At 46.4% G+C, this 142,438-nt stretch overlaps 3 protein-coding genes across 7 annotated transcripts; 1 reads left to right on the plus strand and 2 right to left on the minus strand.

The window, feature by feature from the left end:
* Positions 1-6,467: 6,467 nt before the first annotated feature.
* MAPRE1 (microtubule associated protein RP/EB family member 1) lies at positions 6,468-37,606 on the minus strand. 2 transcript variants are annotated; one of them, XM_032858887.1, is made up of 7 exons: positions 37,502-37,606; positions 31,492-31,615; positions 21,044-21,189; positions 18,039-18,246; positions 15,259-15,380; positions 9,840-9,992; positions 6,468-8,211 (listed from the first exon to the last, which is right to left on the minus strand). In XM_032858887.1, exons 2-7 carry the CDS (start codon positions 31,610-31,612, stop codon positions 8,155-8,157), a joined length of 807 nt encoding a protein of 268 aa, XP_032714778.1. In that variant the 5' UTR covers positions 31,613-31,615; positions 37,502-37,606; the 3' UTR covers positions 6,468-8,154. The 2 variants fall into 2 exon arrangements, with proteins under 2 accessions (XP_032714778.1, XP_032714779.1); XM_032858888.1 differs by lacking the exon at positions 37,502-37,606 and adding an exon at positions 36,953-37,099.
* Positions 37,607-44,514: 6,908 nt separating this feature from the next.
* DNMT3B (DNA methyltransferase 3 beta) lies at positions 44,515-85,016 on the minus strand. Of its 3 annotated transcripts, XM_032858889.1 has the most exons (23): positions 84,889-84,991; positions 68,644-68,806; positions 67,627-67,688; positions 65,337-65,444; positions 64,098-64,223; positions 63,221-63,430; positions 62,138-62,296; positions 59,725-59,832; positions 58,658-58,802; positions 57,877-57,936; positions 56,717-56,842; positions 56,524-56,568; positions 55,062-55,141; positions 54,637-54,749; positions 54,029-54,212; positions 53,349-53,433; positions 52,216-52,361; positions 51,672-51,762; positions 51,227-51,375; positions 50,402-50,487; positions 47,539-47,608; positions 46,688-46,806; positions 44,515-45,100 (listed from the first exon to the last, which is right to left on the minus strand). In XM_032858889.1, exons 2-23 carry the CDS (start codon positions 68,798-68,800, stop codon positions 44,959-44,961), a joined length of 2,571 nt encoding a protein of 856 aa, XP_032714780.1. In that variant the 5' UTR covers positions 68,801-68,806; positions 84,889-84,991; the 3' UTR covers positions 44,515-44,958. The 3 variants fall into 3 exon arrangements, with proteins under 3 accessions (XP_032714780.1, XP_032714782.1, XP_032714781.1); XM_032858891.1 differs by lacking the exon at positions 57,877-57,936 and having other exon boundaries at positions 84,889-85,016; XM_032858890.1 differs by lacking the exons at positions 57,877-57,936; positions 84,889-84,991 and adding an exon at positions 68,990-69,064.
* Positions 85,017-106,543: 21,527 nt separating this feature from the next.
* Positions 106,544-125,849, plus strand: COMMD7 (COMM domain containing 7). Of its 2 annotated transcripts, none has more exons than XM_032858892.1 (9): positions 106,544-106,707; positions 115,002-115,055; positions 115,148-115,250; positions 123,439-123,495; positions 123,577-123,614; positions 124,072-124,162; positions 124,497-124,546; positions 124,932-124,980; positions 125,508-125,849. In XM_032858892.1, exons 1-9 carry the CDS (start codon positions 106,624-106,626, stop codon positions 125,582-125,584), a joined length of 603 nt encoding a protein of 200 aa, XP_032714783.1. In that variant the 5' UTR covers positions 106,544-106,623; the 3' UTR covers positions 125,585-125,849. The 2 variants fall into 2 exon arrangements, with proteins under 2 accessions (XP_032714783.1, XP_032714784.1); XM_032858893.1 differs by having other exon boundaries at positions 115,005-115,055.
* Positions 125,850-142,438: the final 16,589 nt, after the last annotated feature.

Below are 142,438 nucleotides of genomic sequence, written 5' to 3' on the forward strand. Positions count from 1 at the left end.
CTTCGATCTAATCTCAGAGAGGCCTGGACCAGATGGAGCTTTGTTCAACCCTGGCCCATGGCACAACACAAGAGGGTGACTTGGTCAAAGGTAAATCTGTTGGGAGGATTTCAACCAGGGATGTGGAGTCCAGATTTAAAGATACCCAGGTTAAATCATATTTTGTGACCTAGCTGTTAACCAAAATGTTGATTTACCACCAAACAAGACATTCTCCCCAGATCTATACCACAAAGACAACACCAACATACCAAAAAAAAAAAAAAGTCTGCTCCCATTTCATCAATAATGGAGACATAATTTTGTCACACTGTAGATTAAAAGTAGAGTAGTCCAATGAAATGTCATAAAAGGTACAAGTACTTAAATTAGTTTTATTAAACTAGGTATTAACACTAGAAGGATATGCTGAAAAAAGAAAAGGTTGATGGCTCCACATTTGACTGTTTCCCACTCTTTCTTTCGTTTTCCAAGCCAATGTTACTATTTCTACATACAACAGTTCCTGCGCTTGTCAATTTTTTGACATGAGCCTAAAATATACTAAATTGTCATAATAAATACATTTATCCTTCCCTGAGAAGAAACATGAGAAAAAAGGGGAAATATTAAGTTGCATTCCACTCTTTAGGTAAAGAAAGTTCAGAAAACTCCCACCTAAAAAGAATGAAAATATGACCCTCAATAACTCAGGTTAAAAAACCAAAACACAAAGCAAAACAAAACAAAACCCAAAAAACTAAAAATAGAAGTGAGAAGGAAGATGTTCAGAAGTAAAATCTCCTAAGGGCGCCTGGGTGGCTCAGTCAGTTAAGCATCCACCTTGGTCTCAGGTCATGATCTCTGGGTCCTGGGATCCAGCCCAGAGTCAGGCTCCCTGCTGAGCCTTTTTCCCTCTCCCTCAGCCCCTCCCCCTCCACTCATGCTCTCTCCCTCTCTTTCTCAAATAAATAAAACCTTAAAAAAGAAAAAAAATTAAATAAGTAACATCTCCTAGATCAACCTCTGCACCTCTGCACAAAAGTAATTCTGGAAAAAAGCTCAAAGTCCTACCTGAGACTAGTTCGGGCATCCCCTACCAAGCCCAAGGAGATTCTGGTCCCTAACAGCAGAGATGCCAGGGCTGCTACCAGGAGCCAGGGCTGCAGTAACAGATCAAGAAACGGCTCTAGGATGGCATCTCCACTCCTCTCAGCAGCGAGGTCAACAGTGTCCTCTCCAGCTCTACCACTGTGGGTTTTAAAACATCAAAACTTGTATCCTAATTGTATGTGTCAATTATTCCTCAATAAAATTTAAGAAAAATCAAAACTTGCATCCTTCTCAGCTTAAGGTAATTTTGTCAACAATTTTCAGATGCAACTTGACTGCCAAGAAAAGAGGCATTTCCTTTTCAAACATGAATAAAGAAGAGGTAAGTCAGTGACTGTTGGAACTGGAGAACACCCTGAAGATTAGTATCAAGATCAAGATCACACCTTTAGTTGAGGTCAACTACTCCACCCAACCACATGACACTTAAAACAATGTTCTTCCTGGGCACATGGGTGGCTCAATCAGTTAAGCATCCGACTGTTGGTTTCAGCTCAGGTCACGATCTCATGGGTCGCGGGATGGAGCCCCCACGCTGAGCCCCACACTCAGTAGGGAGTCTGCTTGGGATTCTCTCCCTCTGCTCCCCCCACCCCACACTCTCTAAAATAAATCTTTAACGCAGGTTCAAATGCCAAAGATTTCAAAATACCATGATTCAAGAAAAAAGACAGCTTCTCAGTGTGGTTCAGTGAGTACTTACCCACCTCCTCCCCCCAAAAGAAAAACTCTTCTTAAAGACTGGGGGGAAAATATTAAATCACAGAATTAAAAATTCTTAGGAAATTTTAATTATTTTAATTATTTTTATTCATTCAACATTGAATTATTTCTTCTCTCAGCCTTTAAATAATTAATAGGGAGGGTGGTGCACACAGAGGCAAGCTGGGATAGCCTACAGCTACCTGTAAAAAACATAAATAATTTATTCCATTCAATCATGCAGGATTTAAATTTTAAACTAAAAACAGCAATCATATGTAATTATACGTTTAACTCTCGCATCATTTTATAGAAAAACATATACCAAGAGAAAAAAAAAAGGTGGTACTGGGTTAGAAATCTCTAGAATGCTAAAATCTGGATGACCATGAGGTATGACAGTCCTTAAAATCACTGGAACTACTTCAAAATATATCAACAGGGCCCCATTATGAGAACTATTAATACAAACGTAATAAAACTACTGGTGAGCAAGCAAGGGAGGAAAGGAACCTGCAGGGCACTCAAGCCTGACTAGGATAACCCATGACAGATCCCAGCACAGCTCGTGTAGTCTTGTACTGCACAGCGATTCGGGGATGGGCGTAGGGCAGGCCCTTTTCCCCATGGATTCACTCTCTGCAGTCTCTGACACCCGTAGCCCACTGAGCAGGAAGCAGATGCTCCTTCTCCTGACCTAAGCGTACAAGATCAACAGTAGCCTAACTACGTCAGAGTGCCTGTGTCATTCATCTGACTTCGCATCTACATGCAGGGGTTGCATCATCTCAAATCATCACAAGAAGTGGGGAGGATGGGAGGCTGACCTCCTCTGAGGCCACATTCACTGAACACTACACTGTTCCACTTGCTCTATTGTTGCTCATCTCTTACTGTGCTTAATTTATAAATAATTTTATCATAAATATGTCTGTATAGGAAAAAAATGTAGTGTATGAAGGGATCAGTACTAGCTGCAGTTGCAGGCACCCACTGGGGGTCCTGGAAATGTGTCTCCTGCAGATAAGGGGGGACTGCTGTATTAGCAAAGCTCTCCCTACAGCCTGCAGCCAAACACATGTTGAACCATCTGTGACTTCTGTCAAAGTTGCGTCTTTTAGAGTCAAACTTTTTTCTGTTTTGTTTTTTAATGGAGGCTCCATGCCCAGCATGGAGCTCGATGCAGAGTTTGAACTCAGAACTCTGAGATCAAGACCTGAACTGAGGGGCACCTGGGTGGCCCAGTCAGTTAGGTGACCAATTTTTGGTCTCGGTTAGGCTTGGGAGATGCAGCCTCCACGTTGGGCTCCACATCAGGCTCTACACTGGGTATGGAGCCTGCTTGGGATTCTTTCTCTCCCTCTCCCTCCGGCCATTCCTACCCTTCTCTTCCTCTCATTAAAAAAAAAAAAAAAAAAAAAAAAAAAAAAAAAGACCTGAGCTGAAATCAGGAGTCAGATGCTTAACCAACTGAACTACCCAGGCAACCCTAGAGTCAAAACATTAATTAAAACACAAGAAGTTAGGCGCCTGGGTGGCTCAGTCATTAAGTGCCTGCCTTCTACTCAGGTCATGATCTCAGGGTCCTGGGATCAAGCCCCATATTGGGACTTCCTGCTCTGCGGGGAGCCTGCTTCTCCCTCTCCAATGCCCCCTGCTTGTGTTCCCTCTCTGTCAAATATATAAATAAAATCTTAAAAAAAACCACACACACATAGAAGTTGTACTTTACAATTTCATTGTGAGAATTGTGAGAATTGAAAATCAAATTTTCAAAGTATATGTAGCTGATGCTGAGAAACACTGTGCAAAAACAACAACAACAACATTGTGCTTTTCTCTGAACCAAAGCTGTCCCTCTCCTGATGAAAACTGGGCCCTGGGGCATCATTTGCCAGAACTAGGCACTCCTCCATTCTTTTCTGCTCCAGTATCCTATCAGCTTTTCACAAACCTAAGTAATTCTCTCTGGTCCAGAAACGATCTTGGGGGAAACCACCCTTGAGCCACTGAGCCCCACTGAGCCAATGAAAAGCTGTGCTCTGGAGACCCAGGATACAGGCCTGGAGGAGGACCACGGTCTCAATCGCTGGTCCCTGGCCTCCCAACCACAGCACTGACTCCCTCATTCATTTTGGTAAAGGTCAGAGGACTCTAGCCACACACTCCTTTTATACATTCAGTCTGCCCACTTGTATAGTTTAACCCTGGACTTATTTAATAGTCTACACTGCAATTTTTTGAGTCACACATTAAGGCTGAATCTTAGAAACTCATCTCTGCTCCCCCTGGAAAACTAGGAAGATCCCATAAAGCCAGCTCTGTTAAGACTTACCCAGATGGGCTGAATCACACCTACCAACTTCCCAAATCTCATTCTACAACCAGAACTGAAAGTTGAAGACCTCAGTAAAAAGAATGAATTCCTCTTCCTCCTCTTCCTCATGCCTGCACCCAGGTTCTCCCTACCAACAATGCCTGCAGACTGGGGAAAACACTCCAAATAAACCAGGAAAAGGAAGACTTTTTTTTTTTTTAACTTTTAAGGTAAGATGTGATGGAACTGCCAACTGCTGACAGATCACTCTGCAATTCTAAATCAATCTCTCGATACCATCTACAAAGTTCTAGGCTTTGGTGGCTGACCTGCACTGTGTGAACTCAAAAGTAGGACATCGTCCTAAATTTTACATCGGCACTGACCACAGGCTCGGGTTCCATGTGGTTCAGGACGATTATTTCTACTGCCACACTCTCTGTTGACACCAGCCAGATGTGGGTCACCCGCACTAACCTCATTACATTCATCAGACTTAAAGCCTAGGTTGTGTTTGTGGACTGTGGTAAACTGTGGTAAACATCACAAAAGGAGTTCCTTATGCCAAACCTTGTAAAATATTCCTTAAAGAAAAACTTCTCTGGAGTCACTTCGGTTGTAGCAAAACTGCTTCCTGTCTAACACCACATTATAATCTACAGAGTACACCTTGAAATAAATACAAGTTTTTAAATCAATGAATCTGAATTACTGAATCACAACTGAACCTTCATTTCAAGGAAAATGGTGAAATGTGTGGTTAGACTTCAATTTCCCTCAGGAAAAATAGGATGAAAATCAGAGTCTGAAAGCCTAAAGGAGCTGGACTCCTCTATACCACCACCTAGCTGAAAAGGAAATAAAGGAACGTGTTACTTATTTCACAAAGTACCTGAAGCCTATCTGAAGCAGTGCCCTCCTGAATTTTCAGGATACAAAAACTCTGTCCTGAACTTTTCAAAGATCTAGAACTTCTAAAGAACGTCAGCTGATCTGAAGCACCCATACGGGGCCATCTAACGTTGTGGCTGCTTTTTCTAGCAGCTCATTCTGATTCCAACTAGCAACACCCAGTGAGCAAGGCACTTCAGCCAACATCATCATCCCCATTTAGCGGTCAGACGAGAGAGATCAATTAGCTCAGAAATCACAAAGTTAGGAGAGACCTGCAAGGACTCAAATCTGATGTTCCCCTGTCAAATTCACACTTGAACTTGCAGGCCAAAGTACAAATCTGAGGGCTACATCAAGCCCAGGTTGCCTGAGGGACACAGTAAAATGCAGATTTTTAATCTTCTGACTCAGAATTTCTGGAGATGAGACTTTAGAAATTTGTCAGAGTCAAGTTCCCCAGGTGATTCTGAAGCCCATTAGTTTGAGGACTACCAGCCTGAGTGAATCTTAAATCCCAGTCCAGCCAGAGGACCCATGTGTTTACCTCTCCTCAAGCAACACAGAACTCACCAAGCAAACCAAACAGCTTATCCAAGTTAACTGCACCAATGACCTAACCTGAACTATTCCTACCAAGATTTTATAGGTATTAGCCTAAAGAACGAGGTCGTCAGACTTAGGTCAGAGGTACACACAGATCAGCTTCACTCCTTCCAAAGTAACTTCTCAGTTGGCATCACCCCCATAGTATCTTCACCAACTTCACGCACACCTGGAGGCATCTTCTTGTAGATTGCCAACACATGGGGTGTCAAATTCCTTTTGAAAGTACACGACATTTCAAGGAAGGTATTGTGCCATTAATTTCTAGAGGAAGTAATATGGATTTAACCCTAGGCAAAATCATCAAGTTGGGTTTACAGAGCATCCATAACTGTGGCAAGAACCCTAAAAATCATAGAGAAACTACTTCCTACCCATTATCTTTATTTCATACTGAAAATGGCAGCAAGTCTCCTTTTGAACTCATTTCTTATGGCACAGAGTTTTAAAAGGGAGGGAAAATGACAATTTCAGGTTATTTCATAGATTCAGACTGTGTTCACTGCCTTTGAAACATACTTTCTGGGGGGAAGAAAGTATCTCCCCATGGCATCCAGCCAATACTGTCCTGCTGTAGTTCTCAGGAGGAATCCACCTGAAAAGGCTTCAAGGCTTTGGGGCCAAGCCCTGGACTTCTCAAAGACCTTTCACAGTAGCATGAAAATGTCTAACTGCAGGAGGCTGAGAAATGTAATGTGAAGAACGGAGAAAAAAGGAACAGGCTTAGAAATAAGTACATTTGAAAAAACAGTGAAAGATTGAAAAGATCACTCTGAATTTAAGAAAGAAGAATTGGTATCTTACCATTTGAACCTGAAAGAATATACTCAGGGCAAGACAAATTTCAGAAGACATGACACTCTTGAAATACAGAATTTTATTTAGAAACTGTTTAAAGTAGAAAAAAACCCTGTCAAGAAAGACCAGGTGGAAAATGGGTTCCCAATAAAATGGAATTTTAGGGCAACAAAAGTCTAAAAGGCCACAAAAGAGAAATAGCACCACTGTTATTTGAACAATGGCTAGTTACTTGCATTTTTTTGGCATTGTTAATCACTGAATCTGGGTTTTCCTCTGAATTCCACACAGAGCATGCACTACACAACAGTTTTATCATAAAATATCTGCTTTCTACACACATTTTAGGACAAGCTACCACCAGGAACAAATCAATACAAATACATCAGGGGCTGAACAATCTCAGTAGTGGGTGACACACATTTTGCAGAATTCTGCCAAACAAAGGAACTGAACAGGCCAGGGGCAAAGCAAATGAGGAAGAGTTAAGGAATGAAATATTTTAAATATTAATAATTAATTCAGACACGGTACTGTATCTTCTGCAAAAGAAAATTAACATTTAGTAACACACTAACGAATTTTATCTCCAAAGAGATTAGTGCACTGGCAAAGTATTCCGATAACAGGGGAGGGCGGTGGACAGCAGGTACCGAGAACACCCAGCCTTGCAGATCCCAAGGTAGCGATGGCCTTCACTGGTCACTCCCTTTGCCAGAGGTCCAGAAAGAACTTGCAGCGTGACCACCTGCCTGCTGAACTTATACTCGAAGCAGCAAACTTTAAGGAGCCAAAGAGGAGTCCCCAGTGGGCGAGGGGAGCAGAGAAGAGAAACATGTTCAATGTAAACTTAAAAGACAGTAAAATGGGACACGACCCGCATTCAAATCCCAGAGATGTGGGCAGTCCCCAAAAGTAGTTGTTAGATTTAAAAACTGGACACACCTCATTTCCCAAAAAACATAATACATAGAAATTTCAGGGATAACTGGAAAAATCGTCAGAGAAATGTTCAATGAAATTCAAGCTCTTCAACTCAAAACATCTCAGGGCTGAAACACACCCTCTATTCATCCGGGCAACAATGCCTCTTGCTTCTTAGAGCAGGGATACTGTTGGTCAAGGACACCGAATGGCTTTACAGAGCAACTTTTTAAACTCTCCTTTTGGGCCAAGGTCTAGGCCTTTGAGGATTCAAGCAACCCTGCAAGGCCTATGAACAGCAGATTCCAAAGGTCCAGAGGTCTGGCCCTTCCTTCCCAGACACAATGTCAAACACGAAAATCTCCTGTCATGTTACATTTTCTATTTTGAAATATGGAAGCATATTTTAAATACTCTTAAGGCATTTATTTATTAAAACATTCTCTGCCAAGATTTCACATTAGCTTAAAATTCAAATCAGTCTTTACATTTCTCTGAGGTCTCCACCTCAGTGTATCACATAAAAACACCTTCTCCAGCAATCAGTGTTACCAGCGTCCACTCGGTGAGCCCCATGGTCAGCCTCTTTGTTCCCCAGGTGACCCAACTAGATGTTAATACTGCTCTGCTACAGGGTAAAAGCTCCTAACTCAAACTCATTGGAAAAGGGGTGAAACTTCTGCAAAGTGCACTTTAAGAAGAGGTACTGTTTGCTCATGAAAAGAAACCAGTGAGTCCTCTAAGAATAATAAAAGGGGGTATTTTACAGTTAAGCACATGATTTGGAGTGAAGAATTCGAATGTTGCTCTGCTGGTCCAGGCTGTTAGTACTCTTCTTGTTCCTCCTGTGGGCCCCCTTCATCAGGTATCACAAAGCCTTCCTAAAATGGGAAAATGAGAGGGAAAAGCTATTACTCAGTACCAAATGAAGGATCAGTTTCTACCGTAGGGCCACTTTTCTCATATTTACAGCCTCTCAAAGTCAACAGCTCTTCCTATCTCTACCACACATTTGACACTTACTAGCACAAGGCCACGTGACCACCACTTAATTAAACAGTGGAAACACATCTCACAAAAGGCAAAAACTAAGCATAAACTTATCCTCAAAAGTGGATTTCTTAATTATGTCAATTATGGTGATGATTTCACACATCAAGTTGTACTTAAATGGGTACAGTTCATTATGTCAATCCTACCTCAGTAAGGTTGTTTTAAAAAAGAAAATATACCCTCAAAAACCCCTGAAGTCATTACGAAAGTTCAGTACCACGCAATCTCCTTGCAATAAGCTGTCTACAGAGCCAGCTTTTCTTTACACCTTCCTCTGATGGCACTTAAGGACGATGCATGCCACTGTGGGTCTTGTGGGTTTACCCCCAAACACTCATAATCCCACAGGAACTGCCAAGACTGATCCAACATCAATGGTACAGGCTACAGCCGATTTGCGGCTTCCACCTCACACTCACTCTAGGGCATTCCGGCATGTGATAACGGCTACAGCACCATAAAAATCAGACTTCCCCTTTGACCACCATCTTTTTTTTTATTTTCAACTAAATCTCTACAGCTGAATTTACTTAAGATAGAATGCCACTAAAATAAAACTCAGACTAGACCAAGGACCCCTATATCTTCATCATCTTTGTCTCACTGAAGCTGGCAAAGAGCAAGCCCAGAATAAGGATTTACTGAACAAAGTCATCTTTTCAGTTATCTGTCTTCATCCCCCGAAATTCACTTGGCATGTTTAGAGAACAGTGTTAACGACAATACCAATATTTCCTTATATTTGTATACTGTCATGCATACTATAAAACACTTATACACTGTAGCTTGATCCTACAGACCTTACCAGGTGTGCAGATTTATAAATAAGCAAAGCCATTAAACAAGATACATAGCAAGATACCAAATCCTAACTAAATGTAGGGAAAAATCAATCTTCCCTAATCAGCTAGCACGTCATGATTAATATCAGCAGATTCAGCTGTGTAATAATACACATGGATCCCAAGACCATAAAGTACTGAGAGGAAATGGGAACCAGGCACACTCCAGGGCAGGAGGAACAAAGACACAATCCGACAACTACGGGCAGGGGACATCAAAAAGGGGCCGTCTTAAGCGTGGTTCCCAGGTCATGCCAGGCGGCCTGATAAAATGGAGCTGAGAGGTCTAAGTTGCAGGGGGTGGAGTGGGGATGGTGGGGTTAAGAGCATTTTGTGGCACTCATCACCGATCAGCGGCCATAAACCACAGAATCTGGGCAAGTCAGCCATCTCCTTGTCCTATTCCTGCATCAAAGGCTCACAGACCTCAAGGCAGAGGCTGAGGCTGAGCAGAGATGACCTCTGAATGACTCTGAGAGGTCAAAGTCTTTTGATGAATTGCCATCCTGGAACAGGGCAAGCACCAGCACTGAGTTTGCTGAAAACGACCAGATAAAATTAACTTTGTCTCAGATGGAAAAATGGCAAAAAAATATACTGGTGTCAACACGTACATCTGTGGCATAGAGAATGTCCACAATCCTCTGCAATACAGGGTTGTTCTCCCCCTCGTTCTCCTGGCAAATCAATTCAATGTTCCTTAGCTTTCCAAAGTAGAAATCTCTTTCTTTCTCCAAGTCTTCGACAGTTAGTTTCAATACGTTGACCTGCATAAGACATTGGAAAGGGTGAGATACTCAGCATTTACATACCAATAACATATCAGACAAACCGCTAAGCCAAACGAAGACGTGGTCTTCCATCACACTAACATGGATCAAAACCCACTTCTGTTTAGTATCAATTTTCTTCAGCTTCAGATAAATAATGTAGGCTTGTTCATGGCCACCCTGACTATAACGCCTCCCAGGAAGAGGCAGGCTACACCAGTAATCATGAGGAACTTCTCAGGGATTGAGAAAAGTTCAAGGAGAAAAACTCTGGATTTCTGAGACAAATACAGAGGCAGAACCCACAACCCAGCCCAGCAAAGTGGCTGACAAGCATAAACTGAGTCCTTATCAAGGCACTGGTCAGTGAAATCGAGGTCTTTCTGCATGTAGAGGTCAATGGAAAGAGAGGGTCTGGTCCAGAGAAGCAGGATAGAAATGGCAAGGCAGGAGAGGAAGACTGACTACAAATGACTACCGTTAGCCAAAGACAGCTAGAAGAGAGAGCGACCTGGGCATGGAGAACTCAGTGGTTCTCACGGGGCCGCCTTAGGTTGGGGATGGGGGGAGCACTCCATGACTCAAAAGAAGAGAAGAAGGTCCTGGCCCTCTCTCCCAAGAGAATTTCAAAAGGGAGAGAAGACACAGAGGCAGGGAGCAGACCCAGCATATTCCACCAAGCATCTCGCCAGCTCACCACACGTGCTAAAGGACTCTCCTGCTGAGGGGTTTAATTCCCACAAAAGGCCAGTGAACAATTAAATCTCAGTGCCTAGGCCAGGACTCTATTTAGCCAACAGTGACAAATGTCATAAGAACTCTCATGGCCCTTTATATTTTAAGCACAGCGCACATCTTCATTACAGTATATTCAACTCTATGACATGTGAATTCGATTTAACTCTCACTGAAATACAAATTACACGGCATACCACGCAGCATAAAATCCTGGGGTTTTATGTACTGTCTTCAAGCATAAAGTATCTCACTGACAATTATATGTATTAGTTATATGTTAAAATGGTAATACTTTGGATACCTTGGGTAATGGGTTATTAGAAGAAATTTCATGGTTTTCTTTTCCCTTTTTTTAAACGTGGCTACTAGAAAATTTTAAATTATGTATGTGCCTCACATTTCTGGTTTGCATTCTATTTCTCTTAAACAGTACTGCTCAAGTACAGGTTGGGGCCACAGGGAAGGCTGAGCTAGGAAATCAAAGGTGCAGATACTGAGCGCAATTCAGGCAGCAGGGAATTTTGAGAGCCAGAAGGGCACCACAGACATCATCATCTAGTCCAACCTTCTGAACCAGCTGCAAAAACTAAAGCAAACAGCTGCTTTAGCTCCTCCATGGCCTCACAAGAAAGCCAGAGATAGCCAAAGGGATCAAGTCCTGTCCGAGGGCGGAAGAAAACTCTTCGTAAGCTGCAGTCAAGAAGCATCCAGAGATGAGAACAGGTGTCCAGAACCACCAGGACCATTCTGTCAATTACTTAATTTCAATGTTCATCATCAAAGGCCTGAACAGACCAAACCAGAATCAAGGTTCTAAACAGACTTTCAGGGGCGCCTGGGTGGCTCAGTCATTAAGCGTCTGCCTTCAGCTCGGGTCATGATCCCAGGGTCCCGGGATCAAGCCCTCCATCGGGCTCCCTGCTCGGCAGGAAGTCTACTTCTCCCCTCCCACTCCCCCTGCTTGGGTTCCCGCTCTCGCTCTCTGTCAAATGAATGGATAAAATCTTTAAAAAAGAAAAAATACCTGAGAATTTCAATGAAATAAATATAATATAAATAAATAAACAACCATGTATAGAAATAAACTATCAGCCACAAAGTGGAGTATGAGACAGGATACAAGATAGAAGGGCAAGACTGGAGCACCCGGGTGGCTCAGTCAGTTTAAGAGTCAGACTCTTGATTTCAGCTCAGGTCATGGTCTCAGGGTGAGATCGAAACCTGCATCAGGCTCTGCGCAGAAACCACTTCAGATCCTCTTTCTCCCTCTGCCCCTCCCCCAGCTCACCCTAAAATAAATAAATCTTTTTAAAAAGGGGGAGGAGGGGGAGAGCTGACCAACCCCAGCAGTAGGAAGCTGCCTTAAATCTTGAGTTCTAAGAACCAAGAGCCAGGGAAGAGGCCTACTTAATCACATTAGTGACTTAGGAATAAAGGGAAGTCAAAAGGTATGCTACACTTTGGAGTCCATCACTCATGGTTCACTAGTGCCTCGCTCCCAAACCCACTCCAACTTCCTTGGCCTACACATTATCAAGGGCACCAGAACTCAGCCTTCCGGGCCCCACTGAGGGGCCAAAGCAGGCTTCCTCCATATCATTCAATAAGATATATCCACAAGAGGGGCGCCTGGGTGGCTCAGTGGGTTAAAGCCTCTGCCTTCAGCTCAGGTCATGATCTCAGGGTCCTGGGATCGAGCCCCGCATCGGGCTCTCTGCTCAGCAGGGAGCCTGCTTCCCCTCCTCTCTCTGCCTGCCTCTCTGCCTACTTGTGATCTGTCAAATAAATAAATAAAAGTCTAAAAAAAAAAAGATATATCCACAAGAAACAGTGAGTATACACTGAAAGTCACTGGCTTTCGCTCCCCATTCCTCTAAATGCTTACCTAGGAGATTGTTAAAACTCTGTGGCTCATAATCAATGCCACTCTTAAACCTTCTCTTGTAGTAAAGTAATAGCTATAACCTAGGAAACCTAGGGAGAATGCTTTGGACCTGCACTGGCCAGCAGAGTAGCTAGGAGCCTCAAGTGGCTATCTGGGTACTTGAAATGTGGCCAATGCAATTGAGACAGGCAGCAAATATTAAATACACAAAAATACCCACTGGATTTCAAAAACCTAGTACGGTCTTCAAGCATAAAGTATCTCACTGGCGATTACTTGTATTAGTTACATGTTAAAATGGTAATACTTTGGATACACTGGGTAATGGGGTCATTAGAAGAAATTTCGTTTTTCTTTTCCCTTTTTTTAACGTGGCTACTAGAAAATTTCAAATTATGTATGTGCCTCACATTTCTGGTTTGCATTCTATTTCTCTTGAACAGTACTGCTCTGGACTCAAATCAAATCAAAGTAAACTCCAGGATGCCTTAAGAATGCAGAATTGCTACATGAGGTAATCCATGTAGAATACACTGCTGTCCTCTTGCCCTAAGAAGCTGGTCTGGCTCTATTTCCCGTATCATTTACATCTACCAGACCTCCACACCTTTGTCAAAGGCCACAAATTCAAATACTTCCAAGAGGCCAGACAGACCAGGTAAAAGAGCCAAGGGAGTCAGTAACAGGGTGTTACAGATAAGGACTCTGGCAACCTGGAGAAAACCTAAAAAAAAAAAAAAAAAAAAAAAATCCTTCATATTAACAAAAAACAAAAAAACAAAAAAGGAAAGCCTGTGCAAGCCTCAGTACTCTGGAGACAGGGCTTGGGCAGCTGACTTCACCCTCCGAGCAGGTCATTTAACCTCCCCAGGCACACTGTCCCTACCTGTGAGACCTCACAGGGCTTATGCAGAAGTGAAGTACTCACTAGAGCAAGGACAAACCACTCTAAAAATGTCCGTTATTTTTGTTTTTATTATTAACATTTGTGAAGACAATCTGATTCCTGTGAACTTTTTAAAAAAGACACTCCAAAATCTATTTTGCTCTATTCAAGCCCATGGACAAGAACCATAATAATCACAACTGTTTTTTATCCACAGCCATTTTCCTCTTTTATCCCAGATGCCATTCCAGGGACCTGACATAACATCAGCTCAACTACTATGAGCAAAGTATTAGCCCCACTTCACACAACACAGTAAGTTCAGAGAGGCTAACTGACTTGCCCCAAGTAGAAGCAACAGAGCCAGAAAAATCCCCAAATCTATACAACCCAAAACCTGTGCCCCATCACATAGGACATTAGCTGTGCCAAGAGCAGCAGTCCCACAGAATCCGCTGCATCTTTTCCTAGAGAGTACAAGAAGCCCAGGCTGGCCACCCAGCCTTGGCATTAGCAACACTGTTCTTCCCTGTGCTTCCTGTGCACATCCTTGCCTAGAAACCGACAGTTACAGGGCAGTCTCCTTACTCTCCAGGATTTCTGTACTTCACAGTGACAGTCCCCAGAGGGTACTCAAGGCAGCCACACTAATGGGGATGGTGGCCCAGATAAGGTACCTTGACATCGGCACCTAGCACAGGGCACACACAAATCAAAAGACTGAAAAAAAACAAAAAAAAAACAAAAAAAACCCAGGGGCGCCTGGGTGGCTCAGTGGGTTAAGCCTCTGCCTTCAGCTCAGGTCATGGTCTCAGAGTCCTGGGATGGAGCCCCACCCCGCATCGGGCTCCCTGCTCAGCAGGGAGCCAGCTCCCCACCCCCCGCCCCCCCGCTTATGGTCTCTGTCTGTCAAATAAATAAATCTTTAAAACAAACAAAGAAACAAACAAATATCATCTCTGGGCAGGCTCTTAGGTCCTGATCTCCTAGGAGCAGGGCTAGGGTCACGAGAGGTTCCAGGTTCAAGTGAGGCCACTGCCCCCAGGTTTTAGGACTTGGCTTTCAGGAAAGTGAAAGGATTCAATTCCAAACACACAGGAATCATAGAGCATCCTTGATTTTAAAACTGGAATTAATGAAGAAAATTATCCAAAAGCAAACAAACAAAACTATAAGGGTTGGTGAAAAAATGTCTAAGTCTAAATTTTGTTCGGATCCAGAGACCTCTGCTAAGTACCTTCAGGATTAACTAATCCTGAAGCATTCATTCCAAATCACAGAACAAATAAGAACAGAAGAGCTTTCCACACCAGTTCCACTCTAACTTAGATCTCTAGTGACCCAGGATTTCAGCACAGACACCGCAGAATCTTTTTTATTTACTATTTAGAAAGAAACTCTCCTTTATCTTCTGTCGGAGCCAAAATTCAAGAGACACTCTGTGAATCCCACAGAACGCGGAGCAGTGTTCCGGAGGTCGTCAACACGGTTCTACTGTACAGGCGGGTTTCCAAGACACCAGCCTCTGTCACACTAACACATCTTAGACACGCCCGATCCCACTCTTCCACCCACACCCCCACTCCCAGCCCCCACACAGCACCCAAAGTGCTCACAACTCACGCCGAGGACTGCTTCAGCAGGCGGACAAGGCAGGCCTTCCTCCGAGAACACAGACAGGCCTCCCCTGGTCAGGGCTGCCCAGCACCCTTTCTCCTGAAGCGACTCCTGCCTCGGACAGAGGCGGTGCCTACCTGCTGCATCAGTTCGGCTGCTTCATCATCCCCGTTGCCCACACCAGGGTTCTTTCGCACCACGCCCGGGCCAGCCTTAGGGGTTGCAGTAGTTCTGTGTGTTGCAATGGGCCTCTGTGGAGCTGAGAGAGCAGCAGAGCTTCTTTTAAGAGGAGAAACTTCAAGATAAAAAACCCACCAGACAAGAGGAGGCTGTGACCAACGGCCCTCCACAGCTGTGCGGTGCAGGGACCCGACGGAGAGAGCCCAGCATGCAAGACCGCACTCCCGAGTTTGCCCAGAGCGGTTTCTATGGCAGCAGAGTTAAGTACCAATTTTAGCCACCATCTTTTGTGCTGGGAAGGAGTCCCTCTGTGAGGTCTTTTTTCTGCTGGGGTAAAGAGCACTATCATCTGAAAGCGACACAGTCCTTCTGGCGCAACCAACAATCTACCTTAACCTAGCTCCAACCAAATCCACACAGAGGGTAACTTCGTGGAGCAAAGACAAGCTTCATGCCAGGAGGGGCTCACAGTCCCAGCTGCCACCGGGTGCCCGACGTCTCCCATCCGGAAAGTTAGATGCCCCCATCTGAGAACCTCAAACTCCTTGGCTTGGGAAGAGAAGGGTGGCAGACTGCTCTTACCACTTGTTACCTCAAAACCCGCATCTTGCTCACCTTGTAAAAGGAGGTTAGGAGGGTTAGGAGAGGAAAGCAGCGCCCTGACTAGGACTTACAGACTTCTCTGTGAATAGAGCCAAAAGCTGACAAAGTAAGGAAAGAGTAGAGTGGTTAAAACAATCAAGAATAATCAAGAACAGGCTACCTTGAGGCAAATTTATGGTTCATGATTTTAATCACCTCTTTAGCAATTATTCTGTAAAGCTGTACATGATGCCAGGCTAAGAAATATCTGATCTTCCTGACACCCCAAAATGTTCAATAACTGTAAGGCTTTCACCCGCCGATACAGGCACTTCCTCTGGGTGATCTCTAGTATATCTTTATCCCCAAGATTAAATACTTACTGCAAATCTCCACTTGCCTGTTCCCAGCATCTATGCAGATCCCCATTCTAGCAAGCTAAGCACTAAGTATTTGGAGAAATCAGAACCCTCACACTCTACTGATGGGAATATAAAATAGTGCAGCCACTTTGGAAATGACTCAGGTAGTTCTGTAAAAGGTTAAACAGAGGAACCATATGACCCAAGAATTGTGCTCCACTAGTAGATATCTTCAGATTTATACCCAAGAGAAATGAAAACATAGGCCCACACAGAAACTTGTATAGGATTGTTCAAAGCAGCACTATTCCTAACAGTTCAAGGCAGGGAACAACCCAAATGATCATCAGCTAATGAGTAAATAAAATGTGGGGGCCCCTGGGCGGCTCAGCCAGTTAAGCATCTGACTCTTGATTTCAGCTCAGGTCATGACCTCAGTGTTTTCTTGTTCTCTTGTGAGAACAAGCCCCGCATCAGGTTCCACACTGGGCATGGAGTCTGCTGAAGATTCTTTCTCTCTCCCTCTGCTTCCCAAAAAAAATTAAAATAAAAAAGTAAAATGTGGTATAGTCATACAATGCAGTATCGTTCAGTCACTAAAAATAATGAAGTACTGACAGGTGCTACGACATGGATGAACCTTGAAAACATAATGCTAAATTAAAGAAGCCAGACACGAAGACCAATATTGTATGACCCCATTTATGTGAAACATTCAGAACAGGTAAATCCACAAAGTGGATTAGTGGTTGCCTAGGGTTGAGGGGGCAGGGGAAGAGCTAGGGGAAAATGGGAAGTGACTGCTATGGGACACAAACAAAGTTTCTTTTAGGGAGTAACAAAAACGTACTAAAATTGGTTGTGGCGATAGTTGAACATATCTGCGAATACACTAAAAAGAATTCAACTGTACATTTTAAATGAGTGAACTGTATGGCAAGTGAATTATATCTCAATAAAGCTATGAAAATTAGAAAGTACGCAATGCCCCTCTCTACCTAGCAGAGAGTTCAGCCTCTCTCTCATTAACTAATATTCTTTCCTCTTCTGGAAAAAGAGAAGTTAGAATCTGAAGAACATCTGCCCTGTCCCTAGGTATACAAATGTTCCACGAATACACGACTGCAAAGAGGTTTTGGGAAACCTACCAAGCCAAAACCTTTTAGAGAAAGTCTCTAAAAACTGCCTCCCAGATTCTGCTGGCATCATAGCAAGCCAAAGCCACTTAGCAGCTCAAATTCTAGAGAGGCCAGGGAAGCCACAATAAGCACAGGAAGCTGGTCTGCAGACAGAATGATGATGCAGAGAGCCAAGCACAGTTCCTAAGAGACCTAGAAATCTCCGTCAGTTCCTGGGTCTTGCGGTCTGGTTGTAACTTCCCATCTCAGGGCCCTGGAAAAGGCCTTGTGTTCAAACTAAAGCTCCCTTTTGTGAGCTAACCTGAGGAATTTCTAGCCCATACAACTAAAGAGTGCTGGCAACATTACATAAAGTAATTCATTAAAACCTCAAAAACAACCCTCTGGGGCAAATATCAAAATTCCCATTTTACAGAGGAAGAAACTGTGGGGAAGAGATAAAGTGGCTTACACAGGGCTAGAGAGACCTAGGAACAAACAGAGGTCTGCTTGATGCCACAATCATAATCCTGCCACATGGCTGGGATTATGCTCCTTAATCTCCCTAAGTTTATGGGGCTCAAAACCCTCTGGCTAAAGGCTGAATGAACGGGTGACTAACGAGTACTTGGAATACTCTTGTGTGGAAATGATGTTTTTATTCTATAGTTTTACCTGCACTGCTAGAGCTGAGAGGTTTCTTCGGTTTGTTCAGAGCTGGAGCAACAAGGGAGGGAGCCACTGCAGTTTCTTGACCTTGTCTGGCAGCTACAGGGTCATAGTCTTTTCCATCATAGTTAGCATCAAAAAACTTCTTGAACCACTGAACAAATTCAAAATTGTCCTGAAACTTTCCTTTTACTAATTTGTCCACAGGAATTATCTGCAGAAAAATACCAAGACTATTTAGCCCAAAGCAAGAGGTTTTTGGCAAGCATCAAACGTGCCCATGCATCAAATCAGTATAAAGCTCTACCAAAAGGAGAAAAAAAAAAAATGTTTAGAGGCAAGAACTTGGTGCTAAGTAAGCCCCTGAAAGTTTATACAGCAAGTTTCAAACAGTTTGCCTTCCACAAAGTACTTAGACCTGCCAACGCCCCCCATCAAAAGGAATCAGAAATGCAAAAGAACACATATTATACATTAATCACATACACACATTCCAAGCACATCATAAGACATTCATTCCAGGGGCGCCTGGGTGGCTCAGTGGGTTAAAGCCTCTGCCTTCAGCTCAGGTCATGATCCCAGAGTCCTGGGATCAAGCCCCGCATCGGGCTCCCTGCTCGGCGGGGAGCCTGCTTCCTCCTCTCTCTCTGCCTGCCTCTCTGCCTACTTGTGATCTCTGTCAAATAAATAAATAAATAAATAAAAAGACATTCATTCCATTGAAAAGTAAATCTCCCAGGCAACTTGCATGGCCACAGTGCCCATCACCAAGTAGGAAACCCAGAGCACAAACCAACCACAGGTACCTATAGTGAACTGTGTTAAAGAAAATTCTGTCTTGTCAATCATATCTCAAAAAAGCTGGAAAAAAATTTCATCAAGAAAAAAAGGGGGGGGGGACTTCTGTCTTAAAAACAGGTGAAGGTGGGGCACCAAGGTGGCTCAGGTCATTAAGGGTTTGCCTTTGGCTTGGGTCACGATCCCAGTATCCTGGGATCGAGTCCCGCATCAGGTTCCCTGCTCCACAGGATGCTTGCTTCTCCCTCTCCCACTCCCCCTGCTTGTATTCCCTCTCTCGCTGTCTCTGTCAAATAAATAAATAAAATCTTAAAAAAAAAAAATAAGTGAAGGTAATAATCTGTCCCAGATCAGATTTCTATAAAATGGCATGTTTTTCTTTTTTTTTTTTTTTACGATTTTATTTGACAGAGAGAAAGGCAGCAAGTGCGCATAAGCACAAGCAGCGGGAACAGCAGAGGGAGTGAGAGAGGCAGGCTCCCCGCTGAGCAGGAAATCCAATGTGTCTATCAAATAAATAAAATCTTAAAAAAAAAATGAATGTATGTATTATTTTGAACTATATCCACCTCTCTGAGCAAATAAATAGAATTTTAAGAAATTACTCTGTATGATACTGAAACATTTATAAACGAAATGTTATCTGGAACTCGTTCTCAATAATCTGTGAGTACAGCAGGTGGAGTAAAGGGATATCTGAAACAAACTGGCCATCATTTGATAACTGCTGACATACATCAGAGATCATCACCCTATTCACTCTACTTTTGTATGCTTTAGAAATTTTCCTTGTTCATGGGGTGCCTGGATGGCTCAGTCGTTAAGCGGTTGCCTTTGGCTCAGGTCATGATCCCAGGGTCCTGGGATCAAGGCCCACATTGGGCTCCCTGCACAGCGGGAAACCTGCTTCACCCTCTCCCACTCTCTCTGCTTGTGTTCCCTCTCTTGCTGTCTCTCTCCCTCTCTCTCTCTCAGATAAATACATAAAATCCTTGAGAGAAAAAAAAAATTTTTCCTTGTTCAAAAAAATAAAGTAGCAATTCTATAAAAAGAAAAATTACTGCACATAAGCTACACCAAACTATGCCTGGTACCTAAATGATATTCATTCAATACAAATACATATTTCATATATTATAGAAAGACTGATTTTGAAGTAAATACAGACCAGATACACCAGCAAGATAATTAAGGTGTGACTACACACTTTATTAAAACACATTTCCTCGGCACCTGGGTGGCTCAGTGGGTTAAAGCCTCTGCCTTCGGCTCAGGTCATGATCCCGGGGTCCTGGGATCAAGCCCTGCATCGGGCTCTCTGCTCGGCAGGGAGCCTGCTTCCCTTCCTCTCTCTCTGCCTGCCTCTCTGCCTACTTGTGATCTCTGTCAAATAAATAAATAAAATCTTTTAATTAAAAAAAAAATTTCCTCAAAAAATGGCTTAAAAGAATAAACTATTCTGGGGCACCTGGGTGGCTCAGTCAGTTAAGTATCAAACTCTTGATTTCAGCTCAGGCCATGATCTCGGGGTCATGAGACTGAGTCCCATCAGGCTCTATGGTTGGTATGGAGTCTGAGATTCTGTCTCTCCCCACTCTGCTCCTTCCCCCTTTCACACTCTAATAAATAAAATCTTAAAAAAAAAAAAAAGAAAGAAAGAAAAATGGGGGGGGGGAGGCTGCTTAATTTTGTGTAATACATTATCTACTAAAACAGAGATAATATTTGTCCTAACGAAGCCTGGTGGACTATGTTTCTGATACTTTCAAATATCCTTAAGGGCAAAAGGGAAGTTGTCAGCACACACAAAGGATCTTCCTTGTAGCAATAATTCTAGATTCTTCTCTTAGAACTACTTATTCTATCACATGGTATGCTTTATAGAAGTAAATCCAGAGATAAAAAGGATTAAATCTCAGACTAATAAAGATTAAACAGTATTATTTTTTTTAAAAAGCGTGAATACAGATTTATAGGAGGATTCCTCCAGTCACCAGTAACTTCAAAATAAAGGAAGAGGACAACAAGGGAACCGGGGGAAGAAGGGTATAAAGAAATGCTGCTCCCAATAAATCCTATTTTAGCTGGAGAAAAGATAATTATATAAACTGAGGGGGGCGGGTAGAAAATGTCCAAAGTTACAGGCCAACATCTACATACTTAGTAACAGTTTCTAATTAAGAAACAACCAAATGAAAGTAAAATTTACTTACTTTGTCAACACCCATTCTCTTAAAACCTGCTTGTAATATTTTGAAGTTCTGGATGTATTCATGTTCTAACTTAGCCTGGAATTTTACTTTCTTCAAGGCAATCGAGCCAGGGAACAGCATGTCCATAAACTGACAATAGGCAGCACCTGAATGAACAACAGAAGATTAATATACACACTTAGGTCATTAAATATTACTATTAAAGAAGCAGGATCGGGTGCCTGGGGGCTCAGTCGGTTAAGAGTCTGCCTTTGGCTGGGGTCATGATCTCAGGGTACTGGGATTGAGCCCCACATCAGGCTCCCTGCTCAGTGGGGAGCCTGCTTCTCCCTCTCCCTCTGTCCCTCCCCCTGCTTGTGCTTTCTCACTCTCTAACAAATAAAATCTTAAAAAAAAAAAAAAAAAAAAAAAGCAGCAGGATGAACTGGGGTGCCTGGGTGGCTCAGTTGGTTGAGCATCTGACTCTTGATTTCAGCTCAGGTCAGGATCTCAAGGTCGTGAGATTGAGCACTCCCCTCCCAACCCCAGGTTGGGCTCCAGACTCAGTGGGGAGTTGGCTTACAATTCTCTCTCTCCCTCTGAGGCTTCCCCGCTTCCCCCAACCCCACCGCATGTGCTCCCTAGAATAAATAAATAAATATTTAAAATAAATAAATAAAGAAGCAGGATGAACTTTTACCCAAACCTACTTAACCCAAATACAACTTAAAAAGTTGTAAAACAGACCTATAATAGGGTGCCTGGCTGGCTCAATCGGTAGAGCACGTGACTCTTGATCTTGGTGTTGAGAGTTCAAGCCATGTTGTGGGCAGTTTACTTACAACAACTTAAAAAAAAAAAAAAGTGAACCACAAAACCCAAAAACTTCAATACCACTTGACGTCAGAGTCAATTTCTCGAAATCTATAACAAGACTGGTTTCACCTAAGTTCTAACATACTTGCAATCTGGAAGCCTGTGATAAGGAGAGAAGAAATGTTCCTATGAAATGTTAAAACTTTGTAAGAAACAAATACAACAATAAAATGACCACTACAAGGAAAAATGAACCCCTAGAAGAGAACGAAGGGAAACAGAGGTGATTCTGTCTGATGTTTTGCAAGGATACACCCTCCTCCCCACCAGCAAGAGGAGGGATTTCCCAAGTATTTCAAAGAGTCATCCCCTGACCTAGGTTAAATAAATGTTTTTCTAAGATGTCTGTCTCCCTGAGGTTTTACATCTCTAAATAAACTTAGCCTATCAGTTTATAAACAAAGTTAATTTTTTTTATTTTAAAAGCAACTATAGAAAACGATTACATATATTTCATCCCACTTCTTTCCAATTCCATTCCTTCCCCCACTTGCTCATTTTTTCCCATCAGCCTCCCCAGAAGTATTTTCTTGGGGCTTAGAATTCCCATGAATGTAATTTCTCTAATGCCTACCGAACTGCACTCTCCTAAGATAGGGCAGGCTTCACTGTGCACTTAGTGCCCTTGCTGGGCTGATGTGCCAAAGGAAACAGCCAGGGAAGGAGGCAAGAAATCTGGTGACTAAGCAAAACGTGTTCTGCAGAATGAGACTACCATCACATGCATATTCAACTTACTTTAAATCAGATCAATCTGGCTCCCTGCCAGCTCTAGCATAAACAGTGCCACCATCATTATTTTTGAAAATAATAAAGAAGCACCTCCGTGACCAAAGTGACATTCTGAGTAGAAAAAAAGCATCAAAAAGTGAAAGCCTGGTTTTCGAGGTGCCCAATTTACTTCCAGATCTAACAAAAATATACTGAAGGAATTCTATATACCAGGCACTGAATTAGCAATATTTTATTTTTAAAATAGGGACACAAATAGCTTCCTAAATGCTAGAGGACAATGACCCAGTTTAACAAACTCATAGCATAAAGAAGGGTAATACGTTACATTTTATTTTTATTTTTTTGTTTTTAAGTAGGCCCCACACCTGGCATAGGGCCCAACACAGGGCTTGAACTCATGACCCTGAGATCAAAAACTTGAGCTGAGATCAAGAGTTGGCTACTTAACCACCTGAACCACAACAGGTGCCCCTGTTATATTTTAAAAGAGATTTTAAAGTCATAATTTACCAACTGCAATATATAGATCTTGTTTGGATCCTGATGCATACAAATCAACTCAAAACACACACATGCGCGCACACACAATAATCTACTAGGCATCTATATCCACAGCACTGTGTTATACGTGAAAGGTATTTTTCTGAAACAGCAAAATAATGTGCATTTACTAAATACACACTATTTTCAGGCCAGCCACTGACTTCCCACTAAAGTCAACCAAACCACTTGAAAGCAACGGTCATCTGCTTCTCACAAAAAACTTCCTTGGGGCGCCTGGGTGGCTCAGCTGGTTGGATGTCTGCCTTTGGCTCAGGTCACGATCCTGTAGTCCTGGGATCAAGTCCCTTGACGGGCTCCCTGCTCAGTCAGGAGTCTGCTTCTCCCTCTTCCCCCTGCTCTTCCTCCCTCTCTATCAAATAAATAAAATCTTTTAAAAAGAAAAAAAATTTGCTTGAAGAACTATCATAGTTCTTTATTTTAGAGTTGGAAGAATCCTTAGAGCCATTATAAATTTAAAAATGGAGGACAAAAAACTGTTGCCCAAGACCACAGGAGCCAGAGACTAAAGCTTAGGACCAGATCCCAGGTATCCTGCCCTCCCTGTCCACTGCTCTTTTCCACAGTGTCACAACATCCTCTTACGATACCCTCCAATTGAATAAAGAAGCATCTCCTGGATGGGGAAAATAAATGCCACGCTGCAACTTGCTGAAACAGATGATACATAAAGAAAAACTAAGACCTCATTAAAAATGGACAAAGCAAGTGGGACAATTCACAAAAGAAATATAAATGGCCAATAAACACATGGGCATGGGGATTCAGTCTAAGAAAGTAATTAAAAAAGAATAGGGCAAGGATTCACTTATGAAACTGGCTATGCTAACTTTATTCACAGAAGTAAGAAACAGGAACAACCTTTACATCCAACAGTAGAAGCAATCAATCAACACACCAGCTGCCTGAGAGAGTATTATTGCAAGCACTCAAAATACATTTTCTTAATTTGGGCAGAAACCCAAGATTTAATATTAAAAGAAAAAGATACAAAACATACCTATAAAATATCTACTGTTATATAACAGTAACCATTCTAATATATATGTATGCATGAAAAAAACAATGGTATCAGGTTAAACCGTAAGAAATTACTGTTTTCTAGGTCAAAAATGACTGAACAGTGGCCATCTCTTGGGGGGGGTAGTACTGAATGCACTGTGTTTTTTAAATATTCAATTATGTACTACGGGAAATATTACTATTACTTTTTTTAACTTTTTAAGTAAACTCTACACCCAACATGGGGCTTGAACTCACCACCCCAAGATTAAGAGTCATGCTCCACTGACTGAGCCAGCCAGGTGCCCCAGTAAATATTACTTTCTAATCAGAACACAAAAAAAGGTAAATGTTTAAAAGAAAAAAATCTAGCCTCTCCTTTTCACAAAAAGGCTAAAAACTCCTAGCCTACAAATGTCCCAACTGGGTACAGAACAAACAGGTTAAAAAGAGGCCTGTCTTCCAGTCTGCCTTAACAAAGGTTGGCAACACAAGCAGGGTCCCTCTCAGATAGCTGCTGACCCAATGACCTGTGGCAGGAGAACAGGCCCACATAATCTGTGGCCTGAGGATGCAGACAGACTTAGGGCAGAACTAGCTGTATGTCACTGTGTCAACTACCAAATCTCACCAGCTGCTGTGGCCTCACCCTAGCAAAGTCTGTGCTCCACGCAGAGAACACAAAACACGGTGACACCTGCTCCGAAAGCCTGCACTATCTCAAGTGCACAGGCTCTCAACCCTTTCAGGTCCAGAGACCCCTGGAGAATTAGATGAAAACTGTAGCCAACATTCTGAAGAGATGCTTCCCTGTAAGATGACTCCACGTGGGGGTGCCTGGGTGGCTCAGTGGGTTAAAGCCTCTGCCTTCGGCTCAGGTCATGATCCCAGGGTCCTGGGATCAAGCCCTCCATCGGGCTCTCTGCTCAGCAGGGAGCCTGCTTCTCCTCTCTCTCTCTCTGCCTACTTGTGATCTCTGTTGTCAAATAAATAAATAATAATTTTTAAAAGTCTATTAAAAAAAAAAAAAGAAGACTCCACATGAAAACCTACCAAAGTCCTAACACAACACACAGGAAACACACGGACTTCTAACCGTAATGTTCAGACTTTAGGGAATATGTGAGGCTGGAGTCATCTTTTTTTTTTCTTTTTAAGATTTTTTATTTATTTATTTGACAGACAGAGATCTCAAGTAGGCAGAGAGGCAGGCAGAGAGAGAGGAAGGGAAGCAGGCTCCCTGCTGAGCAGAGAGCGCCCCATGGCTGGAGTCATCTTAAAGGATGAATAAAACTGGAAACAGAGGGCTATGAGGAGTCATTAATGCAGACATTAAAAATCAGCCTCAAGGGGTGCCTGGGTGGCTCAGTGGGTTAAGTGTCTGTCTTCGGCTCAGGTCATGATCTCAGGGTCCTGGGAGAGAGCCCCGCATCGGGCTCTCTGCTCAGCAGGGAGTCTGCCTACTTGTGATCTCTGTCAAATAAAGAAATAAAATCCTTAAAAAAAAAAAAAATCAGCCTCAAGATATTTTAACATGGGAAAAATAATACTATTTTAATTTTATTCACCTATTTATTTTTAAAGATTTTATTTACTTATTTGAAAAAGAGACAGAGCTCAAGGAGGCAGAGCGGCAGGCAGAGGGAGAGAGAGAAGCAGGCTCTCCACTGAGTGGGGAGCCCAATGCAGGGCTCAATCCCAGGACCCTAAGATCATGACCCGAGCCGAAGGCGGCCACTTAACTGACTGAGCCACCCAGGCACCCCAATACTATTTTAATTTTAAAAACAGGAAACAGGAACGCCTGGGTGGCTCAGTTGGTTAAGCATCTGCCTTCAACTCAGGCCATGATCCCAGAATTCTGGGATCGAGTCCCACATCCAGCTCCTTGCTCAGCAGGGAGCCTCCTCCCTCTGCCTGCTGCTCCCCCTGTTGTGTTCTCTCTCTCTCTGTGAACAAATATATAAAAATCTTTTTAAATAAATAAATAAAAGCAAAGCAGGAAACAAAACTGTCCAGCACATATGTGCTTGTAGTCTGTAAGAGCAACAGACCAGAAAGAAGCCAAATGTCCGAAAGGGGACTGCTTCAAGAAAATTAGAATCTAGACAGCCAAAAAAGAAAGGAAAGTGGCATCTAATAAACTGCCAAAATGAAACACCCTCCGGAACATATAGTGTGATTAAACATGCTACCATCAGTGTAGAAAAGGGGGGAAGAGAGCACAAAATATGGACAGATGTTTTTGCTTGTACCTATACATTCTCTCTGGAGCAGGAAACTGGGTGGCTAGTTGACAGGGTTAAGGAAGACACTTCTCACTGTTTATCTTTTTGTTCATTTTGAATTTTAAACCACTTTGGGACCTTCAGTTAGTTCAAAATATTCAAAAAAAAAAGAACTGTATAAAATGTGTGTCAATTATGTTTAATAATTATAACTAAATACTGAAAGTACAGCTACAATAAAGGACCTTGAGCAAGTTGTTTAACCTCACTATGCCTCAATTTCTCCATGTATAAAATAGGGATGATAGTCCTTACCTTCCAGGTTATATATGTAGAGCACTTTGGAAAGCGCCTGGTCTATGGTAAGTGCTGAATAAATAAAGCCAAACTAGAGGGAAAAATATATCTAAAAGATTACGACTACCACAAACTTATATTACAGCAGATTACGGTTTCTTCTAATATGTTTCGTAAGACCTAACAGCTTATAATTAGAAGTTTCTTGTCTTCTGTTTTAATTAAGGCGAAGAAAAACCAAGGAGGTACTTGAAGAGTCAGGCAAAAAAGCTGGAAGAAATCCTTTCTTGAGCAGAGGAGTGACCCAATAAAAATGTTCTCTAAGAAAGGCTGCAGACCACAGTGGCGCTAAAGAGTGGGAGCAGGGGAACCGACTGGGGGAACCCGAGGGAACCCGTGCCTGGTGAGGAGCCCACTACAGCAGCAGTGAGCAAACGGAGAAAGGACAAGATTGACAACACCCATCAGAAGACCATATGGAACTTGGTGACTTAGTCTCTTTCGAGACCTGCAACACTGGAAAAATGGTGGCATCATGGCCCAAAGTGGTGTCTGGAAAAGAGAGCTAACTCGAGGAGAAAACGAAGTAGAGGAAGCCTGATGAGGGACATGGTGACGCTCAGAGCAGCGTAAGCAAGATTGACAGGCCATTTTAGAGAAACTCAAGGGCTCCTACAACAAGCTGAGGAATAAGGAAATCTAGCATTTGCCACAGAGCATCTGCACACCACACACGTCTCCTCATCTGTACAGCATAGGAACTATGGAGCCAGGCTAGAGCGGAGAAGACAAGAAGAGAAGGGGGAGCCGAAAACACTCAGTGAGGGCCACTCTACAGGTTCAAAGAACCGTGCTGGGCCCTTGGAAACATGCAAAGGTCCTGAACGTGGAATGGAAGTGAGGGAACAGAGGACTGGTTGACAAAAAACAACCAGCATCCCCTTTCTGATACAAGTAATGCCTCATCCAAATCATTCTTTCCTTGATGGCTATCTTTCCAAAATACTTGATGACTAGCTCGCAAACACAAGGAGACTATGGAGAGGAAATGAATCTCTAAACAACCTACCAATTATGACAGAAAGTTATCCTCGCCTTACCTAACAAGAGCCAAGCAAAGACTTGTTTCACTACTGGGGCAGGTGGGGTGGGGCAGGGTGGGGTCACAATGCTGATAAACCTCAGCCATTTCATAGGCAACCAGCACATTAATGGTGTAGGACCTCAGAGCTTCATGCTCCCCAGAGAAAAACCTATTCCTACCCTTCAAGGCTTGGGTTTCGTAGAAAATTCTAGTCAGCTCTCATCAGAGGTAAGACTGGGAGGGACCAGCAGCATTAAAGGCTACTGGGATTCTGCTTAGGCCTCAGAAAACGCAAGGGTCTCAGGAACCTCATTTACTCTAGGACTCTGATGCCCCAGCGGCAGTCCTTCCACAGGGACATCGTGTCTGCACCTCATCCTGTTTGGCCATCCTGTTTGATTAGTTTTCTAAATATCAAAGTGAAACACCATGCAACCATCTACATACTTGGAGAGAAGTCGTGTATAGCTCCAGAGGAAAACTAGCTATGAATGAATAAAGTTTGCTTACAAATCACAGTTAAGTATCCTGCACTTAGCACTCTCTGCTATGGAAAAGCACTTTACCCAGGGTAAGAAAAATGGCAGGTAGGTTGCAAAGTTGAAATTCTTCACAGGGATTTTCAATGAGACAATATCATTGCAATTAATTATATGTAACTGCCATTTGTTTAACTCTTCCAAATGCTTCTTTTAAAAAGATACAACATAAAAAAAAAAAAAGATATAACATGGATGCAGCAGAAAGAGTGTATATTCTGTGGTCAGAAAGATCTGGGTTCAAAACCAGGCTCTGCAATGCACAAGCTGTGCCCCACAGGCAGTCTCCTCGTTTGTAAGATGAGCATATGCACATTCCCTTGAGAGATCTACACTCACATCTAGGGTCTGGCACAGACTCCGTATCTGAGAGCTATTTTTACAGGTGGGCCTGGTTCAACTACCCCAGTTTAAAATGAGGAACTAGAACATTAAAGGAGTTGTCCAAAATCACACAGCTCAGAGCACACTGAAGCCTCTTCACACCCAGTTCTAAGTACCCACTACAGCTCCCTCTCTGAATGAGGTTAAATCTGGAGCCAGATCATACGTGTACCACTTATCTACACATGAAAAGACATCTAGCGGCACCCAGGTGGCTCGGTCGGTTAGCATCCAACTCCTGATTTCCACTTAGGTCATGATCTCAGCACTGTGAGATCGAGCCCCACAACGAATCTGCTCAAGATTCTCTCTGCCCCCTTCTGACCCTCCCCCACCCACACCTGCATGCTCTCTCCCTTTCTCTAAAAATAAATAAATCTTTAAAAGAAGAAATCTAAATTAAGGAAAATAAATTCCAGAGTATATTTAAGGAAACAGGTAAATTTTAGGGAGAAATTCCTGGTGAAAGAGTTGGCCCTGATGAAAACTGGGATGACCTCATCCCCACATTAGTCAGAAAACACGGGACAAGCAAGTGTTTTAAGAGCCTCAAACAAATGGGGAAGTGGTGATGGGACTGAGGAAACAAACAGAAACTGGGGGGGGGGGGGAAGACAGCACAGGTCTAAGGCTAACAACCTGGGCCTACGCTAACCTGTGCCTGCCACAACTAAAGTAATGAGTGAGAGACTAGCATGACTCATGTACAACATCTTTTCACTACACAACTTCCTAAAGAGCCTCCCCTCAACCATCTGCAAAATGGAGATTAACCTTCACAGAGGATGGAACAAGACGAGAAAATGAAACTAAGAGCAAGACTAGGATCCAGCTATAAAATAAGGAAGAACAGAAGTGAATTCATTTTATTTAATATAAATAAAAGCAGTTAACTGTATTTATTAATTTGAGAGCGAGCAAGCACACACGAGCAAGGGAAGGGCAGGAGAGAGAGAGAGACACTCTCAAGCAGACTCCCCCCTCGGCACCTCCCATGACCCTGAGATCATGACCTGAGATGAAATTATGAGTCAGACACGCAACAACTGAGCCAATCGGACACCCCAAAAGCAATAAGGGCACCCGGCTGGCTCAGCTGGTGGAGCATGCCCTCGTGATCATGGGGTTGAAAATTCAAGCCCCATGATGGATACAGAGATTAATTAAAAATAAAATCATAAATAAAATCATTCATAAATACATACATAAATCCAAATGGCACCGGTAAAGGAAAAGTCTGAGCCCCTGCCAAGCAGGGCATGGGGACTGAAGAACCTCGGCTCCTGATTTGAACAAAGGTTCGAGTCTCAATTCTGTTCTTGGTTCTATAACCCAGGACTTGTTACTCAGTTTTTCTAAGCCCAGTGCCTTATCTGTAAACTGGGGTTAATAAACATCTCCACCTCATGGGAAATATAGTGAGAACTGCATGAAGAGATATTGGGAAAGCATCTACATGACCCTGGCACATAAGTGTTCAATCAAATAACTACTGTTGTTACACCCAATAATAATTCTAATTCTCTCCCACAAATATGATAAGAATTGAAGTAGCAGCAACATATACATCTCATCCTTCTGGCATATTCTTAACCCCACCTCTATCTGGTAGACCCAGTTTTGGTAATCCCAACACAATCCTTATCATGTGAGGACAGTCAAGGGCAGTCAGCAGAACCCCCAAAGATGAGACAGGAAGTCTTTAGAGGAAGTAGAAACCAATAACATCTTCACGAAAAATAATTACAAGAGCCTAGAGTTCATACCCTCTGATCTAGTAATTCTATTTCTAGAAATCACTATGGTAAAATTAGAAGCCACTTAAATGTTCCCAAATCAGAAACATATTAACTCCAGAATACCATAGAAATAGCACAAGGCCATTAAAAACAAGTTATTTTTATGATAGTGAATAACACTAGAGAATATCCACAATATAGCCAAGTGAAAAAACCTGGAACATACACAAATATATATACGTGCATAGAGAAGTGAAAGAAAACAGCCCAACAGCAGTTTTCTCTGAATAATGGAACTAACGGCATTTTTTATTTTCTTTCTAGTTTTTTAAATGTCAATTAACATACACAGGGAGGGGTGCCTGAGTAGCTCAGTCGTTAAGTTAAGCCTCTACCTTCAGCTCAGGTCATGATCCCAAGGTCCTGGGATAGAGCCTGTGTAGGGCTCCCTGCTCAGCCGGAAGCCTGCTTCTCCCTCTCCCACTCCCCCTGCTTGTGTTCCCTCTCTCGCTGTGTCTCTGTCAAATAAATAAATAAATTCTTTTAAAAAAAGTATACACGGGGGAGGAAAAAAAAGTTTCTATTCTTGTCTTAAATCATTACCTCTCTGTAATATCCTTGTTAAGCAACAGTTCAATAAAACCGTGGCTGAAATGGCATTTGCCTGACTTTGGTGTTGTACTACTTGGGAATGAGACATGCTACTGATAAAACTAATATAAACTAGAACAGTTACAAATGTCATCTTCAAAGGAAAACATTTCAAATCTGGATGCCCAAGAGTACAGATGGAGAAGCTGGGCTAAGCGGCAGGCCTCGGAATGTCAAGATGGTGGCAAAGAAGCACACTCTCCCTCAGCACAGTTCCTTCTAGAAGTGGAACTGGGGCAGGGTTGAAAGGAAGAAACAGGGCAGCCCGGACACAGAACCTGAACCTGTGGCCTCTGAGGTCGGATACAGGCCTGTACATTCCTCAAGGACCTGCAGGCTTTCCTGGAGAAATAGTCTAGTGGATTTCTCTTACCTGAGCACAACTGTTCGATCTTCGTCAGATTCAGCTGCAGAGACTCATTGATCCAGGCCAGCATGTCATGTCGACTTAGGTTATCACTGGTGACTGATGTTGAATATACGTTCACTGCCATCTTCTATAGCACGAGAGGAAAAGAGGAGGGCTTACGTTATTAGGTGTGCAAGGGAGAGCAAGCATTTCGTGAAGAGTCAGTCACCCAGAGCAGACCTGTAGTAGACTCAAATTTTTAAGCCTCGCATTCTTCCCCAAGAGGCCAAATCAGACACTAGGATTCCAGCCATGAACTTGGACTGCCACACATAGGCATAACCCTAAATGAACTGACCAACCCCTACCAGCCTAAAAGTTACGCCCCATTCTAATGTCATTAGTATTAAATTTTAAGGAACCAGAAACACTAAGTAAAGAGATGACTGACAGAATGCTCAATGAAGGGGGTGCTGGGTGGCTCAGTTGGTTAGGCAGCTGTCTTCGGCTCAGGTCATCCTGGGATGAATGGAGCCCCATATATATAGGGCTCCTTGCTTAGCAGAGATCCTGCTTCTCCCTCTGACCCTTCCCCCCTGCCCATGCTCTCTCTCACTCTCTCATGCACACTCTCTCTTGCACTCATAAATAAAACCTCAAAAAAAAATGCTCTATGAAGGAAGCTGATGCACAAACAATATTCTCTGTTCAGAAAACTTATCCATTAATATCAAAATATTCACAGCGTTTCCTTCAGATGGTGGGCCTTTATTAATTCCTCTTCATACTTTTCGTTATGTTCCAACTTTTCTTTAAAGACTTTAAATGCCCACTTTTCATAAGCAAAATAGTAAATAAACTTTTCAAAAACCTGTGTACTACAAACGTGGTGGGAAGTGACCTTACAGTGAAGGCTCCTTGGTTCCAATACCCTCCTGAACCACCGGGGGACAGGAAGATGCCTGAGGAGCTTCACAGATACTTGTCATTTACTCTGCCAACTCCCTACAAGGCTCACCTCGTTCTCCTCACTTTACATATGAGGAAAGAGAGGCTCAACCTAGAAGCCCTGGGAACTGGCAGCCAAACCTGACCAGCCCTGCAAGACACATTCTTTCCCTGCCACTAGCAAATGCTGCCCCTCACTGTTCTGCTAGGCTTGTTTTCTTTTTTAAGATTTTATTTATTTAACACAGACAACAGCGAGAGAGGGAACACAAGCGGGGGAGTGGAAGAGGGAGAACAGACCTCCCACCAGGGAGCATGCTGGATCCCAGGACCCTGGGATCATGACCTGAGCTGAAAGCAGACACCTAACACTGAGCCACCCAGGCGCCCCACAGGCTTTCAAATTCAAAACAACAAACACACAGAAATATAATAACTTAAAATGCTATTAAATGTTTATGCCACCATCATCCTCATTCAGTCAACAAATGTTTACAAAGCACTGTTCTAGAGCCAAGGAAACGCATAAGCAAGAGGGACAAGTTATCTGTCCACAGGTAGTTCATGTTCTAGTACTGAAGTCTGACACGGACCAAATACAGCAACAAATGTCATTTCATAGCGACCATTTAGAAAATGGGGGTGGTGGGTAAAGTGGTCAGGGAAAAGTCTCTCTGAGTTGACGTTTAAGCTTATCAATCAGAAGGAAGCAGCCACATGGAGATGTGAAAGGTGATTGTAACCCAATAAGCAAGAGAGAGGCACAGAAGGAGGAACAGAAGTGGGAAAAGAAGAAGCCAGATCATGTTAGGACTTGGCCAGCCATTGTAAGGAGTTTCAATTTTATTCTGTAATTGTTAAGAAACCCATTGTGGGGATTTAAAGAGGGTAGAATTCACACTCTCCTTGAAGTCTGTGAAGGATTTCAGGACACCCACCCCCCACACCCGAACGTGCTACTTTGGCAAGTGGATTATTTTGAGCTGAAGGCACTGGAGACCCTGTTGAGCCAAAAAAACTTTTGTCCCTCTGGTAACGACATAGAAGAATCGACTGGGGGTCTTTCCCAGAATAAGGGGTATTAGCAAAGATAAATTTTATCTAAGTGATCCATCTGTATAGGAGGGCAAACATCTAACTGCCAAACACCTACTCTTATCGCTGTGAAATGCATTCCTTTCCTCTGAAATCCCAGACCCCTACCTGCTTCTTCTGAGAGTAACATGCAGACCTCATTTTGCCTGTCTTTGGCATTCCCTGTACATACACCTATTAAGTTTTATTTTCTCCTGTTAATCTCTCTCATGTCAATTCCATTCTCAGTGCAGCTAGAAGAACCTTGGAGCAGATGGGAATTCTTGCTCCCCAACATATTTGAAAAAGCACCCCAACCGCTGGTAGAGGACAGTGGGAAAGGAAAACTCAAGCAATGACGGAAGGGCAGGTTGATTCAGACTTAATGAAATCCCTGGTCAGTTACCATGAGGACACACAACTAACTATAACAGCACCAGATTTCATAGTGACCTTGACACTTAACAATTTCCCTCATTTCCTGAGACACCAATATTACCAGTGGAGGCGGGAGGTAAAAACTCAACAGCAAACTTGGAGCCATCATGAGAGCCCATTCTCTCCTGTGGCACTTCTTTTCATCCACCTAGTGCCTAGTGTATGAACTGATCTTCCCACACCAGTCTCCTGCATGTCTCATTGAGTCATACAGTTAAAGAATGTGAGGGCTGGAAGAGACAGAGATCTACCCAACCAATCCCCTTTTTATAAGTGGGGTGACTGACAGCTGGCAAGATAAATAACTTACCAGGTCTGTGCCCTCACATTCCACATTTGCCCATCACTTGGCACAGTTCCTCACACAGTGAGCACTCAGTAAATGCTATTTGTTTTCAGGTTGGCAGGACACTATCAAAGACAGAAAACTGTATCTATATAAGCTTCTTTCAGAAAGTAAACCATCAACACTCTTACATTTTTAAACTCCAATGATAAAACCATTTTTCTTTAAAGATTTTATTTATTTATTTGACAGAGAAGTCACAAGTAGGCAGAGAGGCAGACAGAGGGGGAGGGGGAAGCAGGCTCCCCGCTGAGCAGAGAGCCCGATGTGGAGCTCGATCCCAGGACCCTGAGATCATGACCTGAGCCGAAGGCAGAAGCTTAACCCACTGAGCCACCCAGGTGCCCCGATAAAACCATTTTATACAAGAAACCCAACACAATTTAGTTTCTGACTCCACTGGGAAATTAATTCCAGTTCCCACAGCACTTCATACAAACCTCTACAATAGGCATTATCACACTGGATTGTCATTATCTCTCATTTCTGAATCATTCCCAGACTAGATTTGAGCCAGGAGGCAATCTGCTCTATGGAAAGACCTGAGGATTTCAAGCCAAGAAGACCTTGGTTTGAGTGTGAAGCTGTCACTCTTTTGCTGTATGACTCTGGGCAAGTTACTTAACTTCAGTACACCTTAGTTATCTTATGAGTTAATGCCACCTATCTAAAAAACTACGAGGTGAGGTTTAAATGAGGTAAGGTACATAAAATACTCGGCATGGTATCTGTACCATATCTGGCAGGTATGAAACAAACAAGATCCAGGGTAGGAAGGGACCTAGTCCCACTCATCCTCCTGCCTCCAGTGCCAAAAACAGTGCCCAAGACCGGCCACCATCTCTCATTAGATCCACTCCCCTCAGATCCACTGCAGCAGCCTTCATGTTAGTCTTACCACTTTAATCTGTCCCTACACAGCAACCACAGCAAACTTCCTGAATCACAAATAGATCAAATATATCCTTATTGAAAATCCAAAATGAATGAATAAATGAAATGCATACTGTATGCAAAATACTATTATCAGGAACCAAGGAGAGACACATCCAAACAAAAAACAGTCCGAGGCTAAGTACCTGTAAACTATTTTGGTGACATTCATACATACACTGACTATTGTATGGGTCATGCTACCATAAAATTAAGCAGCTGGTTCAGCCACGTGTGTCTCCTGACCACACCCCAGCTCAGAAAATGTTAATGGCCTTTCATCATCATATAATTTAAAACTCTTTCATAAGCAGTACCTTAATACCTGGTCCCATGTGCTCCACAAACTCTGCAGCCACTAAATACATGAGGTTAGGCACCCTGTGGATATGCAATAAACATCTACTCACTCAACCAATTAATTGGCTCTTCCAGGCAGTCAAAACAGTCTAGTCCTCAGAGCTATGGCTACAGCTAGCTACAGCTTACTCTTCCTCCTTAAGGATTTCATTGCTTGGCCTTAATGGAAACCCCACAACCACTGTTCAAGCCTCACCTTTAAAAGGCTCCATGATCCATGGTTCATCTGCCTTGAAAAAGCTCTCTTACCTCCCCAGGTATTTCTCCTCCTTCAGCAGTTCTCCTAGCATGTTCTCAAACCCATTCTGACTGGATGCTGGCTGAGGGACACCCTATTACTTTCAAGGCATCCTACTGAGCCCTATGGAAAGAGAGGGAGGGAGGGAAGGAGGTAGGAACCGCCAGAAGACAACCACGTAACCCTGAGTAAACGCCTCACCTTTCTGGATCACAAATGGCTTACCTATAAAAGATGAACAACATATTCTGCACAAAGGGGTGGTGAGGATTAAATGAAAATTTAAGCGAAAACACTTCAGTGAAAAGCACATCATGTCTTAAGCTTCTCTTTGTGCCGGAAACCATGCTGGGCACTCTGACACAGCACCACCAAGGGCACACTAGTAGGAAACACACTAGCTCTCAGGGAGACAGCATAATATAAAGGATGAAAGCCTCGACTCATGATCACAGATGTGGCTTCAGCCAACTGCTGGACAGCATAAAGTAGATCACTTGACTTTTAGGAGTCTCAATCCCTCAACTGTAAAATGAAGATAGAATCTGAGATAGTGTGGTATTAAATGATACAATGCCAGGGCACCTGGGTGGCTCAGTGGGTTAAAGCCTCTGCCTTCGACTCAGGTCATGGCCCTCCTCTCTCTGCCTGCCTCTCTGCCTACTTGTGATCTCTGTCTGTCAAATAAAAAAAAAAAAAAAAAAAAAAAAATCTTAAAAAAAAAATGTTTAAATGATACAATGCCACATCAAGCACTTAACACAATGCCTGGCACATAGCAAGTGCCCAATTAGCCAAGAGCTGCTATTATTATCTTACAACACCCCAACAGGTAAGTGAATGCTAGGCCTGGTGTATCTTCCCTTCGACAGGCCTCAGGATGCTCATCCTCAAAATGGGGGAGAGGCCAAACTGTGTTTAAGCACCTCAGGGCAGCTGTGAAGCAGGGACTGGAAAAGCACTGTTTGTATCACCCTGTTACATTGTCTTCATAGTAATTATATGAAATTATCTTGTTCATGTATTCATTTCCTTAGTTCCTATCTGCCTCCCCACCACAATGCAGGCGCCTGGAGAGCAGGCCTTTGCTCAGCACAGCGCCCAACAGATGCCCAGGGAAGAAAGGAAGGAGATCATTGAGCTCTTACTTGTTGCCACGTGCTGTGACAAGAGCTTTCCGCAGTCTTATTGTTGTCCCCGTCTTACAGATGAGGAAACTGAGGCTGAGAGGTTCAGGCACCTGCCCAAGGTCGCACAGCAGGGAATGGAACCACGGTCTGAATTCAAAACCGAACTCTTGACCATCAGGTGACACCGCCCCCCTACAGTGGGGGTCGCTAGAGCTCCCAGCAGGACTCACTAGAACCACACACACCCCCTACCCCGGCCCAACTAACCCGGAACCTCTCGCCACCGCTGTCCGAGACCCACACCTAGGCCGCGGCCCAGAACCCCCACGCCGCCGAGGGGCAGCCCCCACTTCCGGCCCGAGGCCCCGCCCCTGGCAGAGCTGAGAGCGCGCCCCCAGCCCAGCCCGCGCATCGGGTCACGGCCCCGCCCTTCCCCCCACCCGGCCCGATATGCACTGCTGTAGAGAGCGGCCCAAGCACCGCCCGCAGGGCCCGCCGGCGCCTGCCGGGCCCGAGGCCCACCCGGTCGTCCCCCGGCCGCCGCCCCGTCCCCGGTAGCTGGCTCACCGGTCTCGGCAGGACCGCGTCCACTACCCGTGCCCGGCTTCGGTTCCGTCTTCGTCTCGTTCAAACCGCCCGACCCCGCCCGCCCGCCCGCGCGATGACCTCACACGCACCCCCCCCGTTACGCGCCGACGTACAGGCTCGTCATTGCGCGCCGGCTCCTTTTATAGAGAGGGACTCAGGCGCGCGCCGGGGGCGGGGCCCGGTCAGTGATTGACGGCTGAGGCGCCCAAGGGGCGGGGCGCCGGCCGCCGAAGCACCCAACCTCGTGGTCTGACAAAGCCAATGAGATCCCGCCCCAGACCGGGTGTGACTCCGCCTAGATGGCGGGATCCAGTTTGGATCCTCCACCTCAGGAGCTAAAAAAATTGGTTTTCCCCATAAGTGACTCTCAATCTCACAAAACAAACTGAGGGTTGATAGGGGGAGGGGGGTTGGGGGGGGTGGGGTTATGGACATTGGGGAGGGTATGTGCTGTGGTGAGTGCTGTGAAGTGTGTAAACCTGGCGATTCACAGACCTGTACCCCTGGGGATAAAAATATACTATATGTTTATAAAAAATAAAATTTTAAAAAATATATTTTAAAAAAAGGGAAAGGAAGAAAAAAGAAAAAAAATTGGTTTTCCAATGAATTTCTACAAAAGTGGGTTATCTGGGGCGCCTGGGTGGCTCAGAAGGTTAAGCCTCTAACTACGACTCAGGTCCTGGTCTCGGGGTCCTGGGATCGAGCCCCACATCGGCTCTCTGCTCCGCGGGGAGCCTACTTCCCCCTCTCTCTGCCTGCCTTTTTGCCTACTTATGATAAATAAAATTTTTTTTAAAAAGTGGGTTATCTGATAATAAAGATAATTGATAGGCGCTCTGAGGAACGGCTTAAAAGTCACCACAGAGATACATTCTGTGACCACTCTGTACTGACCCTGTAATCTCGTCATCCGTTTATTTTCCTCTTAGTACTTGTGAAATCTTATTTGTTCATTTATGCCTTTACTGTCTGACTTTCCTTAAGTTCCACAGAAGCGAGGATCTTCTAAGTCCAGTGTCCCAGTGCCTGACTTTCTGAAAGAATGAATGAAACCTACTTTACAGAAAAGGAAGCTGTGGCTTAGAGAGGTCAATTGACAGCATCACAGAAGATGACCGATTGTTTTGAGCTGGGTTTTTGTCTAGATATCATTTATTCATGAAAAAAAAAGAAAGAAAGAAAAAATTCTTTAAGATAATAATAATAATTATTAAAAATAAATGTTTCCTATTTGGCAGGGGAGGCAGAGGACGAGACCAATGGCTCAAATCACTGTTTAATCACAAACCAGACTTGGTGCTAGTCAGGAGCTATGTGTGGCAAATGTGACAGCACCTAACACTGAATGAAGTAGGATCCTGGAAGCCTCCTTCTGGGTCAAGTCTTACCAATTAGTCGCCAAAGTCTGCAGGGAGCTGGGGCAAGAGCTGTTTATCGAGTGGTCTGGAGGCATTTCAATTTTTTAACCACCAGAACTACCAGTGTCTCCCCCAAATGCAGCACTCCAAGAGTACATCACAAGGACCCTGACCTTACCCAAGCAGTTTGGGAAGGCCCCAAGAGGTGATACTTGCTCTAAAAGATGAAATGTTAACCTAGCAAAAGATTTGAACTAGGAGGGACACCTGGGTGACTCAGTTAACCGTCTGCCTTTGGCTCAGGTCATGCTCATAGGTTACTGGGATCGAGTTTGCATGGGACTCCTTGCTCAGCGGGGAGCATGCTTCTCCCTCTGCACTGTCCCCCGGTTCTGCTGACAAATAAAATCTTAAAAAAAAAAAAAAAGATTTGCTGTCAAAGATTTGGAGTAGGAAAGGGCAAACCAGAGGATACAGCAAAGAGCCCAGTGGCCTAATGATTACAGCAATAATGGTAATGTTGGCATCATAGGGTACTGACAGGAAGCATGGGTAATTGAGTAAAAACATTCACAAATGCTGTGGAGCAACGTGAATTACCTCCATTTTATGCACAAGGACATGAAGTTTCCAGCAGGCTAAATGAATTTCTTAAGTAAGAAAGCCAGCAGGTCTGGGTTCAAATCCTGACCCCGCTAAGAGAATCACATGAGATGTGTGTAATGGTCTTAGATTACTTCTAGCACACTGTAGATGCTCAGTAAATGTCAGTGGTTCCTGAGTCTCTTCTGATTAATGTTAGTATTTCATTGACTTCAATTAGTTGTCAGCATTACCTAAAGGCGACTTTGGTTGGCGGAGAGCATTAATGTGGAGGATGAGACAAGTCAATAAGGGCCTCAAGTGGCAGGCTAGAGTTTGGACCCGATTCTGGGAACACAGGGCATTACCAAAGTATTCTGAGCAACCACCTCCAAAATAAAACTCATTTCCCTCCCAGGATCTGCTCCCAAAGAGATGGGAAAGGGGCATGTGACCTGCTTAGAATCTACTTTCCTCCCTCAGGAGGCGGGGGTAGTCAAGGTTATCTGGGTCAGATTCAGCCTTGACTGCAAAAGGCCAGAGAGTGGTAAGAAAAAGAGTTTCTACACAGAAAGACAAAGAGCTGTGGGGACTTCAATAGTGTCTTTTAACCAACTGTGTTAACATGGACATGATTATCATTATCACAAGTAGAAATTGTGAATCCCCTCTCCAAAAACAAAAAACTAGGACTTCCAGGCCTAGGTTTTCCAGATGCATGACAAGTTTACTGAACGAAAAAATGGTATTGGGAGGTCTCAGGTGCCTTAGGGACCTCACAAGCTCAAGGGGAAGAGAACTACAAAAATAAATTCTAATACAGAGTGTTTTGTACTTAGATTCTCTATATATGCACACAGATGGGGGACTCAGATTAGGGAATGGCTCCTAATCCTGCCTAGAGGCAAAGACGACTTCCTGGAAGAGGCAAGAACTGGAGGACTAGTCTGGCGAGGAGGTTGTTCCCGGCAGAGCATAGCATGGGCAAAGACTCAGAGTAAGCAACCACCAGCTCCAGTAACGCCAGCCTCCGTTTCCTTTCTGCAAAGCTGAGACCGCAGGATGAACCCAAGCTCACAGAGCACAGTTATAAGGTTTGAAATACCAAGATCTATGCACAGCTCTGTTTGTACGTTTCACAGCTAAGTTTTAAAAATAAAGAATAGAAAATGCAGTGTGTGGTTCTGGAATGGATACCAGACCAGAGTTTTGCAGCAACTGGCAAAATCTAAATAAGGCCTATAGATTGGTAAGGAAGGAAGTAACTGTTCATTTCCGGATACTGAAAAATGTACTGTGATTATGTAAGAAAATGTTCTTTTTTTAGGAAATACACACTGAAGGATTTAAGGGTAAAGAGGTATCATCTCTGCAACTTACTCTTGAATGATTCAGACAAAAACAATGTAGAGCGAAGATGACAAAACACACGTGGCAAAATAGCATTTGAGGAATCTGGGTGATAAGTATTTAGGAATTCTTTGTACTGTTGTTGCAACTTTTCTGTATATCTGACATTTTACACAGTACAGTTAAACAGAAAGAAGGAAGAGAGGAGCAAAAGCAGAAAGGAGGGAAGAAAGGGTTAGAGGAGGTAGGCTGGAAGAAGGTAATCAGAGAAAGAAGCAAGGAAGGTGGGCAAATTGTACTCCGGGCTGCCAAGGACAGCAGGTCATTTCAAGCTCCAGCAAAACAAACACAACACACACACACGCCAAAAATAAACAGGTGCAGGTGGGACCAAGAAGAAATAGCAGGCTACTGGGGCTTCACAGAACAAACTCCTTCACCTCTGGTTGTGCGACCTTGGGTCAGTTATGGGACCTCTCTGAGTCTTAGCTCCCTTCCGCGTAATCAGAGCAATCAGGGCCTCACTGGGTTGCTAGGAAGCTTCTCCAACAGTAACAAAGCAGCTGCCCTTTACCCAATGCTTTCTACCCACAAGCACTCTCCCACATGCCTCACATGCCTTGATCATTCGATCCACAATCAACCCTGCAAGGTGATCATCACCCGTTTCACACTTTGTCAAACTGAGGCACTCGGAGTACATGGAGCAACCCCCAGGTCACAAAAGTCAAGAGTGCGCGAAGACAAGGTAGACACCTGGTCACACTGCAGTCATCAAGGACCAGGTGCAGGGATTGAAGTTATCATTCAAGAAGCAGTTGGCTGAAAACCCCAGGGAATGAGGTTAGGTAAGAGACCCTGTCTAGTGGGCACTTCCCCCACCACCAAACAGCTGTGAACCAGTCCCTGCAAGATCCCTTCAGCAGGTCTTTGGGGTGGCAGATGCCAAAATCACCTCCATCTGCTCTCCCTAACAAGGACCAGAGGACATGATGTTGGGGGCAGGCAGTGAGGAACACACCAAATACTACTATCACTACAGTTGGCGTCATCAGCCCAGCTACTGGGAAACACCTGGGAGGTTACTGCCCTGCCCTTCCTTTTTAAGATTTTATTAAACACAAATAATTATTGGATGTCACCACCACTACCAACACACGGGCATTAACACTGTATTGACTAATACTGGCTTTTGTTATCACAATGCCATCCAGGACCTGTAAGGGCTTACTGCATGTGCACATCATGCCCTTGAACCTTCACAGCAGCCCTAGGGAGAAAGTAGGATTTATGGTCCTTACCTGTTAGAGATGCAATCTTCCTGGCTAGAGCCCCAGGCAACTGAAGACTGCTTCAGAAAGGGCCTACACATGACTGACACAAGGTCTAACTCCAATCCCAAAATCAGAACGTTCTTCATGTCCTCCACCTGCCATTGTGCCTGGGATCATGCAGATGCAAACAGAACCCCCATCTTGCAGACAGCTGCCCCTCCAAAGCCCACCCCCAGCCTGCCACAGGCAGTCTGTCTAGACAGACTGGGCCAACCCAAGAGCCCCTCACCTGCAGGGGCAGTCCACCTGCGCCCTTGGGTTTTCGAGGCCGGGGCTGTTTATTCTGTCTCATCCTGTGCTGGTATTCTATGCAGCACTGTATACAAGGTGGCTTAATAGGGCAGCAGAGGCCCCTGGGGCCCCAACACCTCAGAGAACTGCCAGGACACTTGCTAATTGCAGAAGGTCTCACCATGGTGACTCACACGCAACTCTTCTCCACCTCCCCAACATTTACCTTAGTAAGCCACATAACTAGAGCCTTGGCAGTGGCCAGGACAAGAGCCTTTCTTCCATTTGAAGGGACTGAGAGGCTCATACAGTTGCCACATCCAATTGATCCATTGTGTGGGCTTTCTTTCCCCCACAATTTTCCCTCTGCACGCACCAGCTGACCAAAATGAGTGGAGAGGCATACTGGCTCCTGGTCCCTGACCCAAAGGTAGGTCTAGTGATGGACTACGGCAGGATGGGTTGGGGTGATTGGGACAAAAGGTTAACTGGACCAGGTAAACTGCAGAGCAATGGGTACACACTCCAAAGAGCTGTGGCCACAAGCAGCTAGGCTGGAATTATGGGGCCCACCCCAGCCAGTCCACTTACTGGACAGAGACAGGACAACTTGGGAGCAAGGCAACCAGATGCAAGGGCATCCACAGGCATGAAGAACTGGGGAAAACAGCCCTGGGATTCTTGAGTCATCAACCATCTGGATCGGCTCCTCAAGAGCGTTGTTAGGCGGCTGTCCCAAACCTTAAGCCTTTACATGAACTCAAAAGCTCCAGTCCCTTGTTTTGAGAACCAAGGTTTAGAAACTGATTCACTAGCCCAGCAGCACAGAATTCTTGGGTTTTACACGAAACAATGAATCAATCAGAAACTCAAGTTGGGGTCCAGAAACCTCCACGTTAATGAGCCTCACAGAGGAAGCTGGTACACTGGAGTTTGGGGACCAGTGTTCTAGACCACTCCACGGGATCACACCGGTATTTCCTGCACTGTGCTTGCTGCATGAACCAATGACCAACTTGAACTCCCACCTTTCCATTTCACCAGGCCCTCCCCAACATCCCACCCATCTGACCTGGAAAAGAAGGGACACCAGACTGTTAGAGAAATACTGATTTTAATTCAACATAAGGTAAACTCTAGGCATCTGTCATCTTTCAGCCTAAAAATTAGCAAAACTGTTGAAACAAGGCACAATTTTCCCCCATACTTGTTATGTGGCTCCAGTTACAAAAAAAAAAAATTTATGAAAATGTTAAAAACATAAAAATATAAGTCTGTGATTTTAAAAAAAAAGTGTATAAAAAATTCCCACAAAACCTGTCAATGTTGTTCCTGATTCTACAAAATAGCACCAGTACGAAGAGTAAAAGTTGTTAAAAACCATTACGACAGCATTTCTGAAATGCAGCTTGCCCGACCTCCCATCCCCCACTAAAAACTTCTCATGGGATACAAAAGGACTTTAAAATCTCTGGAGGGAAGATCGAGCTTTTTTATTGCAGTTTTCCCCCTGCAATCTCTAAGATGAGGGGAAAGGGCGGGGAATGTGCTTATGCCCCAGCTGTCACTGCTGCTCAGTTTAGGAAAAGGCTGAGGTTTCGGGGCATCCTACTTCTCATTTGGGGACCTGTGCCTGCAGAGTAGTCCAGAGGGTGCATTCTGGGGGTGGAGGGGATGCCTTCCCCAAGCCTTCTCCTTTGCTCCCTTCACACGGGGCAGACAGAGGGAGAGGAGCAAAACCATACCTGTCTGCATGGTACACAGCAGCAGATAACCCAGCCCACCCCTTCCTGAGCAACCTACAGGGCTCTATTGCAGTCACCTGGAGGGGATTTAGTGAAGGGTGGCTGTCCCCTTGGGTTTGTTGTGGGGGGGTGGGAGAGGAAATAGCCCTGAATGTGATGATGAGATCATCCCTGCTGACATCATCATCATTATGGAAAATACTCTACATGGACCCGGACAGCAGGTCCCAGCCCTTTACACTGAGGCCAAGGGAATGTGCTAGGTAAAATTCAAGACAGACAGGCATCCTTTCCTCTTCTGCTGGCCCTAGAGAAAAAACACACCCAGGGCCCTTAAAATGTCCTTCAGCTACATGTCTACCACTGCATGCTCCTGGAAATAAGGAGCCACAGGAGGTTTATTTAAAAAAAAAAAAATATCAAAGCCTTACCAGTAACTGTCTCGGGTGATTTTTCAGCATTAACCTGAGTATTGGAGAGCTGTCGGCACTGTGGTTTTGGTACTTTAGCCATTGTTTCTCTGAGCAGTAAACCCAGGAGGGAAAAAAAGCCATCTTACTACCTACTTCAAGTTTTAAAAGTTTCCAGAGAAGACAAAATGAGCACCGTGTTTGGCCGCTCCTAGCGGCTAGATCTGAATTGTGCAGAAGGAGGTGGCAGCACCTTGGGTTCCCTCTGCCAGGAGGGGGTCACATGGCTCTGCTCCTGCCAAGGTTGTGTGGCGAGACCCCACAATACTGAGCAGGGGAAGGGTAGAGCGTGGGCTGTACCTACTGGGTGCTGGCTCTACCCCACAAGCCCCAGTGCTCCTGGGCTCAGGGTGCCTGGGAGGGCTATTCACAGGCAAAGTAGTCCTTCAGGGGGGCGAAGAGGTGTCGGATGACAGGCACACTCCAGGACCTCCCAAGCAGCTTCTGGCGGGCACCACGGCCCATGTTGGACACATCCGTGTAGTGTACAGGAAAGCCGAAGATCCTGGTGGGTGGGGGGGATGGGCACCAGAATAAAAAGACAGGGAGTCAGAAGCGCCCCTTCCAGCATGCTTACTGCCTCAGGGAGAGTCTCACACGAACAGAATGGCACTGCTTTCTGCCCTGTGTCCCATACTTTCCATCAGGCCAACCATGCCTTCCCATGACCTCTCGTTGACCTTCAAGGTCAGATCAACCGGTTCTTCAGAACATGAATAACGGTGCCCTCACAGAGGGCACGGTTCCTCTAGGAGGATGTCTGCTGCGTGCATCCCCAAGCACTAGCACTGTGCTCCTGACACATAGCTGGTGCTCAGTGGACCTTTCCCATGTGACTGAGTGAGTGAATGAATAAATGCCAAGGAAGCCAGACAGTAAACAGACATGTACCTGCCTTCAAACCCCAAGAGGAAGAAAGGGAATTTCCTTGAGAAATAAGGACACTGGCAGAAATGGATCATCAGATGCTCACATAATTAACCTAAGAACACCGAAATGTCCTGCATTTTCTTTCCCTCTTAAAAGCCAGTTGTTAGATCAAGGGCCAAGCTGGACTTAACGGCAGATGGCAACCAAATATACCAAGAGCTTCCTCTATGGGATTCTATCAGGCCTGTTAAGAGGCTTCAGATACACCAGTCTTAGGGAAAACCTCAGTCTCAGGGTTACAATCTAATACTAAAAAGTACACCAATGGGCCAATGGCTGAATGGGTGTTAAGAAACATGCCAAAGATATAACACCTTGGGCCTATACAGTGCCTATAAGTGGGCACCCACTCCACTAGGCACCCACCTAGTATCACAGGGCCAGCCTAGCATGTAAGGCTTAGGTCTCAAAATACAGAATAACCCACAAGATGAATGTGCAAGGTTATCCAACAGCTTCTTTCAATGAGTCAGAAGTTAATTTTCAGACTAAGATAACTATTGTTAAAGATATAAAACCAGTTGCAGGACTGAAGTGTCTGGAATGAAAGTACTCTATCAAATCCTTTTGAGATGCAGCCAAAAATGTAAAGCGAAGTATTCATAGCCCTTTCTTCATTTCTAACAATAAGAACAAAATAAACAGGAAAAAGAGAAGGAAAAAAGAACTGAAATCCAACAGCTGGTTCTGAGGCTAAACAATTAAACTACCAACTTAGCCAAATAAATGGAAGACGACGACAGACTTTTTGGCTAAGTAGGAACCAGCTTTAGACCAGCAACCTGGCAGAGGGAATCTCCTGAGAAAAGGCCAATGGGCAAGTCAGTGGGGTTTTCTTTACCTGGTTCCTCATATGCCCTGGAGGCCCAGCAGGCTAGGGCACATAAAATGCCAGGGCAGCACAGCAGAAACAGAGATGGTGTGGTCTAATGACCTGATGTTTCAGACTGCTCACTACCACCACCACCCTTCTGCCATTTCTACCAGGAAACTCAGCACTAAGTCTGAGAAAGTATTACTCCCAGCCCCACTAACATAGGTCAGTGAGACCATGCAGAATTAAGGCAAACACCTGCCCATTTATGCTGTGTGCCTTAACTTCAAGTTCTTCCCCTTTCTCTCTGCCTGTGAGATTTCCCTCTTCACGTGCAGCCCTGCTCACCTTTCTAGCTCAGTGCACCACAAAACATCTTCTTTGCCATTCATGACAACAGGGAAAAGTTGGTTTTTCCCCTGTCTGATCGAGTTCGACTTGGTGGTTATTGTCTGTACTTTCTTTAACTGGAGAACAAAACGACATCATGGAGTGAGCACGCGTTTGGAGGGTCTAGGTCAAGTCAAAGCTCATAAGCACCTAGGGAAGATGGAGGAGGGAGGGCAGGCGGGGGAAGAGAGGGAGGCAGGCTCACAGAGGGGATGAGAAAAGGAGAGCTGGAAGCTAGAACATTTTGTGCTTCCCACGAACACCAAGAAGTTAATGAACAGGAAGGACCAGCCTCACAGAAAACAACAGATAAAAGTGACCATAAATGAGATCACATGGGGGCCAAGAAAACGCCAGTTAGTCATCAGGCAGGATTAAGCCAAAGTTAAAAACCCACCCAGATTTTGAGGATGGCCCCTGGATTTTGAATGAATGGAACCTAGCCTGATATAAACGTAAGTTTATGGAGGTCTTCATATAATTGTAATAGTATACAACTTTTGTGGCAAAAGCAAAATTACTCATTTGTTACTGGGAAGATGAGTTGCAGTTATCTGTGTCTCTATGAAGTCCTGCATCTGCAACTGGAAAGCTAGTCAGCTTTTCTCATAGTGCTTATTTGTGTATCAAGAACCTCTCCTACTCTGTGCCTTTGCTTTAAGATGGGACAGAACAATTAAGTGGGGAAAGAGGCCCAACACCAGGGAGTTGTGGGGAGGCAGGGTAGGAACAAAATGGACACCGAGGTCAAGTTCTCGCTTGGAGGTCACCAAGTGCATTTCCAGAGACCTTTTGTTAGCACATCTTACCTTTGCTGTCCTATTGAACTCCAAGCAGTCCTGTAGCTCGAGTTTATCATTCTTTGATGCTATCACGGGCCTGGGGACATCCAAAACCCATTACTTTCTTCTACCAACTATAAAGAGGCCTCGGCTAAGCACTTCCCAAGGTGGGAACGAGTGAGGGACGAAGACCGCAAAATGTGCTCTGGCAGTGAGCTTGTTATAATTACCTGGTAAGAAATGAGCCTGGCAAGAACACAAGACTATGTACCAAAGCCAGGAACAGACTAGCCCCTTGAGGGGGTAGCCCAATGTCCAAGAGGAAAAGCTCCCCCTTCTCAAATTTTAGTATTACTCAGAGCCTTCTTGCAAAGAGAATAGGGTGAAGGAAGGCACACTAGGAGTCCGGAGTCTCCACCAGTCGGGCCCCACTGCTCACTGAGTGACCCAAGCCAAGCCAGGCTGCCTCTCTGGGCCTCAGGAGCTTGGATTAGGTCTTTGCGATCTACCTGCTGCTACCAGCACATGAAATCCATGATCTGGTGGCATATGGCTAGTGAGGCAGCCTCTGGGCAGTGGTTCAGGGCTGACCAGAGGTACAGGTAAGGACAGGAGATGGTTGATGGTAACAATAATCCTTATCACTTTCATTATTGACACCTGCAAATGCAGAGAGGCAGACAGATGCCTGAGAAGGCAAAGGGCTAGAACCTGACTGGTTAAGCGTTCCAGAGAAGAGTCAGCAATAAGTCTGGATGTATTGAGATGAGGAACACCACAGCAACCCCTGAGTAAGGAACTTCAAGGCCAAAGGGAAATCAGATTAAGAACTAAGGATGCCCAAAAGAGAGGCCACTGAATCACCCAAACCATTTCCCTAGATTCTGTCAGATTTTCCTGACCTTAGCTTCCAGACTAAATGCCTACCTAGCCCCAATCTTGACTCTTCCATGAACCCAAAGGAGCTGGGGGAAGGGGCACAGCCCTAAGTGTGCTGACTGTAGGACTGAGATCTACACAACCTAGGCGCTGGGTCAGACAGCCGTATTTAGGTCCGTGACCCGGTGATGGTTGGGTCACCCATCCTCGAGCCTGCAGGGCCCAGCTATAGCCACTAGTAACTCAGGCAGAATGCTCTTGAGGCTCTGCAGGCGATTTTCATCGGATACTCTACATTCAAGACATCAGCAAATCCTGTTACTCCTATTCTGACATTACCTACAATCTGATCCCTCCTGCTAAGTTCCACAGAATTCATGAGCTGCCAAGCCCCCAGAGACTCACACTTGCCTTGTGCAGACCATGAATGCATGTTATGGTGCCTTCTAGGGTCCTCCTCTGAAAACCCACCCTCACGGGTCTCCCCACTGCTGCCCTCATCTTGCTGTTGTATATCCTCCTATGAGCAATTACCACGAACCTGAGATGTACCTCTCAACTACTTTTTTTTTTTAAAGATTGGTCTTTTTTTTTTTTTTAAAGATCTTTATTTATTTGAGAGAGAGGCAGTGAGAGAGAGCATGAGCGAGGAGAAGGTCAGAGGGAGAAGCAGACTCCCCGTGGAGCTGGGAGCCCGATGCGGGACTCGATCCCGGGACTCCGGGATCGTGACCTGAGCCGAAAGCACTCGTCCAACCAACTGAGCCACCCAGGCGTCCCTGTCTCTCACCTACTTAATGACTCCTAACTCTCAAGTGCCACACAATTCGGCCCATACTCAAGGCCTCTGCCTTACTGTCCCCAGCCACTCTGGGCCACTCTGCAACACCATTCTGAGCTGCTCTTCATCGACCCTTCCCCTATTCCTGCTGCTGGAATGTTCATTCTTCCCTCCATCAACTGCATGGCTCCATTCCTTCCCTTAAAGGCCCTGCCAGAATAAGCAGCCTCCCCATCAATTCCTCTGATGCCCCCACCTCCAGCCAGGACCATGAAATGTACGGTCTTTGCTACCCATCCCCCATTAGCATGTCAACTCCATGAGAGCCAAGACTGCCATCTAACGTGTTCAGCACTAAGCTGGCAGCACATACAGCAATGCCCGGCACAGTGGGAGAGCGCGACTGCTGAGCGAAGAGCCGTCTTCATCCGACATGAACGTTTTCCATTTCACTGGCTAATTAACCAAATAAAAATGCAACATACCCAACAGAAATCCTACTATCTATTCTAGCAACTTCTCCCCTCTGTTCACACTTTGCTAAATGCCTCAAAGTTATTATGCTTCCAGCACTTTCTTCTAAAGGAAAAAAAAAAATTTTAAGCTTAACTCGCAATTTGCAAGTCTTGGATGTCATATTACCATCACATTTTCTATCTTAATTAGCAAGTTGTTCCCCTGGAAACCACATGGAGGAGATAATGAATCTTCAGCAAAGCCACTTACTCTGTGGCTTTCAACATGAAAAGACTAATAAAGTTGGGAAAAGCTCTTGGTTAAGGAAATCCAAGGGGACAGGTTATCTCAGCTTTGCCACTGGTTTGGTCGCCATGGGGCTCGCCACCAGGGCTCACATCGTCTAACCATGGACTTGCATTTCCCAACAGGAGAGTAACCGAAGAGGTAGGATACAGAAACATCAGCACTCTGTCCGCGCTGTTTCAGCACCAGGCCCTTTTTAAGAACCTGTCCCACGGGCAGAGTGGGAATAAGTCAGAGGAGACTAATCCCAGCCTCAGATTTCTAGGTCGGTGCCACGCTTCCAAAAAAGGCTTCAAACATGGCACCAGGGACTGGTCTGAATCCTAGGTGGAGGCATTTCTCGGCAGAGCCAGTGCTTTCTAGAAGGCTTGAATGGGTCTCTCAGTCACAAGAGTTCACAGTTCGGTCTCACGTCATTAGTTATACTTAACTTGGCTGTTACCTGTCCCACCTTGAGCCCCTTGTTACCTGTTCATTCCCGGCAGGTTGCCCCAAAAGTAGCGGGCCCTGTGAGCAGCAGACACTTTGATGGCATCAATCATCACTGGGTTACACTGCAGAGAAAGGAGGGACAGCCGCTGGGAGCCCGTATCAGAACTCAAGTGGAAGCCAGCTGGAGTGGGGTCTGACCTGGGTAGGTGACAGGCCCCCTACCAGCAACACCCCAGCTATAGAAGCAGCATGGTTCCCGCCAGCCAGCAGACAGACCAATTCCCCATCAAGTACTCTGGCAGGAAAGGCAGCTCAAAATTGGCATCTGCCAAGCTGGGGGTTCCTGGCTACAGGAATGCAGAGCTAACAAAACACAGCTTCTGTCACCATTCTGCCAGGTTCACAAAGCGTGAGGAAACTGGCCAATTCTATAACCTCTCCTACAGAACGTAGGCGAAAGAGTTTTAAATAAAATGAAGTGTATAAAAAGCATTTACTATAATGCTTGATGATAATGTTTCATATAATGAAGCGACTGTAGCCCTAAAGTAGCAGTTCTCAGAACAGGGATGAGAAAAAACTCCCTGGAGTAAACAAAGTTTAGTCAAATCTCCTGAGGCCCCCAAAAGTAGAGGATTTCATCATCTGACTTCAGGGGGTCTGGGTGAGGTTAGAGATCAAATATTTTCCATGCACTAAAAAAGAATCACCCACATGACTCCATTAGTTTTGGATTTCGCCGTGTCCTCTACTAGGAACCCAGGATTACTCCCAAGAGCAGAAACACCCAACCAATCCCCAAATGCCAACAGAGTGTTCCCTCCATGTTGTCTCAACAACCCGGACCAAAGGTGCCCTCACCTCCAGGAAACGAGAGATATCTCTCTTGTCGCCAACCTTCATGGCTACCACATTCTCAAACATCCAGAAGAAGGGCCGGTCGTCCCCCTCCTTGGGGCGTGTGTAGTTCAGCAGGTGGTAGAACTCAAAGAACAGGCGGCCTGTGCCCTCTAAGCCACAAAAGAAGATGGCAGAGGCAGGTTCAAATTCCTCAGCCCACCCGTCCATACAGACACCAGTGGGTTCCCAGTGATTGCCTGACTACAGCCGACACCATATAGTCCCCTTTTACCTGCACTCCTCTGGAAGGACTAAGGACACAGGCATTAGCAGGGCAGTAATTCATTACTATACTATCTCTGAGGAGAGGACATACAACGTACACAAAGTTGGCCAGACAATAGTTCCTCCTGAGACCAGTCCTTCTCAGCACTCAGGTGACAGAGGGTCTCTTAGGAATGCTCACCATACAGGCCTTTCCTGGCAGGGTTCACATTGGAGAGATCATTGCATGGGCTTCCACCAATCACCAAGTCAAAGGGGCCCCATTCTTCAATCTGTGAGAGAAAAATAGTCGCTCTCAGTGGGGGATGAGGACGAGAAAACCCTAGGGTTTTCTAGGGTGTGTGGCTGGCTCAGTTGGTGGAGCACACAACTCTCAATCTCAGGGTTATGGGTTCAATATCCATGTCTGGTGTAAACCCTACTGCGAAGAAAAAAGACAACTCACTCCTAGCATCTCACTTCGTCAGTTAAGTCCCCCAAATCCTCTTCTCAACCAAGACAACCCAATGCCCCAGATTTCCAAAAATCTGTATCATTTTGAATGATTTGCCAACTTGTGGGTCTTGACACCACAACTCGATGCAATCCCTGGTTCTCTCTTCTACCAGGGCCCTGGGCCCTGGGAAGGGGACCATGTGGGCATGAGGATGTGTGAGGCTGACAGCATGGAGGAGGAAGAAGGGGTGAGTAGGGCAGAGCCCAACAGGGGTGCAGGCTGCCCTCACATTTCTCTTCGTGATGTTCCTGACGTCATTCACGTATTTGATGTTCCCCTCATGCTTCACGGTTCCAACAGCAATGGATTCTTCGCACACCTCAGAGGCGACGTACTTCTCCACTTTGATGCCCAGTTCTTTGAGGACCAAGTACCCTATAGGGTGTCGGGGGACAGGAAGTTCATCAGAGTTGTCCTCCCCTGGAACCCTCCGTCCAGTGATTCTAAACCATCTCCACCAAGGACACGATGGTCCTCGAGGGAACCCACGCGGATGCCACAGAGCCCGCACGCTGGCTACACCATGCTCCCTGGATGGTGACTTTCATGAAGAAAATACGTAGGTAAGTGGCACAGCCCACCGCAGGACCTACTGAAATGAACAGGCACATAGCCGGGGCCCCAGAACCTACCACCTAGCACAGTCAAACACAGACACACAGACAGGAATCTGCACCAAAACCATGTTTAGAAAACAACCTCAAGGCCTGGTGGCAGAGCCAAGGCCCAGTTCCACTAGGCATGATCTGCGCCAATACAGATAGTCTTGAAGACGCAAAAAGAGTTGGGGACCACAGAGTAATGACCTAGGGGAGTCATTAAAAGCTGTCAATGACTTAGGATTCTGGACACCAAAGTACACATATTAAGTACAAATGATGCAAACAGCTCATTTCTACCGCTCCCTGCTCTGGGCATAGAGATGTTCCTGAGAATACATCATAGGGCAGCTTTTCAGATTCAATGAGTTTGATCAGACAAGTCCCCCAGAGGCAGCGTGCGTGCTGGCCATGCCATGCTTCCTAGGGCCCTGGGCAAGCTGAGGGAAATGGGAGGGCACCAAGAGAGGAGGTATCAGGACCTGCCCAATTCAGCTCCAACAGATGTAACCTTATGGAACAAGAAAATCATTTTCTAAGATACCTGCACATAATAAATAATGCCAACACAGCTAAGATATACCTGCCCTTATAAAGGCCCAAAGGAGGCCCAATAGGTGAAATGGTAGAGAGGTTTGAGGAGACAAACAAGGAGCCCGTGGTTTTCTCAAAATGACCAACAGGTCATCCCAGGGGTCTGTCTTGGCACTGATGACAGGACACCTGGAACAGGTGAGCATCCCTAGATAAACTCCAAACTCACCTGTTGCAATTCCATCAAACAGGGACAAGACTCGAATGGGCCGCCTTCGGGCTGCGGGAATCGCAGGGTATAACTTGGGGGCTTCCTGCCAGGTTAAAGAAGGAGGTCATGGAAGTCACGGTGGAGGGGGTGAGACTCAGCCTCTGGGAGGGCAGGGCTGACCTTCCTCTGAGTCACAAACCCTGTGGCTCTGCAACTTCCTAGCTGGGATCCCCTGGAGAGCTCTGGGCCTGAACAGCCATCCTTCCCTCAGACATGGACATAGACTGCGACTTTGATACAGATGCACACACACAAACACGATTCCCTACACAAGAATGACCTGGAGCCTCCCTCCAAGAACTGCAGGCAGGAGCCCAGGAAAATCCACACCCACCACGATTTCAGTGTTATGTCTCAGGCTCCCCTTCCCTCGTCAGCGCCGCTAAGACTAAGGCTTGGTTAGTTCTGTAATCACTTCTTCAGCAGGCCCGGGAACATCCATATAGTGAGAGGGCGTGAAGGAGGGGAGGAGGAACACCGGAGAAGTCTGACAGCTAGACAGGGGACCAGGTCTGCGGCTCTCGGATGCTCATCTGTACAAGGAATCTTTCCCATTAACTCTTGCCAACAGACTTGCGGAGTGCTCCAGACCCCTGAAGCTCTGGGGGTGGGTGGTGCAGGGGTTCCATGTGGCTTACGTATTCAAGCCCCGGATCGCTGGTGAAGAAGGCCTGCAGACGCACGTTCCAGTCCTTGCGGCGCCGCAGGACACCGTGACAGCGCTGCGGGAGGCACATGAAGCAGCTCCACGGCTCCTGCAGCTTGGCGTCCTCCGCGGTGCCTGTGCCCACCAGCACCTCCAGGCACTCCACGCAGAAGCACCTGCACCCACCAGCAAGGGATGAGGACACCCCCATCAGCAGGCAGATCCCCTGCCGTGCCCCCCAGTCCCCCTAAAGATGGCAACAGGCAGCCTGGAACCTTCTCGAGCCCCTTGTGCTCTTCTCCATGGGCTGGAAGGCACAGTGTCAGGAATCAGGCTCCATTGACCTGTCCCTTGAGGACCAATGCGTGCACCCAGAACCCACAGGCTGGTGCACAGAAAAGCTCCCTGGTGCATCCCAGAAGTCAGCCCACCTCCAGCAAGGCTTCCCCCACCCTCAGGGACCACCACTCTTCAGCCCAGCTGTGCACCCCAGTTCTACGTCAAGGACACTAAGACCATGGTCTTGCAGGCCCCTCGTCAGGGCCCAGCCATCTTGTCAGGGATCCCTCGGGGCTGCAGGCCCGGCCCCGCCCTGCTCACCGACAGCAGCTCGTGTTGCTACACAGCAGCAGCTCGCGGCCCTCACAGCACACCGTGCAATAGGACTGGTAGCCGTCGTCGTCGTACATGTAGAAGAGCTCGAGGAAGCGGTCCTGGCAGCCAGAGAGAAAGAAGCGCCTGTGAGACTGGGGGCCAAGGACCTCCAGGACCCACTTGTTCGTTGGCTGAGGCCCTAGCATGCAGCTGCAGAACAGATCACAGGGTGGCTCTGGCGCCCCTTTCCAGGGCCACCAGCTGGGGTCTGCAAGCCCTGCAGGACGGCTTCGCTGCTGCAGCAGCCAGCCCTTGGGAAGGGACAGCTTCACTAGGGCATTCCCTATGGCAACACAAAAGTGCTTTTTCCTGGGAAAGTACAGCAGAGCTGAGGGAAGGGGCCGGAAAGCCCAGAGCCAGGCTACACTTACCCGGCACGTCTGGCAGAGCCCGCCCTCAAAGAGAGGATGGAAGGACACGGGGTTTTTCCGACCACAGGACAGACAGCTATCTGCAGGAAAGACAGGGATGCAGCTGGCAGCACTTACAGCCCCAACACCAGGGCTGAAGCCTTGAGTCTAACTCTGAACAGTTACTCCAAGCGAAAAAAATCACAAGGGTTCCTCAGGCTGTGTTCCTTTCAGCAATGCTTCAAAGCTGCCAGCCTCATTCCAGAGATGGGGAGAGGCCGGAACAGGAGCCCCAAGCAGGACGTCCCAAACATAGGCAGAGGTCTGGGCATGTTGGAAGACCTGGGGCAGGACTCAGAGCCAAGGCGATGATAGCACAGGGACTTGCTTGGGAGGGCCTGGTATGAAACTCTTTGAGATTCTTTAAAGACAAACCTGGGAAATTTACGGTGAGGCCAATTTGCTTTTGTCTTCGTAAGAATTGCCTACAACCACCCCCACACACAGCCATGGGTGTACTCAGAACAAGGGTTCCCCTTCCTATTAGGGCATCCAGCTGCCCTCACACCTGCAGATCAGGACTCACTCACACCACTGGTCATGTGGGCAGGGCCATTATGATGCCTGAGACCTGGGTGCCTGGGTGGTACAGTCGGGTTAAGCATTTGACTCTTGGTTTTGGCTCAGGCAATCATCTCTGAGTTAGGGGACTGAGCCATGCCCTGGGCTCTGCTCTCAGCAGAGTCTGCTAGAGATTCCTACCTATACTCTGGCTCTCTAAAATAAATAAATCTTAAAAAAAAAAAAAAATGCCTGAGACCAAGCACCCCCAGCCAGGAAGCACAAATAGGTCATGAGTCTTGAGGGATGGAAGGATTATGTGTCAAGGTTTCCAGAATCAACAGGAGGAACTGCTCCAAATGTGAGCTTTCCCCAGGGTGTTCTGGATCAGGAGCTGTGTTGTTTTCCTACCCAGAGTTGAGATAAACACTCAATAAATATTTGTTAACGAAAGGACATCAGTCTAAGGAAGCAAGGGAGAGTCCATTTGTTCTCACACATTCTGAATTCAGTTTGATACATTCTGGGCCACGTTTCAATTCCAGTGGCTAATTCCCAGCCAGGACAAACAGACCAGAGTTGGCTTGACAGACTGACCATGGTGAAGTGTGTGTCTGCCTTGCACCTCAAAGCCAGCTCCAGTTCTTGTCTGGGAAGACCCAAGATGCCACAGATACTGGTTTCAGGTTTGGGGTTCTCTGGGCCAAACTACCCCAACCCCACGGCCTTGCTCACTCACAGGGGCAGAATCAGGCAATGCATTCTATTAAATGCAGCAACAAAGATGAGCCCTCCCCAACCCGAGGCCAAGGCACAGCTCTGGCTTGGACTCCAGCAGGGCAGACAAGCAAGCTAAGGCTAAGATCAACCCTGAGCGCTACACAGGGCGGGAAGGGGAGACCCCAAGGGAAGAGCCCCTTACCTTCCAGGTTACTCTTGTTGTTGCTAACATCCAAAGCCATTTGTTCTGTTGAGAAAGAGCAGATGTGGCTCGGAGTCAGGGAGCTGCTTCCTCCATCAGCCAGGCACACACCCCTGCTGAATGGCCCTTCCTGAAGTCCACCCCGACCGCAAGTGAGATCGACCCCGCCGCCTCCTCACTGGCCCATGGTCACCTCGACTCTGGTCCTCCTCTCCTCGGTCTTTGCCATTGTTGTAGCAGTTGGTCTTTAGGCGTTTGGGTGGGGGGCAGTAGTCGGAGGCAGCAGAGTCATCAGCTGTGCGTCTTCTGGTCTTGTTCTCTGTGAAAGGTAGGAGATGGCAGCCGGGGCAGTGGTACAGGGGGGATCAGGGGACTGGGATAGAACCACGCCGTGCCTGGGTGCCTACCGGCATCTGGGCCGTGACATGGGTCCACACTGCGTGTCCTACAGCCCCTCTGTGGGCAACTCGGATAGTAACAGAATTCAGAATTCCTCGCTATGTTTTTATAGGGGTTTGAACAGCAATGGGTGCCATATCCAGCACAAGGAAAATGAGACCCAGCTTCGGCTCTGATGCCAGCACAGACTAACAGCCACATGTACTGACTCAGCACTAGATAGGACTTGTGTACCTGAGTGACTCCATTTCGAAAACCTTTAATCTCGAAATACGCTACAAACCAGAAGTGGAGCCAATCAACTGGTTCATCAGGAACTTGGGTCATCCATAAAAATATATCATCTAGTATTTCTAATGAAAACAGCATAAAAACGGAATGATCCCTAAGGCCTCAAAATAATAGATTTTGAAAACTGCTCTAAAATTGTAACTTTCAACTCTAATTTTTGTACAGATTCTTAGAAATAATAAAATGCTGGAAATACTGGATTTATATTAATTTCACCCTTTTTTGGTACTTTTTCCAATGTTGCTACTAGACAAGTCTATTATGTGGCCACTGTTTATGTATTTCTTTAAGTTCCCATTACATTTTCATTCAGTCTATAAATACCACCTATGAGGAACATGGTTAAAGGAAATCATGTAGCCATTAGAAATCATAAGGACACTTCAGTGACAAAATTACATTTGAGAGTGCATACACTATTAGAATTGCAAAACAAAGGGAAAGCAGGAATCCAACTAGTGTACAGAAAAAGCTGGAAGGATGTGCACACCCAACGTTAACCTGGAGGGCAGCTGTGAGGAGGGTTGGGAGTGAAGGGGTGGGTGAGGGCTCAGGTTGACTTTTTAACAGATTGGATTCTTTCCCAGTGACCACTGTATATGCAAGAAATGGAAAGATAGTACAGAGAAAACAGTGCATAGTCAAAATATGGGAAGGGAATACCGTATTTCCTTGATTCTAAGTTCCCACTGCCTGCACGACGCACCTTCGACTTATTAACCACTTATTGGGGGGGGGGAACAAAACAAAACAGAAAATACTATGTTAAATGTATGGATTTTTAAGACAAATTCTGGATTTCAGGCATCTGGGATTTCTGGAGTGACATCTTTCATTAGAGGAGATACGGTACTGGTCAAACCCTTAGGATGGAAGATACCCCTTTCTGAATGGAGGTGGCTTACAGGGTTGGGATGGGAGGGGGGGGACAGAGGTTCTCCAGTGAGGACAGCTTATTAATTTTTCCTTTAAAAAAAAAAAGGACCAGGATGCCTGGGTGGCTCAGTAGGTTGGGCCTGTGCCTTTGGCTCAGGTCATGGTCTCAGGGTCCTGGATCAGGCCCCACATTGGGCTCTATGCTTGGCAGGGAGCCTGATTCGCTCTCTCTCTCTGCCTGCCTACTTGTGATCTGTTGGATAAATAAATAAAATCTTAAAATTTAAAAAAAAAAAGGCACCAATGAAGATTCCATCTTGGCCTTCTGTTTACTCAAGTTTTTAGAGCAGATTCAACCCAATTACATGTACTTGACCTTCAGCAGGAAAACGTGACTAGGGAAGCTGAAAAAGGCTGGGCTCTTTGCTTTCCCAGCTTCCCTGGGGGTTCACAGGGTGAGAGGGGCCCAGGCTGACAGGAGGGTAGGTGGCAGCAGGGGGGACTGCATCTCCCAAGAGGGTCCCCACTAGCAGTGGACAGTGGGTGCTGCCCAGGGACCCAGTCCCACCTGGTTGCTTGTTGTTTGGTTTGAGGCCCTCGATCCCAGTGGGTTTAAAGCCCCCGTGGGCCCACTCTAACATGGGCTTCAGCTGATCCTCCAAGGAGTCTCCAGGACTGCTGGGGAAAGTTTTGCCAGCCCGCACCCTGGCTTTCTGCGGAGATAAAGAGGCTCTGATGAACAGGGGGGTGGGTCCTAGCCAGGCCACACCCAGGGACTCCCCCAGCTGGGGCCTGCATTCCTCTTCACACTGGTCCCTTTCATAGCAGGGCAGCTGTCCTGAGCTGTGGTATGTGACAGGGAGGAGGGGCCTGTGTAGGAAGACAGGCAGGCAGGAGGCCATGGTGGGGGAATTCAGTCTCTCCATGTAGATACCAAACATGATCTCTTCCCCATGGGTCATGAGTGCTCAGTTCCCTCTCAAAGGGCAGAGGATCGGCAATAGGAGAAGTACCAGCCAGCATGTCTCACCGTCTGAGAAGTTTCAGATTTCTGGTTTTATTTCCCCAACCAATGAAGCTGGGGAGGCCTCAAGTATATACTTAAGTCCTATTTCAGAGACACCAACCAAAGTTTTCCATGTCTAATTAAGCATAGAGACAAGCTCATGAATGCTGGACCAAGGCCACGGATCATTACATTTCCAAGGACCATTACATTTCCGAATCAAGGCAGAGGGAGTGAATGACAGGCCTGAGGACAAGGAGAGGAAGCAGCTGGCCTCAGCTGCTCTCCATTCTTGACCTCCAACCACACCACTCAAAGGAAGGAGGCTTTGAGGCCCTGGAAAAGCTTATTCAGAGATAGGAATATCGTCTCCTGCCCCTGAGGGTTCCTCTTCCCTCAGTCAGAGAGCATCAAAGCTGGGGGTAGTGCTGGGAACTCATGGAAGGTCTCAAATCTCTTCCTTTCCTTCCTAGTCAATGGGCTCCTATCATGCTTACATACACTTTCTCCTTGGTGGCTCTGCCCCCCTGGTACCACTGGGCACACGGGGGCCTGAGGTGGCTTTCTAGAAGTCTCTCACTTTACCTCCGTGCTCAGGGTCAGGCCCTCACCAGCCACTACCATGTTACCTCCAATGCATGGTACATGGCCTTCCTGTAAGAGACCAGCTTGTTGAAGGTCGCCAGGTTGAAGTGCTGGCTGAAGAGCCCCAGGGCCACTAGCTTATCTGCAGACACCTAGAAAAGAAAGCCATCATCAACATCCATATACAGTCTGGGTCTGGAGTGTCCTGGGTCTCTCCCAGCTTTATTCCTGCAGATCAAGCTATAGACTAGAAAGAAAAGCAGAAAACAGGAGCACAGCCTCTAACATACCCTATAGCCAGAAGCATGGTGAACATGACACTCCAAGTGGGATAAAGTAGGATTCTCCGAAGGGATACGGTCAAATGCGCCCTTTATTTGTATATATTCTAAGATCCATGGACCCAAAGGGTTGTTGGTATAGGCCGCCCTCAGTCTTGACATTCACCATGGATGCCCCGACACTGGTGCCTTTGCACGTGTTCTTTCCTCCTTCCAGAGCATGACAAACAGCTGTGATGTAGGCTTTTATTAACAGAATTGATTTAATGCACGTATTTTGAGAACACTGCTTGGCAGAGTGAGCAGTTTTTAGTTACTGTGATCTGTTGCTATGTGCCTTCCACTGGGGCTAAATATCCCTAGTCCACAAGGTTCACACCCGAGTGCCTTGGCTGTGCACGAACACGTTAGGTTGCAGATGGGACAAGATGAAACTGGTGTTCAGGGACACTGATCAGCTCTGAAAGCCATGTGACCTTCCCTTCCCCTGAGGGCTTGCTTACTCTCATGCCAACCTCTTTTTTTTACATCTCTCACCTTGACCTCCCATGAGGGGCTGTAGCCACCATTTATAAGAACCTAGGGATCAGGGGTGCCTGGGTGGCTCAGTGGGTTAAGCTGCTGCCTTCGGCTCAGGTCATGATCTCAGGGTCCTGGGATTGAGCCCTGCATTGGGCTCTCTGCTTAGGGGGGAGTCTGCTTCTCCCTCTCTACATGCCTGCCTCTCTGCCTGCTTGTGATCTCTGTCAAATAAATAAAACCTTTAAAAAAAAAAAAAAAAAGAACCTAGGGATCAGCGAGGTTGTACATACAAATGCAGGAGCTGTTCTGAGCACTAAACTGCTCTAGGACAGTGTAGCCCAAGCACCAGGACCTGTGTGGCAATCTCGTACTATTAGGCTAGCAGCCACACAAGTCATCCTATTAGCATCAGACCCTGTCTTGCAAGCTCATTGTAGGTCTCATTGGGCCAAAGCAATTACAAACAATCCATGTCTCTCCATTTCACAGAACTCATGGCCCACATCCCTACAGTTAAGACGCTTCAGGGAGAGGAAGGGCCCAAGACGTTTTGTCATCCTGCTCCCTCTGCTGGCCAGGCAAAGTATCTACATGCATTCTACCTGCCAGGGAAGACTCCATGCTCTCTGGGAGTGTCAGTGTGTTTACAGCAAATCCAAATCATGGTGGAAAAAAGAACCTCAATTTGAGGTTCCTGAATCCCACAGATGTCCTGGGATGGTTCTCTATTCCCACATCTGCCTCCATCTCAACTCAGCTTGCTACTGTTCCTCATCAAACCTCCGGATATGAAGGTGGCACTGACATTTCGAAAAGAGACCATCACAGGCCAAGTATTGCCTACACTGTTCTCATCACAACCAGAGATCTCAGAATGTGCAGTTGACAAGGTTTAAGGAAACTGCCAGATTCATGGTCCAACAAACAAAGCTCTTACCCCACAGACTTCCATCAAGAAGGAACTTAAAATGGTTAACAAAACAAACAAACAAAAAAAAAACTACAAAGTTTAGGACACCTGGGTGGTGTGGTCGGTTACACAGCTGACTCTTGGTTTCAGCTCAGATCATGATCTCAAGAGTCATGAGATCAAGCCATGGTCATGTTTTGTGCTCTGTCTCCCCAACCCCCACCTTCCCTCCCAAATAAATAAATCTTTAAAGAAAAAAGCTTAATACCAATAACCAACAAACCCTAAAATCAGTTGTCTGCAATGCCCCTAGGACCACCTCTCCTCCCATGCCCCTCCCCACACCTCTCAGAACAAAGAGATCACCTTCCTGTCTCTTCCAGGCTTCTCAAAGAGAATCTTTGAGTTGTCTGCCCAGGAATCCATCCTGGTGACTCTGCCCTGAGAAATAAGTAAAAACCAACAGAGCACAAGTGGCCACAAGTGGCTTCAGAATACTTTCCAGCTCTTCATCTCCTGTTAAGTGTAGACAGACTAAGCTCTGGGTCTGAGAGACCCTGTATGTCTTTTACGTCAGTTAACAGGAAATTTTTGTCCTTCCTAGACACAAGGAGTTAAAGAGCCTCACCCATCTGAAGAAAGCAGTCACAAGCCACGCATCTTAAAAAGTCAAGTATACAAGGAAATAAAGGAAACTAAGGAAATGGGTCTGTGGCCCATGAGAGCCTGCCTGGCCCGACTCACCTCAGAGAACTTGCCATCACCAAACCACTGGACCCACCGCATGCCGGACATGGCCTGGCGCTTGGAAGTGGCCTTCCATGACACCACCATGGCAGGCCACCAGGAGAAGCCCTTGATCTTTCCCCACACGAGATCTCCTATCCCGAACTCCTTCCCATCCTGGAAAAAAAAAAAACAAAAACACATGAAGGAATCCCAATGAGACAGATCACCTGGGCCAAGGAAAAAATCTTGTCCACCCCACTAACCCCAAAGGCCACTGACCCAGGGTCCAACTTGGACCATTACTTTGAAAAAGTAAGAAATAGGAGTGAGAACCCCTTGAATATATACGTAAGGGGTCAGTTTGGTTTTTTGACAGGAACGTGGGATTTATTAAAATTTGTGAAATTTCACCTTTAACATTTAACTTCATGTTTGGGAATCAAAGATGTCAACTGAAAACACAGGAAAGTAAGACTAGAGTTAAGCCATTGACAATCACCTGTGTTTTTCCACGGTGGATCTAACAGGCTATTGCAAAGCCATTAAAAAGCAAATTGTGGACATTTGCACTCAAAAAGCTTAACCATGAAATGTGAAATGCCCATGAAAAAAAAAGTTCCTCAAACAGACAATCTGATAAACATAGGAAACAAGACGTCTCTGCAACAGATGTCCACACACGGTATGAACCGAGCAGTGGAGTGAACCGCCCCTACCAGCTAATCACGGACAATACACAAGATGGGATTACAGAATACAGGGGACCACAGACCTGAGAGAGGCGACTCCAGTTCCTACCAAAGTAACTAGGCTACAACTGTACATAAAACATGAACAGAATCACACCACATGTTACATATACAAACAAGGCACGTGTATTTGATGACACAAGTATGTGACATTCAGAAATTCATTCATCAGGTGCTTGAATTACTACTGGCAGAACAGCAGGATAAAGGAAGGAGACATTGCATATGGAAAATCTGTAGGCTAAAGAAATTCAATTACAGACGCGACCCCTCCCCCCCCAAAAAAGGTAGGAATAACCCCGATGGGTAAGCGTGTTCTTCCCTATTATTTAGCCCATCCTTGTGGTACCTGATACTCAGCGCTGTCGGCATCTCTAGCCTCCGGGTCCACCTGTGGGGACTCGGGGCCATCCTGCTGGCTGTCCTGGGCCAGGCGGGCGTAGGGGGTACTGCTGCTCTGGGGCACCACGTCATCATCCGTGAGGTCAATGGTGAGGTAGGGGCTGGCTGGGGACGGCCACGGGGTGCCTGCCAAGGATACTGTCCGCCGCCTCAGGGACTGTGGACAGAAAGACATGGAACTTGGGCCACAGCAAACGAGGTAGATGACCAGAGACCAGTGGAACCCCAGTTGCTTCCCAAATGAGCAGAAACAATGAAGACGTAAGTTGAAGGGAACAGAGACCACCAAGGACGGTTTTCCAGGAACCATTACTCCTCAAGTGGTGGGAAAAAAAAACTCCTTCAGAAGAGAGACAGAATCAAGGACAAAGGCGGAATAATGATGAGGGATGCCGAGAGCCTCTGGGAGCCAAGCTGAGAGAGGGCCGCCGGTTTCCTCAAACGCTTACTGTGTGCCCAGACTTGCACCAGGAGTGGAGAATTGCAATAACCACTGGGGTTGCCTCAAGACAGTCAAAGATGATACCAGGGAGACAAAACAGTTCTGGAGTAAGGAGTTTCAAGCTCATTCCCGAGGAGGAACTAAGAACCCTGTCAGGAGGGGAATTTGCACATTCCCACCCGAGTTCCATCCAGATCAGGCCAGGAGAGAAGTCATCGGGCTTAAGAGAACTTTACCCAGCAACCAGAAAAGAAGAAGGCAAGACCGTGAAAAGGTGCTAAGAGTGAAGAACAGATGTAGGTTACACACCAGCCACTCTGGGTGGCCCAGTGAGAGGAAGATCTTCCCCTTAGAGAGACCGGGGTTATCTGGGGGAACCAACCCTGGTAGCTGAAAACTCCACGGGGGACTCATCCACGTGATTGCGGCCCTGCCGGCCTCGGGTGGAACGTGGGGAGGGCCGGGGCCGCTCCCGGCTGGAGGCACTGGTGTTATTTCGAGTTCGGACCTGGAAGCAAGAGAGGATAAGCACGAGGCCGCTGGTGACTATAGGCATGGAGTTCCGGACAGGGGGCCAAGAGGACCCGAATGGAAAGGTCACCTCCCATCAACAGAAGTGAACAAGGTGATTAAGCCAGGGAAGAGTTCTGGACTGGCCACTTTACCCCCTTCCCTGAAACTCCCATTAGTGGGAGAGGGGGGTAGTGTGTCCCCAGGCCTGCCAGCAGCCCGCAGCAGATCCCAGGACAGCAGGGAACTGCAGACTGAATAAAGACTAAAATCCAAACCAAACGCTTTCCCCCAAACGCGTTGGAATAATTTGTTGCCTTCTTCAGGAAGTTACTGGAACATCAAGAGGAAAGCCCTTGGCATGAACCTGCAACATCTCTATTCAAATCCTACACATGAAACGGACTGTTCATGGGGCACCTGGGCTCAGGCGGTTAACGGCTGACTCCATTTTTCCGCTCAGGTCATGATCTCAGGGTCCTGGGATTAAGCCCCACACTGGGCTCCACATTCAACAGGGAGTCAGTCTGCTTCAGGATTCTTTCGCCCTCTGCCCCCCACCCTGTTTGCTCACTCATTCTCTAAAATCAAATCAACCAATCCTAAAATAAAATTTCAAAGATTCTTAAAAAGAATTACTGTTTAACTTTGGTAAGTTACTGGAATCTTCTCTTGTCTGTAAGAAGAGCATGACATACATCACATGCTGGGTGAGATTATAAACTAGACCTACAATGGTCACCAAGTGAACCCCTCCACCCCCACTCTCCAACAGGATGGGTGTCATTAGCAAAGACTGCCTTTCTAGGCCTCACACTGTCAGTCACAGAATCTACTTGCAGAAAGAACCCCCAAAGGCAATCACTGGTTGAGACATCCAGCTACAAACTATCTCAGGCACTTAAAGCCAGAAGTGCCCAAAGAGCTGAAAACCTGCCCTGTGAAAGCAAGCCTTTACAAAGATAGTTCGCAAACCTTGCGGTCATTTTCCAATTTCTAACCATTTGTTCACCTCACTCTCTAAACCTCCAAGGAGAAAGGAGGATCCAAGACAGGTTTCTTCCACGCAGGCCTACATGTGGTCGGAAGGGCTGAGGGGCAGGCGACTTACAGCTGGGCTCTCAGACCGAGTCCTGGTTTCTCGGAAGAGTTTGGGCATCACAGGGGTGTCAGAGCCATCTCCATCTTCCCCCTCGCCATCTCCGTCACCTGTCAGATCCTTTAGAAATGAAGCATTTGGAATTGTAAAGGTCATTAAAAGGTCACATAACTAAAACTGTAAGAATGAAGAGTCCATCATTTTGGCCCAAGTGACCTCAAAGTATTTTCAACTATCACATTTTGTTCAAAAAATCCTTTACAAGGGCTTGCCATGGGGATCACAAACTCTAGACGAGACAGAAAAATAAAATCCCAGTAAAATCCCAAAACAGGGTATGAAAGCAATATGCGTCTTCAGGACTCCTATCCGTACCCCACCCCTCCCCCCGGGGGAGATGGATTCTGCTGTGCCCCGCAGGGAGAGCTGGTCAGCCTGCACAACTGAGTGTCTGCCAAGAATCGGAGGTTCAGGGTGCCTGGGTGGCGCAGTGGGTTAAAGCCTCTGCCTTCTGCTCAGGTCATGATCCCAGGGTCCTGGGATTGAGCCCCACAACAGGCTCTCTGCTCAGCAGGGAGCCTGCTTCCTCCTCTCTCTGACTGCCTCTCTGCCTACTTGTAATCTCTGTCTGTCAAATAAATAAATAAAATCTTAAAAAGAAAAGAAAAAGAGAAAGAAAAGAAATCGGAGGTTCAAGAAAGATGTTTCCTGATACCACGACCAGGAAGAAAGGGCACCAATTCTGTGTCAAGTCGAAGAACCCCTAATGTGAGTCCCATCCCCAGAGCAAAACCCAAAACCTGGGCACAAAAACTGGACAGCTTGTGAGCAGCCCTGGGCCCAGATCCTGAATTAAGAACTAGATTTTTCACTTGCCAATCTTGTGGCCTTGACGGCGTCAGTAATTCCCTTGTAGCACAACAGTGATAATGAGAAGGGAAGGATGCAAGCCTCGCCCAAGGCCAGGCTCAGAGGAAATGCTCAGACAGGAGGTTCCATTCCCACTACTGGTAACAGTACACCCGAACTCAGATGGCTGTCTGGACCACATGGTCCCAAATATCCACAGCTCTTCCTCTACCCATCTGTGTCCCCACTGGTTGCTCTCCAACAAAACAGAAGCTGCGCAAATGTGAATTTTTATTTGTCAGTAACTTTGTCCCCCACGCGTGACACTGGTTCTTCAAAAAAAAGAACCAGTAACCCAAGTGAAAAAACTCTACTATGATTAATAAGAACACAGGAGGCAGAAATGATGTCGGGAATAAAAAAACATTATGATGGGGTGCCTGGGTGGCTCAGTCATTAAGCCTCTGCCTTCGGCTCAGGTCACAGTCCCAGGGTCCTAGGATCAAGTCCGACAGGCTCCCTGCTTGGCAGGAAGCCTGCCTCTCTCTCCCACTGCCCCTGCTTGTATTCCCTCTCTCACTGTCTCTGTCAAATAAATAAAATCTTTTTCTGTGTGAGGGTGAAAAAAAAAAAAAAACATTATAAAAAACTGCAACTTGAAAAAAAACTCACTAGAAGCTTTGCGGCAAGTATTCAAAGATCTTGCAATGATTGTTTAAAATCCCCTACAAGAAGCCCGTCAACTTCTTCCCATCTTGGGAAAAAAAACTTCCCATAAGGCCACATAACCCTGATTATCAAAACCAGACACCAATATATTCTGATAAAATCATAAACCCATTTTATTCATGAGGATGCTAAAGTAAATCAAATTGAAAACACACCATAATCGGGAGCCTGGGTGGCTCAGTGGGTTAAGTGACTACCTTCAGCTCAGGTCATGATCCCAGAGTCCTGGGATGGAGTCCCGTATCAGGCTCCCTGCTCTATGGGGAGTTTCTCTCTGACCTTCTCCCCTCTCATGCTTTCACTGTCTCTCTCTCTCAAATCAGTAAGTAAAATCTTAAAAAAAAATAAACAAAACACCACAACCAAGTTGGGCTCATTCCAGGAAAAAAAAGAATGATTTACTACATTAGAAATTTATCAATATAACTAATCATCCACTGAGAAAAAGATAATTTCAAAAAATATGCTCAATAAGCAGTTACTGAAAAAAATTTGTAATTTGGTAAAATAAATGTTTAGGATTTTAAAAAAGACTTGGCACTTAACAAAAATTGCCATCATTCATGAGGTTGTTAGAAGGCCTCTGTGTGCTCAGGAGGGTTGGAATTTCATCATTTAACAAATATACTGGGTTCAAGTTTGGAGGAGCCTCCAAGTTCCCATTTAATGCAAGCTCAAGGGGAATTCCCCTGGAACCCTGGAGAAAGAAAAGTAGAACATATACCTGAGTATAACTTAGCAGACTGGAGACCTCCCTTTTTGACAGCCGAGAGCTTGATCTGCGACCTGGAATAAAGAACCAGAGTCTGTTTGGAGAAGGGGCAGGCTCCCGGGTTGGGGAACAGCCGCATCTTCCCTTGCTGACCTGCAGTGCTGTCCCTGCTATCTCCTCTCTTAAACCCACTGGCATCCTCAGGGGTTAACTCCTAGCCCCTCAGGATCTGTGGACCGCCAAATGTATTCATAAAGCAACAGGGCACAGAGCCAGGCACATAATATGATTGAAAACAATACTGGAGGTACTCTTGAGGGAAGGCATCAAATTCCTTCCAGAACTGTGGCCACCAAACTACAATTAATGAACAATTGAGCGCCTGGCGGATCAGTCACATTTCAAGTGCTCACATGTGGTTAGTGGCTATTATAGCGAACAATGCAGAAAACAGAACACTTTCACCCTCACACAGAATCTTCTATTGGACAGCACAGCTCCAGGGGATTTCAACAGCAGAATGGGACAATATAGGGTTTTCCAAAACAGCTGGGTCAGAAAATAGAAAATCTCAGTGGGGAGGACCCCAGGTGATGTGATCCAGAACTATGCAGGGGAGAGGTGGGGAAGGGAAGGAGGGGAAAGGAAGCAAGTCTCAGACCCTCCCCACTAGAGTGTCATCTTCCCACATAATCACAATCCCAGCTACAGGGGAGAAGGGTCCCACTGCAAAAGGGCCAAGGATCCCAGCATATGCTGCAAGCACCCCAGCCATGGCTGGGAAAAGACGGGGGTCATCATCACCTTGGGGTTACCTCCCCAGTGACCCAGCTGAAGTAGGGGTGGGGGGGGCAGGGAAGGGCCCAAGGGCAGGGATGAGAAGTGGGCTTCCTTCCCCAGGAGGTGGTGGAGCCTGTCAGAGACCAGACCCTCTCCCCACAACCTGCCCTGAGCCCACTCAGAGACTCACGTGCCAGCGGTTATCTGCAGTGCCTGTCCCACACCCCTCCTCCCCACTGGCCCGGCCACCTCTGATCTCCGGGGTGCTGATAGCCTCCAGGATGGGGGGTGAGGGTGCATCCTTGGAGTCAGAAGACTGGTCGCTGCAGCCCCCATTAGTGATGATGGAGTCTTCCCTCCCGCTGGCGTCCTCCTCTCTGTTGAGTTGTCTGGTGTCTCCCTTCATTGTTTCCTGCAGGAGGGCCAGAATGGGCAGGGTAGCAGGGAAGCAAGGGCACAAGGGGGCAGTACACCCCAAACCTCCCGCCAGTGGCTCTATGTCATAAGCCAACAGAGGCCCCTTGACATATTCTCCGGGTGATACTTCTACCCAAGGACCCCACCCAGACTGCCCCCCAGAACCTGACCCCCTCACCAAACTCGGAGGCTCAGGACTTGGTTCCATGTGGCCAGGCGGCCCGAAGGCTCAGATACCAGCACCCAGGACAGAGGAGGGGGCTGGGCTGTGGTCTGAGGCTTAGGCTGTTCTGTACAATTAGCCGGCCACTTCAAACAATGCCATTTAGGACCCGCCTGCCCCGGCCTGCCTGCCGCCAGCCTTGGTCCCCTTTACCCTGGCCCCCTCTCCCTGCCCAGCCTCCGCAGGGCCTCAGGAAGCCAGTGCATTATTTTCCCTCCTGACCCCTTTGTTTGCTCTCTCCTTTCCCCTCAATCTCCAGGTCCTCTTCCCACCCGCCCCCTCCTCCCCCACAGAACAGCTTCTCTCCTCTCCATGGCAGCACAAGCCCCGCCCCACCCCAACCTCAGGGGCCCATTGGTCTGCTGGCCTGTCGCTCACTCCCCTCCTCCCTCACCAGCTGGGGCTCAGAGTCCCAAGTTCCCAAGAAGGGAAAGGATGGAGGAACACAGGCAAAAGACTGGGGCAGTTAACAAGGGGAATGCTCCCTACCTGCTCCAGCTTCGCCCCACCTCTGGGCTGTCATCTCCCCACTGCTGCCCCTCCTGGTAACTGCATCATCTCCAGGCTATTCGGCTAAGACCACCAGGTCAGGCCAGGTCTTCACTGATGGGTTCAAGGGACCTGTGACCTTTGACCTGGCCTGCAGCATATGTCGGCTGCAAGAACCTGCACCTTTCATTTATTCCTCCTCAAAATGTGATCGTAGGCCCGTTTTATAGAAAAAGAAAACTGACACACATACCAGGTTAGTCTCCCAGGTCAAGAATTCACATCTAAGAGGTGAGGCCAAGGTAAAAAAGGAGCCTAGGTACAGGGTAAGGCCCCCAGATTCTCATCCCTTAGTTTTCCCCAAACTGCTCCAGAGCTACTTGGCACCACACCCTACTGTTCCGCACAAAAAGCTTTCCCAGTGAAGAGCTGCTTATCAGCACTGAGCACTCCCAGCCCTATGCCCCATCTTGGGGACTCACCACACAGTACCAGATGACCCGCACGCCTCCCAGGGTACCTTCTAGAATAATCGTCAAGGGTACAGGGTTGCAGACTGCCAGGTGATGTAGCACCATGTCCACCAGGGGGCGATGAGGGGCTCTGTCTGAATTGCACTGCTGCGCCCCCAAGTGGATATTCGATGTCACCTGGGGTCCCAATTCCATCCTCTGCACCTGTCCCTCACCCAGGCCTGGTAGTGGAGCCGACAGACCTCTGCCTTATTTCCCAGAAGACCCAGGGACCAGCCTGGGAGATAGTAAGAGCTACAAAATCTCAGGCATGGCCCTAGACTTATGTCAACACCAACATTTCCAAAAGATCCCTATGTGATTATATACAAGTTAAAAGAGCACTGTGCTGGTTCTAAATGCATTCTTATCCATAGCCCAGTGTGGTCTTTACCCCCGCCTGGCCCAGGGTGTGCAAGCTCACACTTCCCTGGTCTATTTTCTCTCAATACATGTAAAGGAATCTCACCAGCCCCAGGGAAAAGAGGAATACCTGACCTAGCCCAATCGGCTGCCTCTCAGCCCCTTTCAATGGCAAGCCCTGACCCGGAAGAACAGACTGGCTGACCTATGGCCAGATCCTGTGAGGCCAAGGAGCCAAAATCCCAGGAAAACTGCTCGAGTGTGGTTCAAAGTAATAATTAATTCCCAGTGTCCTGCCCCAGGGCAAACCAGTGAACTAAGTAACCCGGGTGGCCTGAAACAGGGTGGGAGGGTGGGTCACTGTGCAGGATTCCAAGGGTCCCCAGAAGCTTAGGGGAAGAACAGGCAAGCCAGGGTTTCTCGTGAGGAGCTGGTAGCAAGCAGGTCAGAGGCTGAAATGGAGGGCCATTACTTCCCACTCCTCCAGGACCCAGGATTCTCTCAGACAGCCCTTAACTGTGTCAGCCAGGAGCCTCCCACCTAGACAGGCCCAGGAGGAGCCTGCAGCCCAGAGTGGACAATGATTAACTACCTCAGGCCTTAACCCAGGGCCTCAGCAGTGCCAGCCCCTACACGGTCTACCAGACAGACCCGTGAGCAGAGCTCCTTCCCAAAGCCAGATGTCGACATTCACGAAAAATCTCCTACTTCTAGGAACTGCACCCATGGGCACTAGAGGAAGGTTCAGGCAAGGAAACCAGCCAACTCTAAGTATCCTGGGCTACCTGGGAAGCAAAAATAACCACCTTCAAATTGCATAATTTGATCGTGTGAGTTCACACAAATTCCTTCTCTGTAGCCTTCATCCCCTGGGGTTTGCACATACAGTAGCTCCCCTTGCGGCCTTCCTGCAACACACACCTTTGTCTGGAGCCTGTGCCCACTGATATGCAGTGCAGTTTCTCTCCCACCCTGACCCTTCTACCTGGACCACACTCTACATAGATGAATAAAGCCGCCTCCAAGCATGGGCTGCTGCTGCTGCCCTCCTCTGCCTGGAAGCCCTCCCCATCCCTGCCATACAACTCCTGGTTACTCAGACTTCAAAACCACATGGTCAAAGTCAGGAAGGCTCCTCCCAATACACTTCTGCTCCAAAATTAATAACCACATAGTTAGGGGCGCCTGGGTGTCTCAGTGGGTGAGAGCTTCTGCCTTCAGCTCAGGTCATGATCCCCGGGTCCTGGGATCGAGCCCCACATCGGGCTCCCTGCTCAGCAGGGAGCCTGCTTCCACCTCTCTCTCTACTTGGGATCTCTGTCAAATAAATAAAATCTTTAAAAAAAATAACCACATAGTTACACAAACCCTCTTGCCTAATGATACAGTTTTTTCAGTGTTGACTACTCTATATGCAACACTTCTGTGCTTTACCTGTATTAACTCACTTATCTTGAAATGCAGAACATGTGGTCCCTGTTTTACAGATGCACAAACTGAGGCACAGAGAAATTAAGCGGCACAATACACCCTGGACCACTGTGGCTTCCTCAAGTGTTCAAGTCCTGAGAAAGTTAAGAACACACCAACTTACATATTCCTGGCAACAGGAGGAAAATAGCACCAGAAATCCGTATGTGATGGTGGACAGCAATCACCCTCACCTCTTCCCACCACTTCCTGGATAACACAGCCCCCAAGACAGGCCAACTGCTTTATCTAGTGTGATCTTTCCAGCGCTGGAGGCTAAGCAGCCTGGGCTACCTCCCTGGAAAGAGGCGGCACCTTCCATAGTTTTTCCATAGTCATTGCTGTGCTAGCTTAAGACCTGTGCCTCCCCAATCCATGGCTATTAATAGTCCCCAGGTCCCTACCATTCACTCCACACAGTACAAATCCTGAAGCAGGTCCTGTTATCAACCTGCTTTCAATAGGCTCAGATGAATTAATGAAGCCGCCCAGCAGGGTGGAAGTACCAAGACTCATGCCTAGGCAGTCCAGGGCACGTGGTGTAACTGCTGTGCCCGAGACAAGGCAGCTGAGATTTCTAGTTAAGAACAATGCATCACCCATCCCAGGGGCTACAAGAACTTCAGGACTGAGGGACAGGACCCAAAAGCTGAGTGTTCACCTTCCCCAGAGGTGATGGTCTAACCTCGTGATGCGAGGTGAACTCTGACCCTTTCCCAGAGGCTAGGGTCAAGCACAGGATTTAGGGGCAGGCAGCACGGTGGGGTGGGCTCACCCTCGAGGTTCTCCCTGCAAGACACTGCCTCATTAGTGCAGGGTGCCTGTGTCCCAACTGAACCAGGTCAGACGTGTCCAAATGCAATGTGGCAGACAGAAGGATGGGTGGCACCCCCAATTAGACTCAGGGAGGAGGCCCAGGGACTCGACCCCCTCTCCCCAGTGCAGCTATAAAGCTGAGAAGTGAGGTCATTCATTTCCTCCAGGCAGGCACCAGCAGCACCTTGTAAATGGTAATTGCATTAATTAAATGCACAATACAGGAAGGGGGAATGGTTGGCATGATGGGAAGTGGGTAAAGGGGGCCACATGGTCATCCCAGCCCCACCCTGAGTCCCCCAGGGCTTAGAGGTTTACTGCAGTAGAACAAAAGGTTGAAAGATATTCCCACCACCCCTATTTAAAAAAGTCCTTCTAGGGGCACTGGGTGGCTCAGGTCATGATTCCAGGGTCCCGGGTTCGAGCCCCACATCGGGCTCCTTGCTCAGCAAGAAACCTGTTTCTCCCTCTACCACTCCCCCAGTTTGTGTTCCCTCTCTTGCTGTGTCTGTCAAATAAATAAATAAAAACTTAAACAAATAAAAAACAAAAAGTCCTTCTCTACAGCCTATGGGAGGGACACCTAGGCTACTGAATCCTCTCCACCCCAACTGCTCAGGTCTATTCCATTGTCCAAGATCCTGAAATAGTTGTGATGGAGCAATTACTATGCATCTCATGCAAAGCCAGAGCTTACGCTCAGGATTCCCCATTTTGCAGGTAAGTAAAGTGAAGCCTGAGAGGAAGCAAATGGGCAGCTCCTTGCCCAGGCTTGTAGGGCAACTAAGTCATGGAGATTTAGGCCTAACCCATGAGCCAGACCTTAGACATTTCAAAACTAATATGCCAAGTACAGTATTATAGTGAAGCCTGGGGAGGGACACCTCACCCAGGTAAAGAGAGAGAGGAGGGTAACCCAGGAAGTGGAAACAGTAAATACAAAAGGTAAGGGGGATGGAGAGAGGCTGCCCACCTAGCTGGTGGCAGGGCACAGGTTCCCAGAGGTCGGGGCCTTTGCCTCATCTTTAGGAATCTTTGCTCAATTCCGGAAATAGCCAGATTTACAGGCAAGCTGGAATGAAAATGCCTTCAATGTCTTTCTCAAACCCCAGTCTTAACCACTTGTAAAATGAAATGACCCCACCTAATTCCCTGGGTGGCTGTCACTAGGAATCCCACAGGAGAGGACACAACCCTGAGAAGCTGGGGCGTCCACATTTTCCTGTGCCATCTTGCCAAACTTCCCAGGTCTGCCCCACCAAGGGAGGCATCCCTTCATCATGGGTGATTCAAAAGGGAATGTGGATTGCTCAGTGCCTCCAGGCCAAGGCTACTTGCACCACTGTCGCTGTGCAGTAGAAACTGGGCTTTGGTATAATGATCAGAATTACCAAAACAACTGATCCACTCAGGGGTCAAATCAGACAAGCATAAAACACTAGCCATAGGAACCTGATCCTTATAGCATCGCTCCTTTTACCAATAAGCTAACAGAACACCTACACGTTCCACAGTGGATTGGATTAAATCACTCTTTAGGTAATTCACGGAGAAAGAAAAACCGGGGTGCCTGGCTGACTCAGTTGCAACTCTTGATTTCGGGGTTGAGCACAGATTCCTGAAAAATAAAATCTTAACAGGAAAAACTAGGAATATACATTAAAGATCTGACAAGACGCAGCAATTTAAATGGGAGTATACAATCAAGTTTTTTGCCCTATAAACTAATGCGCTCAGCCCCCTTCCCCTATGGTTCTTCGGGAAACTTGGAGTGGTGTGCAAATGTGCAGAGGAAACCACCACTGACTCAGACAATCATGGGTGGGGCAGCATAAGGAGCTGAGGATTCAGAGAGATGCCATACCCACCCCCCGTGGCCATGTGTCCCTTAGAAGGCTGGAGCCAGGGAACCCTGTGTCCTCTCCTTAGGGGGTTAAGGGAAGACAAGACCAGTATTCTGTAAAGTCCCCGCCTTGGTGCTGCCCCTCACAGTAGGCTACTCCTGTTGTCACAGCCACAGCCTTAAATCTCAACTGTCTGCACCCAGAGGCAGTGGGGTCAGAGATGTAGCCTTTAAGATGGCAAACTGACAATAGAATCCAAAATGCCACATGTCCATATCCTGTCATAGGCTTCTACTGCGAGCCATCGACCCAGCCCAAAGCTCTCACCAAGACCTATGTGCAAGGATGGTCACCGAGGTCCTGTTTATCATGGCAAAATCTGCAGACACAGCACCAGCAAAGGCAACCGGCTAAATCCCGGACAGCTGTACCGCACTGCTAGTGAGAGACAGTGGAACGAGGTACCAACTAGGAGATGAAGCTGTGACAAATGAAGTCTGGACATAACACAATCTCAGTTGTTAATGTTAACATAGGCATTAAGCCAAGTTCCCCCAGCGTTTCTTTCTGGAACTGTTAAAAGTCAGGGCTCTCGGAAGGGTAGCTTAGGAGTGAACTACCATATGCCTGTGTTACTTTTACAGTCAGATGCTGTCCTAGAAACATTTCTTCCTTTGAAAACAGCCATTCAAGTTCTGTCACTCTGAAGTTACTTAGAGTGGCGCCTGGGTGGCTCAGTCCATTAAGCCCAGGGCTCTGAGATCAAGTCCCGCATAAGGCTCCTGGCTCAGTGGGGAGTCTACCTCTGCCCTCTGCTTCTCACCCTGCTCATGCTCTAATAAATGAATAAATCTTTAAAAACATTTTTTTAATAAAGTTACTTATATGTGGTAGGAGGTAGGCATCTCATTTTTCCCTATGAAGAAAGCCAAACACCTGGGACCCCTGGGTGGCTGTCAGTCGAGCGTCTGCTTCCCCAGGGGTGAGGGTACCTGCTCCTGACCCTGCTCCATGAGGAGTCTGCTTCTCCCTCTTCCTCTGCTCCTCCCCCTACTCCTGAGATCTAGCTCTCACTCAGGTACACTCTCAAATAAATAAATCAATCAACCTTTAAAAAAAAAAAAAAGAAAAAGAAAATTAACCTAAATACCTGTAGTGACACGTATGTCCCAACTCCATTTCCTTTAAAAAGTTCCCATATGAATGTAGAATGTTTCTGGGCTTACTACTCTTTGGTATTTATCCCTTGCCTTCCTCTTTAGTCACTGTAGCACTCATATGTGCCAGGCTGGCCTGCTAACCTTAACTTTTGTCAATCTCCTTAGATGTCTTGAAAATCCCTTAGTTGGGGGGGGCGCCTGGGTGGCTCAGTGGGTTCAAGACTCTGCCTTCGGCTCAGGTCATGACCCGAGGGTCCCAGGATTTTTTTTTTTAATCTTTTTTAAGATTTTATTTATTTGAGAGATCACAAGTAGGCAGAGAGACAGGCAGAGAGAGAGGAGGAAGCAGGCTCCCCGCTGAGCAGAGCGCCCAATGTGGGGCTCGATCCCAGGACCCTGGGTTTATGACCTGAGCCGAAGGCAGAGGCTTTAACCCACTGAGCCACCCGGGCGTCCCGGAGGGTCCTAGGATTGAGGCCCACATCGGGCTCTCTGCTCAGCAGGGAGCCTGCTTCCCCACCCCACCGGCCTGCCTCTCTGCCTACTTGTGATCTCTCTAGCTGTCAAATAAATAAATAAAATCTTAAAAATAAATAAAAACAAATGTAGAAACAAAGCTAATAAAAACTTTAAAAATCCCTTAGTTGGCACATTTTCTCATTTTCTATTTCCCTCTTCTGGCCCCAGATTTTTCTAGGGAGCCTAACTCTCCATGCAAATAAATTTACACAACACTTCTAGTTGATTCAACACAGAAGGACTTTTATCACCCTCTCTACAATGTTCAGTAAGTCCTTGTATGTATTTTAAAAGACAAAATTGGGAGCAGTGGCACTTGGCTGGCTCAGGCAGAACACACAGCTCTTGATCTCAGGGTTGCTGAGTTTGAGCCCCACGTTGGGTGTAACGATTAAAAAGAAAGACAAGGGCACCTGGGTGGTTCAGTGGGTTAAAGCCTCTGCCTTCAGCTCAGGTCAGGATCCCAGGGTCCTGGGATGGAGGCCAGCATAGGGCTCACTGCTCAGCAGGGAGCCTGTTTCCTCCTCTCTCTCTGCCTGCCTCTCTGCCTATTTGTGATCTGTCAAACAAATAAATAAAATCTTAAAAATAAAATAAAAAGACAAAATTTTCACAATACAAAGAAAAACGATGGGATAGCAAGTTAGGAGAGATGGGTGAAGATGGTGAAAAGATACAAACTCCCAGTTATACATCAAGTCCTGGAGAGATAATGTACAGCACGGTGACTAAAGCATTGTGTATTTGGAAGCTGTGGACAGCAGACCTGGAAGTCCTCATCACAAGAAATAAACTGGGGCACCTGGGTGGCTCAGCTGGTTAAGCATCTGCCTTCAGATCAGGTCATGATCCCAGGGTCCTGAGACTGAGCCCTACATCCATCTCCCTCCTCAGCAGGAAGCCTGCTTCTCTCTCCCATACTCACGTTCTCTCTCTCTCAAATAAATAAAAATATTAAAATATATATATATATATATATAAAATAAACGTGAGGTTTATAAAATAACAGAATTACACAGTATAACTAGCTTTTAAAAAAAGCCCATTATCTCACAGAAGCCACTTCTTTAAAAGCCAGCTCTAAGTACCTGGTATGGGTTTGGGTCTGCCCATCTCAACCCGATGATGAATGAAGCAGGTCTACAGACAGAGTAGTGGGCACAAGGAGGTCCTCTGGAGGGTCTTAACCCAGCAGCACATTGGTGCAATCTTGCCACTTCTGTGAGTCCAAGCCAGGTGGGGACAAATTTCTCAAAGAAATTTAACATCATCAATCCATATTCTACTCCTTGCTTAGCTGTGTGGCCTTAGAGAATGGTAATAATCATTTAATACTGAGCAATCACTCTGTATTCTGCTTACGGCTTAACACATAACATCCTAGGGCAGATCCGGACACTGGGAACGGCCACCTTTTGTTTTTGTTTTTGTTTGTTTTTTTTAAGATTTTATTTACTTTGAGTAAGAGCATGAGAAGGGAGAGGGTCAGAAAGAGAAGCAGACGGGGCGCCTGGGTGGCTCAGTACGTTAGAACCTCTGTCTTCGGCTCAGGTCATGGTCCTGGGGTCCTGGGATGGAGCCCCAGCCCGCATCCGGATCTCTGCGCAGCGGGGAGCCTGCTTCCCCCTCTCTCTGCCTGCTTCTCTGCCTACTTGTGATCTCTGTCAAATAACTAAATAAAATCTTTAAAGAAAAAAAAAAAGAAAAGGAAAAGAAAAGAGAAGCAGACTCCCTACTGAGCAGTGAGGCTGTTGCGGACTCAATCCCCGGACACCAGGACCAAGACCTGAGCCAAAGGCAGTCCCTTAACCAACTGGGCCACCCAGGCGCTCCAGGGAAAGGGCACTCTTACCCATGCATCAGATAGCTGCTCCTGTTAGGATTCAGGAGCCATGCTCAGCACCGAGAATCCTGAGTGACAAAGGCCAGACAGCCAAGGCTCATGGAGATGCCAGCTGGTTTAGGAGGATGGTAGGGGAAAGGATAGTTGTTAGACGAAATAAGGTTGGTCCACTCCAAAACCTACACTGCTGCTCTTTCTTCCACTATATATAGAGACCCTTTTGCCAAAAGTTCAATAGGACAAAACTTTGCCCATGTGTGCCCACAAAATGTGCGCATTTGCTCAGAATATTCCAAACCCTATCATCCAGCTGTGGCACGCTGCCTCCCACGTAAGCCAGAAAACCTGCCACGGCACCTGGCCATTCAGGCATCGAGCCTAGTTAACACTCCATTTCTCACCACAGCCCAGGGGAGCTGGCTTCCTTCTGCAGCTTGCCCTTTAATGTCTGGTCTGGCTTCCAGAGCTGCAGGCACAGGACTCAGGCAGACCAATACCTTAGTCAAGCCACAAAGCACACCTTCATGGAGCTAGGAAGCCAGGGCATCAGTACTGTGCTAGCTGCGGAAAACACCAACCAAGAAGCCATTATCCCTTCTCCAGGAGCTGCAAGACTGGATTCCAGCTCCAGCTGTGGCCCAAGCATGTCCACTTTCATCAGCAACAAATGCTGCTTGGGAAAGAGGAGCGCCTGGGTGGTTCAGTGGGTTAAAGCCTCTGCCTTCAGCTCAGGTCATGATCTCCCGGTCCTGGGATCAATCCCTGTATCTGTCTCTCTGCTCAGCGGGGAGCCTGCTTCGCCCTCTCTTTGCCTGCCTCTCTGCTACTTGTGATCTGTCCAATTTAAGAAAAAAAAAAGTTGGAAAAAAAAAAAAAAAGAGAGACCCGATAAAACTCAGAAGGTGGGGCTGCAGGGTAGATGGGAAGAACAGGTCAGACTGTTCTAGAGGCCACGGCCTCTCCTCCAGTAAGACTGAGACAGAGGATACCTGCCTGAGCCTGAGAACTGCCCAGTCCCCTTTCCCTGAAGCCAGGCCTCCACCTCCCAGGTAGGGCACTGGAAAATCTCTCTGCTCTCGGGAAGCAGACAGACCCAACAACAGAGAACACCCTTCACATTTTGGGAGGCCCAAAGGTAAATCCAAGTCACTGACCCACAAAGCAATGCCCCAGTTCAAATCTCAGACAATTTTGCTCTTTCTCAATCATGAAGATCAAGTTCAAAACTTAAATATTAAAAACAAGAACAGTAAAAAAAAAAAAAAAACTCAAACATGGGATGGAAAACTAAACTCCAGAAATATCTTCAGGGAGATAAAAGATCCCAAAAAAACAAGATGAGGACATCACTGCAAAGGGGAATTTCTGGGACAAGAGTTCTTCAAAACCTAAAAGACAAAAGAAGGGGCATCTGCAGTCAGTGGAGTCTTGATTTTGGCTCAGGTGTTCTGGGATCCAGACCTGCATCGGGTTCCCCACTCCATGGGGGAAGCTGCTTGATGATTCTCTCCCTCGCTCTCCCCTTGCCCATATATGCTCTAAAAATGTTTTAAAGATTTTATTTGAGAGAGCTGAAATTGTGGGTGGGGGAGTAGGGGCAGAGGGAGAGATAAGCAGGCTCCCCGCTGAGCAGGGAGCAACCATGGGGCTGGATCTCTGGGATCATGACCTAAGCCAAAGGCAGATGCTGAAAGGACTGAGCCACCCAGGCACCCTAAAATTATCTTTTGAAAAAGGTAGGATGGGGCGCCTGGGTGGCTCAGTGGGTTAAAGCCTCTACCTTCAGCTCAGGACACGGTCCCAGGGTCCCAGGATAGAGCCCCAAATTGGGCTCTCTGCTCAGCGGGGAGACTGCTTCTCCCTCTCTCTGCCTGCCTCTCTACCTACTTGTGATCTCTATCAAATAAATAAAATAAAGTGAGGGATGCCTGGTTAACACTTGGTTAACCTCTGCCTTTGGCTCAGGTCATGGTACCAGAATTGCCACATCAGGCTCCCAGCTCAGTGGGACAATTTTCGGGGTGCCTGGGTAGTTCAGTGGGTCTTCTAGCTCAGGTCATGTCTCAGGGTCACAGGATCAAGGCCCAGTCGGGATCTGCAGTCAGAGAGGTGTCTGCTCGTCCCTCTCCCTTTCCCTCTGCTTCTGCTCCCCACCATCCCATTTGTACGGTCGCTCTCAAATAAAATCTTTTAAAAATTAAAAAATAAAAGAATTTTCTAGAAAATTGGTTTGATCCTGAGACACAAAACTAGAGCAGAGACAGAAGGTCAAGAGGGCAGGCAGGGGTTTGCACTAAGTCAAAGGCCATAGACTGCAAGGTTTTAATGAATGAAAATCTCTGAAGGAGAAGGGAGAGGCAACTTTCATCGGGCAAGCTGGTAAAAAATAGCAGAAGCCAATGGTGGCAGATCCCAGAGAATCTCTTCCTGTGTTCTCCAAAACTGGCCTCCAGCTGCTTGGCAAGGCAGCCCCAGTGGTGATGATGGTGCTAAGAATCTCACGGTGCCACCCTTCCTTGCCACTGTCCTCTCCTTGGGTTCTGGTCCCTTCTCTTATTAAGGCCTCCCGGTCCTGTCTACATGCAAACGCACGGGCCCAAAAACGAAAGCGAAACACTGATTACCTTGGGATTGTGAAATTACAGATGACTAGTTTCTTCTTGGCACTGGAAGATGGTAAATTTTATTTTCACTTGCCTCATTCTTTCAATGTCATTTTCTGAAATATTTCAATCCCTAGACAGGCCACCCTCATTCTTTACTTATTCCCTGGAAAAAAACTCAGGAATACTAACTTGGATAACTAGGATGTTTCCCTCAAGAAGTAAATAACCACTTCCCAATATCTGGGCGTTTACTACAAATGTGCAGTTTTGTTTTTTTCCCCAAGTAATCTCTCTACCCAACGTGTGGCTTGAACTCACAACCGGGAGATCAAATGAGTCACATGTTCTTCCAACTAAGCCAGCCAGGGGTCCCCATAACATACAACATTTACTGAATTTTTTAATATATAGCAAGTCCACTGACTTAAGCATCCCCTGCAATTGGCCAAGCATTGTTGGCCTCTTGTACAGATGGAGCAACTGAGATGAAGCCAGTGACTTATAAATGGAGTGAGTAAGTGTTATGAATCCAGACTTGATTCTAATGCCCAAGCCCCTTTGTTGCTTCACAGATAATATAACCCAGGGGGTAACAGGCTTTTCATAATATAGATGCCCCTGAACAACGCGGGTTTGAATTACAAGTGTCTAAGTTGATTTTTTTTTCAGTAAACATATTGAAAAATATTTCGGAGACTTGCAACAATTTGAAAAAACTCAGATGAACCGCACAGCCTAGAAATACTTAAAAAAAAAAAAAGAAAACTTAAAAGTTAGGTATTATTCTTAGAATAAATTATAGAATACATGTAACATAAAAATGTGTTAGAAGACTTATCAGTAATGTTTCTGGTCAACAGTAGGCTATTAAGTTTGGGGGAGTCAAGTTAAACTGGATTTTCAAGTGCAGGGTGTGGCGGGGGCCCAGTGCCCCTAACCCTGGCATTGTTAAAGGGTCAACTGCACTTAGGGCCCCCCTCTATTTTGTGAACTAACAACTAAAATAAAAGGATCTGGATTCCATTTAGCCCTAACTACACTGGGTAGGTGTGGACTTTAAACCCACTTCACAGACTGGAAGGACAATCTCCAGAAATGCGATCCTTGTGCAGGCTCCCTCTGCATTCACCAGGCCACTTCCTCCAGGCACAGCCAGATAGATCCATGTGAAGACCTGCAGTAGGCCTTCTCTCTTCTGGAGGAAGGAATGGCATCCCCAGGATGCCAGTGGAGGTGCAGTGTTCTGAACAGCATGAACCACCAAGGTGCGGAAGCAAGTGGACTGCGCAGCACCTCAGTCCCATCAACTACAGAAGAAAGAGGTCAGCCTCCCCAAGGAGACAAGTCTGCCCATGACTTTACAAGGGAAAGGATGGTTTGCAAATGAAATGAGTAATTCTGCACTTCTCTGGTCTACCAAGAAACTGGAAAATCAACCTGAGCTCACAATTTAAGAAACACACACACACACACACACACACACACACACACACAATCTAACACAAAATCTAACTGATTCTGGCCAGAGCTGAAGCCCTCTACCTATGATGGGCTGCTGGAGGACGGCGGTACTTGTCACAGTACAGGACCCAGGAGGAGTTGAGATTTAACAAGGGCTAGGTCTGATGAAATCGAAAAAGGTGTATGAGCCTGAAGGGTAGGACAGCTGGCTTGAGAGCTGGCCTGAGACAAAAGGAATCCAATCCTTTCCTTTTTTTTTTTTTTTGAAGATTTTATTTATTCATTTGTCAGAGCACAAGCAGGGGAAGAAGTAGGCAGAGCTTGAGAAGCAGGCTCCCTGCTGTCTGATGTCGGACTTGAACCCAAGACCCTGGGGATCATGACCTGAGCCAAATGCAGATGATTAACCAACTGAGCCATCCAGGCATCCCAGACAAAAGGAATCTTAAGGTTAAGTTTTCCTGAAAGGAGAACTTGCCCAAGCCCCAAATCTGAAGCAGGTCCCTAGGGCTGCAATGAGAGGTGACAAGCCCCTCTGGGTCACAGGCCCACGTGGCTAGAAGGAAGGGAGGGAAGCATCCTCCCCCACCCCCACATCCCTTTCACCCCCTGCAGCTCCCAGAAACCCTCCTCCCCCTCTTCTAGCCTTGAAGGGGGGTGGCTGTGACTGGCTTTAAGGAGCAGGATGCAGGCAGCCCCCAACCCCTTTGTCTGGGCCCTCTCCACCCCAATGGGGAAAGGTAAAGGATCTCACTCACCTCTGCAATTATGCCTCCAAGGTAGCCCTCATGCTTTTGGGGGGTGGGGAGTCAAAATGGCCCCAACCCATAAAAGAAAACCCTGGCTCCTTTCAAAAGGCAACAAAGGCGTTCCTTCCTGCCAACTCCCAAATCGAGGACAATGATTTGGAAAAGCTTTCATAGCTGAGAGGAATAGAGTACCTAGAAGTCAGGCAGGATAGGCGGGGCTGGCAGAGGTCCCTCCCTTCATCCCCCCCCCACCCCGTTCTCATTAATGGCTCCCCTAAAAAAGAAGGGCTACTGGTTAAACACAGATGTCAACATTCATCACCCGCTACGCCAAGCACTAGCCCATCAAACCCTTACCCAAACCCAGTGTGGTAGGGGCTACTTACACCCCTCAGACATCTAAGGAACATGGAGGGTTAGAGGTTAAATCATGCATCGACTCATTTCATTCTTACACAACCTGGGGGTTATTAGTAAGATCATTCCTGTTTCACAGATGTAGTAACTATTAAACACAGAGGGAAATGAACTTGGTGTGACATATTTAAACATGTGAGAAGACCTATGCATGTCCTTAAAGAGGGCAGCCAGCTTACCACTCACAAGGATGCTACCAGGGCAGACTTTCTCTGATTACTGTATACCAGCCCTTATAACATTAGTACCATCATTTCCTCCCTGGAAAAATCACGGCAGCCTTGGAACCCAATGTGGGGTGGGGGATGGTCTCAAGAAGCCACAGCAGGTGTTGGGGAGGAATTCAGGGGTAGCTCAGGGTCCTGGGCCCTCCACCTGAGGGCCCCAAAAGGAAAATCGCTCCTGGGCAAAATTACCACTAGTCCAAACCCACAGCACCCAGAATAGAAAGGGCTCAAAAATTCGTACTCTGTCCTTAACGGTCTTTACTTCATGCACCCTTTCAGCTTGCAGGGTGGTGGGGATAAAGAACCACAGGGCTCTGCCTCTCAGCCCAGGGGATAAGGGGGAAAGGCAGGCTGGAGGTGGAAGCACAGGCCTGGTGCTGGGTGGGCCCAGACGGCTGTCCTACTTCCCCACAGGTGAGTGAACCCAGCAGGAACGCCTGAGCCCAAGAGCGGCTCCCTGCTGCTAACCGGCTAAGTTCACCCCAGCCTTTCTCGGTTTCCACTTTTTCTCCTGGGAAGTGGGACTCAACACCTACCCTCCAACAATCTCAACAGGTGGGAAGTTGTTCTTCTGGGAGGCGGCGCTACAGCTTGAGACCTCAGTTTGCGGAGTGGGGAAGTGGGATCAGCTCCATCCCGGAAGAGGGGAAAAATGGAAAGTGAGCCCCCAGGGCAGGCGGCGTGACCCGGGCAGGACTGCGCCACCCCGACTCGGCTCCTCCCCGGCCAGGTGCTCCAAGCGAGGGCAGCCCCGCCGTGCCTCGCCGAGGTGGCTCATCTAGGGAGGACCCCGAGAGACCGTCCCTCCGGCACACACCCTGGCTCACCCCGCCCGCACCCACATCCATTAGTAATATTCTATCCCGATGGGGGGGGGGACGGTCCCTCGCCTGAAACCCACAGGTCCTAGTCATAACGGACGGACGCCCACCTTCCTGGCCGAACTCTTTCCCCCGCCTCTAAAGAGGCTCGCTCTGAAGCGGAGGCCAGGTAAGCACACCCCTCCCAATGAGGGGAACCTCTCCCCTCCACTTCTCTCCAGAGACAAATCCTCGCCTCGACCCCAAGAAGGCCACCCCGTCTCCCTCCCTGGGGAGGAAACTCTCCCCCTTGGGGTCTTGGAAATACAGCATGAGTATCCCTTCCACCCCTTCAAGAACATGCCCCCCACCCCCATTTTTCCGTCTTGCCTCAGGTGGTCCAGGGGTCCGCTCCTCCCCTACAGTGCCGGGTCTCCACCCGGACGGGAGCCGCCTCCCCCGGACGTCCCAGGAAGAGGGTCCCTCCTGGCAGTCCCGGGACCCCTCTGCTGCCCCCTCCCCCACCAGTCCCCGGACCCCCGGACTGACGAGCCTCCCCGGGGCCACCAGGCGCTCACCTGCCGAGAACCTGGCTCGGGCGCCGCTCCGCGGTCGAGCCGCGGGTCGGGACAGCCTGGCGGGAGGCCGGCGGGCGGCCGAGCAGGGTGCTCGGCTCGCGAATCTCCGGCGCCGATCGCCGAACTACGTTTACTTGGGCCACTTAACCCCCGCGCTGCCGGCCTGGCGCGGCGGCCGCCCGCTCGCCGGCCTGCCAGTGGGCCGGTTGCGTCCGTCTGGGGGCGCTCGGAGCGTCCACGCGGGCAGCGGCCGCGGGGCTGGGGGGCCGGCGGCTGCGCGGAGGTACCGCAGACCCAACCGGGCAGCGAGAGTGGGTGGGGAGGGGGCGGTGCCGAGGCCCCTTGTAACCCCAGCCAGGCGCTCGCCCCGCCCCCACCCGGGGGCGCCCCCGCCGCAGCCACTCAGAGTCGGCCCCGGGAGCCGGGGGCGGAACGAGGGGTGGGGACGAGGGAAATTTGAAATCACTTCGGAGCCTCCCCTCCGCCCCTCCTCCACAGGCGCCGCCTCCTATCCCCCCCACTCCGCCTGCTAAATCACCCACCCGGTTAACTGGCCCTGATGAGGGTCTTCGCCGCCATCCCTCCAACAGACACACACATATACACACGCGGGGACTCCGCCGGGGACCCCCTTTCCCCGCCCCCCACCCTGAGCAGGACACGAACGCACAGGTCTGGATGCGCGACCCAGAGAGGGAAGGGCCCTCACTGGAGTCACACAGCAGCGGAGTCTCCTCTCTGCCCCCACCTCCAGCCGCAATGCCACCTGGGCGCTGCCCTGACCCAGCCAGTCAGTCACCCCCTCTGGACCCTCTGAACAGTCCTTCCTTCCTCCCACCCTGCTGGGCCTTTGTCAGCCATCTTGAGGGGAGGGGAGGGGAAAGGAGAGCCGACGGGGAAGGCGGCCGGGTCCTTGGCTGCGTGGGTTCTCAGGTCCAGCCGGCCTCACCAGCAGAAGGAGAAGCCCCACTCTTAGGGCTCAAGTGCCTCTGTCCTTAAAATTGGAAAGCAGCACTTCCGAATATTTATCGTACCTGGTATTTGTATTCATATATTTGTTTATCTGCTTATTGTGTGTCTCTCCGCAGGTTATACTGTGAGGCAGGGTCTCCGTGTATCTTAGGACACAGAAGATGCTTAATAAATATGTGTTGAATGAACGAATGAAAGAAAAATGAATGATAACAAGGTGGCCTACAAGGCCCTATAAGAGCTGGCTCCTGCCTGCCTTTCCAGGCATTTCCAATCCGCTCCCCTCCCCCACTTCACTCCACCTTCTCACCTCTTGGCTGTTCCTCAAACACATCAAGCATGCTCCTGGACATTCCTTGTCCAGAGAACTCTGCATGGCCAGTGTCTCACCCTTCTATTCTCTTCCAAAAGGTCACCTTCTAGAGATGCTTTTCCTGACCACCCCACCTAACAGCCTCCCCACTTCATCCCTCCTATCTGATTTCATTCCCTTTGTAGCACACAGAGCTATTGTGGTTTTTTTTTAAGATTTTATTTATTTATTTGAGAGAGAGTGAGCATGGGGGTGGGGGGTGCAGAGGGAGAAGGAGAAGCAGACTCCCTGCTGAGCAGGGAGCGAGAGAGATCATGACTTGAGCTGAAGGCATATGCTTAACCAACTGAGCCATCCAAGCACCCCACGCAGAGCTATTTCTTATTTATTTTTTTACTAACATATAATGTATTATTTGCTCCAGGGCCACGCAGAGCTATTTCAAATTGTTTTGGATATTTCCTTGTTTACATCTTTCTTTTTCTTGTTTTTTTTTTTTCTTGTTACACACACACACACACACACACACACACACACTCTATAAACCATACTCCTTGAGGGCAGAAACCACATCTGTCTTGTTGCAAGCTGTATTTCCAGTACCCACAGGAGGAGCTGAATACACGTTTATTGAATGAACGAAAGAACACGGGTTTCCTGCCTCCAGGGCTCCAGCTCTCTGAGTAAAACCACAGCTTTCTCCCTTCATCTCCTACCAGGTATTGCAAATAACGAAATGGCCAATTATTTGGAATCGTAGACATTTCTAAACCTATTGGATATTGTCCTACATAGGAACCTGGATGGAGGTTAAGGAAATATGAGAGATGGGAGGGCCTCCTGTGAATGAGCACCAGGAACTTCTTGGCCTCTGGCACAAACAGCCAAAATTCAGTTCCAGTGTAGGAAGAAGGGGATCTCTCAAGAGGGGCTTAGCTTGTCCCCACCATCGGAGGTATGCCTTTAGGAAAAAGAAATATATAAGCAGTGGGACTTTGGGGAGGGCTGCTGGGCCTGTTTTCTGATCCATAAGCCAAGACCTTTCCACGTGGCAAAGATATCTGTACTACTGAGAAAGCCTGGGAGGCCTAGTTTAGATGCCAGAGGGTTGGGTTTCCCGGGACATTGCAGACATTTCTGGGGACAGCAGACCACCTGATTTCAGGAAGAAAAAAAGGAGAGGGTCTCAATGAACAAGTGTTCTGAGTCCTATCATTTGGAAAGGAGGGTGAATGCCAGGAGAACGAGTAAAAGAAAAATGGCATGATATCTCCCTAGGGCACAGATTTATAGTTTGCAAAGTTAATTCATTATATTTACCACCTCATTTGAGCCTCAGAGCCACTTCACGAGGAGTCAGGGCAAGGAGAAGCAGGGCACCTTTTCAGATGAGAGGACTGAGGCCCAGAGAAGAGAGGGACTTGTGCAAAGTGAGTCGGCCAGACAGCCTGACCTTGACTGAGCATCTGCTAAGCAGCGGGCAGCCGGCTAGGAATTCAGACCAGAAAGCCCATACCTTACCTGTTGGGTAGGGAGTACAGAAAGCGAATGTAAATAAGCAAATAAGAGGGGCACCTAGGTGTCTCAGTGGGTTAAAACCTCTGTCTTCTGCTCAGGTCATGATCCCAGGGTCCTGGGATGGAGCCCCACATTGGGCTCTCTGCTTCCCTCTCTCTCCGCCTGCCTCTCTGCCTACTTGTGATTTCTGTCTGTCAAATAAATAAATAAAATCTTTAAAAAAAAAGAAAACTAAGCAAATAAGAGACTATCTGGTGTAGATCAATATGGGACGAGGATAAAATGGAGACAGGATTGATGGAGCCAGGGAAAGACCTAGGTCAGGATTCAGCTGTGGACGGCATGTGCTAGGGGCCAGGATGGCACTGTAGCCAGAGCAGAGGGAGTGAGAAGGGGAGAAACATTAGGGGACCAGGTCTTGTAGGAAAAATAAGCCATGGCAGGGATTTTGGATGTCACCATTTAAGCCATGATCTGACTCAAATGTTTAAATCAGATCCAAGTGGACAGATAGATGGGGAGGAGACCTGATCGGGAAAACTGGGAATGGTAGCCTGGATCATGGTGGGAGCAGAGGAGGTAGAGAAAAGTGACCGAATTGAGGATAGATTGTGGAGATTGGGCCAAGGGGTGCTGATGACTCCAGGGGGTAAAGGGAGGGATGGCATCAAAGGTGGCCCCTAGAATTTTAGCCTGAGCACCTGGGGGAATGGTGGTGCATTTACCTAAACGAGGAAGGTTTACGTAATGTGGATTTGGAGGGGAGCTCAGCCGGTCTGTCTTGGCCTCATGAATGTGGACTCACACTGTGGTCGGGGCCGGTACATGGTCCCCTGACTCTGTCCAATGCTCGTTTCAGTGACTGGGTGGTAGGGCACACCATATACATCTCCCACACCACAGCCCCTCCTCCAGCACTCATTCTCAGTGGGGCAGACCCCATGTCCTATAGGGGGAATTTTCATCAGACACTATGGGTTGAATTCCACCTCCAAGGTTGCAGGAATCTGCTAAGTTACCTGGTCTCTCTGAGCCTCAGTTTTCCTCAGCCAAAGGGAGAGAATAAATACTTCATTGCCCCTGGGACCAATGAATGAATCATTAAATGAAAACATTGGTGCTGGATTACCCAGACAGGCAGACGAGGCTCCAGCCCCCAAAGAAATGTTTTTATGAAAGATTTTGCTTTTTTTTCCCTCATGATCCCCATGATCCCCAAGGTTTTGCTTTTTGATGTTGAAAGAACCACACAGTTGGGGAGCCTATCTGGCTCAGTCAGTGGAGAGTGAGTGCAACTTTTGATCTCGGGGTCTTGAGTTCAAGCCCCATGTTGATGGGCATAGAGATTACTTAATAAAAATAAATAAAATTCATATAGCTGTTACTACACAAATAAACACACACACAGGCAGTGGAGAACATGGACGATCAGAAGGAAAACCAGTTTCTAGACTGATTTCAAGTCTTCCAGTGATTGTGCACTGGTGAAAACGTGTTTCTTTATAAAATTTGTCCTAAGGGGCGTCTGGGTGGCTCAGTGGGTTAAAGCCTCTGCCTTCGGCTCAGGTCATGATCTCAGGGTCCTGGGATTGAGCCCCACATCCGCTGTCTGCTCAGCAGAGAACCTGCTTCCCTTCCTCTCTCTGCCTGCCTCTCTGCCTACTTGTGATCTCTGTCAAATAAATAAATAAAACCTTTGAAAAAAAATTTGTTTTAACAGGGGTGCCTGTCTGGATCAGTCGATAGAGCGGTGGACTCTTGATCTCCAGGTTGTGAGTTCGAGCCCCACGTTGGGTGCAGAGATTATTTAAGAATAAATCCATAAAAAATAAAATAAAATAAATCCATAATAATAATAATAATAAAATCTTTAAAAAAACAATAAGTAAAAATAAAAATTTATTGTAGTAAATCACAATCATTATACTCATCATGATGGCAATCAATGTTTATTAAGGAGACAACAAAAATTCTGTGATTAAAGGTCATGTTTCGTCATCCAAAAAAAAAAAAAAACCACAGATAAGGGAATGTCCTTGATCTTAGGAAATAAACACTAAAGTATTTAGAGGTAAAGGGGCACACTGTCATCAGTTTGCCTTTAAATGGTTCAGAAACAACAATATGGTAGGTATCAGAGAGGGAGAATGTAAAGCAAATGGAGAAAAATGTAAACAAAATAAAAATATGACTAAAAAGACATTCATTCATGAGTTCCTATTACTAGTCCTACAACTCTTCTATAAATGAGGGATTATATCAAATAAAAAGATGCCCCCAGGGGCTCCTGGGTGGCTCAGTGGGTTAAAGCCTCTGCCTTCAGCTCAGGTCATGATCCCAGGGTTCTGGGATGGAGCCCCGTGTCAGGCTCTCTGCTCAGCAGGGAGCCTGCTTCCTCCTCTCCCTCTCTCTGCCTGCCTCTCTGCCTGCTTGTGATCTGTCAAATAAATAAATACATAGATCTTAAAAAAGAAAATGCCCCCCCAAAATTAATGTTTAAAAAAAAAATCACACAGGCGTCCATAGAGCACACACCTCTTAATTTCAGGGTGGTGAGTTCGAGCTCCATGTTGGGCATGGAGATGGAGCCTACTTAAAATAAAAACTTTATGGGCACCTGGGTGGCTCAGTCGGTTAAGCATCCGACTTTTGATTTTAGCTCAGGTCTTCATCTCAGGCTCTGAGTTCAAGCCCCACTTTGCGCTCCATGCTTTAATTAGTTAATTAATTATTATATTAAAAATCAAAAATAGGGACGCCTGGATGGCTTAGTTTGTTAAGGAGCTGCCTTTGGCTCAGATCACGATCCCAGCATCCTGGGATCGAGTCCTGCATCGGGCTCCTTGCTTGGCTGGGAGCCTGCTTCTCCCTCTGCCTCTGCCTGCTACTCTGTCTGCCTGTGCTGTCTCTCTCTCTCTGACAAATAAATAAATAAAATTTTTTAAAAAATCAAAAATAAAAACAAGGGGTGCCTGCCTGGCTCAGCCAGTAGAGCACGTGACTCTTGATCTCGGAGTTATAAGTTCAAGTCCCACATTGGGTGTAGAGATTACTTAAAAGCTTTGAAAAAAAAATTTTTTTTTAAAGATTTTATTTATCCACTTGACAGAGACACAGGGAGAGGGAACATAAGCAGGGGGAGTGGGAGAGGGAGAAGTAGGCTTCTGACAGAGCAGGGAGCCCAGTGTGGGGTGTGCTCAACCCCAGGGCCCTCGGATCACAACCTGAGCCAAAGGCAGACACTTAACCACCAGGCACCTCTAAAAAATTTGTTTTAAACACAAAGCAAAAACTCCAGACATATGAGGTTCCAGGGCTGGCTGAGTCAGGAGAGCATGGAACTCTTGATTTCAGGTTATGAATTTGAGCTTCATGTAGAGCGTAGAGATTACCTAAAATAAATTAATTTTAAAAAACACACATAAGGGGCGCGAGCCTGCTTCTCCCTCTCCCACTCCCCCTGCTTGTGTTCCCTCTCTCGCTGTGTCTCTCGCTGTCAATAACTTTTTTTTTTTAAAAGCACACATAAATATATACATCCTTCATGCCTTTGTGCTAATCAACACATCGATGGACTTAAACCCATGTCATGGTTAAATATAAAATTTGTGTTGAATTCTACCACCAGTTTTTCAGCTCTCAGAGCAGCTATAGGTTTTAATAACCCGCAAAGTGCTACCTAAGCGCTGTGCTTGTTGCATAAAAGGCACCTCAGATGTGGTCGGTATTTTCATGAGCAAGTGACTTCAACTCTCTATGCCTCGATTTCATCATCCATAAAATGGAGGTAATAAGAGTCCTTACTTCGTACAATTGTTGTGAGAATCATATGAGTTAATACAGATAGGGCTTTTTGAACCATAACAACCATAAATGTGCTTTTTAAATTAAAAAAAAAAATACATTGTTATTGGAGCACCTGGCTAGCTCAGTTGGAAGAACATGGGACTCTTGATCTCAGGGTTGTGAATTCGAGCCCCATGTTGGACATAGTGATTACTTACATAAAAACTTAAAAAAAAAAAAACAAAAACAAACAAACAAAAAAAACAGGGGCTCCTGGGTAGCTCAGTGGGTTAAGACTCTGCCTTCAGCTAAGGTGATGGTCTCAGGATCCTGGGATCCAGCCCCAGGTTGGGCTCTGTTCCACAGGGAGCCTGCTTCTCCCTCACCCACTCCCCCTGCTTGTGTTCCCTCTCTCACTCTCTGCCAAATGAATAAATAAAATCTTTAAAAAAAATACATGGTTATTAATAATGAATTCATGCTGCTCTGCTCCCCTAGCAGTCTCAGCTCTTGGCAGGTGTGGAGAGGAACACTCCCGCTATCCCCTCAGCACCACAGAACCCTGTCCCTTGGGCTCCCTGCTGCTTAAGGCCAGCCCAGTTCATCACTGGATCTGCAACCAGCACCTAGTATGATGACCCCCATTTCACAGTCAAGGAAACTGAGGCTGTGCAGAGTAAGGCGGTTTTCCTGAAAGCCGCAACTGGTCGGTGGCAGAATTGCAACTAGACTCCCAGCTCGACCCTCACTCTGCACGGACCCCCACCCCACCCCCATTCTGTGTGTGCTATGCTAAGGAGTTTGAGCCTCAGTCAACTCCCAGTCTGATTGGAATAATAATAATAGTAATGCCTACTTCCGGGAGTGACTGCAGGGATTCCCAGAGCCGGTGTATGTGAAAGAACCCTATTGTAAAGTACTCCGGTCTTAATTGCGGTGTCCTCAGAGGCCACGTTCATGTGCAAAGTGGGTTCCTCACCTTTCGTTTTCACCAGAAACACCCAGACCTCTCTACCCCAGTCCACCCACGGAAAGAATTTTTTAATGCCCTCCCTTTTTTTTCTTTTATGCCTTTTCAAACCTAAAAATGGGCCATTGAAACATCTGCTTTAAATATACCTGCCTAGACAAATCTGGCCAGGTATTATTTGTTAGTTATTATTAAATAACATGTTATTAGCAGCCATAAAGAGAATAACCATGTGGGGTGCCTGGGTGGTTCAGTGGGTTAAGGCTCTGCCTTTGGCTCAGGTCATGATCTCAGGGTCCTGGGATTGAGCCCCACATCGGGCTGTGTGCTCAGTGGGGAGCCTGCTTCCCCCTCTCTATCTGCCTGCCTCTCTGCCTACTTGTGATCTCTGTCTGTCAAACAAATAAATAAAATCTTTTAAAAAGAGAGAGAGAGAAAATTACCATGTGCCAAGAGGATAACCGCTCGGTTGAGTGTTTTATGCGTATTATGCACTGATTCTTGGGGCGGCTTTATGAAGTAGAAAGGAGGTTAGCTCCATTTTACACGGGGGGAAACTGAGACCCAGAGAGGCAGAGTGAGTATTCGAAGTCATACTGTCAGGAAGTGTGCTGGGAGCTGGGATTAAATTCTAAGCTGTGGTCTTAACCGCGTTTCTACCCTATAAAAGGTTTAGCATGGTTCCTAGGAGAAGGCACTGGTGAGCAGGCAGATGGATCAAGAGTCTCCCTGAGAGCCCTTTGTGGGCTGAACAGTCCCGCTGACTTACTTTTGCCTGGGGAGGTAAGTGTGCCCCTTCCCTCTGAGCCAGGGAAGCTCTATCCTGAGGCTTTGCTCCTGGCACCTTCTATCTACTCCTCCTTTCTCCCCTTCCAAATAGATAAATGCCCTGGGGTGAGCATGGAAGTTAGGATAGTAAGTGGGGGTACCCTTCTCCTTGTCCTGCACCTCTCTCTCTCCATCCCCTACAGAAGCAGTTCTTTCCTTGCTGCTGTCACTGAAGGGAATGCCTTGGTGGAGGGGTATGTGGGTATTTACTGAATGTATGGAACTACCTGCCAGGTGCTATGGTAAAGACTGGGACAAAGCAGACAACAAAAATGGACTCAATCCTGGGGCTGCCCTCCTGGAGCTTACAACTGAGTAGGGAAACAGACACAAATTAATTAAATTTATCTCATGAACAATTATGAGATTACAATTACATTCAATGCTAAGAAGACAAGGAGAGGGTAAGTAAGAAGTGTTATATTATAGGTCATGCGGCTGAGGAATCTTATCTGAGAAAGAGCTCTGAGGGAAAGCAGGCTACTGGGTGAAGGGAAATGTGTTCTGGGCAATGGGGAATAAGGTCCTGGAACACAGGGAACTGAGAGGAGACCCTTGTGGCTGGAGCATGTAGGGTGAAGAAGGCAGGGACCAGATCATGAAACCTTAAGAAATGAAGTCATTGGAGGTTTTTCAGCAGACAGGATAGTAATGTGATTGGATATAAATAAAGCATTTTGCATGATGTCTAGCACAATGATAGCTGATAGAAGGCAAAAAGCCCTCCCTTCATTTGGAATAGTCTTGTATCTATAGACATAGGTAAAGTTTCTGTATCTCTAGATAACAGTTTATCCCAATTTCTACAGACATCAAGTGAATCAATGCTCAAGCTATTTATTATCATTATTATTTTTTAAAAGATTTTATTTATTTATTTGACAGAGAGAGACACAGCCAGAGAGAGAGGGAATATAAGCAGGGGGAGTGGGAGAGGAAGAACGACCAGGGAGTGTGATACAAGGGCTGGATCCCAGGACCCTGGGATCATGACCTGAGCCGAAGGCAGACCCTTAATAACTGAGCCACCCAGGTGCCCCCATTATCATTAGTATTCATAGTGATAATAATATTACTCCTAATTTGCTTCCCCTGAATTGCCTAAGGAGATAATTTTTAAGACTTATTTATTTGAGAGAGAGAGAGAGTGGGTGCACAGACTGGTGTGGAGAGGGGCAGGGGTGAGGGAGAAGCAGACACCCCACTGAGCAGAGAGCTGGACACAGGGCTAGATCTCAGAACCCTGAGATCATGACCAGAGCTGAAATCAAGAGTCAGAGGTTTAACCAACTGAGCCACCCAGGCACCCCCCTGGAGATCATTTTTAAAAGGAAGAAGACATGGTTAAGAAAACACAGCCTTGGGGCACCTGGGTGGCTCAGTGGCTTAAGCCTCTGCCTTCAGCTCAGGTCATGATCTCGGGGTCCTGGGATCGAGCCCCACATTGGGTTCTCTGCTCAGTGGGGAGCCTGCTTCTCCCTCTCTCTCTGCTTGCCTCTCTGCCTACTTGTGATCTCTCTCTCTGTTCAATAGATAAATAAATAAAATCTTAAAAAAAAAAAGAAAGAAAGAAAACACAGCCTTGGGGCGCTTGGGTGGCTCAGTCAGAAGAACATGGGACTCTATTTTTTTTTTTAAGATTTTATTTATTTATTTGACAGAGTTCACAAGCAGACTGGGGGGTGGGGGAGCGGGCTTCCCTCTGAGCAGAGAGCCTGATGTGGGGCTCCATCCCAGGACCCTGAGATCACAACCTGAGCTGAAGGCAGAGGCTTAACCCACTGAGCCACCCAGATGCCCCAGAACATGGGACTCTTGATCTCAGAGTTTTGACTTTGAATTCCACATTGGGTGTAGAGATTACATAAATAAACAAAAAAACTCTTTTAAAAAAGAAAAGGAAAGAACACAGCACTACTGCCTACTGCCCTCAGAGTGGCCCTTGTGAGAAGAGCCTTTACTGCAAAGTAGTCTATGATCTCTCTTTGGCTTCTGACTTGGGTCCCAGGTCTAAACTATGGATTGCTTTCCTCATCCTGAGCCTTAAACAGACAGCATTAGCATGTCTTACTCTTGAATATCCCTCCATATATATATATTTTTTTTTAAAGTTTTTTATCTATTTAAGTCATCTCTCCATCCCAACATGAGGCTCCAGCTCTCGACCCTGAGATCAAGACTCACACACTCATCTGATGGTGAGCCAGCCGGTGCCCCTCCTCCCTATCTTGTGATGGTCGTGCAGTGAGACATTCATCCATACTTGATGGGTTTCTACTTTTTTGGAAGTTCTTTGAATAAGGCTTGCATCAGCGGCTTGCCACCTTGGAGAACAGCCTCCTCGCCTGTCTGAGCTTTACTCTCTCCAGATGTGATCTACTGAGTGTGCAAAGGGATGCCACATGCCCTCATTTGTCCTCATGCACATTGGCACGGACTGGAGTCTAGAGATCTCCCTGAAGAAACATCAACTGGGACAGTGGTGGTGACAGCAACAGCAGCCAGCAACTAGCAACCAGCAACCAGGACGTGCTCACCTTTTAAACATTTTAGGCCCCAGCACCCATTCTGGTTCCATCTTCAGGGCCTCCAGGAAACCTCTTGCCCACCTCTCAAGTTCCAGGGTACCCACCCGAAGTTCTCCTCTGTTATGCACAGGCAGATTACCTAAAGGATCTTAGGTGATAGAGTCACAGTCCCCCTACTCCAGTACCCTTCAGCCTTCTTGAAACCTTCACAGAGGTTACTCTCAGTGCCCAAACCCAAAATCCTGGAGGTAGGGTGGAGGTCACATTATGTTCATGTGTGTAACGTTTATTCCTTTGCTTGGTCGACCCACATGGACAAAATGTCCATGTCAACATGTATCACTCTGCCATTCTTTGTAACCGCTGCATAGAATCTCACAGTATGAATGGGCTGTAATTTATTGCACAACTGATCTTGTTAGTAGACAATTCATTGGTTTACAGGTTTTCCCATTACAATCGGGGTTACCAAGAACATTCCTCTACATTCCTCCTCGTATGTATATACATTCCTAATTTTTACAATTAACATTCAATTGTATGAGACAACTACATAATAATTTATTAATTACTCATATAGTTTTCCGATATTTTATTGTGGAAAATATTCTAACATTCAGCCGGGTTAAAAGAATTTATGAGGAACCCCTTAACCTACCACCCAGACTTTGCTGTTAACATTTTATCCATCCATCCATCCATCCGTCTGTCCGTCCGTCTGATCTTCTGAAGCATGTCAAAGGAAATTGCAGACATCAGTACACTTCCCTCTGAACATTTCAACATGCATATCGTGAACTAGAGTTTAATATTTGTACTTTTTGGTCTTTGAGGTAAAATTTACTACATAAGACACAAACAAATCTTAAGTGTACACTTAAGTATACACAAATCTTAAGTGTACACATTCATAGGCACATACACAGAGGTGCTCATGTATCCAAACCCCTGTCAAGATATAGAACATCGGGGGGCGCCTGGGTGGCTCAGTGGGTTAAGCCTCTTTGGCTCAGGTCATGATCTCAGGGTCCTGGGATCGAGCCCGGCGTCGGGCTCTCTGCTCAGCGGAGAGCCTGCTTTACCCTCTCTCTCTGCCTGCCTCTCTATCTACTTGTGATCTCTCTGTCAAATAAATAAATAAAATCTTAAAAAAAAAAAAAGATATAGAACATAGGGGTGCCAGGGCGGCTCAGTTGGTTAAAGGTCTGCCTTTGGCTCAAGTCATGATACCAGGGTCATGGGATCAAGGCCCATGTTGGACTCCTCGCTCAACAGGGAGTCTGCTTCTCCCTCTCCCTCTGCCCACCCCTGCCTCTGTTTGTGCTCTCTCACTCTATCTCAAATAAGTCTTAAAAAAAAAAAAAAAAAGATATAGAACATCATCATCACCCTGGAAAGTTCTTTTGTCCCTTCCAGGCAATCTCTGCCCCAACTACTACAGAGATAATTAGTGTTCTAATTGTTTCCACCACTGACTGTCTGTTCTAGACCTTTATGTTTTTTAATGGGGGGGGCACACTCCCCACGTACACATTTTTTCCTGCCTTCTTTTATTTTAGTGGGAGATAAAAAAAAAAAAAACTCACTTCCTCTCCAATGCCTAAAGGGATTTTTTTTTAAAGATTTTATTTATTTATTTGACAGAGAGAGAGATCACAAGTAGGCAGAGAGTCAGGCAGAGAGAGAGGGGGAAGCAGGCTCTCCGCTCAGCAGGGATGCTGAGGCAGATGCAGGGCTTGATCCCAGGACCCTGAGATCATGACCCAAGCAGAAGGCAGCGGCCTAACCCACTGAGCCACCCAGGCGCCCCAGGGATTTTTTTTTTTCTTAAGATTTTATTTTTTTGACAGAGGCAGCGAGAAAGGGAATACAAGCAGGGGGAGTGGGAGAGGGAGAAGCAGGCTTCCCTCCAGGCAGGGAATCTGATGAGGGGCTCAATCCCAGGACTGAGGACCAGGATCCCAGGACCCCCGGATCATGACCTGAGCCGAAGGCAGAAACTCAACAACCGAGCCCCCAAGTGCCCCAAGGGATGTATTTCTTTCTGATCAGGTAAATTCTAATCCTCCTTTGAGTTCCAATAAGCAATTAACTTCTCATTCCCTGGGACACATATATTTAGGCTCTGAGCTACCTGAGTTCAGGGACCACATTTATCCCCACAGTAGGTGCTCAATAAACATTTGTTCCCTTGAAACCCTGGTTTATTATCTATCTTTCTCTCACTTTCAGACAACCATAAAACATTGGTAAGCCTTCCTTTATTTTTGGAAGCTTAGGTTTGACTCCTGAGGGAGGTACGAGGGTAAAGGGAAGGTCAACAGCCAGATCTCATTCTTCCATCAGCCCACTGAGTGACCCTGTGCAAATATTTTTCTCCAGGCTGGGCACTGGCTTCTAGCACTATCAAATGAGGAAGATGGTACAGCGTGGAACGGGGCCAAAACCCCTGGTGTCGTTTTCACTCCCTTCTCTCATGCAGAATCTATCAGCACATCTGACAGTTTTTCCTTCAACTTTAATCCCAAATCTGACCCTTACCACCCTTTGGTTGCTGCTGCCCATTGCAAGCTACCGTCCTTACTCCACTAGACTCTTGTACCAACCCCACTTACAGGGCTCCCAGCTTCCAACCTTCCCCACTTCTGTCTCCTCTTCCAGAGCAGACTGGTCTTTGTTCAAAGTCCTCCTATGGTTCCCCATCTCACTCAGGGCAAAAGCCAAAGTCCTTCCAATGACCCACAAGGGTCCCGATGACCTTGACCCAATCCCACCTTCTACTGTTTCAGCTCTCACCATGACCTCTGCTTGTCCTTGAACATGCCAAGCACATTCTGACCTTGATCTCTGGTTCCTTTCCCCTCTACCTGGAATTCTTTCCCCCATTCTCATGGCTCCTTTCTTCACTTCCTTCAGGTCTTTGTTCAGAAGACACTTTAGGGGCACCTGGGTTGCTCAGTGGGTTAAAGCCTCTCAGAGTCCTGGGATCGAGCCCTTCATCAGGCTCTCTGCTCAGCGGGGAGCCTGCTTCCCCCCTCTCTCTCTGCCTGCCTCTCTGCCTACTTGTGATCTCTATCAAATAAATAAAATCTTAAAAAAAAAAGAAGACACTTTTATTAGAGATTTTCTTTCCTCACCTGCCTGTCAAAGAGCAAGTGTCCACCCTCCTCCTCCAGCACTCCCCATCTTCACTTACCATCATCCTATGTGCTATGTATTTACTCATTTATTCCTCCTGCCTGACTATAATGTAAGCTCCATGGACAGCTCACCTATGTTTTGACTGCTGCTGTATTTTGTTCAACTGTCCACCTACAATAGGGCCTAGCTCATAACAGTAAATATTTGTTGGTGAGTCAGGGAACATGGGCTTGGGACTTAGCTCTAGCGATGATCCTTTCTAAGGCTTGGATTCCTCCCTTTAAAAAAGCTCGCAATCTTTTCCTTCCTTCCTAAAAATTCAACTTTTCCTGTGAAATGGTTAAATGGTACAGGAAACACATGATATAGAGAGCTGCCTGGCTGACAGTACAGAGGCCCTGTGGCTTAGGGCACTCAGCCCTGACACCTGAGTGACCGGCCACAAGGTTCCCTGGCCCTTTTAGTACCTGCCTCAGAAGTTTCCTGAAGGTTACACAAAACAAAAGGTTACACACATAGAAAGTGCTTCACACAGTGTCTGACACAGTAATAGTAACTGTTGTTGAGGGACTAGAGAAGGATTCTACGTCCTGGATTTGCTCTGGATCTGGACTCTGCCTCCTCTTTTGTTTTGGGATAAACAGACCTGTCCTTATCTCCTCTGGGCAGTCCCTCTCCCACCAGGCTTCAGGAAGTCCTTAGATACAGCCTGCAGATAACCCTGCCTGCAGGCTGGGCTTGGGAAAGTGGTTGCTCAGTCATGCTGACCTGGGGAGTAGTGAGAAAAGGTAGGGTAACAAGCCCGAGAGACCCCACGGCTTCCCCTTGATTATTATGTTGATGCCCATGGCCAGTCAGAGGTGGACTACTTAGTCTGCTTAACTTCCATTCACCTTTCAGGTCTACCCACAGCTGGCTTACCCCCACCAGACGCTTGCCCCTGAACCTGCTACACTGAACCTGCTCACCACCTCCCCCTCCTTCCTAGCTTGGTACTGCCCCTCAGCGACTCTTCCAATCCAGTGTGTCTGCCCCGTTAGATTGTGAGCTACATGGGGGCAAAGCTGTAATCTGTCTTGTTCACCGCTGTGGCCTCAGCACCGAACGCAGAGCCTGGCGTCTAGAAGGCTGTCAAAGAGTATGGACCGCGGGAGGACCGAAGGGACTTTTCCACCTTGTAGATAAGCAAGTGGTCTAGAAGAGAAAGTTCCCTTGACAGCCCCTCCCAGGTTACACCCAGGTCGCATCTCAGCACCCTGTGGCGATTTGCATGGCCCTCCTAAAGCCTGGCTGGGCCAGGCATTCATTTTATAATTGTCCTGAGGAGAAAAACAAAACAGACAATAGAGATCCGAGGCCTCATTTTCTCAGGCAAAGAGATTCCTACCTTGAATTTGAAATAAGGGGTGAGATTTCCCCAAAGGTGGAGGCATTATCGCCCCCACCCTCAAAACTGGGAATGGCCCAAAGGGCCCTTTAAAAAACAAATTTCTAGAGGAGACAGTTTAAAACTCCGTTGGAGCTTAGACCGAGAATCTTAGAAAGGTTTAACCTCTACCCTAGGAATTCCACTTCCAGAATTTATGTAAAAGAAAAATCTCGAGATTGAGGGAGATTTTTGAACACCTAATCAAGTGCTTCACTGCCTCCCATACAAAAATCAGAGAATTGCGATTCTCCTAGGAGTCCAACAACAGAGGGCTGTTTACATGAATGTGCAGATACAAGGACAGAAAACTAAAAGGAATTGACTCCTCTCCCCATGGCTTCCAGCAAACTCAGAGCCAATTTGAAAACCAATCAATAATCTCTCCACCGCTCCATATGTTGGTGAGTTTGCACCCTACCTGGTCCTGATTTTTTTTTTTTTTAAATCCTCCTACTTTTAAGTGGTTCATTTCTTCAGCGGGTAACAGCCTCCCTATAGGGAAGTTTTTGTCCAGTTCACTGCTCTGTTCCAACACCCAGCATGATGCTCAGTAAAGACATGTTGCATGAATGGACAAATACATCCACAGGGTTGACTTCTTGGGCAATTTGGCAACTCCTACCCAAACGAAAGGTACCAACCCGGCAATTCCGTTCTAAGACCCAGTAACGCCATCCATAAGATACCTGTGTACGTGGATATCTGTGTATGTGAAAAGGCAAGTAGCTAAATAGTGTCGATGCATACAGAAGTCCATGGTTCGAAGCAAAAATGTTAACAGAGAAGGAAGTGTAGGCCACTCTAGAATGATACCCCGAGAGCACATTTGAGAAGTTCCAATCTCAGTCTGGCTCCTAACCAGTGTGCGACCTCAACTAGAACCTTTCCTCTATCTGCCCCATCCCCTCCTCCCACAAAAAAACGAGGATAAGAGTTAAGACCTCCTGAAGGGCTAACTGAGAGGATTAAGGAAGAAAAATGCATGTAAATGCCCAGTACTTCTAGAGTTAGTACTCAGATATATTAAAATAGAAATTTATTTCCCTTGTGACAGGATGGGAACAAAGATCATTTAACTTCTCTTGACCCCTTTAAAAATATGTAAGTAAACTCAAATTTACGAAAGAGTTGCAAGAAAACCTGTATACTCTACCCAGAGTCAATAATTGTTAACCTTTATCATGTTTGTGCTATTTACCACCTCTTTTTTTTCTTTAACTATTTTATCCCCCTTTACCTTAAATACTTTCAGCATGTAATTCTGAAGAACAAAGACATTCTCCTACATAAGCAAAGTACAATTATCAAATTCAGGAGAGCAAACATTGATACAATATTATTATCTAGTTTACAGTCATGTTCTAATTTCATCAACTGTCCCAATAATGGGGTACCTGGGTGGCTCAGTCAGTTGAGTGTCTGCCTTTGGCTCAAGTTGTGATCCTGGGTTCCTGGGATCAAGCCCTGCTTGGCAGGAGAGTCTGCTTCTCTCTCCCTCTGCCTCTCCCCATTCATGCTCACTCTCTCTACTCTCTCTCGCTCTCTCAAATAAATAAATAAAATCTTTTTTTTTTAAATTGCCCCAATAATGTCCTTTTTAAAAAATTGTGGTTAAAGAGGCGCCTCAGTGGCTCAGTGGGTTAAAGCCTCTGCCTTTGGCTCAGGTCATGATCTCAGGGTCCTGGGATGGAGCCCTGCATCGGGCTCTCTGCTCAGCGGGGAGCCTGCTTCCTCCTCTCTCTCTGCCTGCCTCTGCCTACTTGTGATCTCTGTCTGTCGAATAAATAAATAAAATCTTTTAAAGAAATTGTGGTTACAAAAAATAAAACCCACATAACATAATATTTACTGTCTTAACCACTTCCAAGCATACAGTTCAGTACTGTTAAGCATATTCACGTTGTTGTGCCAGTAATATATTCTATGGCAATTGTTTCCCTCCATCCAAGACCACAAACTGCATTTAGTTATCTTGTCTTAGTTTCTTTTAATCTGGAACAATTCCCCAGCCTTCTTTTGTTGATGACTTTTATGACATAGGTATTTTGAAAAGTGTAGGCCAAGTGTAATTTTGCCTTTGTCTATGTGCTTTTATACCAAAGGAGCTAGTATTGAAGGTATGATGAGGGTAATAATGGAAACAGGAAAATGTCCATAGTATTATCCACCCCCACCCCCCCCACCCCGTGTTTGGTGGGAGGAAGATCTGGAATCTATTCCTTCTGTTATAATGCCCTGGGGCAACACACCGGATCCTGGGGGGGGGGGTGATGGAAACATTCTGCATCTCATCTCAATCTCAGTATATCATCTATGTCAGTATCTCGCTTTGCAAGATGAGATCTGTATACTGAGGTATCTATTATTTCTTACTACTGTACACGAATCTACAATTATCTCAAAATTAAAGACTGAATTTTTAAAAATGCTTTTTGGCATTTCAGAGCATGAAGGGTCAACCTTTCTCTGGGGAAGAACCTGGCCCCTTCGTGAAATTCCCAGCGGGAATCCTCGTGCTTGAGAAAGGACTTCTTAATGAGCTCCTTTCACTTGCAGGGGTGGGGGAAGGTGGGCCTCCTTTGCCCTCCACAGGGACATTTTAAAGTGAATGAAGGGAGCAAGGTCCCTCATTAAGGCTGAAATGGGAGCTGCTGGGAGCGGGGTTTCTCTAGAAAGGAGGCCTGGCCCCAGGTCTGCATTTCCTGCGACAAAGTTATCGCATTAAGAGTAATCACCGCTCCTTCCTTCATCGTAGAATGGACTGTGAAGAAAAACATTGGGAAGACCGTTTTTTTACCTATTGTTTTTGTTAACTGCTAAATTCTTAATAAAATTGAAAAACTGTAGAGACTTCAATAGGCAACCATGGGGATGAGTTACGGGCATTATACTTTCACTCAGTAGAATAGTATTCAGGGTCTTAGAAAAATGTTTGCATAGCATTGATAGTTTAAGCCAAGAATGGCGTTTCCTGAAATTTTGAGGTTTCTTTTAGAGGACTTGGGATTGTCCTCAAGGTTGAGGAGTGCTGGTTTGGAAGGAGAGCAGGGTTGTTCTTAAGAGCCTCATCTGGGGAAATGAACCTGCCACCAGACCCCCTCTTAAGGGTGAAATGCTAATTTCTGGTTGTTCTCTGAGAGATCAGTCATGGTCCCTACCTAGGAAGGTTGACCATTCTATTGCAATTTATAAGCCAAATAGTCTGAACATAACATTCCTTAACCCTTCTAGGAATTTCTCATAAAGAAATAATCAGATGTGGGGGGGGAATGTGTACAGGGATGCTTATTGCCATATTCTTTCTATAAGAATGAAAAATTGGAATAATAATAAGCATTTATTGAGCACTAACCATGGGCCAGTTGCTGTGTTAAGTGGTTTATGAGCATTGTCTCATTTCATCCTTTCAAGTGGGTTCTATCATTGTCTCCGTTTTTACAAATGAAAAAAGAAATGGAGGCACAAAAAGCTAAGTAATTTGCCCAAGACAACATTATTAGTAAGTGAGAGAGACAGATGTGCAAATGACAGCAATAACACAATGTGATAAACATTAAAACAGAAATAATATAAGCGACAATAGGTGGACGGTGCCAAGTATTATCATTATACCTGTTGTCTGTTCGGAAGCTTCAGATAAAGCCTAGCACGTGGTGAGCATCTAAAAATGGTTGTTATTATACACTTCAAACTCGAATGTGCCCAGGAGTCACCTTGTTAAAAATGCAGATCCTGAATCAGCAGGTCTGGGTGGGTGGGTGGTACACGTAGTCTACATTTCTAACTAATTCCTAGATGGTGTCCATGTCCTTCAAGGACCACATTCTATCAGAGATTACATAGGTTGGGGAAGGAGGGAAGCCCTGAATATGCCAAAACAAATCACAGAAGCCCCAAGGACCTGTGATATGGAAGAAAATTGGAAGGCTAGATAGTCGCTGTGTTACTACCGTGTTGGACAGCAGCTTCTAGTCAATTTCTTTCTCTTTCCCTCTTTTCTGTCACATGGACTAATTCAGTTCCACAAATACTTATTGTGTGCCTCAGCACCAGTCACTATGGGAGCAAAAATGAAGGAAAATCCAGTGGTTTCCTCAAGGAATTTTTTTTAACAGAAAAGTTGTTCTTTCTTTTCTCTCTCTCTCTCTCTCTCTCTCTCTCTCCTTTTTTAAGATTTTATTTATTTGACAGAGAGATCACAAGTAGGCAGGCAGAGAGAGAGGGGGAAGCAGACTCCCCGCTGAGCAGAGAACCCAATTTCAGGATCCTGGGATCATGATCTGGGCCAAAGGCAGAGGCTTAACCCACTGAGCCACCCAGGTGCTCCGAGAAATTTTTTTTAAAGGAGTTTTTTTTTTTTTAAGTTAAAAATAATTTAAAGGGGTGCCTGGGTGGCTCAGTGGGTTAAAACTTCTGCCTTCGGCTTGGGTCATGATCCCAGGCCCTGGAATTGAACCCCACTCTCGGTCCGGTTCTCTGCTCAGCAGGGAGCCTGCTTCCTCCCCTCTCTCTCTGCCTGCCTTTCTGCCTACTTGTGATCTCTCTCTCTCTCTGTCAAATAAATAAATCTTTAAAAAAAATCTTTAAAAAAAATAAACACACTTAAAAGGAGTGCATCTCATTTAAGTTATACCTCAACAAAGTTAATTTAACATTTAAAGATATAAATAAAGAAACACAACGCCCCAGCAGGAATCTTTCTTAAAAGGTTGAAAATATTTTAAAATAAAAATTCCTGGATGGTGTGTCAAGGGGCCTGAATTCAGTCACTGTCAGTAACTTGAAGGTTTACTCTCTTCTAGATACCTTGGACTTGGAGAAGTGTGCTGCATGCATTTTCAAAGCACTTTGTACTTCTTGACATCAGTTAATAATTTCACACACATGTGTGAATTTCACAAGTCTCTTTCACACATCTGCTATCATCTGCTATCCTGACTAAACTCGGATTTCTCCGGGGCCAGGCACTGCATCAGTTGTCACTGTGGTGTCCAATGCCTGTCCTGGTATCCACTCTCTGGTAGATACTTGATATAATCTGTTGAATGAGTGCATGAATGAAATAATCACTAAAGGGAAGGCACTTGGCCTCTAGGTCGAAGACATTTTGTTCATACCCTTCCAGATGGATTTTTAGTGAAGGATGGAGAAGAAAGCCCACACACCATGTTTCTACCCTTCCCCTCCCAACTTTCAAGGCTGAGTGCAGGGGTCAGTGAAGAAGCTCTTGGATTTGGGGGTCATGTCCTAGATTCCAGGGAGCACCTCTCAGTTTTCTCATCTGTTCATTGGGGATCAGGGTAATAGTTACCCCTGGCTGTGAGAGGTCCTTGGGAAGAGACAACATAGGGGTTCAAGTGTTTCAGGTTAAAGTGATTAACACTATCTTAGTCATCTCCCTTCGTGGACCTGAGCACCACCCTCCCTGGCACTATCAGTCCTTGCACTTCTTGGGGTCACTTTACTCCACTCCAGGGGTTCTCAAAGTGTGGTCCCTAGGAACTTGTTGGAAATGTAAATTCTCAGGCTTTACCCTATACCCTTCTGGATCAGATACTCTGGGGGTGGGGCCCAGCCATCTGCATTACAGCAAGTCCTCCAGAAGATTCTGACGCAAGCCCAAGTTTGAGTAGTTACCGCTCTGCTCTGATGTAAGCTGTCCTGGGGCGGGACACTGGGCCTGCATCGTTCACTTTTCTATCTCCTGGGCCTGGCAGAGTAGGCGTGCAACAAGTATCTGCTGAATGCATCAGAACTATGTTAATACCTGGTAGCCACTGACGGAAAACCTCCTGTGGGTCAGGCCACACTCTAAACGTTTTGGGAGGATTACTCAGTTAAGCAGCTATCCCTGGGTTCATTTTACAGAGAGTGAAACCGAGGTTCAGGAAGGCCAAGCTCTGTGTTGTGGGGTCTCGCAGAGGGAATCCCACATTCGGCAGCTCGTCTCCTCGGGGCTCTCCAGCGGTCGCGGGGGGCGCGCGTCTGTGGCGCGGCGAGTGCATCCCGCCCCGTCCCGCCCCGCGGCCCGCGCCTGTCCCGCATCGGCGCGTGTCCGCGAAGCCGTCCCGCCCCACCGGGGCCCGCGCGTGTCCGCGGCTCCGCGAGGACGCCCCGCCCCGCCCGGGGGAGGAGCGCGGCGGCGGCGGCGGCCACCGTGGCGAAAGTGCGGCTGCGGAAGCGCGGCGAGGCAGCCGGCCGCGACGAGGAAGCTGAGAGGCAGCGGGCCCTGCGGGGTCGGGCGGACGCCATGGGCCGGCTGCACTGCACGCAGGACCCCGTGCCCGAGGCCGTGGGCGGCGACATGCAGCAGCTGAATCAGCTGGGCGCGCAGGTGGGTCGGGCGGCGGGGGCGCGGGCCGGCGTGGGTCCCGAGGGCTGAGGGAGGGGAGGGGTATGGGCCGAGGGCCGCCTGGGGGCGAGGAGAGTGGGACGGGCTAGGCAGGGGAGCGTCCGGTGTGCCGAGTGGCCAGAGGGAGATTCAGGGACAGGCTAAGGGGGAATCCGGGGTCTGAGGCGAGTTTGGGAGGCCGAGGAATCTCTAGAGGCCTACGGGGCAAGCTGAGGGGGCCCGGGGCAGAGGTGGGGGGGCGCTCAGAGGTGGGACTTCCGGGAGTCCTGGGAACGAGGAGAATCTGGGGGGTTTTAGCCGAGGAACTTAGGTGCGTCTTGATAAAGCAGAAGGGAGTTTGGGGAACTGAGGAATTTGGTGGGCCAGGAAGGGACTGAGATGTTCAGTAGGGAGGCCGGTGAGGGAGACTGAGGGGGGTCTTGGCATCCAGCGGGGGTCAGGGGAGCCTGGAGTGGAGGGGCAGTTAATCTGTGGTCACATACGGGGTTGGGTAATGGCCTGAGGCTCCGATTAGGGGGACTATCTGGCAGTCCTCAAAGAAAAAAGCCATATTACTCTACACTGTGGAGGACCCCCCCCCCCCCCCCCTAACACCCACCCCTTGGTAATAGTGGAGCTGGAAAAGCTGTTTTTGCTTGTTGAAGCAGCAAATGCCAGCCAGCCAACTTCCTACTCCTCTGCCGGTTGACGTGCCCTGTTCAAAGCACCAAGGCAGCCAAACTAAATAGGTTAAAATGACACTTCTCACCACCATTGCAAAGGTACATCTATTTCCCCCACTGGGTTGTAACTTCCAAGGAGGTGGGGGGTCTCTCTCCTTCATCTCAACATCCCTCACAACTTACTGTTTTCTCATAAAGTAACACAAATTATAATGCCAGACATACTCTGAAACCCCTTTGTCCAACATAAATTGTAAGCCACATGTCTAATTTTACATTTCTGGTAGTCACATATAAAAATTAAAAAGAGAGTTGCAGGGCTGTGACCCTTGATTTCGGGATTGTGAGTTCAAATCCCACCTTGGGTGTAGAGATTACTTACTTGAAAATAACATCTTTAAAAAGTAAAAAAAATAAAAAAGAAAGGGCGCCTGGGTGGCTCAGTCAAAGATCTGCCTTCCACTCAGGTCAGGATCTCAGGGTCCTGGGATTGAGTCCTGTGTTGAGCTCCCTGGAAGGGGAGTCTGTTTCTCTCTTTCCCTCTCCCACTCCTGCTTGTGTGTGTTTTCTCTTTTTCAAATAGATAAAATTAAAAATAAATAAGTAAAAATGAAAAGTAAATAAAGGGGGTGCCGGAGTGGCTCAGTCTGTTGAGCATCTGATCTCAGGGTCCTGGGTTGAGTCCCCAAGTTGTCAGACTCCCTAGGGAGCTAGAATAGGGAGTCCGCTTCTCCCTCTGCCTCTCCCCCCATTCGTGCTCTCTCTCTAATAAATAAAAATCTTTTTAAACAAAGTAGAAATGAAACAAAATTTTTTTTAGGGGTGCCTGGGTGGCTGAGTCGTTAAGCATCTGCCTTCAGCTCAGTTTCATGATCTCGGCCTCCTGGGATTGAGCCCCGCATCAGGCTTCCTACCCAGGAAGCGTGCTTCTCCCTCTCCCACTCCCCCTGCTTGTTTCCCTCTCTCGTGTCTCTCTCTGTCAAATAAATAAAATCTTTTTTAAAATGTTTTTTAATCCACTATATCAAAATATTACTATTTCAACATGTAATCCATATAAAAATATCAATGAGATACTTTACCTTTTGATACTAATTTTTTTTTAAAGATTTTATTTATTTATTTGACAGAGAGACACAGTGAGAGAGGGTACATAAGCAGGAGGAGTGTGAGAGGGAGAAGCAGGCTCCCCGCCAAGCAGAGAGCCCGATGCGGGGCTTGATCCCAGGACCCTGGGATCATGACCTGAGATGAAGGCAGACGCTTAATAACTGAGCCACCCAGGTGTCCCTAATTTTTTTTTTTTTTTAAGATTTTATTTGTTTGTTTGACAGATCGCAAGTAGGCAGAGAGGCAGGCAGGCAGGCGGAGAGGGGAAAGCAGGTTCCTTGCTGAGGACCCTGTGATCAGGACCTGAGGGGAAGGCAGAGGCTTTAACTCACTGAGCCACCCAGGTGCTTTGATACTCATTTTTCTGACTCTGGTGTGCACTTTACATCTCAAATTAGACTAGCCTTTTTCAAGTATTTAATAGCTGCATGTGGCTAGTGGCCACTGTTTATCATACAGCACTTCTAAGATTTTTTTTTTTTAAGATTTTATTTACTTATTTGAAACAGAACGAATGGGGGAAGGGAAAGGGAGGAACAGGCTCCCCGAAGAGCAGGGATCCCGGGACCCTAGAATCATGACCTGAGCTGAAGGCAGACACTTAACTGACTGAGCCACCCAGGCGCCCCTAAGTGCTTTTATGTATATTACTAAGCCATCGAGTCCTTAGAACCACCTAGGAGGTAGGTACTGTTATTATCTCTATTTTACAGATTAAGGGGACTGAATCACAGAGCAGTCAAAAAGAGCCGTCAATTTATTGAGCATGTACCATGTGGCAGGCACTGTTTTCAGTGCTTTATGTGTAGCACCCCTAAAAGGTAGGTGCTGTTATTATTCCCATTTTACAGGTAAGAAAAATGGTTCCAGGAAAGAACTTTACCTGTTTAAGGTCAGACAGCCAGGAAGTTGCAGAGCCAGGAATTCAGGACCAGATGCTTGACTTTAGATTCTGGGGAATAAAACATACAGAACAGAGATTTGTAGATGATCTCCCCAACTAGGTAGCTTAGCTTTCACTTGTTTATGTGGCAGAATTTTCTGGAAGGTTTCTATTTGGAGAATAAAAAAGATTCTGCTGCTAAAAACCTTTTTTGAAGCTGCAGGATGGTAGGTTTCCTAAGTTTACCTCCAACTTGGTATTTAGAAAAAACATAAACCACATTCTTTAAAATCAGAGCTTGCCCTCATATTCTAACCTTTTTTTTTTTTTTTTTTTAGATTTTATTTATTTATTTGACAGACGGACAGATCACAAGTAGGTAGAGAAGGTAGAGAGGCAGGCAGAGAGGGGGGAAGCAGGTTCCCTGCTGAGCAGAGAGCCAGATGCGGGGCTTGATTCCAGGACCCTGAGACCATAATCTGAGCCAAGGGCAGAGGCTTGACCCACTGAGCCACCCAGGCGGCCCCCATATTCTAACTTTAAAACACACTCCCGGGGTGCCTGGGTGACTCAGTAGGTTGGGTGTCTGACTCTTGATGTTAGGTCAGGTCTTGATCTCAGGGTTATGAGTTAGGGCTGTATGGGGCTCCACATTGGACACAGAACCCGTTTAAAAACAAAACCAAAAAAACCCCACTCTGGATCCTTACCTTTTTTTTTTTTTTTTAAGTTTTTGGCGGCCGGGGCGGGGTGTGTGTGATTTGTTTGTTTCTTTGTTTTTTCTTTGTGTTTCTCCACACCCAGTGTTGGGGGCTGGGAGCTCAGACACAAAACCCTGGTATCAGGAGTTGCATGCTCTTAAGGCTGAGCCAGCCAGCTGCCCCTTTACCTTTGTTTTTAACACACAAAGCTTTTTCCTGATGAGCGGGAGTCTTTCCCCTGCCTTTTTGGATGATCAGATTTTTCCAAGTACCCACTCTATTGGCTGAGTTTATTTTGAAGTTTGAGGCCTTGGCATCTGGGAGGAAAAGAATCATTGTATCAGTGTGGGTATCCAACATTTATTGCTCACTCAGTGGATATTTTTCAGAATGCCTACTCTACACCAGATAGCCACTGAACCCAGTGAGATTTGTTTGCAAAGGCATGATGGACACAGACTTTTATGCTGGGGAAGTTGTGATCTGCTAGGTCAGGTCAGAAACAGAGATCCAGCACAGTACTAAGTGCACCTCGATGTGTTCTCTGATGCCTGTGGCCAGTTCTACGTAATGAGCATCTTTGAGAATAGGAATAAAAAAATAATTTTTAGAATGGTTATGAGAGAGGAAATTCAGAAAAATATGAAGAAGAAAACAAATGGTCTATGGTCTTCTCACCTAGCTATAAATGAAAGCAACACATACAGTTAGAAAATTCAAGCAGTATTCAAAGGTATAAATTTTTTTTTAAAGATTCTATTTATTTATTTGAGATAGAGAGTGAGAGGGAGCGAGCACAAGCCTGGGATCAGAGGGAAAGGGAGAAACAGGCTTCCCACTGAGCATGGAGGCTGAAGTGGCGCTCCATCCCAGCACTCTGGAATCATGACCTGAGCCACACAGGCGCCCCCAAAGGTATAAGATTAAAATAGAATACCTATTTCTCTTGTCTGCAGAAAGTCCTTTTAATAGTTTCTTTTGTATCTTTATAGGAAAAAACCCTGCATCTGCCTTTATATATATGGATATCTGTTAAAATCTTCTTTTACACAGAAGGGATTGTGTGATATTCCTTGAAACGGATCTACCATAATTTATTTTACCTGCCCTATATATATATATATATATTTTAAAGATTTTGTTTATTTATTTGAGAGAGAGAATGAGAGAGTATGAGAAGAGGGAGTGTCAGAGGGAGAAGCAGACTCCCTGCCAAGCAGGGAGCCTGATGCGAGACTCGATCCCGGGACTCCAGGATCATGACCTGAGCTAAAGGCAGTCGCTCAACCAACTGAGCCACCCAGGAGCCCTTACGCGCCCTACATTAATAGACACTTAAGTTGCTTTCAGTTTTTTGTTTTTATAAGCAATGCTGTCAGTGAATTGCTTTGTGTAAATGTGTCTGGGTTTATTTTTTGGAACATATCTGAAGGGTATACTTCCTGCAATGGAATTACTAGGTCAAGAGATACGAGCATTTAAAAATTAGATAGGACTATCAAATTGCCCTCTGGAAAAGTCCCAGTTTAATCCTCTCATCGACAGTGCAAGCATGTCTGTTTCCTGGTACTTTCACCAGCACGGGTCTTATCAAACTTATATTTTTGAAGATCTGATAAGTTAAAAAGGGGTATTTCCTTATTTTGCTGATTTGCATTTCTCATCTGGAATGATCTTGAACATCTTTCCATATATTTACTGGTAAGAATAGTTAAGATTTGATTTCATGGATGATGATGAGCAGGTGAGCATTCCAGAAGGAGACAGCTATGCAGATACAAAGGCAAAGAATGGGAAAGGTGTTTAGGGAAGATTTATTCAACAAATGTTTAACTGCGCACTCTGATAACTAAGGCTCTGTGAGCATTCTAAGGCAGGTACATAGAGCTTCTCTGCTAAGACAAGTCTGTGTTTCTTATCAAGATTCAGAATTCTAAGTGCCCTCAGGCAAGGTTCCAAGAGGGAGCCTCAGAAGTTAAGAATCTGGGTAGGTCACTTTCTTGTTGGGAGGGTGGCGGTGTCTTGACAGCAGGACACTGAAGGATAAAGGGGTTCTGGAAAAGTGGAGATAGGGATGGGGCTTGGCATGTCCTGCAGACCAGATTAGGTTGAGGCCTCACAGGGAGATTGAGCCTGAATGCTAGGCTGAGGTCTGGAAATGGAAAAGAGACTGGAAGGCTTCTCAGCTGCTCCATTTTTCTTTTTTTAAGATTTTATTTATTTATTTGAGAGAGACAGAATGTATATAAGCAGGGGGAAGGGCAGAGGGAGAGGCAGGTTCCCCACTGAGCAGAGAGCCTGAGCAGGACTTGATCCCTGGACCCTGAGATCATGATCTGAGCCACTCAGGCATCCCAGCTGCTTCATTTCTTAAAAGGCCCAGGATGACACAGAAAATGCAGTTAGCCAAAGATCTGACAGTCAACAGATTGCAGGGGGAAATAAAGGAAAACTCAGTCTGAAGACACAGTGTGTAACTAGTCCCTGACTTTTCTTGTTTTTACTATATAGAATCAGCTATGCAAGGCTAATACCCAGTATCATAAGTACTGCAGAAAGACAACCCCTGGTTCAGCCTTGGTTAAAGTTTTTCCAGGGAATATCCATTAAGTTCTGAGGGAGTAGACACTTCTGTGCCATTGGCAGGTGTGAGTATAAATCCATCCAACTTCTTTGAAGGACAGTTTGGCAACATTTTCTCAGATTTTAAAATGCATATATCATCTCACCTAAGATACATTTTGAAAATGTATTTTAGGGCACCTGGGTGGCTCTGTTGATTAAGCAACTGCCTTCAGCTCAGGTCACGAACCTGGAATCCTTGGGATTGAGTCGTGCATCAGGCTCTCTGCTTGAAGGGGATCCTGCTTCTGTCCCTTTGACCTCTCCCCTTTAATGCTCTCTCTCTCCCATTCTTGCGCTCTCCCTCAAATTTAAAAAATCTTTAAAAAAAAAATGTATAGACATGTCACAAAGAAATATGTGGGAGGATATTCATTGCAGTATTTAGAATAACAACAAAGTAGGCACACACGCTAAGTCTATATAGTTGAACGCTGTGCAGTTGTTAAAAGAATTGGCTGGTGGGGTACCTGGGTGGCTCAGTGGGTTAAAGCCTCTGCCTTCAGCTCAGGTCATGATCCCGGGGTCCTGGGATCAAGCCCCGCATCGGGCTCTCTGCTCAGCAGGGAGCCTGCTTCCCCCCGCCCCCCTCTCTGCCTGCCTCTCTGCCTACTTGTGGTCTCTGTCTGTCAAATAAATTAAAAAAAAAAAAAAAAAAGATTGGCTGGAGAGGTATCTGGTTGGCTGGGTTAGAGGAGCATGCCACTCTTGATCTCAGGGCTGTTAGTTCGAGTCCCAAGTTGGGTGTAGAAATTACTTAAAAAAAACAACAACAACAACAACAACAAAACAACTGCGTAGAGGGATGCCTGGATGACTCAGTTGTTTAAGTGCCTGCCTTTGGCTTAGGTCATGATCCCAGGATCATGATACCAGGGTCCTGGGATTGAGTCCTGCATCAGGCTTCTTGCTTAGCCCACTCCTTGGGCGTGCTCTTTCTCTCTCTCTGACAAATAAATAAAATATTTTTTTTTAGGATTTTATTTATTTATTTGGCAGACAGAGATCACAAGTAGGCAGAGAGACTGGCAGAGAGAGAGGAAGGGAAGCAGGCTCCCTGCTGAGCAGAGAGCCTGATGTGGGGCTGGATCCCAGCCGAAGGCAGAGGCTTTAACCCACTGAGCCACCCAGGGGCCCCAAATAAGTAAAATCTTAAAAAAAACCCAAAAAAACAAAAACAAAAAAACTGGGTAGAATTGTATCTACTGACCAGATGAATCTCTAAGATAAAATTGGATGAAAAAAGTCAAGGTGCAGGGTACAGGTTCACTATCATCATCTCATTTCTATTTAAAAGAAATTAAATTCAAATGCAATTCTGGGAAGGCCAGAGGTGTTAGCAATAACTACCTGTGGGGAGTGGGACTGAGTTGAGGGGGGGTGTCAGGGAGAGTAATTTTATTTTATTACTAAAAAAATGAAAACAAACTTAAAAATAATAAAATCTTAAAAGAGTAAACTCTTCTAGGATAGTAGATAATAAAATATAACTTTACTGTTTTGTCATATACATAATAAGATGTTTGTTGGGGAAGAAACCCAGAAAATATGGATAGAAGAAATTAAATCACCTAAAATCTCACTACACAGAAATAACTGCTTTAAAAGACAAGATAGAGGGGCACCTGGGTGGCTCACTGGGTTAAGCCTCTGCCTTCAGCGCAGGTCATGATATCAGGGTCCTGGAATCAAGCCCCACATCAGGCTCTCTGCTCAGTGGGGAGCCTGCTTCTCTCTCTCTCTCTGCCTGCCTCTCTGTCTGCTTGTGATCTCTGTGTCAAATAAAGAAATAAAGTCTTTAAAAAAAAAAAAAAAGGCCAGATAGAGAAAAAGCTTGTATAGTATGTTAACATTTGTGTGGGGTGGAAAAAGAAGAAAGCATATTATTTGGATTGGCTTGTGTTTGAATAATAAATATGTGGAAATATAAACAAAAAGAAAAAAGCAACTACTATTAATCTTCCAGTGATCTCCCTTTCAGGTTGTGTGTGTGTGTGTGTGTGTGTGTATGTACACACGTGTACTTGGACCCTTGAGATGTATATATGCATGTGTGTGCATATACTCACAGTCTCAGTGTATACCTCCCAAGTGTTCCAATAAAATACACAAGTTTTTCAGACAGTATAGTAGCACTGATATATTGACACTGGATAGTGGGTGTCGTGAATATTCGAACTTGAAGATGATCAAACAGGTATCAATACCTATGTGTTCTCTCTTAAGGGTCTGTAGTTGGATGTGGGAACATTGACCCAGGAGTAGAATGTTACTGATGTTCTGTCATTCTCTTCACAGCAGTTCTCGGCCTTGACAGAAGTGCTTTTCCATTTCCTAACTGAGCCAAAAGAGGTAAAGTACCTTATGATAGGGAGAGTTCTGAGTGTGGGTCTGTAACCCTGAGATGCTAAGCAAGTGAAGGCCCGGTTTTTTCCTTTCTTCAGGTGGAAAGGTTTCTGTCTCAGCTCTCTGAGTTTGCCACCACCAATCAGATCAGTCTTGGTCCTCTCAGAAGCATCGTGAAAAGCCTCCTTCTGGTTCCAAATGGTGAGTAGCCTCTCTGGCAGCTGAGGCTGGAGATGTTAACTTGAATTCTTCAGTCCACAGGGTCTGAAAGCTGCTCTGGCACTGAGCCAGCGCACTCAGTAGAGAACCAGATAGGGGTGGGACTCGAAGTCTAGGAAAGGAAGAAGCCGGGTATACAGAACTGCAGTAAAATGTAATAGAGATACAGCTCAGAGTGCAGTCTGCATCCCAGCTTCTGTCCCCAGACTGCTGTCTGGTCCTCTGCACTGTTAAGTACAGAAATCAAGAGTAAGCATTTAGAAGCTTTTATAGCAATTTGGCTGAAATCTTTTGAATATACTGATTTTTCAAATGGGGCTTTTATTTTTTTAAAAGATTTTATTTTGGGGGCACCTGGGTGGCTCAGTCATTATACATCTGACTTTGGCTCAGGTCATGATTCCGGGTTGCGGGGGGCGGGGGTCTTGGGATAGAGCTGCATCTGGCTTCCAGCTGAGCGGGAAGCCTACTTCTCCCTCTCCCACTTTCCCTGCTTGTGTTCCCTCTCTTGCTGTGTCTCTGTCAAATAAATAAATAAAATCTTAAAAAAAAAAAAAAGATTTTATTTTTAAGTAGTCTCTGCACCCAATGTAGGACTCAAACTCATAACCCTGAAATCAGGAGTCACATGTTCTACTGACTAAACCAGCCAGGCACCTCACGGGCGCGGATGCGCGCGCGAGTGTGTTTAATGTGGTAAGATACACATAATGTAGGGGCGCCTGGGTGGCTCAATGGGTTAAAGCCTCTGCCTTCGGCTCAGGTCATGATTCCAGGGTCCTGGGATCGAGCCCCGCATCGGGCTATCTGCTCGACAGGGAGCCTGCTTCTTCCTTTCTCTCTGCCTGCCTCTTTGCCTACTTGTGATCTCTGTCTGTCAAATAAATAAATAAAATCTTTAAAAAAAAGAGAGAAGGATACAAAATATTAAAAAAAAAAGATATGCATAATGTAAAATTGACCACTTTAACCATCTGGGACTTATATTTTATATGCATTTTTCTAAATTTTCATTGTACTTCACAAAAATATCAGTCCACGATGGATTCAAAATAAAAAAGGTCTTTCACTGCAGATGGTTTCGGAGGTAATTTGCTTAGAGTAATCAGGAAAATCTCTAGTCAGGAGGGAAGTGATCATGAAGGTTTAGCTGTAGGGATATCCATCATAGCACTGTTTTGATGATATAGAAAAATTATAAATAAATTGCCCAGAAGTTAGAGATTAGTATAATGCATGGAGGTCTGTTTTTACAGGGGAACATCATGGTGGTCAAAATTCATGGTTCTGAGTTAGGTAGATGTGGGTCTGTCACTTAGGTACCCAGTCTCTCCCAGCCCTTGGCAACAACCCCTCCTAACATTTTCCTGCCAATCTGAGCATTTTCATGGTAAATGGAGGGGGCTCATTTTGAAGATTGAGATAATGTAAATGATATGCATAACATAGTACCTCAGTAAAAGGTTGCTCTTACTTTTCAAATTCTGTAATAATTTAAAAAGTGCTAATGAGGAAAATGTAATGATACAGAAAATTGTTCACAATATACTGTTTAATAAAAATAATAGTTTAGGGGCTCATGGGTGGCTCAGTGGGTTAAAGCCTCTGCTTTCAACTCAGGTCATGATTCCAGGGTCCTGGGATAGAGCCCCGCATTGGTCTCTCTGCTCAGCAGGAAGCCTGCTTCCTGCCTCTCTGCCTACTTGTGATCTCTGTCTATCCAATAAATAAATAAAATCTTTTAAAAAATAGTTTATAAAACTATGTACCGCAGTCCTATTTTTGTAAAAAAAAAAAATGTTAACTGTGGTTATATCTGGGTGGAGGGACTACGGGTGGTCTTATTTGCTTGTTTTTGACTGTTTGACTGTATATTATCTACAGAGTTGATAGATTTGGCAGTTTAATCAAAAGTTAATTTTATGTAAAGAGAGAAGCGACATTTGAGGCCAGTCTCAAAGAATGAATCAATGCTGACCAAGTTGAGAGGAGGTAAAACAGCGCTTTGCACATTTTACAAATTAGCAATGGACTGATCTTCCCAAGCTTGCAGCCCAGTGATGTAGTGAAAGTTGGGTGTTTAATTTATTTGTTCCTGTTGTGCTCCTTCCCATATCTTAGTGCAGGTCTTTTCCTTTGCTTGTCCTTTGCTCCTGAGGTTCTGCAGGTTCAAATCAGAGCATCCTGAGGTTTCCAACTCTGAAATTTCTCATCATCTGTTCATAGGGGTTTTGTATTTGTTGCCTTTGTGGTGGGTTAAAGGCATGTGAACCAAAGGCTGGATGAGAATGTACAGTCTTTCCTAACATGGGAATGCTTTCTCATTGCAATACATTTTCAGTTGCAAATTGATTCAATACATTTTCATTGCAAACCTGTAACAGTGCAGAATCGGAAGTGAAAAATCCCCTTCTCTCACGCTACTGTTTTTTTTTTTTTTTTTAAAGATTTTTATTTATTTGACAGAGAGAGATCACAAGCAGGCAGAGAGGCAGAGAGAGAGAGAAGCAGGCTCAGAGAGCCCGACGTGGGGCTCAATCCCAGGACTCTGAGATCATGGCCTGAGCCAAAGGCAGAGGCTTAACCCACTGAGCCACCCAAGCACCCCCTCATGCTACTCTTGTCTCCAGACACCATCGCAGTTTAATTTTGGTATATATCTTTTTTTTTTTTAAGATTTTATTTATTTATTTGACAGAGATACAGCAAGACAGAGAACACAAGCTGGAGGGATTTGGGAGAGGGAAAAGCAGGCTTCCTGCTGAGCAGGGAGGCCAATGCAGGGCTCCATTCCTGGACCCTGGGATCAGGACCTGAGCGAACGAAGGCAGGTGCTTAACCGACTGAGCCACCCAGGCACCCCTGTTTCCTTTTATATTTTCTTGTCCACTGGCGGACATGCACATATGCACATGTGTAGTCTTGTTTTTCATGAATGGTAGGAAACCATGAAAGTGCTCTTGAGCTTGTATTTTTTCCTACGTGGTATGTCGCAGAGATTTCTCCACGTTGACTTCATTCTTCTGAGGGCTGTAATGTGCCAGGCACTGGATGTCTCTCTTCAACTAGTCCTCTTTTGTCTTGTTGCTGCACATCTTTGTGACTTTTCACTCTCAAACAGTGCGGCAGTGACTGCCCTCAGGACATTGAGCACACCCCAGTGTGAGCGTTTCTGTAGGGTAGGGCCTGGGAGTGTGGTACCAGAGTCGTCTCATTCTGGCCTGTGGGGATGGGTTTGTCTGTGAGTGGAAACCTGTCTACTGGAGCACCTGGGTGGCTCAGTGGGTTAAGCCTCTTCCTTCAGCTCAGGTCATGATCTCAGGGTCCTGGAATTAAGCCCCACACCGGACTCTCTGCTCAGTGGGGAGCCTGTTTCCCCCTCTCTCTCTGCCTGCCTCTCTGCCTACTTGTGATCTCTCCCTCTCTCTCTCCTTCTCTCTCTCTCTCTCTCTCTCTTTCTCTCTCTCTGTCAAATCAATCAGTCAATCTTTAAAAAAGGAAAAGAAACCTCTCTACTGAACAGTTGTGTGGACACTGATATTTTCAAAGAGATTTTTGTCTTCTGGTGTCCCTGCCTCCCTGCTTTCCCATCTTCGTTAGATCCGCTCCCTACCCCCTCAGTCCTGTCAAACTGCCTTCAGTCCTCCCCAACCTGGGAGCTTCTGCCCATGTTGCCTCAGAAAGCCTTCCTGACTTCAGTCCACGGTGACCTCCCTTCCTGTCAGCTCCTGAGAGATGGTTTTTATCCACAGTTCTCATTTTGGACTGTAATTGTTCACAGCTTTTTATTGTTCATGCTGTTTTACATGTGACTATTTTGTGACTTTAACAGAGAGCTTTTCCTCTGAAGTCACAGGAGGATCTTGTACTTCTTTCCTGAGCCAAGGTTGCAAGTAAAGCGATGACATAAAGCAGATGCTTAGTACATGCTGCACGAGTTGAGCTGAACTTAGGAGATCCTGTGCCCCTCCCAGGGGATGTTGGGTGTGTATTTTTCAGGCAAGATTGATTGTCATTGTTTATAGCAGGTATTTACTGTTGGTGCAGAGAACCCTGAAGAACTAGCATACCATTCAAGAGGTGGGCTTTGCAGCATGTTAGTCACATTATCTATATAGCTTTTAAACCTTGGTCAGATCAGCCTCAGTTTTTCTTTCTTTCTTTCTCTCTCTCTCTCTTTCTTTCTTTCTTTTTTTTAAGATGTATTTACTTATTTATTTGACAGAGAGAGATCACAAGTAGGCAGAGGCAGGCGGGGGTGGAGGGGGAACAGGCTCCCTGCTGAGCAGAGAGCCCTATGCGGGGCTCGATCCCAGGAACCCGATATCATGACCTGAGCCGAAGGCAGAGGTTTAACCCACTGAGCCACCCAGGCGCCCTCAGCCTCAGTTTCTTATCTGAAAAACAGTAATAAGAGCAGTATGGTTGTGGCATTTGGAATGCATGAGTTAATATATGCAAAGTACTTAATACAGTTTGGCTAAACTTTAGCTTTTTATGTATATATATATATATTTTTTTTTTACTTAAAGATTTATTTATTTATTGGGATAGCTTTATATATTGATAGTTCAGTTAGTTTCAGTTCTGTGCCTTCTCAGATTATGAGAACTAAGCATCTGAGGGTATAGTTTATAAATCACTTATTCTCTTCTTCCACCCAAAACAAGTTCTTAGTTCTTCCTGCCATATTGTGGCAGTAACATCTCCATGTCTGCTCCCCTGGTTCCTGCCTCGCCTGGAGTACCCCCCTGCAGCACATCCAGGATCTTGTTGCACCTCACAGCTGCTCACTTTGCATGGTGAGGTCCTAATCCTCAGCGTGGCATTCAAGGCTTTCCCAGTCTCATCTGAAGTGTAAGGGCTTCCAGGTCCTCATCCTCTTCCTTGTCCCTCATCCTGGGCCTGCCTTGTAGGAAGGCCTCCCCAGAGAAGTACAGCTTGTTAGTGCTGGGGGAGCCACAGCCCTCCAGATCAGTTTTCCCCAAACTAGTATTTTCTTTTTTTTTTTTAAGATTTTATTTATTTTTTTGAGAGAGGGAGCAAGTAAGAGAGAGCATGAGAGGGGAGAAGATCAGAAGGAGAAGCAGACTCCCCGAGGGGTCCCCGAGGGACTGGGAGCCTGATGTGGGACTTGATCACCTGACCCGGGATTATGACCTGAGCGGAAGGCAGTCCAGTAACCAACTGAGCCACCCAGGCGCCCCCCCCCACAATTGGTATTTTCATCCAGAAAAGGCTTCTGTGGTCAGCCAGAAGCCAGAAATACTGCCCCTCCCCCACCCAGCCTTGGAATCTTGGAGAGACATACACATTAACATATCTCAGGCTCTGAAAAGTCCCACAATAAAGAAACTTGCTTACCCAGTATCTGAGAAACAGTTAACCATGGAACCTGTCCTCTCTTCCCCATCCCCTTTCCCCTCCCCCTCTTTCTTTTTGCAGGGATAGGGTCAGGTAAATTTTTGTAGTGTTGCTCTAGTTTAATCTTTGTCTTACAGATAAAGAGAGCCCTAGAGAAGGGAAGTGACTTGTTTAGGATCTTACAGTGGGGAAGCTGGGGCCAGTACCTCCCATGGTTGGCATAAAGCCCAGTGGCTTTTGTTTTTGTTTTTTAATGTTTTTCTTTTACTATTTAGTATGTCATTCTTAAAAACACGTGACTTCAGTAGTTATCAGCCCATAGCCAGATTGTTTCATCTACACCCCACCCACTTCTCACTGCTCTCCAAACTGGATTATTTTAAAGTGCATCTCGGAAGTCACATCTCAGGAGGTCATACCATTTTATTTCTGAATACCTAGTCATTATCTCCAAAAGATAAAGGCTCCTTTTCCAAACCCTTATCAAGCTACAATGCCATTATCGTATCTGAAATTAAAATATGCAGTCAGTGTTCAGATGTCCCCATTGTCTCATGCATTTTGTTTGTAGTTGGTTGCTGTCATCGGGATCCAGGGAGGGCCCCCACATTGCACTTGGTTCCTGGATGGCCCTTGTGTGCTTACTTGTCACCATGGCTACTTAACAGCTTTGAGATCTTGAGCCAAGTTACTGAACCTCTCTGAGAATCAGTGTCCTCAGAAAACAGCTTATAATAGAAGTTCTTACATCACTGTAAGAATAAAGGACGATACTCCATGTGAAATACTTCAGGGAGTGCCAGTGCACTACTGCTAATACTATGATTGTCTTCTAGATACAGATAACTCCCGGATTACAGATAACTCGGCTTTAGGGCTACTGTTTAAGCCTGGTTTTATTACTTAGCAAGATCTCTAGCCCTTGTGGGTAGCTGTTACTTAAGAAAAGGTGATAATGCCCCTTCTCCTCTCCAAAGGGAGCTCTTTCTGACTGGGCAAAAACAGGGTAATCGGCAATGAACAGTAGTCACAAATGGTATTTAATCGACTGTTGAGCAGAGTTCCCTAGCACTCCAACCTCACCGCACTCTGCTGCTTTTCTCTGTGGCATTTTTCAGCCATGCTCTGTATGGCTTCCTTACTTGTTACATTGTTGTTGTAGTCTTTCGCTTCCCAGTAGAAGGTGAGCCTCACGAGGGCAGACATTGTGTGTCCATGGATGTTTCCCAGCAGTAGCATCGTTCTGGCACTGGCAGGTCCTCAGCAAATAGCTCGTGCAGTGACTATGACTTCTGTCTTTCCATGAGCCTTTCCATGAGCCCAGAGAAGTGGATTCAGCTGGTCAGCCTTCAGCTATGTTCCTGACATTTTATCTTTACTACTGACGTTGCTAAAGAGCTCCGCAGGCATATTTGAGCATGCTCTCAAGAGCGCATCTGGTGGGGGACTTCTTGGCAGTGCAGTCGGTGACTGTGGCTTTGCCACATTTTCTCCCCAAAAGCTTAATCTTTCTTACCTTTGGTTTCCTGGTAAATTAAAGGTTTTGTTAGTAATCCCCACTTCAGAGTACTTTGGGATCATCAAGTAAAATATTGGATTTGAGCTAGATACACACTAAGGAGCTATACATGTCGGAGTCATGAATTAATTGAATTGGCTAGGAAGTGGCTGTCTTGGAGGGCCTTTATGGCCAAGGTTTCCTGGTGTCTTGCCTTTTTCATTTTGCTATGGCTTCCTTGCTCAGTCTGATTTTGGCGATAAAAGATTTCCTCCCTTTGTTTACATGGTTTATTTTGCAGGGGACAAACAGCCTTTAGGATTGTTTTTCAGGAGTGGGCTGGGGGTGGGGAGTTGGGCTCAGGGTATTACGCTAGGGCCCTCCCTGGATGGTGGTGGATGTCTCCTTATTCTTTAATTAGTCAGCTTCTGGAAGACTAAGAAGTGGAAAATTTTAAGGCGGTTGCCCAATTGTGACTCTAGGCTGTAGCGCGAGGTTAAACATTGAGAAGCCCAGATTGCTGGCAACACTTTGTTTTCAGGAATTGGACCTCTCAAGCAGAACAAAGCAGCCCCCACAAGGGAGTGCTCTTAGGGCTTGTGAGGGGAAGCTTTGTCTGCCCCTCTGGAAGTGACTTGGGAATTGTAGAAGCCAGCTGTTACTCCATCTTCGTTTACCTCCTGGAAGCTGATTTTCTTTGGCAGCTCTGTCCAGTAGAAATAACTAAATAGGTGGAAATGGTTTCCAGTCCACATTGCCCAGTACCATGGCCACCAGACCCGTGTGGCCATTGAGGACGTGAAACAGTGCATCTGAGGAGCAGAATTTTAAATTTTGTTTAATTTTAATTAATTAAAATTTAAGGGGGTGCTAGGAGAAAATAAAATTTAAATGACCCCCCCCCATCTTTAGTGGTTCTGGATGGCACAGCTCAGCACTAGGCTATTGCCCTTATTGCCCAGCCTGACATTGAGCTCCCAGGCTTGGCTCCAGGACTCTGTGGCCTTTTCCTTGCTCACATCGGGTATCCCCAGCCCCAAGCCCATAAAGTCCTTCTTGCTTTCTAAGTTCTTTCATGTTTTCAGAGGGGTAAACACTTGCGTTGTACAAGAAACAAAGCATGCTGTCCCATTCTCCAGTTGCTTCCTCTGTGCCTTTTTTTCCCAGCTGGATTGAGATTTTCCTGGAGCTAGCCCTGTCTTTTGTGTATCCCCTCTGTCCTCTCTGTCGTATCAGTTGTTCTAGTAATACTTACTGCCAGTTGATTAACTGATACGTCCTTTTTAATTGATTTCTCCCATTTCCCAGGTGCGTTGAAGAAGAGTCTCACAGCGGATCAGGTCCGGGCTGATCTCATAACTCTTGGTAGGTCATTGCCAAGGTTGCTCAGGGCAACAGGCCTGGCAGCTCTTCATTTTGTTAAAGTCTCTCTCTGTTCTCTTATAGGTCTTAGTGAGGAGAAAGCCACTTACTTTTCTGAGAAGGTATCATAATTCCTCTTAATCAGAGTTAATTAAGATTGTTTGCTTTTATTTCATGAAAAGAAACAAGTGAGAAATGCCGACTAAGGAAAATCCATCAATCAATTCTGTGTCATTTTCCCAGCTTAATGGGTTTCATGCAAATGACATACATACAGTGTTTAAACAGCGGCACTGTTGAGTGCATCTCTGATGTTTTGCCTCTGATTTGACTGACTAGCTGTCGTGCAGTGTTTGTCCAAAATTGGGACTCCATCTTGGAATGAAAGAAAACATTTATGTGGTCTTCTGCCGGTCTTTACTGCCCCTGTCTCCCAGATCTGTGCATATAGGCTGAGCCCTTGGTTCTGCATACTTCCCCTTGTCTGTATAAATACTAAACATGGCTGTTTTGGGGTACAGAGTGAAGAGGGGGCATTTTCCCCATTGTTACGACTTCGGCTTTTTGCTTTTGTTCTAGTGGAAGCAGAGTGCCCCCACCCTTGCTCGATGGGCCATAGGACAGACTCTGATGATTAACCAGCTTGTAGATATGGAGTGGAAATTTGGAGGTAACTAGTTAGAGCTCGTTCTGGGTCATTTGGGGGTTGTAGGGTGGGATTGCAGAGGCTTTCACATAGTTTCCATGGGGAGCACACGTCCTCCGTCCTCACAGACTGAGGGCTCACAGTTGGGGCTAGCAACTGCTTCTCTGTATTGCTGCTGGCATTTGGCAGCTGGTTTTGTATCCATGGCTCTTGGTAAGTTGACTTCCTGGACAGCACATCTTGCTGTCCTCATGTTCGTCCTTGCATGGCTTCTGCTGGACGGCCTGTGAGATTAAGGTGTTCAGAGTATGTCTGTTGTCAACCCATCACTTAACGAATTTTCTCTTTTGTGTCACAGTGACATCTGGGAGCAGTGAACTGGAGAAAGTGGGAAGTATTTTTTTACAAGTAAGTCTTCTGATCTGTGAAAATGGGTAGATTTTTGACTTGGTTAAGAATTATTAAATTGTCATTGGGTTTTTTAAAGACCCAATTAAGTGGCTGTTCACTGAAGTGCCATGTACTTCAGAGCCGTGTGGTCAGCCAAAAACGTGGTCGCTAACGTCCCGACTCTCAGATTAATAGGATCTTCATATTTTTCTTAAAAATTTGATTGTTTTATAGTCATGAGAATTGTTAGAAGTTTTGGTGATCATGGATCCAGATTGCTTCTCTTTGATGCTCAAGTCAGAAGCTGGATGCTTTGATGTTTAAGTGAAAGGATTTCAAGAATTTCTTTGCCCTGTTGTCATCATTTTAATTTAAATTTTTATTGCCTCTTTTTCTTAATCAGTTAAAGTTGGTGGTTAAGAAAGGAAATCAAACTGAAAATTTGTACATAGGTGAGTCTGAATTCCTGCTTGAGCCTTTTCACTTTTTCCGTGTTCTCTGCAACCAGTGGGCTTGTGAAGCACCACAAATCATTTCTTCTAGGAAAAATGTCATACCCGAGCTGTGGAATAGCCATTCCACTGCCTCTTCTCTCATAAATAATAAGCCATCAGCAGGTTGGAGACCCCGCAGTTGAAGAGCCTCTTTGAAAAAGGGAAAGCGCAGGGAGAAGGGACAGCGAAGATTGAAGAGCAAGCAGCTTGCTGCAAAAGTCGTGCTGAACATCCTGAATAATGCCCTTTCATCTCTTTGTGCTGTGAAGTTACGCCATTTTTAAATTCCCCACTTTTGTAGGGAGCCGAGAACCTTTCTGTGTTCAAGGCTCTCAGGTCTTCATTGTGGTCAATTACCCATCAAGCGCTGCTTAGATGTACTAAGTCGAAAAAGAAAAAAAAAAATTTCTAAGTGGAAATTCATTTTCTTGGATGATTCTGTGGAGTTGGAAACATTTACCTGAAGCTGAATTTTCTCTCCCCAGAATTAACCTTGCCTCAGTTCTACAGCTTCCTACACGAGATGGAGCGAGTCAGAAGCAGCATGGAGTGTTTGAGCTGATTTCTGGCCCCTTCCCTCTTCTCTTCCATGGGTGGCTGCTCTGAGAGGCACCTCACTCACAGGCCTGTGGGGTGCTGATAAGGCCCCTGCTTGCTTCTTGGGAGCCCATGTGCAAAGTTTTCCGGAAAACGACAAGATTAAGTACTGAAGAGCCCTATACGATTACTCTGAATTCTTTGTTAAGGGAACTGCAACTGTCCAGCACCTCTCCAGCACCTGTCTCCCAGGACACTTTTTAGGTATTCATACAGGCTGTTATTGTATCTCAAATAAATGGTTACCTCCCCATCAGAGTTCCAGAGTAAACAGATGGTGCCATCACTCAAGATGCACGCTGGTCACCCTTTCCTCAAAAAAGCAAGGGCTTATTTATGGCTGACACATGTGGGGAGCCCCCAGCGATCTCTCTACGCACTCTGCATTTGTGGGGTGGTGGTGCATTGCTAATCAGTTTTTAATGGGGCACCTGTGTATAAATACTTGCTTGGTCTGCTCTGAAAAGAACTGAGGCCAACCTCTGTCTTCATTTTGGGTTGTGCCCTGTTGTGTTGTAATGAGGCTATTTTAGCTTGTTTTGGTTCAAGCTGACCTTCTCTGTTGGTTAGGCAATGAATAAAAAAAAGCTTCTAAAGAAAAGGTCTGAATCCAGTTGTCTCTATGAATGGATGAAAGAGTCATCTGCCTTGCAGAGCGCTAGTGCTCTAATCTTTAGCAGTTATCCTGGTTTTGGCGAAGGCCGTGAGTCTTCAGTGAAATTAGCTGTGGTCCAAAGGTAGAATTTGTAAGAGCAGTTCAGGACAGACTCAGGTTAAAAACATCAAGAAAAGCATGAGCGCTTTGTGTTCTGATGACTTTAGGGCCCCACCTAGCATGTGACTTCTCTTCCTCAGGAATTTTTTTAAAATTCTGAATAGATAATACATCCCCATGGTTTGGAAGGTACATTGTGAAGTAGTTCCTTCTCATCCCCATTCCCCAGTTACCTAATTCCTTTCCCCTAGTATCCACTGTTACAGTTTATTCTGTGTTCTTCCAGACATATTTCTTGCATTTGCAAATTCATAGGCATAGAGTTTAACTTACTTCCCGCTCAAGTGCTAGCATAGTGTACACACAGCATCCTGTGTCTTGCTTTTTTTCTGCTTCACCTGGAAATCATTCCACATCTGAACAGAGAAAGGGAAAAACAAGAACAACCGAGCAACCTCCTCCTTTGTAACAGATGTACCACGTTTCTCCAAATGGATGATTTTTTTTTTAACTGGTTTCCTCCTGGTACGTGTTTAGGTTGGTTCCATTCTTCTTCTCCTATAAATGATGCTGCACCTGAGTATTTTTGGATGTATGTCATTTTGCATGAGTATAAGTATATGGGTGTGGAATTGCCAGGTCAAAGAATATATGCACGTAGAATATAAGAAGGAATAAAGTAAAAAGATCCTTCTCTCATTTACTCTGTTTCCTCCAACAGATAACCTCTGCTGTTTCTTAAACGTCCTGCTTGGGATGCCTGGGTGGCTCAGTCGGTGAGGTGTCCAACTCTTTTAAAGATTTGTTTGTTTGTTTAATTTGACAGAAACAAGTCAGAGAGGGAACACAAGGTGGGGGAGTGGGAGAGGGAGAAGCAGACTTCCCACTGAGCAGGGAGTGGGACGTGGGGCTCCATCCCAGGACCCTAGAATCGTGACTTGAGTGGAAGGCAGGCACATAATGACTGAGCCACCCAGGTGCCCCAAGTGTCCAACTCCTGTTTTTAGCTCAGGTCATGTTCTCAGAGTCGTGAAATCTAACAGGCTCTGCAGTCAACAGGGAATCTGCTTAAGGATTCTCTCCCTCTCCTTCTGCCCCTCCCCCTGCTTGTACACATGTGCTTTCTCTTTCAAATTAATAAAATCTTTTTTTTCTCTAAAGATTTTATTTATGTATTTGACAGAGAGAGAGACAGTGAGAGAAGGAACACAAGTGGGGGGTGGGGCTAGGAGAGGGAAAGCAGGCTTCCTGCTGAGCAGGGAGCTCGATGTGGGGCCCCATCCCAGGACACTGGGATCATGACCTGAGCCCAAGGTGCCCCAATAAATAAAATTTTTTAAAAGGATTTTATTTATTTTTTTTGCCAGAGAGATCACAAGTAGGCAGAGAGGGGGGGGAAGCACCCCCCACCAATGAATAAAATCTTAAAAAAAAAAAAACAAAAAAACCCTAGGATGGGGTGCCTGGCTGGCTTAGCTAGAAGAGCATGCAATTCTTGATCTCCAGGTCATGAGTTCAAGCCCCACATTGGGTGTAGAGATTACTAAAAAAAAAATAATAATGGGGTGCCTGAGTGGCTCAGTGGGTTAAAGCCTCTGCCTTTGGCTCGGGTCGTGATCCCAGGGTCCTGGGATCGAGCCCCGCATCGGGCTCTCTGCTCAGCAGGGAGTCTGCTTCCCCCTCTGTGTCTGCTTGCCTCTCTGCCTACTTGTGATCTCTGTCTGTGAAATGAATAAAATCTTTAAAAATAATAATAATAAAAAATTAATAAAATCTGCAGGGATGGCTGTCAGGCTAGAGACCCAGGAAGGAGTTGGGTCCCAAGACAGTCCACTACAAGAATTTCTTCTTGCTGAGGGAGGTAGGGGAGTCAGTCTTTGTTAAGACTTTCAACTAATTGGATGAGGCACACCCACATTATGGAAGGGAATCTATTCTGATATAAAGGTCCACCAGTGGGGCATCTGGGTGGTCAGTGGGTTAAGCCTCTGCCTTCAGCTCAGGTCATGATCCCAGGGTCCTGGGATTGAGCCCCTCATTGGGCTCTCTGCTCAGCAGGGAACCTGCTTCCCCCTCTCTTTGCCTCTCTGCCTCTCTGCCTACTTGTGGTCTCTGTCTGTCAAATAAATAAATAAATCTTTAAAAAAAATAAAAAAAATAAAGGTCCACCAGTTTAGGGGCGCCTAGGTGGTTCAGTCTGTTAAGCCTCTGCCTTGGGCTCAGGTCATGAACTCCAGGTCTTGGGATTCAGCCCCACATCAGGCTCCTTGCTCCGTGGGAGTCTGCTGCCCTCCCTCTCACTTTGTGTGTATGCCCACTCTCGCTCTCACTCAAGCCAAGATTAAATAAATAAAACTTAAAAAAAAAAAAAACAACAACAGCAACAACATTGGCCATCGATAAGGTAATGTTAAGGACGCATATACTTTAAAAAATAAAGATCTGCCAGTTTAAATGTTTTTGTTTTTGTTTTTGTTTTTAAGATTTATTTATTTATTTGTTTGACAGAGATCACAAGTAGGCAGAGAGGCAGGCAGAGAGAGTGAGAGGGAAGCAGGCTCCCCGCCAAGCAGAGAGCCCGACGCGGGAGTTGATCCCAGCACCCCGAGACCATGGCCTGAGCCGAAGGCAGTGGCTTAACCCACTGAGCCACCCAGGCGCCCCTAAATTTTTTTTTTAAGATTTTGTCAGAAAGCAAGTGGGGAGTGGGGGGGCAGAGGAAGAGGGGGAAGCAGGCTCCTCTCTGAGCAAGGAGCCCACTGCTGATGCCACACTCTATCCCAGGACCCCAAGTCCCCAGGACCACAACCTGAGCCAAAGGCAGCCACTCAGCTGACTGAGCCACCCAGGTGTCCCCACCAATTTAAATATTAATCTTATCCCCCCAAAATACCACTTTCACAGAAACATGCAGAATAATGTTTGACCAAATATTCGGACGTAGCAGGCCAGTCAAATTAATACACAAAATTAACTATCACAGTGCCGGACTGACTTAGAGATTATTCCAATTTATGAAGGATTACCAGATTAATTTTACAAACACCAAAGAAGAGCAAATTGATGCTTTTGGACAGTGTCCAAATGTGTGAGGTTTCTGAGGGCCTCATGTGCCTACCAGGAAATCTAAGATGAATTCACAGAATGTGAATTTTAGGAAGACACCTAAAATATAGTCTAGTTAAATCCACTCATATTTACATATAGGGAAATAGAGTCCTCAGTCCTAGAGACTGAAACTGGTCACTGGCCAGAGGTCAGTGCTACCCTGTGAGTCATGGGTATCCTGCTTTAGTTCACTCAGAAGGGATCCTGAGAGACCAGAAATGGATTCAGCCTGGCAAGCAATCCAGCCCTGGTCTTAGGATAATCCGTAAGAATTGTACCCACCTGGCCACTGGACAGATTCTGACCAAGGAGCTCTGTGCCCTGACCAATTCAGGCGTTCCTGTCCCACCCGGATCACAACAGTGGCTTCCTGATGGTCCCACCCATTTCCAACCTCCTAGCTTCCACAATCTGAACTGTTCCTGCGTGAGCATTCTTACGGGCAAGTCTCATGTCAGCAGACAGATCCCGATACTCATGACTCTGCCTGGTATCTAGGGTAAAGCCCAAACCTCTTAGCACACCAAACCCTCACAGTCTGGCCCTGCCTATACCTTCTACCCCTCCCTCTCCCTTGTGTCTTGGCATGTATCCTCTCCAGGAGTGTCCGGTCCTACCAGACTGCTGACAGCTGCCAAGCCATGAAGCCATCTGCCTCTTCTTGGGCCTACAGTGCTTGTCCATGCTTCGAGATGCAGCATCCAGGGCACTTCTGAGGGCCTCTCCTGACATGTCCAGGCCATAATGAGATCTCTGGTCTCCAGTAATGTATCCACTACAAAAGCCAGGGGTGTAGGCTCGAGTCCGAATGCTTGGTTCCAGTCCTGGCTCCTCTGCTTTCCAATTGTGTGACCTCAGGCAAGCTCCTGACTTCTCAACTTGAGGTAGCTCCTTTGTGAAATGGGTGTAGTTCTTCTCTCACTGGACTATTGAGCTGGTCACAATGCCTGCTCAACTAATGGTGAGCTATTCATTATCAAGTAATTGTCATCATTTGTTTCCAGGATTCTCTTCCACACCAGCCCATGAGTTTCTTGATAAGACTTGTTTTTCAGCTCAGTAACCCTAACATGAGTCAACTCCACACCCCGACCTGGTCACAGGTCCTGTTGTCAGTTGAAATGAAATGAGGCTGTGTGTAGATCCTCCCTGGCAGGACTGTTAACAAACCTACCTAGCTTTAGGGAAGTTAGTTTGATCATTGCTTAGTTTCAACAGAGATCATAGAAGGCAGCCGGTGAGGCTGGGAACCCATCTTGCAAGGGCCGTCTTCCACCAGCCCCTGAGCTTCTTGCCACGTGATTCCAAGAATGCTCTTGGAGCGCCTCCTGTGGGCCAGAGCTCCGCTGGTTCCTGTGGGAGTGGGAAGCTAAGCTGTGTGCACAGGTAACTGACAATTTTGTATTTTCAGCACCTCTTTTTCTATGCAGGAGGAGGGTATATCCTCACTCCCATTTGCTCTAGTTCCGATTTCATTATGCACTCTAGGAACCCCTCCAGTCACTTTGTTGTATTGGGGTCTTGTCACAAGTATTACCTATTGAATCAGGAGCATTGATCAGAGCCTGTAGACTGTTAGGGATTTTGCGGCAATGCTGGGGGATTTGAGCAGGGCCTTCCTTACTGTATTTCATCTTTGCATCCATTCTCTCTTGTTACTATCCTGCTTAGAAATCTGCTCTCTCTCAACCTAGTTTTTGGCTGCAGGTTATTCTTATTTTGTATTTTATTTGCTATTGGAGCATAGTATTCGTTGAGATGGCAGTGGTCGAGCCAGGAGAAGATCAACCAGAAAGATCTGTATTCTTCCCTGGAGGAAAAAGAACTGTCCTGGTTGGGGTGGGCAAGCATTCACTGTTTGGTTCTGACACAGGGTTTCTTTTTACTCTGGTGATATAAGAAAGAAAAAAACAAACAAAAGAAACAAGCTGGTGATGACAAGGAAAATCCCTGAGCAGTCCCAAGTGGTCAGCTGCTCCACAGTGGGACCAGCTGCCTCACACACGAGCATTTGCTGGAGAGTAGAAATGGCCTTTCCAAAAGCCAGATAACCCAACCACAAATATCTTCCTGAAGATATTTGGTCTTTTCTGGGTTGCATTTTTTTTTGCATTATATTTCACAAAGGTATTTCAGAATTTCTGTCAAAATTATTATAGGTAATGTCTGATGGAGGATACCTTGAATTTGGATGGCACTGTAGTAGTTGTGTGTTTGAGTGTGTGTGTGTGTGTGTGTGTGTGTGGGTGGAGGGGAGTCAAATTTATTAAGACATAACTTACATGCAGTAAAACTCTTTTGGGGGGCACCTGGGTGGCTCAGTCCCCCCACTTGTGCTCTCACTCTCACACTCTATCAAATAGATGAAATCTTTAAAAATTTACTCTTTAGGGGCTCCTGGGTGGCTCAGTGGGTTAAAGCCTCTGCCCTCGGCTCAGGTCGTGATCCCAGGGTCCTGGGATCGAGTCCCACATCCATCGGGCTCTCTGCTCAGCGGGGAGCCTGCTTCCTCCTCTCTCTCTGCCTGCCTCTCTGCCTACTTGTGATTTCCGTCTGTCAAATAAATAAATAAACTCTTTAAAAAAAATTTACTCTTTATAAGTGTGCAGCTGCGTTTTGATAAATGTATGTAGTCATGTAACCATTACCACAGTCAGGGTATAGAATATTTCCATCACCTCCAAAAGATCCCCCATGTTCTTTATAGGCAGTCCTTTCCTCTTACCCCTAATTCAGGTGACCACTGACCTGATACCTGTCTTCATAGTTTCGCCTTTTCCAGAATGTAAATAGAATCATTCAGTGTGAACCTTTTGTGCCCAGCTTTTTCCACTTAGCATAATGTTTTTTCAGATTCATCTATATTATTGACACACCAGGAGTTTTTTCCTCTTTATACCTAGCTTGTATTTCGTAGTATGGGGCCTCGATCCCAGGACCCTGAGATTATGACCTGAGCCAAAGGCAGAGGCTTTAACCCACTGAGTCTGTTTTATTTTTGTCCATTTACTGCTGACCAGTGGAGTGGGTTGTTTCTTGCATTGATGATTTTAGAATCAAGAACACTAGTATAGTTTCCAGCATTCATTCCTTCACATCCATCATCTCCTCTGAAGCTCAGGACACTCTCAGAGTTGGGAGTTGTTTCACCAGTCTGGGAAAAAGGACACACCAAGGGTTACACTTGCATGGGGTCACGGGGAGCCTTTGGAGCCTTGGTCATCTAACTCCCAACTAGAAAGGGCTTTTTGTTTGTTTAAGAGATAAACACATTCCATAAAATTCCATAAAATTGGAAAGGTTTTAACAGAACTTAAATAAACTAGGAAGTATTTATTACACAAGCTACCCCCCACTGAAACATCTCCAATAATATTTTTTTTTAAAGATTTTATTTATGTAAGAGTGAGCGAGAGAGAAAGAGAGAGAGCACTAGAGCATAAGCTGGGGGAAAGGGAGAGGGAGAAGCAGATTCCCTGCTGAGTAGGGAACCCAGGAACCCTAGGGGCTCCATTCTAGGACCTGAGATCATGACCTGAGCTGAAGTCAGATGCTTAACCAACTAAGCCACCTAGGCGCCCCAATAATATTTTATTTCTTCTTCTGTGTTAAAGTAGGAAGAATCTTTAGACACTTTTTTTTTTAAGATTTTATTTATTTATTTGACAGAGAGAGACAGTAAGAGAGGGAATACAAGCAGAGGGAGTAGGAGAGGGAGAAGCAGGCCTTCCGCCAAGCAGGGAGCCCAGTGTGGGACTCGATCCCAGGACCTTGAGATCATGGCCTGAGCCAAAGGCAGATGCTTATCCAGATGCCTCTGGATCACTGAGCCACCCAGGCACCCCTTTAGACACTTTTTTTTTCCCCCAAATTGGGCTTTTCTTGAACAGTGGGTGATCCTATGATGACTAAAAGGTAATAGTCCGGGGCGCCTGGGTGGCTCAGTGGGTTAAAGCCTCTGCCTTCGGCTCAGGTCATGATCCCGGGGTCCTGGGATCGAGCCCCGCATCGGGCTCTCTGCTCAGCAGGGAGCCTGCTTCCTCCTCTCTCTCTGCCTGCTTCTCTGCCTACTTGTGACCTCCATCTGTCAAATAAATAAATAAAATCTTTAAAAAAAAAAAGGTAATAGTCCAAAAATAAACCAAAATTCATACTAGCAACTAATTGCGAATAGTCTAGAATTAGGCAATAGGAGATCAGTTATATACGTTATGGTATGGGTATAGAATGGGATAACATGCAGCCACTGAAGCTGACACTGAAGACGACAGTATTATGAAAGGGATCATGGTCATGATGTAGAGGCAAACAAATCAGGTTACAAGACAAATCAACGTTTACATAGAATTACAGGTTTTTAATTTTTTCTTTCGCTTATTTGTAGTTTCTAAATTTTTCAATATGCACATAAATTAGTGTGCTCTATTTATAAAGATAATATGTGAAAGGTGCACAAAAGTTCAAACAGAACTGAAAATGGTGAAAATTAAAAACCAGCCTCTTCCCTGCCCCCAAGATTGCAAAGAACATCTATTATTTTTGTAAAAAATGTTTGAACCAAAACAGTTAACTTCCTCCACACCAACTACCTGAATTAATTCTGGATGCCTTGTCCCTAACAAGGCCCTGATGATTCCCCAGGGCTGGCCTGACCCATAACCTGGAAGTGTTCCTTTCTTCCAGCTGGTAGTCCCACCTCTCTCCCATGGCCTCTCTAGAACCAGCTCCTTACCATTCCTTTTCATTGTCAGTCCCCTAGATTCAACCCTGTACATTTTTTTTCTTTTTAAAAATTTTTATTTATTTATTTTAGAGCACAAGTCGGGGACGGGGAGGGACAAGCAGACTCTGGGCTGAGTGTGAAGCCCAGTATAGAGCTCTATCTCATGACCCTGAGATTGTGACCTGAGCAAAAACCAAGAGTCAACATGTAACTGACTGAGCCACCCAGGTGCCCCTGACCCTGAACATCTTGACAGTACATTTGATTCAGAAAAGCTTTAGTGTAACACTACTATTATAAAATCAAGAAGGAAAGGCAGGAAGGGAAAAAAAAAAAAAAAAGGCAGAGAGGGAGTGTAAGACAGACGAGAAGCTTTAGTCCTTTGCCTCCCAGAGCTTGCATGGCCTTTAATGCTTCCTGCTGATGGGATAGAATGAGTCTGAGCTATGGAGTCAGAGTTGGGTTCAAATCTACCTTTTTTTTTTTTTTCTTTAAGATTCTATTTATTTGACAGAGAGCCAGAGAAGGAACATAAGTAGGGGGAGAGGGATAAGCAGGCTCCCCGCTGAACAGCGAGCCAGATGCAGGGCTCCATCCCAGGACTCTGGGATCATGACCTGAGCCGAAGGCAGATGCTTAACGACTGAGCCACCCAGGCGCCCCCCCACCACCTTTTTTTTAACATTTTATTTCTTTATCTGAGAGAGAGAGAGAGAGAAAGAGGGAGAAGCAGACTCGCTGCTGAGCAGGAAGCCTGATGTGGGGCTCTATCCCAGGAGGAGCCACCCAGGTGTCAGATCTGCCTCTTGTCATCTGTGTTCATAGATACACTTGTTCTGAGAGAATATGTTGGCTACCTGCTGTGCATCTGCTCAGGTGTTAAGCTGTGTGTGACCTTGAGGTTTGCTTCACCTATGTGCACCTTTGGGTTCATCTGTAAAATTGAGAGTGTCTACCTTACAGGGTAATTGTTAAGGACTGAATGAGGTGGTCTCTGTAGGGCTCTAAACCCAGTGCCTGCTTCAGAGGTTGGTGTGTTGTCAGCACTCTCACCCATCTTTGGGTTGTTAGTATTCAGAGAAAAAAGGAAGTAAAATCATCGACACTAGGTAGCTACACCCCTTCCCTAAAATTTCCATCCCAGGCCTGAAGGACTGGCTAGACCAGTTGTTCTTAAAGTGTGGTCCCTAGACCAACAGCATTAGCATTACCTGGGAACTTGCTAGATGTACAATCTTAGAACCCACTCTAGGGGCACCTGGGTGGCTCAGTTGGTTAAGCGTCTGCCTTTGGCTCAGGTCATGATCCCAGGGTCCTGGGATGGAGTCCTACATCAGTTGGGCTCCCTGCTGCACGGGAGTCTGCTTCTCCCTCTGCTCCTTCCCCCACTCATTCTCCCTCTCAAACAACTAAATAGAATCTTGAAAAAAAGACCGTGCTCTAGTCCTACTGAGTCAGGAACTCTGGGGTGGGACCCAGTGATCTGTGTTTTAAACAGCCTTTGGAGTGTGATTGTGATAAATGCTCCAATTTGAGAACCACAGGATTACATACACCATCCCCTCCCTTTCAGAGACCCTGAATACATCTCTAACAAACACAGAAGATGACCAGCCTAGTAGGGACCCTGCCAACAGTCTACCTCTGATAGAGATGCCTCTGGATCATGGGTTGTGGAGCCTTGAAATTTAGGGACATCCCTTAAAACAGCTTGCTTGGCTTCCTCCAGGAATATCTTATGACTCAGTCACCCTTGTATTTAGTGAAGAGTTTCATCTATTGGATTAGGGGCTTCTTCGATTTTTTTTCATCCTGCTGTATGAAACAGGGCGGATTTGAGACTTGTGGTGTGCTTTGTCTGGATGTCAGAGGGAGGGAGAGGCAGACTCTTCCCTTTATACCTTTCTATGTGTAGTTCAGTCAATGGTTCTTTTAGCTGCGTGCTGTGTATAGGGCAGCCCCAGTTTCAAAATTCTGCCCCCTTGTCCCTTTGGGAGCCCTTAAAGTTTGTGAGATCTTTTCCATGTGTTTTTGGTTTAGAAGTAATGGCCCCTGTAACTGTGTACAAGGCATGGTGCAGGGATGGCAGGGGCACAGTGAATGAGGAGCCCTGGCCTCTCATCTTCGAGGAACTTGAAATCAAGTTCAAGAAACCCAGGCAACACACAGGAAATCGTAAATCCACGTGGACAGGCTACGCAAGGTGGACAAGGGGGAGCACTGGCCCCAGAGAAGAGGCGGTGGGTGGTTGGGGAGGCCTCCTTGCAGGCTGGGCCAGAGTCAGGAGCCCAAGGAGGAGGAGTCCCAGGGCCACACTTACCCTTCTCCTGGCCCGTGTGTTGAGGGAGATCAAGAAGTTGCCTCTGGCTTCTTCGGAGAGAGAGAGACCCTTTACCTACTGTTGACTAAATAAAGGCTTACAGAGGCTTATGGGATAAGGCGGCTTTCACATCAAAGGGCTCTTACAAAACAGCTTGGTGATGAGTTAAGTACAAATGAATCAGAAACAGATGGACTCAATTTCCTAGAAAATACCCCTGGGCTTCAACAAGAAGAGGAAAAGTGCTCAGCCAAAGGCATTGTGGGTTTTTGCTGATCCTAAAATACGCTCAACGATTTTGCTGGAAACAGAGCCAAGATGTTGGGACGCTGACAGGCTCCAAGTCATTGGAAAGTCTGGGCTGGGATCCTGCCAGCCCATCAGGTGATTCCCGGCAGCCCCCACCAGCTCTCACCACTCTTCCAGTGGTCTGGGTCCTGCTCTGGGTTTGGGAGGGCTGGACACAGCTCCAGTGGGACCTTCCTCCTTCCTGCCTTAGTTCCAACTATAAAATGTAGGAGTTCATTTAGATCTCTAAAGGCCTTTTCTTTTCTTTTTTTTTTTTTAAAGATTTTTATTTATTTGACAGACAGATCACAAGTAGGCAGAGAGGCAGGCAGAGAGAGAGAGGAGGAAGCAGGCTTCCCACTGAGCAGAGAGCCCGACGCGGGGCTTGATCCCAGGACTCTGGGATCATGACCAGAGCCGAAGGCAGAGGCTTTAACCCACTGAGCCACCCAGGTGCCCCTCTAAAGGCCTTTTCTACACGGGTGTTCCATGAGTAATAATAATAATTGCCCACATTTACTGGGTGGTTCTTTACGCCAGGCACTGCCTTACGTGCCTTATATATGTAGGCTTCTTTTACAGCTTTTAAGCAACCCTGACTTAGAGCTATAATGATCTCCATTGGTTCAGAGAGGTTAAATAGCTTGTCCAATGGCCCACGGCTGGTACAGAGTCCAGATTTTAACCAAGTGGTAAAGTAATTGGTAATTCCTAGCCTGTCAATTTACAGATTTCCATTCTTGTGGCAACCTTCTAGTTTTGGGTTGGTACAGAGTCATCTCTTCTCTGACTGCCTGCCTGAGGCTCTCTGTTCTCTAAGAACCTGGCCAAAGTAGCCTGAAACTGCGTCTTGCCCCTGCTTACCCTCTGCTCTCCCAGGGCCCTGTGTGCCTGGGTGGGTTGCTGGGAATGCCCAGCTTTGCTTTTTTTTTTTTTTTAAAGATTTTATTTATTTATTTGACAAAGAGAGATCACAGTAGGCAGAGAGGCAGAGAGAGAGGAGGAAGCAGGCTCCCCGCTGAGCAGAGAGCCCGATGCGGGGCTCGATCCCAGGACCCTGAGACCATGACCTGAGCCGAAGGCAGAGGCTTAACCCACTGAGCCACCCAGCCCCCCCCCCCAGCTTTGCTTTTACAGACAGTGACCCCAGGGCTGTGTCACAGATGCTCGCCTGAGGAAGCATGTGGGGCACGCCCTAGAAGCCCCGAAGGGGCAGGTCTGACTCAGACTGGGGAGAGGCACCATCAGGGGCCAGGCAGGCCGGCAAGATGGGGTGATGGTACTGCTGAGGGCAACAGTGTAGGGAGGTGAGAAGGGGCCTGACCCTTGTGGACAACTAGCCACAGTTTAAGATGACAGAGACCCAGGTTAATGTTGGGCTGGGAAGAGATCCTACCAGGCCTGCCTTAGAACTTGGTCCTGAAGGGAGTCACAGCCAGGTGTTAGGCAGGAGAGTGACAGGAGCGTCTGTGCCCTGCCCTCTGGTCTGGCCCTTATCCCAGCTGTCTCCTAGCTCATGTGGGCGTGAAGGCCTCAGGGCAGGGGATGTGTCCAGCACAACCCGTAGGAAATGTTCAGTGTTACCAAAAGTGCTGGGCATAGCAGTTGGGTGACGTTGACCCTGGACATCCATCTCCCATGAGATGATCCAAGTCCTCTGACTGGGTCAGCTGGAATAATCTAGAAAACAAGCATCTAGGCAGTGGTTCGTAACCTGGCTGCACCGCAGAATCCCCGGAGGAATGTTTGAAAACACGCATGGCAGGTCCCCAGCCCTGAAGTCAACGGGCTGGCAGCAGTGTTTTCAGAAGCCCCTCAGGTGGTTCCAGGGCACCGCCAGGGTTTGAAACACCGAGAGCCTCCCTCGTGCATCAGAATCCCCTTGGGCATTTGTCTCGCCCCAGCCCCGACTTGTGAAATTGGGGTGGAGAGGGATTGGGGCATCTGCATGGGTTTTTTTTTTTTAAGATTTATTTATTTATTTATTTATTTATTTATTTGACAGAGAGAGAAACATGGCAAGAGGGAACACAAGCAGGGAGAGAGAGGGAGAAGCAGGCTTTGCGCTAAGCAGGGAGCCCAATGTAGGGCTCGATCCCAGGACCCTGGGATCAAGACCAGAGCCAAAAGCTTAATGACTTAATGACTGAGCTTAATGACTGAGCCACCCAGGTGCCCCTGCGTTTTTTTAAAGAAGATTTTTTTTTTTTTTTTTTGAGAGAGAGAGAGATCACGAGCAAAGGGGAGGGTCAGAGGGAAAAGCAGACTCCCTGCTGAGCATGGAGCTGGATGCAGGACTCCATCTGAGGATCCCGGGATCATGACCTGAGCCGAAGGCAGACGCCTAACGACTGAGCCACCTAGGCGCCCCGGCATCTGCATTTTTAACAGGCTCCCTGGGTGAGTCTCCTGTACATATAATGTTCAGAACCCTTGATCCTATCATTTGAATGTATTTGCTTTGGCTTCTAACGTAGGTCTGAGTCCTGGTGGATTAGAGGTTGATCAGAAGGATGATGCAGACACAGCTCAAAAACCTCATGAAGCTGTGGGTGTTTCATGACTCTCTGCCACTCTTGGGGCCACAGAGACTAGAATAACGGCAGTTCGCAGAGTGGCTTACAGAACACACTAACATACCATCGTTCACAGGCCCTGCTGTCCAGTGCTTGCCTGAGCGGGTGGGGAAGAGCAGCCTGGACCTGGGCTCCAAACTCCTGGCTCCTCCCCCACCCTCCAGTGCTCTTTTGAGCCTCTCTCCTGAATGTTCAATAATAACAGTGGGGGTAAGGGGTGCCTGGCTCAGTTGGAAGAGTGTGTGGCTCTTTTTTTTTTAAGAGATTTTATTTATGTGTGTGTGTGTGTGTGTATATATATATATATATATATATATATATATATATATATATATATATTTGACAGAGAGAGACAGCAAGAGAAGGAACACAAGCAGAGGGAGTAAGAGAGGGAGAAGCAGGCTCCCCTGAGAGCAGGGAGCCTGATTCAGGGCTCGATCCCAGAACCTGAGCCAAGGCAGACATTTAATGACTGAGCCCCCTCCAGGCACCCCAGTGTGTGTGACTCTTGATCTTTGGGTTGTGAGTTGGAGCCCCATGTTGGGTATAGAGAGTACTTAAATAAATAAACTAAAAAAAAAAAAAAAGTTTAAAAAAATAACAGTGAATGAAATGGACATATTCATTTGACTGGTCAACTTGGTGACATGGTCAGATGGATAGAGGGACTTGAGTGTCAGCCTGAGGGATTCTGACCATATACAGTAAGTCATTTAGTTGTTCATACAACAATATTTTCCAAGGGTCTGCTTTGCATCAGGCATAGGGACACCATGGTGAGCAAAACCAACCCTATAGGCTGACTCTGCATGTGGAGACAGACAGTAAATAGGTAAAGAAAATGTAATCATAAAATGGGTTAGGAACTATGTTCATGCAAGGAGAGGGAATAATGTGTGTGTGTATGTTGGGGGGAGGTTTCTTATGGTGGTCAGGGAAGGTCCCTTTGAGGAGGTGACAAGGAACCTAGTACTGGAGGATGTTAGGAAGCCTGGCAAGTAACTTACGGTAGACAGAAGGGGTGGCCTGTGCAAAGGCCCTGAGGCATGGTTGGTGTCGTTTGAAAAATGAGGAGGCCAGGGTGGCTGGAGAAGGAGAGCAAGAGGGAGTGTAATGAGGGCAGAAGTTAGCAGGGCCCAGGCACACAGGGCTGTGATAAGGAATTCAGTTCTTCAGAAAAGCAACCTGCGTTTTATGTCCCAAGTAAGGGTACATTGGGATTTGAGTGATGGGAAGTAAGAACAATATGAATATCATCTCCATTTGAGAGACATGGGCCTAACGTCTGAGCGCATGTGTGACCTGGGGCAAGTCCCCACTGTGGACCTCAGTTTTCCTTTGTGGGAGGATTGGCTCAGGATCTGTGCCTGTCGAGGTATCCTGACAGCCTCTAGCTATCCATACATAAACTGAAGATAAAGAAGTGTCCACCACTGGCGTGGCTGTGACAGTGAAAATCTTTTGGAAGCCATGTCACTGATGTTTGCTCATAATTGAGTGAAGTTGTTGCTGTTCTTGACTCTGCTGTTGTTCCCAGGGCAAGCAACCGGTAAATACCGATCTACCAAGGCTGAGCTGGCCTTATTTCATGCTGGTCTCACTCGTCTTTAACCCAGGAGGAAAGTGTAAAGTGGGTGGGAGGGAGGCAGGAGGGAGGAGGCTGGAGGCAATGTCGTTGTGTAGCTGGCTCCGGGACAGAGGTTGGGGTGAGGCCAGGAGCTGGGCACTGGGAAGGTGTCATTTTTTATGAATGATTTCCTGACAGGTAGAGAGGCTGACTCAGCGGGCAGCCTCCCGCAGGCTGGTGTGTGGGGCCTGCTTTTCCGGAGCCCAATACTAATCTGCCTGGGGCAGCTGGCTCCTGGGAAGGAAGGGCCCTCCCGCTCAGTGGGGAGGGCAACTGTGCATCTTTGGCGGTTTTTCTACCCCAGAGCTTTTCTTAGCCCGTCCACTGTGGGCCGTGGGGGAAGCAGCAGGACCCACCAGGCCTCTGTCCTCCTCCTCCTTTCTTTTTCTTTTCCTTCCCCCACTCCTCCCCATCGTGCTCCTCCTCAGAGGCCTGCCGTCAGCAGCTTTCAGCTCCAGTGCCCGCCTCGCTCCCTTGCCGCTCTCAGCAGCCTTGTGTCTGTCGGCGGTGGGGCGGGGGTGGAGGGGGTAGCGGGGTGGGGAGAGGAGGGCTGCTCCCTGAGAGCCACTCTGCCCAGCAGGCCTCTACAGCCAGGAGGTTCTTGCGGGTACAGGAGAGAGGGGGCTGAGCTCTCAGGAAGCCAAAGAGACAGAGTGAGGAGGGATTCTGCCTTCACATCCACGCACCAGCCCTTGGGAGCTTTCTCCTTAGAGAATTCCCTGACAGACTCTGTCATCTCCCTGAGGTCAGAGAAACCATTCCAGAGAGAAGCCCTGTGCTCATGGCCAGCGTGCGAGGATTTTCAAGCCTGCCTCAGAGCCTGGGCAGAAGATGTGTGTCTCTGAGCTTGGGAAAATGAGGGAGAGGGGGAAGGGAATCTGTGGAATGTCTGACCACCTACTAGGCACCAGGAAGGACTGCCAGGGGCCCAGGTAGAACATTCCATCCTGTAGACATTAAGAAGCAGTTGTTATTCCCCGCCCCCACCCCCCCATTTTACAGATGAGGAAACAGGCTCAGAGAGGGGAATTCATTTGCCAAAAGACACACAGTAATTGAGTGGGGAAGTGAGGCTTCAAACCTGTCTGCCTAGCCCTAAAGCCATTCCTTACACCTCACTCCCTCTGGGAGGGAAGGCCTGTGAAGGTGAATTTGGAGGAAGAGCCCCTCCTTCTGGGTGCCACAGAGGATGGGATGGGGGGAATCCGGGATTTGTACCTAACTTACTGTGCGATCTTGGGCAAACTACACCTTCTTTCTGTGCCTCGTTACCCATCTGTACCAGAAAGGGTTTAAACTAGGTGTTGTTGAGATCCCTGCTAGTGCCAGCGTTTTCCTTTTGAAATCACCCCGCCAAGGCCCAGAGCTTTGCAGAGGGCCACACACTAGCTACTAGAGTCCCTTCCCGTGGGTCTTCAGCTCTTCCTTCAAGGCTTGTTCAGCTCAGGAAGGGAAAGGCACT

The sequence above is a fragment of the Lontra canadensis genome, unplaced genomic scaffold (genome assembly GCF_010015895.1).
Source record: "Lontra canadensis isolate GAN:19392208 unplaced genomic scaffold, GSC_riverotter_1.0 scaffold16, whole genome shotgun sequence".
NCBI lineage: Eukaryota > Metazoa > Chordata > Mammalia > Carnivora > Mustelidae > Lontra > Lontra canadensis.

What these genes read in the sequence shown, in the direction of transcription:
- MAPRE1 (XM_032858887.1), bottom strand. Translation starts at nt 31,612, where the DNA reads ATGGCAGTGAACGTATATTCAACATCAGTCACCAGTGATAACCTAAGT. An exon ending in TCTCAGCTCTAGCAGTGCAG is followed by an intron (nt 15,381 to 18,038) that starts GTAAAACTATAG and finishes CTGCTCTCTCAG; the next exon opens with CTCCACAGAGGCCCATTGCA. An exon ending in CAGCCGAACTGATGCAGCAG is followed by an intron (nt 9,993 to 15,258) that starts GTAGGCACCGCC and finishes TGTCTTATGCAG; the next exon opens with GTCAACGTATTGAAACTAAC.
- DNMT3B (XM_032858889.1), bottom strand. Translation starts at nt 68,800, where the DNA reads ATGAAGGGAGACACCAGACAACTCAACAGAGAGGAGGACGCCAGCGGG. An exon ending in TGGAGTTTTCAGCTACCAGG is followed by an intron (nt 63,431 to 64,097) that starts GTTGGTTCCCCC and finishes TTCTGTCCACAG; the next exon opens with TCCCTGAGGCGGCGGACAGT. An exon ending in CTTAGAATCAAGGAAATACG is followed by an intron (nt 56,843 to 57,876) that starts GTATTCCCTTCC and finishes TACCTTTCACAG; the next exon opens with AGAACAAGACCAGAAGACGC.
- COMMD7 (XM_032858892.1), top strand. Translation starts at nt 106,624, where the DNA reads ATGGGCCGGCTGCACTGCACGCAGGACCCCGTGCCCGAGGCCGTGGGC. An exon ending in CCTCCTTCTGGTTCCAAATG is followed by an intron (nt 115,251 to 123,438) that starts GTGAGTAGCCTC and finishes CCCATTTCCCAG; the next exon opens with GTGCGTTGAAGAAGAGTCTC. An exon ending in TATGGAGTGGAAATTTGGAG is followed by an intron (nt 124,163 to 124,496) that starts GTAACTAGTTAG and finishes TTTGTGTCACAG; the next exon opens with TGACATCTGGGAGCAGTGAA.